Source organism: Macaca fascicularis, chromosome 5 (assembly GCF_037993035.2).
Source record: "Macaca fascicularis isolate 582-1 chromosome 5, T2T-MFA8v1.1".
NCBI classification, from domain to species: domain Eukaryota; kingdom Metazoa; phylum Chordata; class Mammalia; order Primates; family Cercopithecidae; genus Macaca; species Macaca fascicularis.
In genome coordinates this window covers 160,779,904-160,924,082 of record NC_088379.1, presented here as the reverse complement: position 1 = coordinate 160,924,082, position 144,179 = coordinate 160,779,904, and the positions used below count along the sequence as shown (strand labels likewise).

The 144,179-nt window shown below is 38.0% G+C and overlaps 2 protein-coding genes and 2 long non-coding RNA genes across 6 annotated transcripts; 1 reads left to right on the top strand and 3 right to left on the bottom strand.

Moving 5' to 3' along the window:
* Positions 1-51,608: 51,608 nt before the first annotated feature.
* LOC135971026 (uncharacterized) lies at positions 51,609-66,095 on the bottom strand. Its single transcript, XR_010587051.1, has 2 exons — positions 65,915-66,095; positions 51,609-52,021 (listed from the first exon to the last, which is right to left on the bottom strand). It is a non-coding gene; the product is annotated as an uncharacterized lncRNA (long non-coding RNA).
* CTSO (cathepsin O) lies at positions 65,504-95,393 on the top strand. 2 transcript variants are annotated; one of them, XM_005556153.5, is made up of 8 exons: positions 65,504-65,703; positions 76,080-76,188; positions 76,897-77,036; positions 79,773-79,940; positions 81,815-81,936; positions 89,489-89,652; positions 90,766-90,858; positions 93,451-95,393. In XM_005556153.5, the coding sequence occupies exons 1-8, from the start codon at positions 65,569-65,571 to the stop codon at positions 93,483-93,485; spliced, it is 966 nt and encodes a 321-aa protein (XP_005556210.3). In that variant the 5' UTR covers positions 65,504-65,568; the 3' UTR covers positions 93,486-95,393. The 2 variants fall into 2 exon arrangements, with proteins under 2 accessions (XP_005556210.3, XP_065401710.1); XM_065545638.2 differs by lacking the exon at positions 90,766-90,858.
* On the bottom strand, positions 79,293-84,087 carry LOC135971027 (uncharacterized). Its single transcript, XR_010587052.2, has 3 exons — positions 84,005-84,087; positions 81,140-81,219; positions 79,293-79,430 (listed from the first exon to the last, which is right to left on the bottom strand). It is a non-coding gene; the product is annotated as an uncharacterized lncRNA (long non-coding RNA).
* A 3,694-nt stretch (positions 95,394-99,087) lies between the features above and the next one.
* Positions 99,088-116,849, bottom strand: TDO2 (tryptophan 2,3-dioxygenase). Of its 2 annotated transcripts, XM_005556152.4 has the most exons (12): positions 116,752-116,849; positions 116,422-116,527; positions 115,367-115,457; positions 112,420-112,490; positions 111,193-111,320; positions 109,996-110,182; positions 108,596-108,703; positions 105,782-105,893; positions 104,264-104,321; positions 102,981-103,060; positions 102,212-102,302; positions 99,088-99,637 (listed from the first exon to the last, which is right to left on the bottom strand). In XM_005556152.4, the coding sequence occupies exons 1-12, from the start codon at positions 116,784-116,786 to the stop codon at positions 99,484-99,486; spliced, it is 1,221 nt and encodes a 406-aa protein (XP_005556209.1). In that variant the 5' UTR covers positions 116,787-116,849; the 3' UTR covers positions 99,088-99,483. The 2 variants fall into 2 exon arrangements, with proteins under 2 accessions (XP_005556209.1, XP_073896770.1); XM_074040669.1 differs by lacking the exon at positions 115,367-115,457.
* Positions 116,850-144,179: the final 27,330 nt, after the last annotated feature.

The following is a 144,179-nucleotide window of genomic DNA, read 5'->3' as shown; positions in this document are numbered from 1 at the left end:
CTTTTAACTGAGATGAAAAATCCAAATATAAAATAGAAGAATGAGATTACAAGGCATAGCGTTTATTCTAGCAAATACATATTAATGATTACCAGCTGGAAAAAAAAAAGGAAACATTCTTATTCTACCCTAAGAGTCAAATGAATAACACAAGCATAACTTATTATATTGCCTGTCGCTCAATTGTGCTTCACAGACACTGTGTTTTCTACAAATTTAAGGTTTGTGACAACCCTGCATGAAGCAAGTCTATGAGCAGCATTTTTCCAACAGCAAGTGCTCACTTTGTGTCTCTGTCTCACATTTTGGTAACTCTTGCAATATTTCAAACTTTTTCATTATTATTAATATTAGATCTGTTATGATGATCTGAGATTGGTGATCTTTGTTGTTACTATTGTGATAGTTTTGGGGTACCTAGAACTGCACCCATATAAGATGGCAAACTTAAGCAATAAATGTTGTGTGTCTTCTGACTACTCTACCAACTGGTCATTCCCCCACCTCTCTCCTTCTTGGGCTTCCCACCCGCCCCCCCAACGTCTGAGACACAACAATATTTAAATTAGGCCAATTAATAACCTTACAATGGCCTCTAAGTATTCAAGTAAAAGTTGCATCTCCCACTTTAAAACAATAGCTAAAAATAATTAAGTTTAGTGAGGAAAGCATGTTGAAAGCTGAAATAGGCCAAAAGCTAGGTCTCTCGCACCAAACCGTTAGCCAAGTTGTGAATGCAAAGAGGTTCTTGAAGCAAATTAAAAGTGCTATTCCAGTGATCACAAGAATGATAAGAAAGTGAAACAGCCTTACTGCTGATAAGGAGAAAGTTTCAGTGGTCTGGATAGAGGATCAAACCAGCCACAATATTCTGTTAAGCCAAAACCTAATCCAGAGCAACCCTAACTCTTTTCAATTCTTTGAGAAGATGAGGAAGCTTCACAAGAAAAGTTTGTAACTAGCAGAGGTTGGTTCATGAAGTTTATGAAAAGAAGCTGTCTCCAAGTGCAAGATGAAGCACCAAGTGCTAATGTAGAAGCTAAAGCAAGTTATCCTGATCTAGCTAAGCTCAGTGATGAAGGTGGCTACACTAAAAAAAGAAGATTTTTAGTGTAAACGAACCAGCCTTCTATTGGAAGAAGATGCCATTTGGGCTTTCCTAGCTACACAGGAGAAGTCAATGCCTGACTTCAAAGCTTCAAAGGACAGAGTGACTCTCTTGTTAGTGGGTGATGCAGTTGGTGACCTTAAGTTGAAGCCAACGTTCATTTACTATTCTGAAAATCCTAGGGTCCTTAAGAATTATGCTAAATCTACTATGCCTGTGCTGTCGAAGTGGAACAACTGTTACAGGAAATCACGGACCCTGAACGGAGGGACCGGCTGGAGCCGTGGCAGAGGAACATAAATTGCGAAGATTTCATCTTAATATGGACATTTATCAGTTCTCCAATAATACTTTTATAATTTCTTATGCCTGTCTTTACTTTAATCTCTTAATCCTGTCATCTTCATAAGCTGAGGATGTACATCACGTCAGGACCACTGTGATAATTGTGTTAAATGTACAAATTGACTGTAAAACACATGTGTTTGAACAATATGAAATCAGTGCACTTTGAAAAACAACAGAATAACAGCAATTTTATGGAACAAGGGAAGACAACCATAAGGTCTGACTGCCTGTGGGGTCGGGCAAAAAGAGCCATATTTTTCTTCTTGCAGAGAGCCTATAAATGGATGCATAAGCAGGACAGATATCACTAAATTCTTTTCCTAGCAAGAAATATTAATATTAATACGCTGGGAAAGGAATGCATTCCTGGGGGGAGGTCTATAAATGGCCGCTCTGGGAATATCTATCTCGTGCAGTTGGGATAAGGACTGAGATACGACCTGGTCTCCTGCAGAACCCTTAGGCTTACTAGGGTTGGGAAAACTCAGCTCTGGTAAATTTGTGATCAGACCAGTTCTCTGCTCTTGAACCCTGTTTTCTGTTGTTTAAGATGTTTATCAAGACAATATGTGCACTGCTGAACATAGACCCTTATCAGTGGTTCTGCTTTTGCCCTTTGCCTTGTGATCTTTGTTGGACCCTTATCAGTCATTCTGCTTTTGCCCTTTGCCCTGTTCCCTCAGAAGCATGTGATCTTTGTTAAACCCTTATCACTGGTTCTGCTTTTTGCTCTTTGAAGCATGTGATCTTTGTACCTACTCTCTGTTCTTACACCCCCTCCCCTTTTGAAACCCTTAATAAAAACTTGCTGGTCTGAGACTCACGTGGCCATCATGCTCCTACTGATATGTGATGTCACCCCTGGCGGCCCAGCTGTAAAATTCCTCTCTTTATACTGTCTCTCTTTATTTCTCAGTCAGTCGACACTTATGGAAAACAGAAAGAATCTACATTGAAATATTGGGGGTGGGTTCTCCCAATAAAAACAAAGCCTGGATAAAAGCACATCTGTTTACATCATGGCTTACTGAATATTTGAAGCCCAATTTTGAGACCTACTGCTAGAAACAAACAAGATTCCTTCAAAATATTACTGCTTATTAACAATGTGTCTGTTCACCCAAGAGCTCTGATGCAGATGTACAAGGAGACTCAAGTTGTTTTTATGCCTGTTAATAAACATCCATTCTGCAGCCTATGGATCAAGAAGTAATTTTGACTTTTAAGTCTTATTATTAAATAAATATATTTTGTAAGGTTATAGCTACCATAGATAGTGATTCCTCTGTTGGATCTGAACAAAGTAAACTTAAAACTTTGTAGAAGGAATTCACCATTCTAGATGCCATAAGAACATTTGTGATTCATGGCAGGAGGTCCAATTATCATTAACAGGATTTGGGTACAAGTTGATCTAACTCTTATGGATGATTTTGTGGGGTTCAAGACTTTAGTAAAGGAAGGAACTGAGATATGGTGGAAGTAGCACAATAACTAGAATTAGAAGTGGATCCTGAAGATGTGACTGAATTGCTGTAATCTCATGAGAAACCTTGAATGGATGAGAAGTTGCTTCTTACAGATGAGGGGGAAAAAGTTGTTTCTTTTGGACCTTACTTCTGGCAAAGATGCTATGAATAGTATTGAAATGACAACGAAAAATTTAGAATATTACATAAATTTAGCAGATAACACAGTGGCTGGGTTTTAGAAATTTGACTCCAATTTTGAAGGAAGTTCTGCAGTGGATAAAATGCTATCAAACAGCATTGCATGCCACAGTAAAATATTTCGTGAAAGGAAGAGGCAATTGATGTAGCAAATTTTACTGTTGTCTTATTTTTAAAAATTGATACAGATATCCCAGCTTTCAGCAACCATCACCATGATCAGTCAGCAGAATCAACATTGAGGTATGATTCTCTACTAGCAAAAAGATTACAGCTAGCAGAAGCCTCGGATGCTTGTTAGCATTTTTCTTTTAGCAATGAAGTATTTTTAATTAAAGTATGGATATCGTTTTTTAGACATAATGCTATTGCACACTTAATAGAGTACACTATAGTGCAAACATAACTTTTTTATGCCCTGGGAAACAAAAACACATCATGTGACTTCTTTATTGTGATGGTCTGGAACCGAACCCACAATATTTCTGAGGTATGCTTATTAGAAAATGACATAAAAATGATTCTACCTTGTTTATGAAGCAAATTGTTCCCTGTGAACCCTTTCCCAATGACAGCTTATCTCCATAGGGATTGAAAACTAACTATATTTTCTAAGCTCTCTGATCATTTTTTGTCTTCACACAAAACCTTCATATAAAAAGAGTGGCTCTTGGTACCAATATAAAAAGTTTTCATATATATGCTTTATGCCTTTTAATGCAATTGTTTGAAAGATTTCAGCTAATTCTTAATGCCACAGGAGTTATTACTATCACTAAATACATGGGTGAAAAGTGTAAAGCAATTATGCATACTAAGAGCTTAAACAATAGTAAACATAGAAAAATACATAAAGTATTATGACTTTTGACTTTAGAAATAAAAATAAACCTCAAAATGCTGACAATAGTTGAATTTTTTGACCAGCTTTGAATAATTTCTAACAAATGCTATTTTCTTGATCTACAATCTTTTTTTTATGCAAAATTGGAAGAGGTTCTGCAAATATCTTTCTTCAAGAAAAATATAATTTGAGTCCAGAAATTATTGTTTCATTCTCTATTTAACACTTTGAGTAGGAATTACACAGGTATAGGAGTTGTTTTACTTTTAAATTTGTGTCTTTATTCAGTTGTCTTGTATCTTAAGGAAATTCTCTCTCTCTCTCTCTCTCTCTCTCTCTCTCTCTATATATATATATATATATATATATATAGTTATAATCTTGTGCCTGCTAATATAAACAGAGTTTATAATATAGAGGGAATATTATAAATTAGCTCTCAGGTATTACCAATAAGTATATTAAAAGAGATATTATAATATTGGCTCATTATATTACCTTGATTAGGAACCCAGTATTTATTTTATTAAATACATATTTTTCATTAAATTTTAATAGCATTAGCCACATACTTGGTTATGATTATTAGCAATTATCTTATTTTTGTTCTTTTTGTCATTTGAAATTCACAGTTAACTTAAATAGCTGTGGTGCTTCACTGTGAGTGATGAGTAGTCCGTAACTCCTTAAATTTTCGTATCAGCACTGCAAAGTTAATACATCACTCCTTGAAATTTCACTATTAAAAATCGATTGCAACATCTACTCACAAAATGTTTTAAAAGATAAAAATGAACCTGCTTTTTCCATACTTACAAAAGACTATTAAGCTTATATAATGTGAATTTAATATGGCATCTATTTCCTTTGAGTTGCAACAGTTAAGTGGCATAGAGAATCCAAGGAGTGATCTAATGACAATGTTATACAATGCATTGATATTTTTCACTGTAGAAAAGAAACTCCAAAAGACATGATTCTGCTGTATTTTTCTAAAGAATATAGACACAGAGCAAGAGAGTTCATGTGTGAATGGAAGCATTTCTGGCCTCTTGCGTTATTTTACAATGAAGGCGTAAATAGCAAGAGGAGTGCAGCAATCCTTAGTTGTGCAAGGTATTTGGAACGCAACAGGATATTTGACATCCTGCCTTCGTGCACTATACTCAGATAGAGCCCTGTAGACACCAAGGAACACTGTAACCTTATAAGTAGTCCATCAGTGCAGTTGAAAATATCCTTCCAGACTATACACATTAATAGTTTGAGTTCCAACTTTAATTATGTCATTAAATTGTGGGATGTGTTTGACATTTGTGCCTCTGTTTCCCAATCTGCAAATCTGTACTATCTATGCAATCCCCTATTTCATTTATATAACCGTAAGGTTAAAAAATAAAATATGTAAATTTTGTAAATAAATAGACTCCTATGCATAAACTTCATATTTTATCATTTGGGTAAAGTTCTGGTATAGATAATCAATGAAATAACAATAATAAATGTTACTTAGAGCAAAATAAGGATTGTTTTGCTTCTAAAACAATACCCACATTTACTTACGCTTTTTATTTTTGTTTTAAGTCTGGAAATTTCTGACCTGCTACAACATCATCTCGGTTTCACCACTGTCAAATATGAGCTATTCTACTAATTGACTAGGCAGAATTCTAGAATTACGGCTTTTCAGGAGCAGGAGAGTATTTAGAGATCATCTATTTCAAGTTTTTTATTAAAAAGTTGAAATAGTAGGAGAGGTGAATAATTTAAAATGACAAGCAATCTGGTTGGGAAAAAAAGAGATTTTATTATAATAACATAATATAATAACCAGAGGAGTAACCAGGAGGGAGGCTTTGGAAAGGACTGAGAATTCCACCAGGTACTATTGTTAGGATGAGCCAAACGTACTTTGAGTTAACATACGAATTATATCACATGGCTTCAAGAATCACCCCTGTCAGGAGAGTTTTCACCTACTGTATGAGAAGATAATGTTCCAAGAAGTTCTGTTAGAATGTTATCTAGCCAGAACTACCTGGTCATGGTAAGGCCAGTGGGAATTTTATTTAAAATGTACATTGCTGAGCCTCAGGCTCTGGAGACATGCTCGGAAGCTAAGCTTTCAACAAACACTCCAGGAAATTCTCCTGTACGATAGGGCTTAAGAAGCAGAGGACTGTGATTTTGAATTTATAAACTATTTATAATTTGTCCAGAACCATGATTTCTGCTTTCTTTTCACTACATATTTTGTTTCATAATAGTTAGAAGTAAAATATATTATATGTGTCTCTTGTTTATAAGACTGTATTCTACATTCTGCTGTTATTTCTGAGGGGCGGGGGGAAACTCATAAAAACAAAACAGGGGATGAATATTTTGAAAAAAGGAAAGAATCCCCAATAACCTAGGAGAAGGAAAGAAGAAGTGACTTAATTACTGCCCAGGGCAGTGACTGAGAGGCCACAGTCAGCAGGTGATACACTCAGCCACTTCTTTGAATAGTAGAATAGAATGATTTGAACTAGAACAGAAACTTGTAGGTCATCCTGTTTCCTTTCTTGTTTATATAGGGCTAGAATTCCACAGCTTCTCTTAGGAACTTAAAACACAACTTTAGTTACCTTGTACTCTGTAGCTTCCTGCAAGAACTGAGTCTCAGTTAGGGACCGAGTAAGAAAGTCTGGAAAAATAGATTGGGCATGGTGGCTCACACCTGTAATCCCAGCACTTTGGGAGGCTGAGACAGGTGGATCACTAGGTCAAGAGTTCGAGACCAGCCTGGCCAACATGGCAAAAACCCATCTCTACTAAAAATACAAAAATTAGCTCAGTGCGGTGGGAGGCACCTATAGTCCCAGCTATTTAGGAGGTTAAAGAAGGAGGATCACTTGAACCTGGGGGGAGGAGGTTGCAGTGAGCCGAGATCATGCCACTTTACTCCATCCTGGGCAAAAGGGCAAGACTCCATCTCAAAAAAAAAAAAAAAAAAAAAAAAAGTCTGCAAAAATAATATCAGAACTTAGCAACATGGTGAATTCAAGTTAAAATAGTCTTGTGAATTTAGAAAAGTATATAAAACTCTATAAACCTTAAAACTCATCACTGGTAAAATTAAAGTGTTGAATAAGATGCTTTCTAGTTCTCTTGTTTAGGTGGCTTGCTATATAAGGGAGTTGAAATCATCACTCCCTCCCATCCATCACGGTGAAATCTCAAGAAGCATATGTTTTGTTATCAAAGAGAATATGGGATCCACAAGGACACAAAAATAGGCCACCCAGAGAAAGACAGTTCATAAGAGAAGAAAGAAAACTATAAATAGAACCACGTGAGGTCAGTTGCTGTCTTATTTCTGATCTTTCCTTGCTTGTCCCTTTGTGTGTCTTTCCCACCTTCTTCTTCACTTCAGTGCAGCTGGTTTGGTAGACCAGGGTCTGAAAGTGGCCCCTTTCTAATGTGGCTCCTTTGAACTAATCTGGTGAAAAGAACCAATGAAACTCAGGTCAGCTTCACACCTGACCTTAAGCTAAAATGTCCTTGATGTTTACACGTGGCTCAACACACTAATCTGAAGTATGAGAACCAGGTAAGGATTTGAGGGCAATGATATTTAGTGATTAAAAAGTGTTGTCTTTCTTGAACCTCTTCCAAACACATATCGATAGGAATCCCTTCAAAAGGGAGACCTAATGATATTTAATTAATAAGGATACATACAGTGATCATTTCTCTCAGGATTAATAGCTTCTGAGTTCTGTATTCACCATCAACAAAATAGAGATAATGTCCTCTTTCGATTGTCTTGCAAACAATTAATTTGTTTCTATTTCTGTTATGTAGTTTCCTGGGCTTAAACAATTTGTCACCAAAGATAGCCATTATAATTGAATGAAATTATAATTGGTCAGAAAACTTTTGTTCCAATTTAGCACACAGACAGAAAGGGTTCCACATTCATGCAAGAATATCAGGTGGAAAACTCGTGAATGATATGGTGTGGGCATTTAATACAATGGAAATCTCACCGAGGTGCTACTAATTCCATGTACTTTTCTTTAGAGCCTTTTGCACTTAATTATAGTGATTTCAAAAATAATAATAAAACTTTCAATAGATAAAATAATTTGTCCTTTTCAAAAAAAACAAGGTAAGCAGTAAGTAAATCTAATGTAACTTAATGCATTAAAATGTATTACATATTCAGTAGTGTTTTCATTAGATATCAGAATTAGAATATATTTTCAGAACTATATGAAATGTATTTCTGCATATTTAAGAAAAATGATGAGCATTCACACACACTGAAAAGTCTGCTTAAAAGAAAAACTGCATAAGCAAACAAAACACTTCAATTAAATAAACCAGGACTTTAAAGTCTTCCATTAAACCTATATCTTAAAATGTTTTTCTAAGTCAAGTATTTGTTTCATATTAAGAATTACATTATGTCTGTGACCTCAGGGGACAAAAACATTTTGTCAAAGAATCAGAAGGTACTAGCTATTTCAGCACTCTCAAGAACCTTCTAGGATTTTTCTTTAAATTCCCAAATGCCATAGTGTTGAAACAGCCTCTCGTCCTTTAATGATGAACAATACAGGAAGAAGAAAAAGAAGAATCAATATTGTTAAAATGGCCATACTGCCCAAGGTAATTTATAGATTCAATGCCATCCCCATCAGGCTACCAATGACTTTCTTCACAGAATTGGAAAAAACTGCTTTAAAGTTCATATGGAACCAAAAAAGAGCCCGCATTGCCAAGACAATCCTAAGTCAAAAGAACAAAGCTGGAGGCATCACGCTACCTGACTTCAAAGTATACTACAAAGCTACAGTAACCAAAACAGCATAGTACTAGTACCAAAACAGAGATATAGACCAATGGAACAGAACAGAGCCCTCAGAAATAATACCACACATCTACAGCCATCTGATCTTTGACAAACCTGAGGAAAACAAGAAATGGGGAAAGGATTCCCTGTTTAATAAATGGTGCTGGGAAAATTGGCTAGCCATAAGCAGAAAGCTGAAACTGAATCCTTTCCTTACTCCTTATACAAAAATTAATTCGAGATGGATTAGAGACTTAAATGTTAGACCTAATACCATAAAAACCCTAGAAGAAAACCTGGGTAATACCATTCAGGACATAGGCATGGGTAAGGACTTCACGTCTAAAACACCAAAAGCAACAGCAACAAAAGCCAAAATTGACAAATGGGATCTAATTAAACTAAAGAGCTTCTGTACAGCAAAAGAAACTACCATCAGAGTGAACAGGCAACCTACAGAATGGAAGAAAATTTTTGCAATCTACTCATCTGACAAAGCGCTAATGTCCAGAACCTACAAAGAACTCAAACAAATTTACAAGAAAAAAACAAACAACTCCATCAAAAAGTGGACAAAGGATATGAACAGACATTTCTCAAAAGAAGACATTCATACAGCCAACAGACACATGAAAAATGCTCATCATCACTGGCCGTCAGAGAAATGCAAATCAAAACCACAATGAGATACCATCTCACACCAGTTAGAATGGCAATCGTTGAAAAGTCAGGACAAAACGGGTGCTGGAGAGGATGTGGAGAAATAGGAACACTTTTACACTGTTGGTGGGACTGTAAACTAGTTCAACCATTGTGGAAAACAGTATGGCGATTCCTTAAGGATCTAGAACTAGAAATACCATATGACCCAGCCATCGCATTACTGGGTATATACCCAAAAGATTATAAATCATGCTGCTATAAAGACACATGCACACGTATGTTTATTGTGGCACTATTCACAATAGCAAAGACTTGGAATCAACCCAAATGTCCATCAGTGACAGACTGGATTAAGAAAATGTGGCACATATACACCGTGGAATACTATGCAACCATAAAAAAGGATGAGTTCGTGTCCTTTGTAGGGACATGGGTGCAACTGGAAACCATCATTCTCAGCAAACTATCACCAGAACAGAAAACCAAATACCACATGTTCTCACTCATAGGTGGGAATTGAACAATGAGATCACTTGGACACAGGAAGGGGAACATCACACACCCGGTCCTATTGTGGGGAGTGGGGAGGGGGGACGGATAGCATTAGGAGATATACCTAATGCAAATGACGAGTTAATGGGTGCAGCACACCAACATGGCACATGTATACATATGTAAGAAACCTGCACGTTGTGCACATGTACCCTAGAACTTAAAGTATAATAAAAAAGTAATTTGATTTATAAAAATTCTATTTACAAATGTATTTTCCTGTGTAACTTTCAGCAGTTTATAGATGTATCTGTCACAGTGAAAATGATTATTACATGCAATCACCACGCAGCCCAGCAATTGTACTGTTATGTATTTATCCCAGAGAATGAAGGCTTACAGTTACACAAAAACCTGTACACAAATGTTTATAGCAGTTTTACTCATAATAACCCCAAACTGGAAATGACACAAATGTCATTCAACAGGTGAATTGTTAAAAAAACAAACCAACCTGTAGTACATCCATATCATAGGACACTACTCAGCAATAAAAATGAAAGAGTTATTGATACACAACAATAAGGATGAATCTTCAGAGAAATAGGCAGAGTGAATAAAGCCAATCTTAAAAGGTTACATACTACATGATTATATTTATATAATATTTATTAAATAACGAAATTATAGAAATAAAGGACAGATTGGTGATGTCCAGGGGTTAAGTTTAGGGAATCAGTGAGCTGGAGGGTAATGGTTGTGACTACCAAACCAAATGAAGAAATCATTGTGGGGATAAAAATGTTCTGTATCTTGACTGTATCCATTTCAGTTTCCTGATTGTGAAAATACACTATCGTTTTACAAAGTGTTATCACTGAGGTAAACTGACTAAAGCCTAAATAGGATCTCTCTGTATGATTTCCATACAACTGCATGTGAATCTACAATCACCTCAAAATAAAAAAGTTTAACTCTAAAAAGGTGTTTAAAAAACTTTAATTTTAAATTTAGAAATTCTTCTATTTTCTACATGAATTCCCAAGGAGTTAGATATGTTTTACATAATTTTAAATTAAGAACATGTAGAGTATTATCATTAAATACTATTCATTCAACTTACAAATGAACAGGTGCATGGAATTGTTACCATGGAATTGTACATGCTAGTTGAGCTTCTGATATATTTTTATGTGGGGCCAAACAAATGATAAAATTTTTCTAATTACTGAGTGTTAATAAATATTATTTCAGTGGAAGCATTTTAAGGCCAAATAATACTTTTCTAAATGCCTCTTTAGTCCACGCAAACTTCTCTAGAATTGTTATCACTGAAAGGCATTTTTACTGCTGCTACATTGAATGTGCCACTATATCAATAACTCTGTTCAGCGGGTGACACTGCAAGCTTGGACAACAATTGGGAGACACTCTTGCCAGCAAAAGTATCCAAATCATTCATCTTTCCCTTCCTGGTAGAGGACACTAATTAGGCATGATGTAAGTTGGCAGCTAAGAACAAAGACAACACAGGAACCAAGATACATAATTATGAGACCCCAAAGACTCACTGTAAGTCTCAGGTCCACATAAATGGATAAAAAACAATTCTGAAGAGAGGGGAACAAAATACAGACATGAGGAGAGGAAGTAACCCTCTGAGCCTGGTCACTATGATGTAAAAATCTACAAAGGGCAATCTAGACCAAACCAGAGCAAAGCACGTCTTTCAAGAACTCTGACTAACAATGTATTATTATCTTTGCTTAATTAAGGCAAACTGAAAGTTTATGTCCAACTTCCACATATATTACGTGTGATGGTCTATAAATCACGCATAAATTAATTATAGAAACCAATTCTATTCAATTCATTCATTAATTGAATAAAATGTCTTATTTCTAAAATGAAGACTTTTTTCAAAACCCAAGTTCTTTGTAATGCACTTTATTCACCATAAGATCATAAGCTCTATGGAGTTTTGATTTTAAGAGGAAAATGGAGAAACTGGAGAACATTAAAAGATCAGTGAGGGACTCCAAAACAAAATATTCTTCATAGGACATGATCAAAGAAAGTAGGGTGCTGGCCTAGGGAAGGGGTGACATCAGGGACTGGAGCTTTCAGACTTCAAATATCTGAATGTCTCTCATGTGCAGTGAAAACTGTTGAATGGTTATAAAGTTGGCTCAACGTAATGTTCAGAATCTTCCCAATGAAGTAACAGAGTTTTTTGGAAGGTAAGTTCTCAATTATTGTTGGTCCAAGCAAAGTGTAATCAATTATTGGGTAATTATATTGTATAATGTGTATAATTATATTGTATGATGCACATTAGATAAAAAGTTATGTTACATGAAAGTAAGTGACCTAATAGTTTGTAATAAGCACAGTGTATATTTGGTAATTACCACTTCAAGGAACTATGTCATACATTATTTATTACTTGCATAATGTCTGTCTTTCACCAGAATATAAGATCCACGGGGAAAGGGGCCTTGCCATTCTTACTCCTCACTCTATTCCCATGCCTGGGAAATGATAGGTTCTCAATGAATGCTGATGTATGAACAATGGCATTTCATTTAACCATCAATCAACACTGTGAAGTAGACACTGCTAGCCCCATTCCACAAATGATGAAAATTAGATTCACTACGGTTTAATAAGTTGTCCATGTTTTCCAGCCAGAACCAACCAGCCCTGACTCTAAAACCCATGCTTGTTACACTACATTTGAAATTTTCAGGATGACAAGAAACCAGAGAAAAAGCAATAGGTAAATAATTCTGGTGTGCTGCTGTATAGAATGTTCCTCTCTTTCCCTTCCTCACTTATTGCCATAGTTTCTTTTATCACCAATGCTAACTCAGCTATCAACCTAGCCACTGTACTGAAAATAGGTAACATGTTCAAATAAATTAGAGTGAGGTGGGTGATCTATTTATGCCTCTAGTTATATTTCTTCACCGCTCTCAATTTTGATGTGCAGAAAATGGAAATTAGGAAATAAATACAAGATTCCACTTCAAGGTATATGTGCCATGTTAGCAAATATCAAAGTTTCAGTACCCCTGACATGCAGTGCAATACTGGGCAAACAGTAATGCTTTATATTTAGATTTAGCTTATGTAACACAAATATTCCATACCTTTCTACATTTTTAGGGGGGTGAAGAGTGATATTAAGGCATTTATCTTCTGTTGTTATTTTCTTCATTCAATATGAGGCTTTAACTCAGTGATTCAGAACCTTTAAATCAAATAATATAAAACTTTATAAGATAGTAGAATATATGAGGAAAGAAAATATATTTTATATGCCTATATCTTGGAAATTTTGTTTCTTCACCTTAAAACAAAATGGTAATTTAATATTACAGAACATCAGATATAGAAGAAAACATAAAATCGTGAGCTCCAATCTGGTCATTTTGCAATTGTGAAAGGTGAGGCTCAAAGAGTTTCAGTAATCTGCATTGCAGAGCAAGTTGGTGGCAGGTTACAAACAAAACAGAAGTCCCTTGGCTTCCATTCTAGTGCTTTTCCCTCCAAAACACTTGGCTTCTTGTCTTCGAGAGGTGCCCCAATAATTTATTGTAAAAGAACTGGAACACGTTAGTTCTCTTCAAAGCACAACTCATGCCTAATGAAATGTTTAAAAGTAAATATTTTACATTTAAGCCAACAGAAAGAAACCAACAGAAATAAAAATAAAACTTCCACAAGTATAAGGAAAACACTTGCATTTTGACACTTTTAATACATTTAGATAGTTGGCTTCTGTATTTGACATTACTTTAGAGTTCGAAAGATAGCTTCTCTGTTGGTGAAAAATATATCTCTCACACATGTACTTAAGTAGAATCTCTCTTTCTCTCTCTCACACACACACACACACACACGACAAAAGAAGTGCAAAGCAGGGTCATTATTAATTTTTTAATGAGAAACGGGAGCACAGAGGCCTTTGATCTTTGCATGCCATGCACATGACCAACTGGTATTTAATGCAGTTCAGGAAAATAAAGCAAATCAAAGTAAAGCATTTTTAATTAGTGGTTTCACTATGTGATTAATGATGACTTTTTAAAGAAAATGCCTGGACCAGCAAATGAAAAATGCATTCTTTCTAAAAGCTGGTTTCTTCTACTTAATGACTTCTTCTAATAGGCAAATTAAATAACAACGTATGAAACCTATTAGCCTGAACATTTTCACAGGGAACGAAATTGAATGTTGTGTTGCAGGTTGTTGATTAACTAATCTGAAAGTAATGAAACAACAACATCATACAAAGGCTTCTGTTAAAAAGGCATGCAACGAGCTTTAAAACAAAAACACAACAGAGCTGAATCTTATTTGCATAACAAAATAAGCTGTACTAAAATAAAAAGCACATTACAATAGAGCTTAAATTAGCCATTAAAAAACTATTCTGTTTGTGTTAATATGCTTTATTTATTTAGGGCAATTTTAACCCTGTTTGAAATGTCCAGAAAACAAAGCATAGTCCAAGAAAGGTCAAGTAGGTTGTGAAATATCAGATTAATTTATGAAATACTGGCAGACTACAGAATTCAAAGTCAGAGACCTCTTAACACTCAACAACAACAAAAAAAACTGACTTTGTCAGTTGAAATAGTAAACAAAAGCTTGGCTGCTGGCAGAGCTTAACAGTTTCACAGATGAATGTCCTTGATGTAGCCTGAACCTCGCTGGGCCTCAGTGACTCATCTATAAATTGAAGATCATAATATTACCTACTTCAGAGAGTTAAGGCAAAGTGTGAGATGATACATGTAAAGCATTTAACATGTGTTAGCTATAGATAGCATTTTAATTAACCATCATTATTATACTATATGCCAATGAAATGTGGTTAATATCTTCACCAATTAATTATGCTTACCACCATGTAATAGGGCTAAAACAGCAAGGATGATACACCTGCCTCTTTGAAAACTTGGTCAATTTCTCCTATGCTATTTGTACAAATAAATTTCCAAAATAAAACATAAATATGACAGCTGGCATGAGAATCTTCCTGAGATGGTAATATATCATCCATAAGTAGATATAGAATTGGGTGACTTCTAACTTAACACACCTTTAATTTACTTTTTTGGGGGTAGGATTACTTGCTTATTTAGAGAGTGTTTATTAAATATATTTTGATGCACTATACAATAGCAAATGTTTCCTGAAAACTAATTATTCTCAGTCTATAAAGTGTCGAAAGCTCTTATGTCCTTTCTCATTACCTACTGATATCCTACTCATCCTTCAAGGCATAAATGCTAAAAAGATATATGCCAATGTCAAAGTCAAATTAGATTGTTCTTTTCCATCTGGTAGAACAGTGAGTTCATTTTATCTCTATTTGGGCCCTTCTTTCATTGGGCTTCCTTTTACAATTGTCTCCTTGTATAGATCCACAGGCTGTGATCTGAAATGACATCAGAGTGCATTTCAATCACCTTGCAGGCATGTCCAAACTTTTGGCTTACCTGGTCCACATTCAAAGAATTGTCTTGGTCCACAAACACTAACACTGACAGCTGATGAGCTAAAAACAAAACAAAAAAGGGTCCATCCATAATTTTTGTGATACCTGCCACCAGAGATAAGCAAAAATGCCCTCACATTCAAAGGGTTAGACACAGCTGCCAGAGGACTTGACATGATCAGACTCATTTTTTGCTCTGTTCTCTCTCACAACTGTAAGCATAAATGCACCTAACACTGGAGCTCCCACATTTATAAAACAATTACTAATAGACCTAAGAAATGAGATAGACAGCAACGCAATTATAGTGGGGGACTTCAATACTCCACTGACAGCACTAGACAGATCATCAAGACAGAAAGTCAACAAAGAAACAACAGATTTAAGCTATATCCTAGAACAAATGGACTTAACAGTTATATACAGAATGTTCTATCCAACAACCACAGAATATACATTCTATTCAACAGAAAATGGAACTTTCTCCAAGATAGACCATATGATAGGCCACAAAACGAGGTTCAATAAACTTAATAATATTGAAATTATACCAAGCACTCCTCAGACCACAGTGGCATAAAACTCAAAATCAACTCAAAACAAAACAAAAAAACGTGCAAATACATGGAAACTAAATTACCTGCTCCTGAATGACCATAGGGTCAAAAATGAAATCAAATGAAATGAATCAAATGAAAGTCAGCACCCGGCTGACTTTTTTATCTATGTGGCTGTGGGCATGTCACAGGAAGACCCCTGTGCAATTTCCCTTATCTGTGCCACAGGCTGTTCTTTTGTTTGAAAGAATCTAACTGAATACCCACCCTAACTGCCTACCTGACTGGTTTCTTCCTTTCTCCTCTCTCATCAATATATTATTTGCTATATAACAAAATTAAATATACTTCATTTAAGTCTTACAAATTTAAAGAGTACAGAAATTGAGTTCTAAAGACTTCATGAAACTAAGTAAATCACCACATGCATTTTGTTTCAAATACCATTATCTGATTCAATGTGTGAGCCTGGATATATTTTTCAAATAACACAAAATTTTTTTTTTTTTTGAGACGGAGTCTCGCTCTGTCATCCAGGCTGGAGATGGGGTTTCACCGTATCAGCCAGGATGGTCTTGATTTCCCAACCTCATGATCCACCCCTCTTGGCCTCCCAAAGTGCTAGCATTATAGGCATGAGCCACCATGCCCATCCACATGTTCTTTAATAAATAAAGTTTGTATAGAACTTTAATGCTTGCAAAATGCTTTTATGAACTCTGAAAGGAAGAGTGACATTACTATTTAGGATTAGAAAAAAATGACTTGCCCAATACATTTTGTCTAGTTTCCATTTCCATTTACAAATGGACTGTTTTCTACATCTTTTCATGATATGCCTACTTTTTAAAGTTAAGACAGATTGATGTGTTATGTGAGATTATTTCAGGTTATTCAGATAATTTCAGGTTATTATACCTGTGGCCCTTGCTACATAAGTGCCACTTGAGTTCCCCATCATTGAAGCAGCAACACAAGCACATTCCCATTTATCTAAAAAGCCCCTGGTGAAACCACCCTCACAAAAATTGTAACTGAGAAAATTGTCACAGTGAACGAGATCAGACCTAATCGACTCCATCTTGCTTCTAACCTTAAGCTGTCCTCGTTCATTCTTGGGTGTAGGCCAAACTAACCTTGGAAAGGAATTCAGTTTATGATTTGACTCTGAAACAAAACTGCTAATAGCCCTTTCCCAGAAAGACCACCTTCTTGCCTGGGGACCAGTCTGCCTTTGCAGGACTAACAAATTAACTACAAGATTAAAAATTATGGTTTAGGGGTCATACAGCCTTTGGCTGCAAAAGTCTGAACCTCCCTAAAACTACTCCTGGGGATAACATCACTATTGTAAAATCTGAAATCGGCGCTTGAGATATTTTGCATACCCTGGACTCGATGGATCAGCTGACGCTACCCAGACTGGTAATCTAGTTCAACCAATTCTGTGATCCCACCCAGGAACAGAAGAGAGCAAGAAAACCCCACTTTGACCCCACTATCATTCAATCTTCAATCCCAAGCACTCCCCACCCCACTTCCCGAGTTTCTTCTCCCCAAATCATCTTGAAAAACTCTGATCCCTGAATGCTCAGGGAGACTAATTTGAGTAATAATAAAACTCCTCCGGTCTCCTGCACAGCTGGCTCTGTGTGAATTACTCTTTCTCCATTGCATTTCCCCTGTCTTGATAAATCGTGAACCCATTGGACGGTTACACTAGGAAGTATCTTGCTCCCAGCTGAGAGCCTCTGACTTAGGGATTCTGGTGCTCAACACAAGCTCTGAAAATTTGTTTTATATCTTTCTGTAATAGGAGCTGAATTAATGAAGAGCTTAGTTTATGATTATTTGGTGATTAAAATTTTTAATTGTTGGCCAGGCACAGTGGCTAGCACCTGTAATTCCAGCACTTTGGGAGGTCGAGGCAGGCAGATCACCTGAGGTCAGGAGTTTGAGACCCACCTGGCCAACATGACCAAACCCTGTCTCTACTAAAAATACAAAAATTAGCCAGGCTTGGTAGTGGGCACCTGTAATCTCAGCTACTCAGGGGGCTGAGGCAGGAGAATCACTTGAATCCAGGAGAAGGAGGTTGCAGTGAGCCGAGATCATGCCACTGCACTCAAGCCTGGGCAATAGAGGAAGACTCTATCAAAAAAAAAAAAAAAAAAAAAAAAGGAATTAACCATTTGTTACTAGGGATAAAATTGACCAAAGAAAAAGTAGCTAAGTATCTCCTTTAAAACTGCATTTCAAAGGTGGTAAAATTCATGTAGCCATAGGTAATGATGTGACTTTTGAACAAAGCCTCCTTAATTATGAAACACTCTGATCATGTAGTAATATTTAATCTATTTTTATATAGAATAAAACATTTATATATCATAAATAAAATTAGGTTTATTAAAATATCTTAAAAATGGCTTTAAGCTTATCATTTTCATAATTAAAATTGTTTTTAATTTGCAAAACAGTATTTTCTGTCTTCTAGTGTAGGGAAGTTTAAACTTTCCCTCTGAAGGAATGATGAGGTCTGCTGAAGTAAAGTAGCAATAAATAGATTAGCAGGAGAAAAAACATGTTAGTTACGTGCATGCACACAGGAACCTCACAGAAGAATATGAGACTCAAAGGACCAGAGGGTTGAAGTTTCCAAGCATAAAGGCATAAAGCCACTAGGCTTGAGCTTTGGAGGGAGGTGGCAACAAGTCGTGGGAGGAAAAGGGGAGGCACTGCACGGGAACACTGGTTGTCTTACTATGCAAATAAGGTCTCTCAGGTAATAAAAGTTGTTTGGGGGCAGCCTCCAGGAGAATAAGTGATAGTCAGTCCAGGTGCAGGGATGACATTTCATCTCCTCTCTGTGATTAATATTTCCTGGTTGTTGGATGAGCTTCTTAGGGAGGGGTTTCAGACAATTGCATTCCTTTTGGAAGAACTTCTGTAAGTCAGATAATAGAACTTCAGTGAAAGCCCCTCCTGCGCTTGTGGAGGAGAAACAAGGGAAAGTCAGAGAGACCTTGATTCTGAGGCAGCTTCTGAGGCAGCTTCTAAGACCTTCCAGTTTCCTTTAATTCAAAGCACTCAGCATGCCAAAGCAACATACCTTAGGGTATCATTCTCTGAGCCCCAACACTAGTGACTAACTAAACACTAGTCATATGTTTTGACCTATGGGATCTTGGCTAATTAACTTTCATAAGGAGCTACTGAGTTTATATATGAATAGCATCTTATATAGTATTTCAGAATCAGAAAATTGTAAGGCATTTACAGGAATAACGTTTACTTTTTCTTCATATTTAAGAAATGGTACCATTTCAACTTAGCATAAGAAATGAGAAAGTATTCAGATTGCTTCAAGTTGGGTTTTATGGGAAGCTGATAATTGTTCAGGATGTTTACTAGAGGGGTGTTCTTGAAATTGGCACCTGTAGAAGAGGGGAAAAAGAAGTCAGATTAGGCAGAGAAGTTGAGCGGAAATGCAGACAAAACAAAAGCCACAGTCGACCTTATGTGGAGCTTTAGGACTAAGAAAGATTTTGAAAGAATCCATGTGTAGATCAGTCATGGAATGTAGAATGTCCGTGGAAGTACTGAAGACCCAGAACAAGGCAGTGTTCTTCAACTGAAGCATATATGGAGGGTTGATACCTCGTGGGCATATTTAGGCTGCACTCGTATCTGCTTAGAGAATAAACCCTTCACCCCTGAAGGGAGAAATACTTGAACAGCAGATAACCTTATTAATTACTGTGGATTGCTAATGTTTGATGTGGCTAAAGATTTCAATGCATTGTCTAGCCATATGCCTCACCTCTCTTTCAGGTTTGACAGCAGAGGCTTGAGTCTGGTGTAGTTTGTGATTCTAACCCCTCACTTTCCAAAACAGTGATATTATATTTGCTATTACAGCTGTCAGAGCTCTCTGTCCATGCTCATATCCCTCAGACCTTGCTATTTCAGTGTGCCCAATCCCCAAAAGCCTAGATTTCCATCTGCTAATAACTGCATATGCTTGTTAAACAGCTTTCTCCAAAATGTTTGACAAGCACTCTGTCTATGCATTGTGTCGTCTACAAGTGCCAGGAAAATAAAATTCACGCTTTTCCCTGAATCTTTGTCCTCAACCACAGCCTACCTTGGAATGTCAGTGTCACAGCTCTCTCACCCCCAGATGGAACGTGTTTTACCCTTACTCACAGTTCCCCATATGGAGTAAGCTCCAATCACCTGCAATGATAGTTGTCCGGATAACACATAACACTGGCTGCCTTTTGTTTCTGGCTCAATTCTCCATCCTCCAACTGTTATTTATTACACCTCCCAAAACCACTATTTTCACTCATATCTTTGTCTCAAGGTCTTCAGGGGGAATCCAAACTATCTTTCTATTCTGTAGTTTTCTGAAACAGCTTAAAGTTCTTGGATGGATCCTGGAATCAGATCACCCTGCAGGGATCCAGATCTCAAATTCTCCATGTATTAGCAGATTTGGAGCAAACTACTGAAAAATCTAAGACTTCATTTTCCATCCAGAGTTAGCATAACTCACAGTTGAAGGCACAGTTCTCCAACTGTCAAATTTGTCTAAGAGGCCAATTCAATGAGATTGTCCAGCAGTGAAGTTTAAGAGAACTGTCCCCATAAAATCACCTTCAGTTCAGACACTAACTGACAGTTTGGGAGTTTCCAGAGCCACCATCACTTCAGACCAGCTGGCTACACATTTGGGGATTCCCATAACCACCCTCAGGTTCAATAGTTCACAAAACAAGTCAGAATTCCGGAAAGTGCTATATTTACAATTATAGTTTTATTATAGCAAAGAATACAAATTAGAACCAGCTAAAGAAAAAAAATGTGTAGGATGGAAACTGGGAGGATCCCAAAACTTGAATCTCTCTTTGCATCAGGGGTGCATTAAGCTCTACAAATAGAGCTACAAATGTGTGACAATATGCACAGAGTATTGGCAACCCAGAAAGCTCATCACAGTCTCCAGGAGCTAGTGATTTTATTTGGGGTTTCATTACATAGTCAGGATTAATGGAATCATCCTCCACATGGTTGAGCTCAATCTCTAGCACCCCAATCCTGGGAGGTCAGGCTTATATCACCTGGCCCCAAACTCTGAAACTAGACAAAACTACAGTCATATGTTTTGTCTTTCTGGCATGGCTTGCTCCTCTCTGAGTCATCTCATTGGCATTAATTTTCAGATATGGCACCAGGGGATTACCATGAATAACAAAGACATTCCAATCACTCTCAAAATTCCAAGGGTTTAGAAGTTACTTCCAAGTAACTAAAAACGAACACCAGACCTCTCTTTGAGCTGTTGTTATTATTATTATTACTATTATTATGCTTTCTTTTCCTGCAGATCCTATTTCATTTACTGCTTTGACTACTGCATGTAAAGGCTTTCATAGTACAATTCTCAAAATAAAGTCTTGGTAGTACACATTTGCAAATGATATACAGAGGCATTCTAGAAATCACTTTTAAGACTTGACAAAATTCAGTTCTATTTGTCTTTCATAAAGACAAAAACAAAAAATCAAATAGTAATTTGTGGTACTGAGTGAGTCTGTTATGGGCAGAACATCATCTGAAACAAACATTTAGAAAAATATGGAGTGCCAGGTACAGTAGTATATTCCTATAGTCCCAGCTACTGGGGATGCTGAGGTATCAGGATTGCTTGAGCCCAGAAGTGCAAGGTTGCAGCAAGCTATGATTCTGCCACTTCATTTCACTACAGCCTCAGCAACAGAGTGAGACCCTGTCTCTGAGGAAAAAAAAGGGGGGGGGAGGGAAGTATTTCAGAAAGACATTGTTATGTTCAAATATAGACAAAATGAAATTAAAATAAAAATTTTTCTACTTTAATTTTTTTCAAGTTGTTGAGGAAAAACCATTTCATTCATTTGCTTGTTTTCTTATATTGCATGAAGACATCTGGAAAATAAGTAATATGTCCAGTTATTACTGATCAGAAGATACATTAAAACTGAGTCTGAGGAAAGTAACTGTTAATTGTGTCAACTTGTCCTACCTGCAACACCTGTGCTATGAGAAAATACGTGAAGAGTAAGATAAATAGATGAAGGCTGTTAAAATCACAGATGAAACTAGTTCAACAAATTCTCATTAACATCTAGACCAAAATGCTCTGTGAAACCAATTTGTAGGCTGTCAGGATTGCATGCTTTATATTCTCTTCATAACTTTAATTTGTTTGCTATCTTTTCTGTATAATCCCTGATATTAACATTAAAAAAATACATCACAATTATAAATTTAAACCTTGACTCTATCTGGCTATTGATCACCTTTGGCCAAAGTACATAATAATTCATAGTGAATGAATAATAAAAGTCATTTTTGTATTTCCATTTGTTTTGCATATAATTGGTATATCTATTAATTTTCCCAGGGATTTTAAATAATGAATGTTTCATTGATGGGTCACATAATGGAAAATACCTTAAAATGCTTTATCTTATGACTGCACATTATCACGGAATACAACAAAGTCATTAATTTTACATGCAATCATGCATCAACACCAATCCACACAGTAGCCAGAGTTTGGCTCTGGAATAATGTGGACACATGAATTTTCAAATTTGTCTTTCATGTTTTAATATATGTATGTTCATTTTACTGAAAATTTCCCACCTAAGTGTGAGTCCAACTTTTGTCCCTGGGTTGAAAAGTTTATAATGTGGAACTTAAAGAAGCCTGTCTTGCTTTTTATATTATTTCTGAGGCTTGCTTTGCAATCTCATTTTAACAAGTACCTCATGTTTGGAGAGTGGCATGGTTTCATATGTGACAGATGAACATGTATCTTATTTAATGATACATATTACAGGTAATGAGAATTTATTCAGAACCATCACCAAGGTATAAGGACCACTGCAAAGGGGTCTTGCTGTGGGGAAGAGAGATTGGACTCGACTGTGAATGGGCAAATGGGAATTTATACCCAAGGAACAGAGTACGAGTCAGTGGATGGAAAACTACTAAGATGAAACATTAGTAGTAGAAGGGATTCTGGCTAAACTGACCTGAAAGATTCTTGCTGAAGAGAGGCCAGGATGGTCAGGCATCACCTGGGGCATAGTGGAGAATGAGGAGCCTGATCACTTGTTCTTTATAGAATGACATTCTTTATAGAATGATCAGATATCAAGATTGGGGGTTCTGGCTAAACTAAGCTGCCTGGGTTCTTTTGCTAAATCTGTATTTTACAAGGAAGTACATAGATGGGCCTAGGAGAAGTTTCAGAAGCCTGACTAAAGTTCAGCCAAGCGAAGAATTTTTGTCAGTAGTGAAAATCCAGTGGTTAAGTATCTTAGATAACTTGCAGTCTGTAACAAAATACCACAGACCAAATGGCTTCAACAACAGACATTTATTTTTTAACTCTTCCGGAGGTTGGAAGACCATGATTAAGGTGCTGGCAATTTGGTTTCAGGAAAGAGTTCTCTCCCATGCTTGTAGACGTCCACCTTTATGCTAAATCCTTATGTAGCCTTTCTCAGTGAGAGCCACGGAGGGAGAAGTTGGGGCAGAGAAAGAGTTCTCTGGTGTCTCTTTATATAAGGACACTAATCATATAGGATTGGGACCCCACTCTTATGATCTCATTTAACCTCAGTTACTTCCTTAGAGGCTCCATCTCCAGATACAGTCACACTGGAGTTAGGATTTCAACATATTAATTTGGAGCAGGGCACTAACATTAGGGTTAACTATTAAAAGTGATCTTCTCTGGGAAATGGAATCTGTCTTGAGGAGGAGAGAAAGAGTTGCTTCTTATTAGTAACACTCTGATATGCTCTGATATTTCAAGCATGTCATGAATTACTTTTATCTGAACATTTCTATATAGTGTAAATAAAAGTAGAAGCAAAACTTAAATGAATATGAAAGAGTAGAAAAGCTTAATTTATGCAAATTTTTACTTTTCAGAGAAAGTTGGGGACATAAAAGGAAATAAACATTATTTACTAATAGTGGGAGGTGAAAACAAAACTCATCAATGTGGTAAGTGATAAAATGTATGATTAGAGATTTTTCTCCTCAACTTTACTGTTTTTCATTCTTTTTCTATATCTTCTTAAAGCTATGGTGGGCACTAAGGCATAAGGAACACATAATGGCAAATTTTCTTTTACAAAATATTGATACTCCTTTCTTTCTCAAACTTTTTCCTGTTTCTCATACAATAATATACAATACAAAATAAAACTTATACAAATGTCTTAAAATTTAAAAAAAATTCGATGTGAACATCACTTTACATCTCTCTCTACTTGTTGTGTGTTTCCCTATAGTGATGGTTTTTTAGAAAAAGTAGGATACGGAAATGCAGGGAGAGTAATCTGCTCAGCTCACCAGGTGTCTCGATCCAGCTGATGGGCCCTGAGACACCAGGCTGTGCCTCAGTAAATAGCCTGCCTCAGGCCTGGGTATTTACTCACACAAACCTTATCATATTTTACGTGAGCCATGACATAAAAAGAATATTGAAAGAACGGGTCTGCGGTATTGCCTGTTAAGTCGGATTGCAGGGAAATACAGTGCATTCATCATCTGTTGCTTTGTAACAAATTACCCCAAAAGTCAGCAGCTTAAACAATATTTATTATCTCAAAATTTCCGTGAGTTAGGAATCTAGGAGCAGCTTATTTGGGTGGTTTCTGGCTTGAGGTTTCCCATGAGGTTACTGTCAAGGTTGTCCTTCTAGGCCGCAGTCATCTCAAAGACTGGAGGATCTACTTCCAAGCTCAGTCATGTGGCTTTTGTAAGGAAGCTTCTATTTTTCACCATGCAGACTTGTCCATAGGGCCATTTTCATGATATTGCAGCTGACTGCCTCCCAAACAAGTGATCTGAGAGAGAGAAAAAGAGAGAGAAGGAGAAGGAGGAGGAGGAGGAGGAGGAGGAGGAGGAGGAGGAGGAGGAGGAGGAGGAGGAGGTAACAGAGCTCGAGATGAAAGCCACAGTATCTTATAATCTAATGACATATATATGTCATATAATCTAATAACATTATATATGTGTATATATGTGTGTGTGTGTGTGTGTGTATATATATGTAACCACTTGTATTTTATGGTATTAGCCACCACCCTGGTACCATAAGAGAGGTTACTTCACTTGGGTGTGAATGCCAGGAAGCCTGTGTCATTGGTAGCCATCGTGAACACTGGCTACCACATAAAATGTGTGTCTTTTTAAATGAATTAGATATTGCTAAATTACTCTTCAAAGTGGTTACAACATTTTGCACATTTATCACTGAAGGATAAATATTTTCATCTCCTCAAAAGCTCAACAGCACTTGGTATTATGAAACTTAAACAAAAAAATCAAACTCTATTTTAATTAGCGTCTGTTTCGTTATGATGGATGTTGAGTGCTTTTCGTTAATCAACCATTTGGGTTTTCCCTTCTGTAAATTGTCTTTTGCTATTCTTTAATAATTCTCCTAAGCTGCATGTGTGTTTCTTATTGATTTGTTACAGTAATTTATATATTCTGGATATTAATTCTTGTTGGCTATATGCATTGGGAATGTCCTCAATTGAGACATTTTCCTTTTACCTTTGTTTTTTATCTCAGTTGGTATATAAGATTTACATTTAATACAAATTAATCCTTTAATTTTTTGAAGATCTGTGTTTGTTTTTGTACTGTGTGTGTGTATTTTCTTCCAACTTTGTTTTAAGTTTTGCTTTTGACATTTAGATTTTTAAGATATTTACAATGAACTTAAAGGGAGGTAATGTGAGATCTGGATAAACATTTATTTTATATTGATTATTTTTATATTATATATACACATATACATTAATATGTGTGTGTGTGTGTGTGTGTGTGTGTGTGTGTGTAGTTCTAGCATTTTACTGACTGCATCTTCCTTTACCCACTGATTCATAATCTCTTCTCTCTAGGTCTTATTTTCCACATATGTATCTATCTGTCTCTAATGTCTCTTGCTTCACTTTACGACACAAAAAATGATCATACAGGAATCTTATGCTTTTTATCTGGGTTCATATATTGCCTCTAGTGTTTAATCCTTTAACCTTGGTGAAATTATTTTTCTGTGCCCTAGTTTCTTCATCTGTAAAATTGGCCTAGCAGATTCTACCTCATGAAGTTGTAAAATTTAAATATTTGTCTGTATATAAAACACATAGAACATTTCATGGCACATAGAAGCACTCAAAACATTAGATGTTTTTAACATTATCACCATTGTCAGACTTATTATCTACTCCTTCACCAGAGCCGCACTGATGTAGTCACTGTAATTTTTTTTTTTTTTTTTTTTTTTTTGACTCAGAGTCTCACTCTGTCACCCAGACTGGAGTGCAGTGGCTTGATCTCGGCTCACAGCAACCTCTGCCACCCAGGTTCAAGTGATTTTGCCTCAGCCTCCTGAGTAGTCGGGATTACAGACATCTGCCACTGCACCCAGCTAATTTTTGTAGTTTTAGTAGAGACTAGGTTTCACTATCTTTACCAGGCTGGTCTTGAACTCCTGACCTCAGGTGATCCACCCGCCTCAGCCTCCCAAAGTGCTGCGATCACAGGGGTGATCCTTCACAGGGCAAGTCGTGAGCCACCGCATCTGACCCTCATTTTATTTCACTGTGAGAAAAGAAAGCCTTTAAATTTTACAGATTTGTTAGTTATGTTTGGAGACTACTTTTATGTTTAATACATGGTCAAAATGTGCCAAAAAAGGACAAATCATCTAATTGGATGCAAAATTCCATATATACTCATTATTAAGGTTGCTAATCTTGTTGTTTAAATATTTTATTTTTTAAATAATGTTTTGCTTCTTGACTTACTTTTGAGAGAGCTATGTAAAAAGTAGCCACCATGATTGTAGATTGATCAATTTCTCTTTGTACTTCTGTCAGTTTTGGCTTAACACATTTTAAGACTGAGACTTTAGAAATTAAAATTTATATACAACATTTTGAACTCTAAAGTTAACTGATATTTTTTCAAACTCACAAATGGTACAAGGATCTCAGAAAATTTAATTTTGATCTTTACATTATGTTTATCATGCTTTTAGCTTTATTTTCCTTTTTTTTAAACTCTGATATTGTTTTATATACTCAATGTTTGTTTAAATATGTCCTTATATTAACAACTTTGCTTGATCATTGCTTCTTGCATATCAAACTTCTCAAGTAGGATTACTTTTAGAGTAGGGACAGGCTGAAACATACTCTTTACTTAAGGTCTACTTGCTACAAATATCTTAGTTTTAGTTTATTTGAAAATGCTGTTAGTTTGCTCTCATCTCTAAAAGATGGGTTTGTTGATTATGCAATTCTATGTTAATGGTTATTTTCTCTCAGAATTTTGAAATATTCCACTGCCTTCTGGTTTCTATTGAGAAATTAGCTGATTGTTCGATTGTTAGTTCTTTGATTATAATCAGTCAATGTGTTGTGGTTGCTTTTAAGAACACTGTGTCTTTGGTGACCTGCAGTTTCACTATAATGTGTCTGGGTCTATAAAATCATTAGGATAGGCTAGATCAGAGGTTGCCAACCTTGGCACTGATGAGATCTTATGGGCTGAAAAGTCTTTTTCATGGGACTGTCTTGTATCTTGTAGGATGTTTAGTATATTTCCTGGCCACCGTCCTTTAGATGTCAGTAGTACCACAGCCTCCAGTTGTACTAACCAAAAAAGTCTCCAGACATTGACAGATGTCCCCTGAGAGATAAAATCTCTGTCTATTGAGAACTGCTGTCTAGTTTAAAATGTGTTAACAAAAAATAGAGCAACAAATGTTTATGTCTCCTCTATGCCACACATCGATTATGAGTTACCCATGGCTTTGCTCCATGTTCCATTGATTTGGGATCTAGGCTGACAGATGAGCCTTAATCTAGGGCATTTCCAGTAATCATGGCAGAAGAAAAAGAAAGAATGGCAAAACATGCTAGCTCCTAAGCCTCTAATTAGAAGAGACATGTGCTGTTACTGCTTTTATTTCATTAACTAATGCAAGTTACATTACCACACACAATATTCATTGGGTGGACAAATATTTTCCTCTCCAGGAAGGAGTAGCAAGTATTTGGGAAGAATAATATAGTCTTACACAACGTAGATATGCTTTTAATTATTTGACTTCTTGAATTTGCAAATTATAATCTCTTATCAACTCTAGATAAGTCTCAGTATGTTTCCAAATTTTTCTCTTTTTATTGTTCTATTCCTCTGGAACTTCAATTAGTGGTTTCTTACACTTTCTAAATCTTCTTTGTATCTTAAACTTTCTTCAATATTTACATATGCTTTTTTTTTAGTGCTTTCTAAATAATATCGTTAGATTTTCCTTTCAGGTCACTCACCTCCACTCTAACTGTGTATAAGATCTTATTCTTTTCTTTGTTACCCTTAAAATTTTAATGTGCATACTTGACTTAATACAGGTATATCATAATATTTCTGTTTTACTCTTAAACAACAAAGGAGTTTTAGAATGCTTTGACTCACATATCTTGGTAATTTTTGTCTAGTATGTTAGTTTTCTTTGTATTCAAAATTCCATATGTGTCTTTATCACTGTTAAATTATTATATTTTACACAAATATTTATGTCAATATATCTTCTTTAAAAAAAACTATAGGACAGGCACTCTGTTTCACACCTGTAATCCCAGCACTTTGGGAGGCCGAGGCCAGAGGATCACAAGGTCAAGAGATTGAGACTATCCTGGCCAACATGGTGAAACCATGTCTCTACTAAAAATACAAAAATTAGCTGGGTGTGGTGGCACGTGCCTGTAGTCCCAGCTACTTGGGAGGCTGAGGCAGGAGGATCCCTTGAACCCAGGAGGCGGAGGTTGCAGTGAGCTGAGATCAGGCCATTGCACTCCAGCCTGATGATAGAGCAAGAGTTCATCTAAAAAAAAAAAAAAAACTGTAGCTCTTTTCTGGGATGAATTTTTTTCTTAATAAGTGTCATCATCTAATGGTTCTTTCAGATAAATTCTATGAGTGATAAGAATCCACCGTTGTGTTAAATATCTTTATTTTAGCCTCATTATTAAATGACACTTTGTGTTGATTGTCATTTTCCCTCAGTATTTTCAAGGTATTTTTTTTTCTACAATCAGTTTTTGCTAATGTAAAATTTGTTGTCAGACAAATTACAATTCTTGTGAATCATTGCTTATACTTTATGGTTCATCACTGCTTCTTTTAATATTTTTACCTTCATCTTGGTTTTTCTGCAGTTTTTCTGTCTATTGTTCAAGACTCATGTTTCTTTTACCATCTGAGGAACTGTTTATTTATCAGTCTGGAAAAATCATGTATTATTCCTTTTAATTTAGCTTCTTCTCTTTTCATTGTCTTTTCTTGCAGAACTTCTACTAGGTAAATATTACACCTCTTAATCTATCTTTGATGCCTAAACCTCCTTATATTTTAGATTTCTTTTTTTTTTTTTCTGTACCTGATCAACTGGAAGGGGAAAGACAGATTTTTATACAGTATACAGGACATTTTAAAAGATTTTATAAGCAGGTGTGAGTAAATATAATACAACTGACCACTTAAATATATAGAAAAGTTTTTTGTATCATAGAAATTGTAAAAAAAATTTCCAGGAAAAGGACAGAAAAACCTAACAGTCTTCCAGGTAACAAATATAAAAACAAAAATTTCTATATCTTAAATACAAACCACTGTGAGATTGAAGCAGATAAGTACTCGTTTGCTTCAAAAAATACATTCCATGTTATTTTTTTTAGTTTACTAAGAAAAATTGGAATTAACATTGTAACGGTTAACCATATTATGCATTTTTATAAAAAGAGGAAATGATCTAGGAATACTTCTAACTATGCAGTTTTCTACAAGCTTTGTGACCTCCTCCCATCCTCTAATCATATATCCTGAAATAAAAAGGAAAAGCAACAAAAACAATTTTTGAAAGACGTTTTATTATCCCTTCCTGTGATAATCACTATGATCCCAAACTTGGAGATATCAGCCAAACTTAATTACATGTCCATTTGGTTATTTTCTTTACAGATATGCCATTTCATTCCTTCTTCTCTTTGACCAGAACTTCTCATGAGATCAGCACCAGCTGCATTGCAATAGGATTGCTTTCCTAGTAATTTTCAATGGAAAACATAAACAAGTTTAAACCTTTGACTGTTAGACCTGAAAAATAGTAAAAACAAGAAAATATGTCTCTAAATCAAAAGAACTGAAATCATTAGTGGCTAATGTTACATATAAAAGATGAAGATATAATTGATCAGAAGGAGGTCACACTTGGAAAATTCAGTTTCACTAAAAGAAAACAAAGGTCAAAATATTTTATGTGAATAAATAACCCTGACAACTGTAGAGGATTTTCTACTTCATTTGGAATGGTTTCCTAACAAAAACGTCTGGGTCAAGCACTGTGGTCCACGTCTATAATTCCAGCATTTTGGGAGGCTGAGGCAAGCAGATCACAAGGTCAAGGGATTGAGACCATCCTGGACAACATGGTAAAACCCCATCTCTACTAAAATTAGTGGGGCGTGGTGGCAAGTGCGTGTAATCCCAGCTACTTGGGAGGCTGAGGCAGGAGAATTGCTTGAACATGAGAGGCGGAGGTTGCAGTGAGCCGAGATTGCGCCACTATGCTCCAACCTGGGTATAGAATGAGACTCTGTAAAAAAAAAAAAAAAAGGTTCTGAATGCTCACTAGAATATATGATATCCAGTTTTCCACATATCTCTACAATTAATTATTCTCTTTCTCAAAATTACTGAACACATCAGCTAGCATTTGCTGAGTGCCTATGATGGTCAGGGTCACAAACTGTTCCCATGCTAAACGTTCCTAACTGGCTGTATTAGTCTGTTCTCACACTGCTATAAAAATACTACCTGAACCTGGGTAATTTATGAAGAAAAGATGTTTAATTGACTCACAATTCCGCATGTCCCTGTTGCCTAGGCTGGAGTGCAGTGGCACGATCTCGTCTCACTGCAACCTCTGCCTCCCAAGTTCAGGTGATTCTCCTGCCTCAGCCTCCCCAAGTAGCTGGGACTACAGATGTGTGCCAAGACATCTGGTTAATTTTTTGCATTTTTAGTAGAGATGGGTTTTCACCATGTTGGCCAGGCTCGTCTTGAACTCCTGACCTCAGGTGATCCACCTGCCTCTGCTTACCAATGTGCTAGGATTACAGGCATGAGTCACTGTGCACAGCCAGAAAACTTTCAATCATAGAGGAAGGCGGAGGGAAGCAAGGTACAAGTTATATGGCAGCAGGACAGACAGTGAAAGAACGAGTGAGAAGTGAAGCCAGATGGACTTCCTGGGTTGAGTGGGGACTTGGAGAACTTTTCTGTCTAGCAAGAGGATTGTAAAATGCAACAATCAGCATTCTGTAAAAATGCACCAATCAGGACTCTGTAGCTAGCAAGAGGATTGTAAAATGCACCAATCAGCAGGACCCTAAAAGCAGCTAATTGCAGGGAGGATTTAAAAAGGGCACTCTGATAGGACAAAAATGGAACATGGAAAGGGATAAATAAGGAAATAAAAGCTGCCCACCCCAGCCAGAAGGCGCAACCCACTCGAGTCCCCTTCCATGCTGTGAAAGCTTTGTTCTTTCGCTCTTCACAATAAACCTTGTTACCACTCACTCTTTGGGTCAGTGCCATATTTAAGAGCTGAAACACCCACCACAGAAGTCTGCAGCTTCATTGAAGTCAGCGAGACCACAAACCCACCCGAAGGAACCAACTCCAGACACATCTTGGGGGCTCATCCAGGATATTGCCACACAATGAGTACCATCAGACCCCTTTCACTTGCTATTCTGTCCTATTTTTCCTTAGAATTTGGGCGCTAAACACTGGACACCTCTCAGCCAGTTAAAACCAAATAGTGCAGCCACCAGGCTAAAGACACGGGTTTCAGGCTTTCTGAGAAAGGGCTCTCTAACAAGCCCCAACTCTTCAGAGTCGGGAGCGTTGGTTTGCCTGGAACCAGCTTCTGCTTTCCCTGTACTTCCGGGCTGAGCCAAGGGTTGAGAGAGAGGAAAGCCATTCGGCTCCGGGGTCCAGACAAAAAGTTGGTTGACCCTGCAGCCATGAGCAGAACTTTCAAAGTTACGTTGCCCAAGCGAGACTCGCCCATTGATCCTATCTATCCTGACCCTTGCCTCCTGGGTCCTAGTGCCTGTCAGCCAAACTTTCTCCTGCCTCTCTTCTCCAAGGTTTATCCTGCTTCTAAAAAGCACTCCCTGTCCCTGGTGCTCTTCTAGTTTCTCCTATAAGAATGATTTCTAGTATAAATTTCAGGACTCTGTTCCCTTGTTTAGGCACTCGTCTCACCAATCAGAAAAACATAATTTTTGCCCAAAGCCCCATGAGTGGGGAACTATCTGGAATTTTAGGATCCCTCCTTAGACTAGCAGCCCTATCAAAAGCTATTCCTGAAGCTAGAATACGGGGAGCCTCAGAAATTATATCCTATTCATATGATAAGAAGTTAGTACAAAAGATGTCACTCTTCCAATCCTGGAGATCCCTTCCCTCCCTCAGGGTATGGCCCTCCACTCCATTTTGAGGCATGTCATTTTTATAGAACAAGAGTAAGGTCCCAGTACCAACAGGAGAAAACATTTAGGACTCTAACTAACAGGTTTTCGAGAATGCATCAGTAAGGGCCACTAAATCTGATTTTTCTCTGTCCTCTTTGTGGTCTAAGAGGAAAGGCAAGGGTGCAGTGCAGGTTTTTGAGAATGTGTCAGTAAGGCCCAGTAAATCTGACCTTCCTTGGTCCTCTTTGTGGTCTAGGATGAAAACTAGTGTTTCCGCTGCTGCTTTGGTGAGCACAACTATTTGAATAGCAGGGTCTGGGGAACATTGCAGGTTCTTGGGCAGGGAGAAAACAAACCAACCAAAAGTGTGGGCGGTTTTTTCTGAGATGGTAAACACTCAGGCATCAACAGGCACACCCTTGAAATGCATCCTAAGCAATTGGGACCAATTTGACCCACAAACCCTGAAAAAGAAGTAATTTATTTTTTTCTGCACTATGGTCTGTCCGGAATATTCTCTCTCTGAGGGAAAAATGGCCACCTGAAGGAAGTATAAATTACAATACTATCCTGCAGCTTGACCTTTTCTGTAAGAGACAAGGCAAATGGAGTTAAATACCTTATGTCCAAGCTTTCTTTTCATTGAAGGATAATCCACAACTATGTAAAACTTGCAATCTATATTCCACAGGAGGATCTCTCAACTTAACTCCATATCCTACCCTTCCTGCAGCTCTCCTTCCTGTTAATGATGAATCTCCCCCACCCAGAAGGAAACAAGCACAGAAATCTCCAAGGGACCACAAAACCCTCTGGCTATTTGTTATATCCCCTTCAAGCTGTAGGGGGAGGGGAATTTGGCCCAACCCGGCTACATGTCCCCTTCTCCCTCTCTGATTTAAAGCAGATCAAGGTAGACTTGGGGAAGTTTTCAGATGATCCTGATAGGTATATAGAATATAGATGTCCGACAGGGTCTAGGGTCAACCTTTGACTTCACTTGGAGCGATGTCATGCTATTGTTAGATCAAACCCTGGCCTTTAATGAAGATAATGTGGCTTTAGCTGCAGCCTGAGAGTTTGGAAATACCTGGTATCTTAGTCAAGTAAATGATAGAATGGCAGCCGAAGAAAGGGACAAATTCCCTACCAGTCAGAAAGCCATCCCCAGTATGGATCCCAACTGGGACCTAGACTCAGATCATGAGGACTGGAGTCACAAAAATCTGTTGACCTGTGTTCTAGAAGGACTAAGGAAAATTAGGAAAAAGCCCATTAATGATTCAATGATGTGCACCATAACTCAGGGAAAGGAAGAAAATCCTTCCACCTTCCTCAAGTGGCTATTGGAGAACTTAAGAAAATATACACCCCTGTCACCCAACTCCCTCTAGGGTCAATTGATCCTAAAAGATAAGTTTGTTACCCAGTCAGTCACAGATATCAGGAGAAAGCTCCAAAAGTGAGCCCTAAGTCCTGAACAAAATCTGGAGGCATTATTAAACGTGGCAACCTCAGTATTCTATAATACAGACCAAGAGGAACAGGCCAAAAAGGAAAAGTGAGATCAGAGAAAGGCTGCAGCCTTACTCATGGCCCTCAGACAAACAAACCTTATTGGTTCAGAGAGGACCAAAAATGGAGCAGCCCAATCATCCAGTAGGACTTGTTATCAGTGTGGCTTGCAAAGACACTTTAAAAAAGATTGTCCAACGAGAAACAAGATGAGCCCTCACCCACATCCACTATGCCGAGGCAATCACTGGAAGACGTACTGCCCCAGAGGACAAAGGTTCTCTGGGCTAGAAGCCCACAACCAGATGATCCAACAGCAGGACTGAGGGTGTCTGGGGCAAGCGCCAGCTCACGTCATCACTCTCACTGAGCCCCTGGGTAAGTTTAACCATTGAGAGCCAGGAAATTGACTTCTTCCTGGACACTGGTGTAGCTTTCTCAGTGTTAATCTCCTGCCCCAGACAGCTGTCCTCAAGGTCCATTACCATCCAAGGAATCCTGGGACAGTCTGTAACCTGGTATTTCTCCCACCTCCTCAGTTGTAATTGGGAGACTTTGCTCTTTTCACATGTCTTTCTTGTTATGCCTGAAAGTCCCACACCTTTATTAGGAAGGGACATATTGGCCAAAGCTGGAGCTATTATCTGTATGAATATGGTAACAAGTCACCCATTTTTTGTTCCCTACTTGAGGGGGGAATCAACCTGAAATCTGGGCATTGGAAGGACAATTCAGAAGGGCAAAAAATGCCCACCCAGTCCAAATCAGGTTAAAAGACCTCACCACTTTTCCTTATCAAAGGCAATATCCCTTAAGGCCTGAAGCTCATAAAAGATTACAGCATATTGTCAGACATTTAAAAACTCAAGGCTTAGTAAGAAAATGCTACAGTCCCTGCAACACCCCAACTCTAGGAGTACAAAAACCTCATGGTCAGTGGAGACTAGTGCAAGATCTTAGACTCATCAATGAGGCAGTAATTCCAGTTGTACGCAACCCGTATACCCTGCTCTCTCAAATACCAGAGGAAGCAGAATGGTTCACTGTTCTGGACCTCAAGGATGCCTTCTTCTGCATTCCCCTGCACTCTGACTCCCAGTTTCTCGCTGCCTTTGAGGATCTCACAGACCACATGACCCAACTAATGTGGATGGTCTTTCCTCAACGGTTTAGGGATAGCCCTCATCTGTTTGGTCAGGCACTGGCCCAAGATCTAGGCCACTTCTCAAGTCCAGGCACTCTGGTCCTTCAGTATGTGGATGCTTTTGTTTTGACTACCAGTTCGGAAGCCTCATGCCAGCAGGCTACTCTAGATCTCTTGAACGTTCTAGCTAATCAAGGGTACAAAACATCTAAATCCAAGGCCCAGCTTTGCCTACAACAAGTCAAATATCTAAGACTAATCTTAGCCAGAGGAACCAGGGCCCTCAGCAAGGAATGAATACAGCCTATACTGGCTTATCCTAAGACATTAAAACAGTTGTGGGGGTTCCTTGGAATCACCAGCCTTTGCCAACTATGGATCCCCAGATACAGCGAGATGGCCAGGCCACTCTACACTCTAATCAAGGAGACCCAGAGGGCAAATACTCATCTAGGAGAATGGGAACCATAGGCAGAAACAGCCTTCAAAACCTTAAAGCAGGCCCTGGTACAAGCTCCAGCCTTAAGCCTTCCCACAGGACAAAACTTCTCTCTATACATCACAGAGAGAATGGGAATAGCTTTTGGAGTCCTTACTTAGACTCATGGGACAACTCTACAACTAGTGGCGTACATAAATAAGGAAATTGATGTAGTAGCAAAAGGCTGGATTCACTGTTTATGGGTGGTTGCAACAGTGGCCATCTTAGTATCAGAGGCTATCAAAATAATACAAGAAAAGGATCTCACCCTCTGGACTACTCATGATGTAAATGGCATACTAGTTGCCAAAGGAAATTTATGGTTACCAGACAACCACCTACTTAGATACCAGGCACTATTCCTTGAGGGACCAGTGCTTCAAATACGCATGTGTATTTGAAGCCCGCAACCCTGCCACTTTTCTCCCAGAGGATGGGGGACCAATTGGGCATGACTGCCAACAAATTTTAGCCCAGACTTATGCCACCTGAGTGGATCTCTTAGAAGTCCCCTTAGCTAACCCTGACCTTAACCTATATAAGAATGGAAGTTCATTTGTGGAGAATGGGATATGAAGGGGATGTTATACCATAGTTAGTGATGTAACAGTACTTGAAAGCAAGCCTCTTCTCCTAGGGACTAGCACTCAGTTAGCAGCCTAGTGGTGCTTACCCAAGCGTTAGAACTGGGAAAGGAAAAAAAGAATAAACACATATACAGATAGCAAGTATGCTTATCTAATCCTACATGCCCATGCTGCAATATGGAAAGAAAGGGATTTCCTAACCTCTGGGGGAACCCCCATTAAATACCACAAGGAAGTCATGGAGTTATTGCATGCAGTGCAAAAACCCAAGGAGGTGGCAGTCTTATACTGCCAAAGTCATCAGAAAGGTGAAGGAGAAAAGGCAGAAGCAAACCATCAGGCAGATGCTGAGGTCAAAATTGCTACCAGGTGGAACCTCCCATTAGCAATACCTATGGAAGTACCCTTGGTATGAAACAACCCTCTCCAAGAGATTAAGCCCCAGTATTCACTGATCAAAACACAATGGGGACTTTCACAGGGGCATAGTTTTCTCCCATTGGGGTGGTTAATGACAGAAGAGTGAAAAGTACTTATTCCTGAAGCCAACCAGTGGAAAATACTTAAAATCTTCCACCAACCTTTTCATATGGGTATCGAGAGCACTCATCAAATGGCCAAATCCCTATTTATAGGGCCAAATCTCCTCCAGACCATCCGACAAGTAGTCAAAACCTATGAAGTGTGTCAAAGGAATAATCCCTTGGTCCACTGTAAGGCCCCTCTCAGGGAACAAAGAATAGGGCACTATCCTGGAGAGGACTGGCAGTTAGACTTCACCCATATGTCTAAGTCAAGGGGATTTCAATATTTGTTGGTCTGTGTTGATACCTTTACAAATTGGATAGAAGTCTTCCCCTGCAAGACAGAGAAGGCTCATGAAATGATTCCTAGATTTGGGCTTCCGCAAAGCTTACTAAGAATACCCAAACAGGATGCACAATCCAGCTTTTATGCTCTTACATTTCCAACCTCACCTATTACACGAGCAATGAAAAACCCATACATGGTCCTGTGACTATGAATACTGTCCTAAGTTTCCAAGCCTCTTTACGCATCCAGCACAACCTGTTATCAGGCCTGCCCCTGGGGCACCTACTATCTCATTAGTGTAATTACATCCTACAACTTCAAGCCCCAACTGATCATAGTAACTTTGGAGTCACCCAAACAGTTCCATTCAGATGGCTTGTCTGCTTCCCAGGGCCTCCAAAAATCATCACCTCCTCCCTGCTTAATAAACAGTTCAGGTTTTGTAATGGCAAACAGACACCCTGCATGACCATTCACCCCTGGACCTCCTGCAGCAGCGCCCCCACCACTAATGAATGGCTTCTCATCCCCTCTTTGAATTACTCTCTTGAATGGTTTGTAGTAGATACAAAACGTTTTTTTTCTCCAATGAGAAAATAGAACACAGGGGGCCATTCAGTTTGCTCCAACACGCCTTTCCAGCTGCTCACTAGAGCTACTTTGGCAAGTACTCTAGGAGTATGGGAAAATGAAAACAACAAACTCACACACCTTTTTAATATACACAACCAGTTCTGTCTACCCAGCCAAGGCATATTCTTCTTATGTTCAACTTCAACCTTTATCTGCCTCCCCACCAACTGAACAGGAACCTGCACCTTAGTCTTCCTAAGTCCCAACATTGACATTGCCCCAGGAAATCAGACTCTATCCGTGCCCCTCAAAGCTCAAGTCCATCAGCACAGGGGAATACAACTAATACCCTTACTTATAGGGTTAGGAATGGCTACTGCTACAGGAAGCGGAATAGCAGGTTTGTCTACTTCACTATCCTACTACCACACATTATCAAAGGATTTCTCAGACAGTTTGTGAGAATAACAAAATCTATCTTTACAGTTCCAAATAGACTCTTTGGCAGCAGTGACTCTCTAAAACCGCCAAGGCCTAGACCTCCTCACTGTTGAGAAAGGAGGGCTTTGCACTTTCTTAGGGGAAGAATGTTGTTTTTACACTAACCAGTCATGGATAGTACAAGACTCTGCCTGGTGTTTATAGGAAAAGGCTTCTGAAATCAGACAACACCTTTCAAATTCTTATACCAACTTCTGGAGTTCGGCGACATGGCTTCTCCCCTTTCCAGGTCCCATGAGAACCATCTTGCTATTACTCACCTTCGGGCCCTGTGTTTTTAACCTCCTTGTCAAATTTGTTTCCTCTAGGATCAAGGCCATCAAGCTACAGATGATCTCACAAATGGAACCCCAAATGAGCTCAATTCACAACTTCTTCTGAGGACCCCTGGATTGACCCACTGGCCCTTTCACTGGCCTAGAGAGGTTCCCCTCTGGAAGACACTACAACTTCAGGGCCCCTTCTTCACCACTATCCAGCAGGAAGTAGCTAGAGTGGTCAGCACCCAATTCCCAACAGCAGATGGGGTGTCCTGTTTAGAGGGAGGATTGAGATGAAGCCAGCTGGACTTCCTGGGTTGAGTGGAGACTTGGAGAACTTTTCTCTCTAGCAAGAGGATTGTAAAATGCAACAATCAGCACTCTGTAGCTCAGATTGTAAAAATGCACCAATCGGCACTCTGTAGCTAGCAAGAGGATTGTAAAATGCACCAATCAGCACTCTATAAAATGCACCAATCAGCAGGACCCTAAAAGTAGCCAATTGCAGGAAGGATTGAAAAAAGGGCACTCTGATAGTACAAAAATGGAACATGGGAGGGGACAAATAAGGGAATAAAAGCTGGCCACCCCAGCCAGCAGTGGCAACCACTCAGGTCCACTTCCACACTGTGGGAGCTTTGTTCTTTTGCTCTTCACAATAAACCTTGCTACCACTCACTTTTTGGGTCTATGCCATCTTTAAGAACTATAACACTCTCTGCAAAGGTCCACGGCTTCATTCTTGAAGTCAGCAAGAGCACGAACCCACCAGAAGGAACCAACTTCGGACATGCAAGGAAGTGCCACACTTAAAACCATCAACTATCCTGAGGACTCCCTCACTATCACAAGAACAGCATGGGGGAAACCGCTCACATGATCCGATGACCTCCCACCAGGTCCCTCCCCCGACATGTGGGGATTACAATTTGAGATGAGATTTGGGTGGGAACATAGAGCCAAACCACACACTAGCTGCAGATTTCTTCTGGGTTTACAGCAGCAATATCATTAAAGAAAAGAGAGAGAGAGAGAGAGTGCTACACTTCTATATAGTGGACCACACTATTAATGTTTATAGATACCATAGAGAAGTAGCCTGAAAAAAATTTCTTCACCCTCCTATAATGCCAAACAGACACTTCCAGCTAAATGATAATTTTTCTCTCCTTTGGTTTGACAAAGGTGGGAAAGGTGACTTTGAAAGCAAATAAATGATCCATTTGTTCAGGATTGGATATCAAGATACCCTCTTTACATTTAGATCACTTTTATTTGTGAATACTTGGGAATAGGCATGTCACTGCAGTGCTGAAAAGGAATATATATACATCATTTAAAATCATCTTATATTAAAAAGTTGTCTTTCATTCCTTGGCCATTTGCAAACTCCAGATCCTTCTTCTCACTTAAATTGCTGTAGAAATTACTCTCTCTATTCCTACCGCTGTACTTCTGCAAGGAAAGTGCAGATGGTTTCTGTGGAGGATGGGGATAACTCTAACTACTGTACCCTAAGTATAATCAGAGATGACTCAAATACAAGCCTGGAGCCAGCTACTGCATCATCTCCATGTTTCCCTGACTCAAAGAGAAGCAGTCTTCCTGCCTCTGGCTTGCCCTTTGTCCTCCTGCCAACTGACAGCTGTGGTGAGAAAGATTCTGTACTGACCCTTCCTCCCATAGTCTCCCTAATTATTAGTATGAATTGTGAGAATATAAAAAACAAGAATCCCATTCCACAATCTCAGTCATGTTAAGCAGCACTGTGTAGAGAGGAGCAAAACAGAACTTCAACAAATAGTCCTTTACTAGGCAAAAGCTATCCTGAGGTAACCTCATTCTAAATTGCTCAGTTACACTAATACAGGAATTTAAGAGAAATGAAAACATTAACACTGATTACAGCATCTCTAGAATATGTAACAAATTGTATATTGAAGATCCCCTGAAGAATGCCATCTCTCTCATGGATACAGACGGGTCTGTAAAATAGCTGTGGCATTTTAATGCTAGTGCATTCTAAAGTTCCAGATGACAGCTGCATAGCCAACATTTTAAAGTGATCAGAAAATTCATGCTACACAATGGTCACAGCTGGACCCATCGATCAAATTGTTTTTGCTCAAATGAGATTCAGTAGTTGTTAGATAATTAAACACTGCAAGTTCTGGACTTCAAAATTTTAGTCATGGGAGCTAGATTTGGAAGGAAACAAAATATAAAGCTTTCCCTGTTGTTTTAGCCTGAGATAAAGAGTCTTAAAGCCCTGCATGATTCTAGGACATTTAACAGTGTCTCCTTGCAGAGCTGTGCCCTATAACTGTTATTGGCTATATTGGTCGTTAAAATTGAGAATATTCAACTGTTGAGGATTGAATTAAAATACTAATATCCATTCTTGTGAAAGCAGAGTGTTCGGTATGATTAAGAGGTTTTTCTCCATTCACATGCAAGCTCCAAACTGAATTATCACGCAGAAAGAAGCTTGTGACCCCAGTGGTCTCATATATGATGAACACTGGTTCCACTACTTCCACATTTATGTGTAATATGTCAGTTAAGATGACTTTCACGGCTGGGCATGGTGGCTCCTTATAATCCCAACTCCTGGGGAGGCCATGGCGAGGGGATATCCTGAGCTCAGGAGTTCTAGGCTCTAGTGAGCTATGATTGTGCCACTGCACTCCAGCCTGAGCAACAGAGCAAGACTCTGTCTCAGAAAAAAAAAAAAAACAAAAACAAAAACAAAACAACAACAAAAAAAAACTTTAACTGGAGGACACACAGAAAACTCTGATTTTAATGGCTTAAATTATGACAGTATAAATTTTTAAAATCTGATATAAAGGAATGATCTCAAGTTCAGTACAATCAGGGTTCAGTTCTGCTTTCATGAGATTGTCTTGGCTCTGTCCTTCCTCTATTTTGTTTTGTTTTTAGCCAATAATTATTAACACTATCTAAGTGCCAGCCTTAGTTTAAGTGCCTCAGCTATGTTTTAATTCATGTATTCTTCACAATAGTCCTATGAGGTTGACTCCTTATTTTTATTTTTACAAATGAAGGAACTTTAAATACATATTAACTCTTGTATCCTCAAATATTCTACGAAATAAGCACTATTATTATCCATTTTACAGAATGGGGAAAGGAGGCAGAGAGAGATTAGCCAACTAACACAAGACCGTGTAGCTAGCAAGGGGCGGTGTTGGAATTTGAAGCCAGATTTTGATTCCAAATCCAGTATTCTTCACTATTAGGCCATCTAACCTCATTGTCTCAAGCTGTAACTGCAGCTGCAGGGATTCCTTTCATAGCTGACAGTGTTGGTGTACAAGAGTGGAGGGGCTCACTCTCTTGTTTACATTTTTAAGAGCAAAAAGATCTTTACCAGAGGATTCCCTGCAGAATTTCACTCAGGTCTCAGTTGCCAGGACTGTGACACTTGCCCAACCTGAATGATCAGCAAGGGGGACAGACCCACCATGATGGGCTCACGCTCTCACCACTCACTACTGAAGCCTGCTGGAGACGAAAATCCAGGGCAATATTAATGCTCTGCCAGCAAGAAAACAGGGCACAATGGATGCTTGCTTAACAAGCAAAGATGTTGCCTACAGGCATCCACTGTAATGCTTAGATTCAGAGAATATTGAAATGTGGGCTGAGCATAGGAAATCAAACACTCCTTAGCTGTCCTCTCTTTGGAATTTCAAATCATGAAATCATCGTGCCAGACAAATATCAGGAAAGAGTAGTGCCTGGAGCAATTTTATTCTGCCTTGAATACTTGTTACACCAGAAATTCATTCGTTCCTTTAGTACATATTTGTTGAAAACCTTCTATGTGCCATTTTTATAGTACTAGAAATACAATGGTAAACAAGCAGATATAGTCAGCCTTTGCGGAGTTTACATTGTATTAGAAGAAAAACATTAAGTAAATATATAAGTGAACGTTGATTGCAATTGCAGAGTAAAGCATTAGAGAAATGGGAGTGAGGTTAGTCAAGCAATGCTCTGAGAAGGTAACATTTGGATGGAGCCTTAAATTATATGAAAAGAAAAAAATGAAGGTGGTAGCTTGAGTGTTGGGCTTCAGGGCTCTGAGCACCAGCTACATCAGTTCCAATCCCAGCTCCGCAGCCACTTGTGCATAACGTCACAGCTCTGTACGTCAGGCTCCTCCACCAGAAAATAAAGACAACTCATAGATTTGTGGGGAGGATTAAATGAGTTAATACATTTTACAGTGTATGTGCTGCCTGGGTCCTGGGACATTGTGTGTCCTCAGCAAATATCAGCTGTTATTATTATCTCAGAAATACTGGTCCAGGTGCAACAAGTCTTTCTTAGTAAAGCTGTGCTTTAGAGGAACAGAAGCCGCTGGACTGGAGGGAGAGGGGTCGGCAGATGGCAGGAGCTTAAATGAACACAGAAGAATGTGATAGGAAATAAGGCCTGAAAGGGAGGCCAGGGCCAGATCACTCTGATCAGTAAGTGTCAGCTCTGGTTCTATGTGAAGGGTTACCTTGGTTTGAAATAAATCAGAATCTCTGGGGATGAAGTTTAGGCATCAGATTCTGGAGTTCATGAGTTGGATTCTGACCTTCAGCCAAAGAGAAAAATCACTGATCTGGTCCTTGGATGCTAAAGAAAGGAGTTTAAATTTCATTCCAAGCCATTGGGATGTTTGTGGTGTGCCACCCACTTCCTTCCTCAACCTCATTTCTGTGTGTCAAATTCTTAACTATCCTTCAAATATGGTACACTCTCTTCAATTAGAGGAGTCCTGGGACAGTCTCTCCCTCCCTGCACCCTCCCCCATTCTCTTACCTCTTGACAACACAATGCTGCACAGACTTTGCTGGAGTGTATACATGCTTATTCCTCACTAGAAGACAAAATGCTCAAAAGCAGGAGTCATTTATCCCCAAACAGTGTCTTGTCCATTAAGATACAATAAAGTATTTTAAAGAATACATTTAAGGACTTTGCTTAGAAACAATTGCTTAGACTGAAAGCTCATGTTACAACAAAGCCCCCATGCTTTAGTCAATCAAAGCACTCAATAAACACCCAACGGTTAGGCCCTGAAAAATAAAGAGACAAAGATGGCCTCATCAGTACAGCTATTCATTCAAATTGGGAACACCTAGAATGTCATAATACAATTAGGAACAAGACAAAACAGGAATAGAAGATTCATGTTTCAAATGTAATTTCTTCCACCAAGTTATGAAGCCATGAAATTATTTCCTCTAGCAATAGATGAAGTAACACATACATAATCAAAATTCTAACTTTTATATTATCATGGTATAAATAGTATCTAATAGTAATGGATTCAAGTTTAGAACAATTTCAAAAGTATCAATAAAAATTATGCAAAAATGATATTCATTTAAATGAATATAAAGCAGAACTCTTTGAAGCCTCAAGTGTACATGTACTTCATGGACAAAACTGAACCTAGTTTTATGTGCATAATTTATATGTATTCATCAAGTATCTGATTCTCGTTGCTGTGATTGACATCTGGTTTGTCATAAACTTACAAATGGACAAGCAGTGAATGGAAAATAAGGCAAAATTACTTTCTTGGACTCCTAAAGTGTTTTGTAATGTAATAAAAAAAGAAAAAATTAGATTGCCTAAGAAATAAAAGTAAATTTCATGAAGAACAGAGGCAGTCGCTTTACATAGGAACTTACCTTGAACAGCAGTCTACAAACAAACTAGAAGTTAAAAATGGCCTTGTGAGTTCAGGGCTGGTAAGCACTGAAATATCTGGCCAACTCTAGTTCACATTGTGATATATAGTTCTATTGGGTACGGACTGTCAAACTGAGTTAGTGACAATGAAAGAAAATGGGAGATGGACTTTCAGATGTTCTCATTCAGCTGAAAAGAAAAAATACAGTTCAAAGAGCTTTTTCTCGCTGAGCTTTTCAAATAACCGCTCAGTAGGAAGGACATATTGCTTGGAAGGGAGGGCTCATAGGAATACTCAGAAAACCTGATAGCTACCATCTTTTTTAAAAGGTTGCTCCTGTCCTTTCATCTCAAAATGAGTAAACAAGTGCTAAAGATAATACTATCACCCCTTTCATATTGTCACTTGACTGGTGATGTGAATTTAAATATGTGGTTTTAAGCAGTTTCATCCAACCAACTCTGCATTAACCAATTCATGATCTCCAGCCTCTTTCAATACACAGCAGCCCACGATGGCCACAGCCTGCAGCCTTCTGCAGACATTAGGTCAGGAATAGCAATACAAGTTTCCCTTAAAGTTGAAAGCAGAGGCATTCAAGTTAATCTAGGTGGGATATTTGTAACTTCTTTTCTTCTACACATAGAACCAAATCTAGAATTACTGTGGTAAAATGCAAATGTAAAATTTAGACTAAAATTTTCTGAAGTTCAACTTTCATACAAACTATATTTGTATATATTATTTATTAACAACTCTAAGTCACCTCCCATCTGTCAAATTCAGACATTCATACAGTATGTGGCATTCAGTATTTTGAGCAACCTCATTTTGCTTGGTCTTCTGACCAATGACTTCATTTTGGAACATCACCTTCTTTGTCAATAAATCAGCATCTGCGTCATTATTTGGATGATTTTCTTGTTCATTGGGTTTTATAAAGCATTTGTTCCTATACCGTCATAAAGATAGAATGGAAAATAAAAATAGAACTACTGATGCTTATAAGAAGAAGGACAGCCACAAAAACAACAAGGACGGATAAGATTAAGCTTATCTCAGCCGGGTTCGGTGGCTCACGCCTGTAATCCTGGCACTTCGAGAGGCATAGGCAGGTGGATCATTTGCGGTCAGGAGTTTGAGATTAGCCTGGCCAACATAGTGAAACCTCATCTCTACTAAAAATACAAACAAAAATTAACCGTGTGGTAGTGGCTCATGCCTGTAATTCCAGCCACTCGGGAGGATGAGGCAGAAGAATCGTTTGAGCTTGGGAGGTAGAGGTTGCAGTGAGCCGAGATCGTACCACTTGCAAACCCATCTGGGAGAGTGAAACCCTGTCTCATAAATATATATATATATATAATATATACATTGTATTATATATTATTTATTATATTCAGTATATTTTATATATTACTATTATATTTATGTATATATTAAGCTGGTCTCCTGCCTCAATAAATCCACTCATCAGGCCTCCAGTTAGGGTCTAATTGTGAAAACAGAATCAAAATGTAAGACTTGTATGGAATACTAGAAGTATGCCTTCTAAAGTTTTATCTTAAATCTTCTGGGTATAATTACAGACTTTATTTATGTTTCTTTCCCCCCCTTTTATTGGTCTGAAGTACAGATGTGAGTTAATTCAACCTCTCGATTTCTAATACATTGTTAATAAAGTCTATATTGACCCCCTCTTTTGTTTTATTCATTTTTTTCCTCTTCAACTCAGAGAGGTCTTTCTGGGTGCTGATGAGAGACTACTGCTAGGAGGTCAGCTATTTACTGCTTGGAGTGAATCCCAGGTCAAGTAAAAAAATAAGGTCCAAATGAATATAAATGTTATGACTAAGAGCATATGAGTTCTTAAGATAGAAAATTACTGAATATCTGTAGTGTAAGAGAAAATGTCCTTGGTTGGTTCCAAAGTGAAGGGTAATAAAATACGGAATGTAGAAGAGGCATTTGAGACTTAGGTCCAACATGAATGCACTGGTAAGACTTAATCAGATATTGAACACAGAGTCAAATATTCACTCTCAAAATTGGGCAATTATCAAACTTGGTGAAGCTAAGCGAGTAGATAAATATCAGAAAAATTGATCTGTGTTTTTAGGATGATGGAATTCTTCAGATGGGAATATCTGAATAAACCACTCGCTCAATGCTTGCTGTCAGAATTGTTCTATTAAAATCTCCAGCATAAAAACATTTTTAAAAGGCTGTCTTCTCTGCCCAACCTACATTCTGCCTCCTCCTTCTCCCACCATTCACTTTTCAAAATGGACATTGAAATATGACCTCCGAAATCTGAACCAGAAGCAAACAAAAAGGAAACCAGTCATTCAGAGTGAAAACGTGTCAGAAGAGAAGGTTTGAGTCAAATCCAGGTGGCGATGTGCCATGAAATACTAACAGAACTCTTCATTTTCAGGAGACAGCAAGAACAGGCAGTGTTTATAACGACGCATTAACATCTGTCTGCGAATATCATCTCCATGGCACCAAAGTACACCACCCAAACAAAGAAAATTCACAGTAAAGGCAAAACTGTACCATTTTGTTTTTAAATAGGGAATTAGTATTTGAACTGACAAAGAACCATCATATACCATTGACATCAACTAAAGTATACTATACCATAATGTGTCTTTTCATACTAGATTAGACACAATTAAAGCAGACACAACAGAAGTTTTACTATGAAAAATGTCTCACAGTCCACCACAGTGGGTGGCAGTAGAGTACAACTGGAATAAGTACTGCCTTTGACACTATATTTACCTATATTTAATACCAGATTTATCATTCATTAGCTTTGTGTCCCTGAACAAGTTTTAATTTCTCTCAGCTTCAGTTAAATTGAGGAGAGTAATACACTGTTCACTGTAGGAATTAAATGAGGTAGCAGACATAGACCCCTTACACACTACTTACCTATTAATGTCTGTGCAATAACTGTTAAGTGTTCTTTCTGCTTTCCTTACAAAATCATCTCCATTACTTTGATCTAACTTCATTATTCCACATTCATTGTGAAAGCAGTTTTTTGGGGCTATGAAAATGAAATGGCTTTATATTTTTTCAGTCACTACTCTCAGCCCATGTCTCTTGAATTCCCTTTCCCATCCTTGAATGTCATCTTGGGCAGATTTTAGAACTTTCTGAATATCTTTCTGTTTAGAATTAACAAATTAGAATTCAGTCCTGTGCATATTAAAATTCCAGTCTCATGTCTGATTCAAAGCTTTCCCTTCTGCCATCTCCGGCTATGCATGTGAAGTGAGCGAAGAAAAGGGACATGTTTTGCTCTTTCCCTATCTCCTCCATGCCGTTGACAACTTTGAGTCCTGGATGATTGTGACCAGGAGGCTGGATTGTGGGGAGCAGGGAGACATCATTGTTTGACAGGACTCAGCTGCGGGGCTCCCGGTCTGGGTCGTTGTGGCCCCTCCAGCTCTCACTGACTGGCTGTCCAGCCTTCTGCGAGGCAGACCCCCGTGCTGACCCTGTCCTTGAGCACATGTGTGTGATCCGTGGAAGGCCTTCCATGGGCTCCTGGAGCACAGTTCTCCGAGATGAGAAACCTGAGTCTAGTCCAGTCTCCAGTCCCAGACCCTCATAGTCCACCCTGAGCCCACTACTAGGCTCCCCTCATGCAGTGGAAACTCCCTCTGGAGGGTTCCACTTGACTCATGAGAAACACACTTTCTTGCCATGCCAGAGTTGTGGGTGCCCCCTGCCTTATTCCTCTTCCCTCTCTCCATCCTGCCTTTTCCCCTATTCAGGAAGGCATAAGGAGAAAAGCAGGAGTGTGGGCTAACCAGGCATCCGAATGCAAATCAGAATACAAGGCTTCACTTCTTTCCATTTTTTGCAGACAATCCCTCCATTTTTCGCTCCCTCCTCATGAATCTTCACTGCTGCCAGTAAACCTGAGCATTGGGAAGGGAGCGCCTCTTCCTTAGATGAGGATGAGGGACTCAATACTCTGCACTAACACTGTAGTTCCTAGAAGACTGGCGACTTTTTCCTCCCCTCCTGGGGCACCTCCTCATATAGTCTTGGAGGGGTTCCCCTTTTCATGGGGCTGACTCTGCAGGTGTCTGGTTGCAATGGTTCACGGTTGTCTTTACAATGTAGGGTAGGTGACCTTGCTAGTTTTCAGGCTTGAATTCAGGCTAACAACTTTAGAGTAAAGGGAGAAATTTTCATCAGTGCTGAGTTGCAAATGGGAAATAAAAGCCTGAGAAACAATCGAATTGAATAAATGGCAAGAAGCACAAACATTAGGCGTACACAGATTCTGCTTTTTCCTCTGTGATGTGGTCACAAACTTACTCCAGCTACAACTTTGTAACTATCCTAGTCTTCACAGCTCCCACACAAGGCAGTAGAAAGACTTCGGTCTATTATTTCTGCTCTCCGGCTCTCCATCATGTTCCTTCTAGACAGCATTTGATGTGTGAGTGCAAGGACATGTATGGGATTGTGAGGAGGCACAGGGAATAGACCCTCGGGTCTGTCCTGTGTCCTTGAGGTCCATGCCAGTCCTGGCTCTACCTCTGATATTTCTTGGGGAGTACATACCCTGGTTTCTTCTCTGGATGTTCTGATTAGCATCTGTGGCTGAATCAGCAGTTGACTAACGTGCAGTGCTCCACTCATTTAGGGCCAGCCACCTCTCCCTGCAGATCCACACTTTGCTTGGCTTGTGCAAGGCTGGATACACATTCTCTGTCAGGTATCTCACCCCGATAGCCTGTGAGGCATGTAATTCTACCATCTTAATGATGCAGGCTTCCCTGTCCTCTATGGAATTGTTTTAATAATAAAGTGTATTTTTTCTATCAATTCCCTACACTGATAATTTTCCTTTGGACATTTCCAATAACTATTGGGCTAAGAGAGTGATCTATTAAAGATTTAATTCCCTGAGATGGTTCAGGACAATCAGAAAGAAGCCATTATTGTGTACTTTGTCATTTTGAATAGGCATTTTATTACATTATTTGTTGCTTCAACATTTTAAAATTTTATTTTAATTTCAATGGTGTTTGCAGTACAAGTTACATGGATAAGTTCCGAGATTTTGGTGCACCTGTCACCTAAGCAATGTAAACTGTACCCAATGTGTAGTCTTTTATCCCTCACCCCCCTCCCAGCCTTCCTGCCGAGTCCCCAAAGTCCACTGTAACATTCTTCTGTTTTGCATCCACATAGCTTAGCTCCCACTTATAAGTGAGAACATACAATATTTGGTTTTCCAATCCTGAGTTACTTCTCTTAGAATAATGGCCTCCAGTCCATCCAAGTTGCTACAAAAGACATTATTTCATTCCTTTTTATGGCTGATTAGCATTCCACAGTGTATATATACAACATTTTCTTTATCCACTCATTGGTTGATGGACATTTAGGTTGGTTCCATATCTTTGCAATTGCAAATTGTGCTGCTATAACCATGTGTGTGCATGTGTGTTTTTCATATAATGACTTATTTTCCTTTGGGTAGGTACTTAGTAGTGAGATTGCTGGATCGAATGGTAGTTTACTTTTAGTTTTTTAAGAAATCTCCAGTGGATCACGAGGTCAAGAGATTGAGACCATCCTGGCCAACATGATGAAACTCCGTCTCTACTAAAAATACAAAAATTAGCTTGGCATGGTGCTGTGTGCCTGTAGTCCCAGCTACTTGGGAGGCTGAGGCAGGAGAATCACTTGAACCCAGGAGGCGGAGGTTGCAGTGAGCCGAGATCACGCCACTGCACTCCAGCCTGGTGACAGGGTGAGACACTGTCTCAAAGAAAAGAAAGAAAAAGAAAAGGAATCTCCACACTGTTTTTCTTAGTGGTTGTACTAGTTTACTTTCCCATCAGCACTGTAAAATATTCACTTCTCATCACATCCATACCACCATCGACTGTTCTTTGACTTTCTAACAATGGTCATTCTTGCAGGAGCAAGGTGGTGTCGCGTTGGTTTTAATTTGCATTTCCCCGATAATTAGTGAAGTTGAGCATTTTTTTTTATATGTTTGTTGGCTGTTTATGCATCTTCTTCTGAGAACTGTTTATTCATGTCCTTTGACCACTTTTTGATGGAATTTTTTTTTTTCTTGCTGATTTGTTTGAGTTTCCTGTAGATTCTGGATATTAGTTCTGTGTCAGATGCATAGTTTACAAATATTTTCTCTCACTTTATTGGTTGGTTGTTTACTCTTCTGATTATTTATTTTGCTGTGCAGATGTTGCTTCAATTTAATATGAACAAAAATCTTACTAGAATATGACAGTATTGTCCTCATTAAAATAGAGAAATGGTTTTTTAAAGTTTTCAATTTTTTTAAAGCTGGCAATTGTGTTGGCATTGTCTTGAGAGGTGTCTCTAATAGATATATATTATGAAAATCTACTATACAGAGAATAAAAGTGACACTTAAAAATAATCCCAATCACTACAGAAACTAAAAATCCCACCATAATACACAAAAGTTTATTCCTTTTTAGATTTTACAAATACATCATCTGTACTTTGATAGTTGAAAAAAAATTTACATTTAACATCTAGGAACTTATGCAGTTGAGTTGAAGTTTTTTTTTTTTAAGAAATTACATTAATATCATAAAAATCAGCTCATAATAAAACTAGTGCCATTATTCTCGTAGCCCCTTTAATTCATATTACAGTATAAACTATATAGTGTATAACTTTAAAAAACCTCAGAATCAATACTTCAGAGTTACAGGTGGGGTAGATTTTAAAAGTATTTGTGTCCCAAACTATCTTTCAAAATGTGACTATGTTTATTTAACTGGTTTATTTTTAGTGTTACTAAAATGTTCCAGGTTCGGGATAATTATGCTACTTTAAAAAAATGAAAGCATCAGTTACTGATGTGTGCAATGATCTTATAGGTCAAACAATCACATAAAAATGTTTCAGAAACTCCGGATTGTCTGAATTTTCAGAGGAGTAAAATAATTTGGCCTTTAGTTTAGATTTCTTTTAATGCATGTACTAACTACAGCTTTTCTTCAATGTGTGATACATACTTATTGCTTGTTTTAGAGACCAAAATTCACCTCTTCCAAAAGGGTGATTATTAGCCTAGCTGGAAAGAAAGACAGGATTCATTTAAACAGAGAGTCTTTGGCCAGGTCTGTAATAGCAAAGTGAAGTGTAGAAGAGAGGCAATCAGCAACAATGACTTAATACTCACTTTCCACAAACCTTTCTAGCATGTCCCATGGATAACTTTAAAGAGAGCAACAGTCTCTGCCTTCACGGTATTGAAAATTAAATAGGAAACCTAAATAAAAGCATCAATACATATGAAGAAAATGCCAGCAATTTGGAAACATAGACAAAGGCAGCCAACATAGCCTTTATTTGTAGCACACATGAATTTTTTTTTTTTTTTTTAGAGAGAGTCTTGCTATGTTGCCCAGGCTGGAATGTAGTGGCATGATCTCTACTCACTGCAACCTCTGCCTCCTGGGTTCTAGCGATTCTTCTGCCTCAGTCTCTTGAGTAGCTGGGATTACAGGCACCTGACACCATGCCCAGCTAATTTTTGTATTTTTAGCAGAGACAGGGTTATGCCATGTTGGTCAGGCTGACCTCAGGCTGACCTCAAACTCCTGACCTCAGGTGATCAGCCCACTTCGACCTCTCAAGGTGCTGGGCTTCCAGGTGTGAGCCACTGCACTCAGCCAGCATGCATGCTTTCAAAGATAAGAATATTGCTCTAATTCTTTCTTTACCTGTTTGGAAGAGACAGAGTCTAATAAACAAGAATGTAGTACAGAAAAAAATCATAGGATTCATCTATTATAATACAAAGGAATAAGGAGAGGTTTTCCACATTAGAAGTATCAACAGTTTCATACATAACTGTACATGGGACATGTACTATTCTAAAGAGCTCACTGGGAAAATCCAATTCTGTAATCACAAATGTTCAGATACCAGTGTCCTGGTAAATTATACTTATCTATCCTTTCCTAAAATAGAATCTTGCCACAGAATTGCTTTATGGCATTAAAAAAAAAAATACAGTGGCTCAAAGACCAGAGTTGCCCCTATCCAACCTGGTTGTTTTTAGATATTGTCATCAGTAATTTCCTACAGTCATCCTATAGAGCTCTAGCAGGTTATTTAAATAAATGCATAGTCATTATATCATTTTTGTCAATAATATTCAATATTAATTCCTATAAACACTCTTTCTATTAATCATTTTATCTTTTCTTCAATAAATTCACTATGTTATTTATGGTACTTTATCAGTTGGTGAATTAATTAGGTTTCTTCTGAATTAATCAGGTTTCTTCTGTAACCCGATTTTTCCAGGGATTACATCAGGTAATGTCCAGGGGTTATAAAAATAATTCTTTCTCCACACTCCTATGTTAGTGGAGGATCTGCCACTGGGCTCATCTCAATTGGGCTTGCGAAGGCTTTCAGCCCTAGCATGGATCACAGGCCTCAAAAAGGGTTTACATTTCAGCACCCAGGCTGAGAAAACAATAATTCCCTGAGACGTGTTTCTCTTGTGGCAAAGGGCAGATATCCCAGGAGCATTGGGGGTAATTTTGTGTGTCTCTCAAGGCATCAGTTTGGTACAAGCACATAATCATTTCTGGTCACTATTTCGTTAGCCAAAACAGTTATCACTTGACCAAGCCCAAAGTCAATGGGGTGAGGAAATAGACTCCACCCACAGGGAAGCTATGGAAGATAGGGGAGAGAAGGGAAAATTAGGGACTCATAATACAATCTACCCCAGGTATGTAAGTAAAGAGAGGGAGAATAAAACCTAGTAGCTCATAATAACTTATAAACACTCTGCTAGAAAATCATGAGGTCAGGATGTGGCAGTTTACACTGGTTAATAAGGATGACTCAGGCTCATCTGATGCAGGCCAGGGAAGCCCCTGACCAGTTACGTCTTTCAGGCACTGATAGGGATGCTTCCATGGCTCGGTTACATAGCACAGCCTCTTGGTCTTCATTTGGTTTAGTATTCTGGCAATGATTTACCAAACAGCAGCTTTTCTTCTGGGTTTAGCTCTGGGTTTAGTTCACCCTCACATATTCACTTACCGAACCCTTTATTTTTACTCACTCAGCCTGGGTCAGGTGCTCCCAATAGCCAAGCCCTCACCATAAGCATCTGGCACCGAGAACCTGACAACCACGACTACAGAGTGTTTCCTGACTTTGAATGACCCAGCTTCTTGTGGAGGATAGTATTTATTCTCAAAATAGGAAAGTCATAAGTCAGCAAAATGTTATGAATCTAGACTACTTAACCAATATACTAAAAAATACATGATCTGATTTTATATACTACATTTTTATTTAAAACAAAGGTTGAGTATAAGCTGTTGGGCTTCCTAAATACCAGATAAGCCACGAAATGTAGTAGAAAAAGATAGTTTACGCTTTTATCGTGGCCTCTGTCGTTAAGATTTACAGTTACTTTTCACATGACATACATCCCTATATTTGATACTTTGGTAACCTCACTCAAATGATGGCAAATATGAACTTTAAGGGTTTTTTATAGTCCTATTCAACTGATATTAAGTATTTGAGACATTACGAAATTATCTTTTTTTTTTTTTTTTTCCTGAAACAGAGTTGTGTTCTTGTCACACAGACTGGAGCACAATGGCACGATCTAGGCTCACTACAACTCCCGGGGTTCAAGTGATTCTCCAGCATCAGCCTCCAGAGTAGCTGGAATTATAGGCATTCACCACCATGTTCAGCTAGTTTTCATATATTTAGTAGAGACAGGGTTTCGCCATGTTGGCCAGGCTGGTCTCGAACTTCTCAAAATTATCTTTTTAAATTAAGCACATACATATATCTTATTCATAAAGAATCCCAGTACCATATACATACAACTCTTCTAATTTGAAAGTACAGAAATTCCATAAAATTTTGGCCAATAAATTTAAATAATGGCAGTATCTGATTTAAAGAACATTAGTTAAAGTTGTGCTTTTTAATTTAGTCTCGAATCATTTTCAGATTAGCATCTTAAAGAAGTCTTATTCTCATGACTGCATTTTCCTATAAATTGTTCATTGAATCAAAGGCCAGTCATTTCAGAGAACACTTAGTGACCATCTACTATGTATTAGGAACCGAGTACTCAAAACGTAAAGGTCAGCAGTACCGACAGCTTCAGCCATCGTAGACAATAGAGTTTACAGATATTGTCTGCCAGTGATATCGACAGAAAGAGCAAACCAAATTAAAAAGAAAGGCTGGGTCCAGTGGCTCACACTTGTAATCCCAGCACTTTGGGAGGCTAAGATGGGTGGATTACTTGAGCCCAAGAGCTGGACACCAGCCTGGGCAACGTGGCAAAACCCAAGCTCTACAAGAAATACAAAAATTAGCTGAGGGTGGTGGCACATGCCTATAGTCCTAGCAACCCAGGAGGCTGAGGTGGGAGGATAACCTGCACCCAGGGAGGTGGAGGCTGCAGTGAGCCTTAATCACACCGCTGCTCTCCATCCTGGGTGACAGAGTTAGACCCTGTCTCAAAAAGGAAAAGAAAATATATTTCTGGATAAAGTTTTACGGAGAATATAAACCGGGAAACAGGATAGAAAATGACTCGCTGGATGTGCTCCACTTGAAATAGGGAGATCAAGGAGGACACCTGAGTGAAATCTAAAGGAAAAATAAGAGAAGCAGCCAGCAATGTGGGATACTGTGAAAAGAGATTTCTAGGCTGTGCAGAAAAGAGGAAAGAGGCTGTCATGTGTGAATGAGCCTGTGGTGTTCGAGAGACATGGGGAAAAAAGGCTCTTGCCTGACACCCACTGAGCAAGGGTGAGCGTGGTACCTGGGGGTTCAGGGGAGCGGGGAGGGGCCGGGTCTCTGAGGGAGTTTTGACGTAGATGATGGTGACTTCCAGAGAAGCTGTGTGCCCATGAAGAAACAGCAAATACTGCATTTCTAAAAATCACTCCCCAACCGTTCAGTAACTATGCATACCAGAAGTAAACCACCCTTTGGTTCTTATTTTTATACTCCGTAAAAAATGGAAATCTTTAGTCATAGTACCAATATAGATTTTAATAGATTTATTTAATCAAAAATCTCAAGATCTAACATATTGACTGAAAACTAACATATATTAAGCCTCTTTATTTTATGTTAATCATACATGGAACTTGCTTTGTCCTTTGTCCTAAAACTATAATATGCATACCTTTGTGGCTGGACAAAGTGGTTTCCTAGCAACAAAATGATAAGCGCTTTCTTTGCAAGAAACTAATCACCTTAATATAGATGGAAGAAAAAACGCTGGCACTCCAGTAGAAACAAAAATTCTTTCACAAGATAACTGATGGAATGTATGTATTCACCCATTCAACACAAATTTATTAAATGCCTACTAAACACCAAACACAATGATGACCATTGAGGCCATTGAGGACTAAAAGTTAGTGCCTAGCACGATGTAGGGGTTCCATGTTTACCAGATTATTTGTTGAATTAGTATATAATCCTAATTCATAAATTATTGTACAAATGGTTCTCTAGTTTCAAATGAAAATACATTGAAAACAGTATAACGGTCTGTATTAGGGTTCTCCAGAGAAACAGGACCCATAAGATATACACATGTATATATAGAGGGAGATTAAAAGGAATTTCCTCATGGAATGATGAAGATCTGGAGGGCAGGTCGGCAAGCTGGAGGCCCAGGTGAGCTGATGGTTTAGTTCCAATCTCAGACAGAAGGCCTGAGAACCAGGAGAGTCTATGGTAAAGCTCTAGTCCAAAGGCCATCTGACTAGAGCCCCAGAAAGAACTGATCGGTTGGAGGGCGAACGCAGGAAGAAAGCCTGTGTCCCAGTTAGAAGGCAGTCAGAGGGGAGGACTTCGCTCTCACTCAGGGAAGGTTACCCTTTTGTCAGAGTCAATAGATGAAGCTGCCCATATCATCAGGGCTATCATCTTGAATTCAAATGTCCCATTCAAAACCACCCTCACAGAAACACCTAGAATAATGTGTAATCAACTCTCTAAGCATCTGATGACCCGGTCAAGTTGACACATAAACTACCCATCACAGTGTCCTATTTCTGAGGCTGATGAACTAATACAGATGAGTGATAATGATGACAGTAGAAAGGAAAGATCTGCAAAGAATGAAAAGATATTAAAGAGGTAGAGAGAAATGGAGAGGGTTGTATTATAGAGTAAGCATATTCTATTTATCCAGATAATCTGTTTATTTGAAGTTTGAGAAGGGATATGTATGAGAAAGACTGTAGTTGCAAAGTTAAATCATCCCTCCCTCCAAAGCACTCTCACTGTAGTGCTGATGGGGGAGAGTATGGATTTGTTTGCATGATTCTGGCTTTATATGTGAATGGATCTGTTTGACTATGGAATTGGGGTGGGAATTATGAGAAAAAGTAGGTTAAAGGAAGCTAGAAGATTTCTAGCCAAAACCAGTAAGAACCCTTCTCTTGTTTGCTGCTGCTTCTTGGAGACAGTGCTGCACTTTCAAGGCAGCTCACAAACACACGGTTGTGAGCAAAATATTAATAACAACCTTGAAAAATCATGCAGTTAACTCTTGTGCTTTCAAGAACATACTTAAGTCCTTTTAGAAATAAGATTCTTTTTTATTTTTCTCTTTCTTCAGAAAGGAACATTCCTCTTGCTAATTCATTATCAGAAATATTCGATTGCCTCTAAAGTATTGTCACACAAAACATTAGTGCTTAATAAAAAGTCTCTTAAAGTAACTAGGTGCTCCAATAATGCAATTATTATTGCTACTGTTAATGCTGTTGAATGGTTCTTTGCTCTACCTTCAAAAGACATCAGTTGTGTGATTGGACTTGCTAATTGTCCTCCTCAGACCTCAGTTCTTTCAATTGTAAAATTAAAGTTTGGATAGGAAGATAATTATGGAGCCTTCTAGTTTTAATTTTGTACCCATGATTTTTACAGCTTTCATAATAGATTTTTTTTTTCCTCCACTTAGGCGATGCTCTTCGTCTTAAAAGGTACCATGCTGCCCTCATGTGGTCAGACTTCAAATAACACACAAATGATGACTAAAACTGGTAAATGCATTTTTAAATTTTGTTTTAATGAATGATGAATGAAATCTTATATTTGAGCTTAAATTTCACAAACAGTCAATACTCAAATCAATTTGAATCATCTATTTACAAAAGTACCAAGTATTAACTCACTCATAGTGATGTAAGATTTTGATGTAGAAATACTATTACAAATATGAATACCAATAGTAGTTAATTTTAATGCGCACTAGCATGTGCTAGGAACCACAGGCATTTTACATATCTCATCTCGTTTGATTTTTCTAAGATAGGTTTTTTTAATCTATTATTTGTCAGATGAAGAAATTAAACTACTTTTGGGGAATGGGCCAAGACATCACAACAAATAAAATGGTAAGGCCATCATCAGACTCAAGTTGTGTGACTCCATAGCCCAAACTCTTTCATCACTAGCTTTCCACTCAATCATTTCATATTTATAAGAGCTCATTCTCTAACAGGACCACGTTCCTCTTTCCAGGACATATTCACAAGGAAGTGCACATAGAAAGCTTGAAATGTGGTGAGGTAACATGTGAAAATTGCATTAACAGAACGTCTGATATAGAATTAGGAGCTCACAGAATGTTCAATTATTTTTTAATTATGTACAATACTCTTTCATTTAATGATTAATATTCACCATGTTGGTTAGGCTGGTCTCAAACTCCTGACCTCGGGTGATCCACCCGCCGCAGCCTCCCAAAGTGCTAGGATTACAGGCATGAGCCACTGCACCCAGCCCTATATTCACTCTTAATCATGGCATGAATAAAGAGATAAAGCATGTTGCCATAACAAATGAGTACCAGTTTTCTAAGCAGTTCTAACTTTATCACTTGTGAGTGTGAATAGATCTATTTGAAGTTTGTAATTCAGGAAAACGTTTACAGGTTTATAACTTTATGTATGACTTCCTGGGATAGATGAACAATGACTGTGTTTTAAATTCCATAAAGGAAAATAAATGGAGTAAGTCAAGTTTTAAAAGTGAGAGGGGCTTATCCACTCAACAAGGCACCCAAAAATATCAGAAGGCGGTGGACAGTAGGAAGCGGGATACTGTGCAAACCCCTGGTTCTCCAAGGGCCAGCTCTGTGATTTTAGGAGCATGTTCATCTTATTAGGAAACTTCTCATCTGCAAATTAAAGAGGCAGGCTATAGGATTTGGACATGCTCTGCTAGCCTCCACATTCCATTTATTTCGTAATCCTAAAAGTCTTAGGTTCTGAGCCACGTTCTTTCCTTGCGCCGCTTTGTTGAATTATACCAGTCACTCCCTGGCTGTGTGGATTAAGCTTCAGAAAGCCCCCATGAGAGGAGAACTTGCGCTTGGTTAGGCTTTGTTTAACTTGCTTTCCTATTTCTTAACCACCTCGGTAAGACTTGAAGTTAATGGTCTTATCTCTGCCCATTATAACCGAATGCCAGAGCACGTGCCATCAGAGCCTCTTCTTAAAGCACTGTGCAGATACAGGAAGCTAGCAATTCTACCCCAGTTACTATTCTCTCTCCCCAAATTCCACGGCAGAAATCATGCATCCCTCCCTGCCACGCATATTACCTCTCTTTTCTATTCCAAACCCCCAAACCTTATTTCCCAAAACATCTCTAACCTTAGAAACATAACCTTAAACAAAAATTCTCTGAGTTTCCTGGATCAGCGATAATATCTAGAAAGAAATTATGGCTAGGGATGAATTACTGTATTTATAAAACCTAAACAAGTAAAGTCATTAGAAAAGTACCATATTTCTCCAGTATTAATGATAGCTATCTCTAATTGATATAATTATTAATGCAATGTTAGCAAAGAAAATCTTTAAGAAGCAGAACAGACAGGGAAGGGCTATGATCCTCAAATATAAAATTATTTTTGTCCCAGGACCTATCAATGAAGAGAGTAAAGTCTAATAATGTTGATCCTAAATCTTACCACAAAAGGAAACTGTATCGCCAATTATAGTTGCCATTATGAATGAACGCCTATGATGCAAGCATTCTGTATTCATTGTCTCTGACCTTCAGAACACAAACAGAGCTAAAAATTATCATTTCCAATTTACAGGTAATGAAATAGAAGCTCAAGAAGGATAACTAACATTCTGAAGGTCACAAAAGCCAGTAAACAAACAAGCAGAAGAACCCATGCTAATTGGAATTCAATAATGTGTTGTATCTACTATATTATGTCATTTGACATTACCTGGGGTCTTAGCCCGAAGATTACCTTAGAGACTATGAGGTGGCCCACTATGATATTTAAAATGATGATCAAATAAAAATCATTTAAACCAAATAGTTCTTCAAAGCAATGAAACATACTTTGTTTTTTTTTGTTTGTTTTTTTTTGTTTTTTTTTTTTGACAAGGTCTCACTCTGTTGCCCAGGCTGGAGTGCAGGGGTGCAGTCTTGGCTTTCTGTAGCCTTGATCTCCTGGGCTCAAGAGTTCCTTCCACCTCAGCCACCCGAGTAGCTGGGACTAGAGGTTTGCACCACTACGCCCGAAATAAAATTTTTCTAGAGCTAACTGCTTCTGTGGCTCTTTCGCATATGCTGCCTGAGCTACAGGGTTTTCTGTAATTGTTAGTTGGAAGGCAGGATTTACAATTAAGATGGGTCACCTTCTTTTATGTGAATTCCATCTAAAGCCAGTTTTGTCTATGTGTATGTCTTCCCTGGGAGTCTTGCTTTCTCTTGCATCCCTCCTTTGGGATAATGTGATTTTTGCTCAGGCAACAGAAGTCAAAAGGTGTGTAATTCTTGCAGACTCCATCTAACTTGAGGGAAACGGAGGGCTGTTAAAGCAGAATGGAGCATTAGCATTAATGACATGCATTAGTGTTAATGACACCTTCAAGATATCGGAGTTGCTTTCTTAGATCATGAAAATGACAAATTTTGGCTCTTTAAAATTTTTACATGAGTAGGAAAGGGAGTTTTGGAGCCTACAAAATAGTAGTCATGTCAAAAGTGTTGTTTTTGCCTACTGATCCCAGATTTTTCAGAAGTACTTAAGACTGTGGAATAGTCTAAGTCTATGAGGGGAGAAGTGATGCGATTGTGCTCTGAGTAGTTAATAATGGTTCTAAGATAAACCCATTAGCGCTGTCTCCACAGTGTGTAATGGGACTGAGCTAAAGCATGTGTCGGCTCACATTTATTCAAATGTCAGCAGAATAGAAATGGATTGAGGTTTCCATAGAAACTGCTCTTGAGTTCAGGTGTTTCTTGGGGCTTTTTGTTCCATTAACTGTTTGGAGAAAGAGGTATACGTTATGGCTTTTCATTTATGCTATTTACTTTGTCGTTAGAAGTTGGCTGGTGGAGTTACCATGTCCTTTGTTTTATGGCATTTTTGCGAACCCCTCTTACAGCCTTTCCCCTCCAGCTGAGAAACGGGAAGGAGCAATTTCTACTACCCGACAAATCCTGCCCCTTAGCAGTGTCTGTTCAGACAGCATTTCTTCAATTTCAGCCAGAAAGGAAGTTTGAACATCTCTTACCTAGAAATTTATGTAATTCATTTTCTTATTCAAGATTTACATTATCCCTATGGAATGTCACCATTATAAGACGTTAAGAACAAAGCAATGACTATGAACTTAATTAACAACCACAATAAAAAAAGGATTTCTTGGCATTAGTAAAATATTCAGGTGTAAAATCTAAGATTAAAGATAATCAACCTTTTCAACTCACACACAATCCAAATAGCTTCCTGAAGAAATAATGTCCCTTCCCATGATATAGGAAAAAAATTAAAAAGGGGGGAAAAAAAACCCTGAACAATTCAACTCAGAGGGACTACAATGACTCATGTCTATTACTGAATGTCACGCTTGCCTGTAAATTAAACTAGAACATAAAAAGCGCACAGTGTACTACCAAAGGTATGTTAATAAAGAAAAGCCAATATAAAATAGAAATAGTAATGACAAATAGTAAGATAGGCCTTGGAGTTGCCTAGAGCAGGCTGGTGTAGCAGAAAACCCAAGCATGAGCTCTGAAGTCTGACAGCTCAATTTACATCTCACCATGGCCACTTACTACTTAGGATCTTGAATAAGACCCTAATCGCTACACATGTCAGTTCCCTCATGTGTAAAGTGAGAACAATAACGTCTACCTTGCTGGGTTGTTGTAAGGATTAGCGGTAATAGACATGGTTCCTTCTTATCAGTGTATTAAATATCTGAAATCCTGCAATCACGAGGTTGTGGGGATGCAAAATTCTTCAAATCGTGAAAAACTCACTAAATACCTAATCTCTTATACAACTGGTATTCATTCCAATATTTTCCCCAGATTGACCCTAGCATTTTTCTCAGTTTATGTTTCAAATTATTGAATAATCTCTAGCTGATTATATGAGGTTTCCAATATCTCACGCACTTAGTACTTAACTTTCCTCTGCCTCAGTTTTCTCGTCTATAAAACAGAAATGATGATAATACTACCTTCTGCAAGGAGGAATTAAGGTTAATATTTGCAAAATGCTTAGTACAGTGGTAAATCATAACAAACACATGAATGTGTTGTGTATCAAGTAAAAATAAAAACAAGGCTGGGTGCGGTGGCTCACATCTGTAATCCTAGCACTTTGGGAGGCTGAGGTGGGCAGATCACCTGAGGTCAGTTGTTTGAGACCAGCCTTGCCAACATGGTGAAAACTCGTCTCTACTAAAAATACAAAAAATTAGCCAGGTGTGGTGGTACCTGCCTGTGATCCCAGCTACCCGGTAGGCTGAGGCTGCAATGAGCCAAGATGGCGCCACTGCACTCCAGCCTGAGGGAGAGATACTCTGTCTCATAAAAAAAGAAACAAAGAAAAAATTAACTCTATAGCAAAGTCACTGAAACATGAAGTAACATGATTAAAACTAGAAGAAAACCCAGAACCTGCATAACGGGATAAAAACAACAGTAAATATTGATATGTGTATCATAAAGGTTGAGAGGCATTTGTGAAAATGGTTAGTCCTGGAGTATTTTCACACATAAAGAAATGACTGCGTTTGTTACTGAGCTTATAATGTCCAACATGAGGTTGTGGTAGTGGGCCTCCAAGATGGCACCTGACGACCCCACCCTATGTCAGCTCCACCTCTCATATCTTACCAAACTGGCTCTGTGTAACCAATGGCAGAAGAGATGATATGTTTCAAGATAAGGTTATAAAAAGACACTGCTACTCCCACCTCAGTCATTTCCTGGTCCACTGTCTCAATTTCTCCAGTCACTTGTTCTGCAGGAACAAAGAGCAGTCTGGAAAAGCCCAGCCTTCTGATAAGATCCTGAGAATTTTGTCCAAAGGCCTAAGAGGAACCGAGGACTCCCGCTAACAGTCACATGAGCTTGAAATTGAATCCTTTAACCCTGGGAAACCTTCAGAGAATTGCAGCCATATGCAACAGCTTGTCTGCGACCTCCTGAGACACTTTGAGCTAGAACCACCCAGATAAGCTGCTCCTGCCAGGTCCACAGAAACTGTATAAGAAAAATTCATATGTTTACGATGCTAAGTTTGAGGGTTATATTTTATGTGGTAACAGATATCTAATACAGAGTTGAAGGAAGTTCCATGTGCTATTCTGCAAATTTGATGAAAAAAGTACATCTCCACATATACATGTAATTTGTAGTGTTTACTCTAAGAATTAGCACATACTTGCCACCTTCACTTTTCAAGACACTTTTCAAAAACTTTGTTTTACTATGTAATAGATGATTCTGATCTCCCTTTTAACTGACCCAAAATTCTTTACAATCTGCGTGCTTCTTATTTATCTCATATTCTACTCTCCTCCCATCCTCTTTTTTTTCCTTTACTCGATCCATGCTGACTTCTTTTACGTTTCTGGAACATGCCAAGCAAACTTCCATCTCAAGGCCTTAGTGTTGACAATTCTCTCTATCTTAGCTTCTCTTTCCCTGGATATCTGAATATCCATGTGGGTCACTTTCTTCTCCTTCAAAGCTTTGCTCAAAAGTCTCCTCATCAGTGAGGACAGTATTAAACAGCTTATTTAAAATAGCAATACCACCCCTCAAACTCATGACTCTCCTTATCTGGATTTATTGTCCTTTAACACATGTACAGTTTGAGCATCTCTAATCCAAACACCCAAAATGCTCCAAAATCTATAACTTATTGAGTATCGACATGACGCCACACCTAGAAAATTCCACACCTGACTTCTTGTGGTGGTTCATAGTCAAAACGCATTCAAAACTTTGTTTTATGCATAAAATTATCTAAAACAGTAAAATTACCTTCAGGATATGTGCATCAGTGTATATGAAACACAAATGAATTTCGTATTTAGACTTGGGTCTCATCGCCAAGAGATCTCATTATGTATATGCAAATATTCCAAAATCTGGAGGAAAAAAGTCTGAAATCTGAAACACTTCCAGTCCCAGGTATTGTGGATAAGGGATCCTCCACTTGTAGTAATTTTATTGTGGCTCTTCCCTCACTGAAATACCAGCTCCAGGAGGGTGGGGCTTTTCATCTCTTTAGTCACTTATGCACTTGTTGTGTCCTGATGACTTAGAACAATGCCTGACACTTAGGAAGTACTCAATAAATATTTGTTGATGTAAATCCATTGAAATACCAGCCCCATAAGGATGGGGATTTTCATCTCTTTAGTCACTTATGCACTTACTTGATAAATTCTCATTACCTAGAACAATGCCTGACACTTAGCAGGTACTCAACAAATACTTGATGAGAGCTCATGAAGTGAGTTTAGTTCAAGTGGTTTTTTACAATAGCAATTATCCTACAGGAAGGATGACTGCCTATATTTAAATTTCCTGACTCAGTAGGTTGTCAATAAACGGGGACTATGATCTGAAAGCAAACCTCAGTTGAAAAAGAAAAGCATGTGCTTGTATGAGTTACAAGAAAGGGCTAAGTGCAAAAGAACTGCTGAGGTTAACATGAACATTGTTCTGTAAACTTATGGTTTAAATAAAATCTTTATCACCACACTTTCCAAGAGCAATATATCTTATCATGGATGTACATAAAAAACTCTCGTGTCTTTCCTCTTAATACCCAGAACATTATTTTTATTTTATTTTTATTTTTATTACCGATTTTGCATCAGAGAATATTGTAACTCACTGTACCTAGGTAAAAACTAAAGACATAAATCTGATGTTAGTTCTAAAAATCCACAAGGGTAATGATATGAATTTCAGAGACATGGAAGCCTTGTTCAGAATAGATTATAACAGAAAGGCTCAGTAGAGTCAGGTTCATGAGTGTGTGACCTGTTCAGAAGTGGGTGCTTAGAAGGATCATGGCTTGGGTTAATGCTCTGCTGCTACCGTCTTGAAATCCTTAACAATTTATAAACAAGTGAACTTCATTTTCAGTTTACACGGGGCCCTGCAAATTATGTACCTGGCTCTATCTTCCTTTGTAAATGGAGAAACAGACTCCAAGAGTTTTGAAACTGCCATAATAGATCCAAAAATTGTGTAGGCTTTTCACAACTGTACAATTTTGTTACGTATTTATAAACATCTGCTGAATGGATGACTATGTATTGGCCCTCGTCACTTCAGAACCAGGTCTTGAACTTAGGGATTGTGGCAAGAAGGAACAAGGCACGTCCTGGGGGCTCACAGGGCAGGCCAGGTGGCTCACACTTGTGATCCCAGCGCTTTGGGAGGCCAAGGCGGGCGGATCACTAGAGGCCAGGAGTTCGAGACCGGCCCGGGCAATACGGCAAGATCCTATCTCTACTAAAAATACAAAAACAGCCTGGCGTGGTGGCATGCGCCTGTAGTCCCAGCTACTCTGGAGGCTGAAGCAGGAGGATCACTTGAACTTGGGAGGTCGAGGCTGCAGTGAGCCCTGATCTCAACACACACACACACAAAGAATGACTCTCGGGCTTCTTTTTTTTCTAATGGATGGAGGTAAAACCTCGAAAGCCCATGGTCAAGTGCCTGATTCTTCCAAAAACAAAAACAAAAAACTAGCCTCAATGAGGAGGTCCATAGCCTCCAGCTAACCAGATTTTCAGTCACAGTGCACCGGGGACCTAAAAAAGGGTCAATCTCAGCACCATGCACTCCACCGGGTTCCTTCCGCCCCTCGAGACCAGGATGGGAGGAGCCGAGGAACCGAAAGAGAAAACAGGCCGCGCAGGCTGCGGAGGAGCCGGGCGCCTTAATGGAGCTCCGGCCGCTGCTGTGGCTGCTGTGGCTGCTGTGGCTTCTGTGCCGGGGCGGCTGCGATGCGGACTCCCACGCCCCCTTCACCCCGACCTGGCAGCGGAGCCGCGAGCATGAGGCCGCCGCCTTCCGGGTACCAAGCGCGCGCCTCCCCGGGTCTGTCCCTGCTCCCCCACTTCCTGTCCCGGGTCTGGGCTGCGGAAGAGGGCCCCCGAGAGGCGACCCTGCTAGTGGGCACCCGTGGCTCTGCGATGCGTCTGGGGCACTGAGCTGCGGGTGCAAAAGCCAGCTTCTCTCTCCCCTCCCCTTGTGCCATGTTGTCGCTCCCCCATGCCTTTGCTCACCAAACGATTTGATTTTCCAGAAAAGATTTGCCGCTATGAATTTTTGGGACGCATCCAAATGAATAAATAGATACGTCCAAAGTGTTCTTGGTGGGAAGAAGCACCCCCTTTTAGCAATCCCCTCGATCGTTGCCACTGGCTTCCAAAGCTCCTCTATTTCTCATTTATGAGAACCAGAAACAGGGAGCAGCCTGTTGGTGGAAGGAACCTGTCGTTTTTTTCCTCCCGAGGAGGGCGCTAGTGATCAGAAGTTAGAGACAAAGAGCCTGCCTTTAGCCTGGTTAAAGAATCCTGATGGTTAATGATTCTCCTTAAACTAACGCACCACCTTAAAAGTTCTTCCTGCCTTGTTGGAGACTGAGTTGGAGAAAAGAGAAACATTTAATTTCCTTTTCTTATTATTATGAAAATCCTTTTATAATAAATGCTTAGATTTGAGTCTAGCATGAAATCTCTGGAAGGGACCGGTTAGCTGAGCACAAATAATGATTTTCCTGAAAGCAAGGAGACTGCAAGAGATGCCGCTTTCGTGCTTGCCTCACTATGTTCTAGATATCTGATACCATTTAACACGTTTTTAAATTCGTGAAAGATGCCATTATCATGATTTAATCTATTAGAAAAGAACATTCATTCTGAATCAAACGTTAAGTCTGAGTTCAGTAATATTGCTAAAGAGAGTGTATCTTTTTTCCTGGTGTTTGTTGGAATTTCTCACAGGATTTCATAGCTAAGCTCATTCCCCCCCCCCCCCCCCCCCACCCCCGGAAAGCCCCAATGTTTAGGAAGGCCAGCCTTCCCTGATTCTGTCCACTCTTACGTTTCATCCAAACCGAGATGTGTACTGTTATCTCCACTTTATTATTCTTGAGTTCCGTTCTGGTTTTCAAAACCGGAAGTCCTCTTACTCTTTCAAGAACAAAATTCTGGCCTGTATTCTACCCTTATTCTGAACTTAGGTTCGTTTTCCTGGTAAATCAAATCCATTAGGGGAAAAGTCAGTCTCACCTTTATTGATAACATATTCATTGGCTACATAAATAAACACACTGTCAGGCTCCTAAAAAATTAGTATTTCAGGACAAAGCTCAAAGGGCTAGACTTATAAATATATTTTAACGGTTATTTAGATTTTAGATAATTTGTAAATATATATGTATATAGTTTATGTAGTGACTCATACTGGTCCTGTAAAGAGGCTATACCCAGATGAACGTCTAGAAAATGTAACTTTTCTCAGGAGAAATACAAAGATCCAGGTTGAAAGATGGAAAGTTGGAAGTGGAGGAGGATGGAATTATGAAGACACTTAGTACATTTTAAAAACCTTGGGTTAAGAAATACCGAAAACGTTTTCAAAGCAATTGCTGCCTGTAGGAATTTTCTTCATGAGAGGGGTACGCAGAAAGGAGAACAGTGAGGCTTCAAAGCACAGTTGCTGGAAACTGAACATCTCTTGGTGCTTAGTTGGACTTTATTCAAGAATGCTTTAAAACCGATTTTCTACCTTAGCGGTCCCCAATCTTTTTGGCACGAGGGACCGATTTCACAGAAGACAGTATTTCCATGGACGGTGGGGGTGGAGGAGGGAAGTAGGGGGATGGATGGTTTTGGGATGAAACTCTTTCATCTCGGATCATCAGACATGAGTTAGATTAGTTAGGGGATTGCTGTTTGGACTTGGGATAGAGAGCTGGACACAGGGAAACGTGGAAAAGGCCCTGCCTCCTTGGTAACCATGAAACTTCTTGTTGAAATCAAGTGAATTCATTGGTGAATTGATGACACAGGGTTTTGCAGCTGAAGATCTGGTTCAAGAAAGTCCTTGATTAATTAGTAACGTCTTTCATGATCATGGGTTTAGAGAATGGTGAAGGTTTTTAATTTGTTTTAATCTTAGCCTTAGATAGTTTTGTAAGTTTCCTGGGGATGCACCTTACATGAAAGTTAAGTTAGTCCATGACTTTCCCACAGAATATTATATTCTGTTCAGTGAAACCTAGACTCCTCTATGGTTTATTATGGGATGCCTCACAAGATACCTGACTTTGGATGACACCCCTTGTCTCTGCGCTTTCACTACTTTAGAAACTTCTAGTGCTCAGGAAGCTCTTAACTGTTGGATTCAGCCTACTACTTTCCTTTGTGCCAAAACCTAGGTTTGCCCTCATATTTACTGATACTCATTATTTTACCACAGATCATTTGGCATTCTTATCCTTTGGGAGGCGAAGACCCAATATTGGATCCAATAAAAGTTTGATACTGTCACTTTAGAATAGTATCTATGCCAAAGCACATGTGATTTTACATAAAATTTCAGAAGCTTCACCTTAAGACCAGTTGCCATAATGACACAGGTTATATTATTATGAGATTATACATTTAGGAATGTTTATTTATGTGTAAATAGATGGCCGTAGCATCTTTATAACAAGTGATCCTAACTAATGAGCCACTTATATTGCTTGCCATAATCAGTCCCTTGAAATCTGGAATTAGGTCCTCCAAATAGGCTTTATCCAAGAAAACTTTAAAACCTATTTTCTACCTCAGTGGTCCCCAAACTTTTTGGCACCAGGGATTGGTTTCATGGAAGACAGTTTTTCCACGGACTGGGGTGTGGGGGTGGGGTGAGAAGGATGCGGATGATTTCAGGATGAAGCTGTTCCACCCCAGATCATCAAGCATAGATTCACATAAGGATGGAGCAAACTAGATCCCTCACATGCGCCGTTCCCAGTAGGGTTTGTGCTCCTATGATAATCTAATGCTGCTGCTGATCTGACAGAAGGTGGAGCTCAGGTGGTAATGCTCGCTCGCAGGCCCCTCACCACCAGTACTGGTCCATGGCCAAGGGGTTTGAGACCCATGTTTTACCTTATATAAAGATAAAAACATGAATTTGATGTTAGATAATGTTGTTCTGCAGACTTTTTCTGACAATTTTCACTTAAAGTATACATTGGCTAAATGGAAACATAAACTTAAAATCATAGATTATAATTCATTCATTCATTCGTTCATTCATCTTCCCATACATTCATCCAATACTTTATTTAATTTCTATTGTGTCTAAAGAACTGGTCTGGGTTTTCTGAGGGGTACAGTGGAGAATAAGACATGTGCTATGCTCTAAGAAATGTACACAAAAAATGACTATCATTATGTTTAAACATTGTATTATCCATTTTCCTGTAAATAGAAAGAAGAATATAAACACTTATACACTAGAGAAATAGATTCTCCCAAGTAGTTCACAAAAGAATGTATTTTTAATTCAATCTTTTTGTGTGCATGCTTACACAAATACTGACTACACAGTTATCATACATAGTAAATATATATCTGCATTATGTTTATACAGAGTTCAGTACACTGTATAGAAAATACTTTGTCTCAGAAACTTTTCAAAAGTGATTTATAAAAATGTATCCTTTAAAAAGCTTTTATTGTTCTAATCCAGGGCTTCTCAACAGTGGCACTATTGACATTTGAGAATGGATAGTGATTTGGTGTGGGGGGCCTTCCTCTTCATTGTAGGGTGAATAGCAGCATGCATGGGCTCTATGCACCAGATGCCAGTGGCATCCCACCAGTGTAACAATCCCCAGTATGACAAATGAGGGACAAAATTATCCTCAGTTAGAATCACTGATCTAAAGTTTACAACTCCTAAGTCTTCCAAGAAATTCTCAGCAATGCTTTAATATTGTATACAAATATTTTACCTTTTTGCTCATCCTCAGATTTACTGCAATTTCCAGAAACTAAAGCACTCCCAAGGAGAACATTTTAAATCTATGTGTACAATTTATGATTTATCCTATGAAACTTCAAAATCTGCAAATGAAAGTTGTTAAAAGTCTGAGTAATGGAATGCAAGACAAACAGTGAGTTTAAAGTGCCGAAGATAAAGTGATCTTCCGAAGTACCTTAGGCATCTCTGATAATTTCAATATAAAACTCATCCCATGGATAATACATGGGATTCACTGTAAGGGAATACACACATCATTGCATATGTTGATAAGGGCAAATAAATCATCATGATTAGTGGAAGGAAACCTAGATATCAATGGGGAAAAAATAATAGATGTTCACTGCCTTTTCAGCTGATAAAACAGACATGAAGTCCCTTAAAGTTTATGTCCCTTCGGTGGATTTCTTGCAGGCCAAATAACTATACCCCTCCACCAAATACTAGTTGTGTGACCTTAGGCAAATCATGTATCTGTTTCTCAGATTTTTTCATATGTGAAGAGCGGGTAATGTTAGCAATTACCTTTATACAGGACTAAGTTAATTCATATAAAACACTTGGAATGAATACTTGCATTCAATTTAACAATCCTTTCAACCTTTTGTATTTAGTGCATTCAGTGGCCAAGAGCTTTCTTTGTAGAGAAATGAAAACAGTTTGCTCGTAAAGGATTCGCTTAGTCCTTTAGAAACAGTTGAGTACATGCAAGAAGAAAATACATGATTCCATTTATTCTTACTTAGTGGCAGTCTGTGAGAAAGATTTCACAGACTTTTCCCCTCAGGGGAGTAGATTAAGGAAATGTCTGAGAACCCCTCAAGCCACCCTCCATGGGTTTCTGCTCTTAGATCATTTTGAACATGACCATTTTCCTCTTAACTTACCCTAACCCAAGCATTGTCTAAGACTGTGGTTACCCACAGCTGGAAAGGTAAGAGGGCCAATATGCCTGAGATTGCTGGAAGGACTTTCTGATCCTGTAAGAAAAATGTTGGTTTCCGAGGAATTTTAAAACTGCAGCCTCACCTCCTCATGAGACTGGTTCAAGTCTCTTGTCAATAGTTATTCTGTTTTATGATCAGACTGAACCCATCCTCTGTTGTTTGGCCTTGCTGGGATGCTTCATGACTGACTACTCTGCAGTTCTTATCAACCTCCTTTAGTGTAGTTATGAAGCATCCTAGCTAGGTTAACAGGCAGGAAATTAGAATATGGAAGACACTGCTTAGAAACATATTACATTTAAATCACAGTTCAAATAAGTGATCACCTCCAGTGCACGTGCACACACACACACACACAAAGGCAGCTTTAAGAGATTCTACCTCTTAGAAGGATGGCTGCTAGAAGTCATAATAAGGATAGCTTTAGGGACAGAGTCTTACAGGGACAGGGTCCTAGGTATAAAGTTGAGAGGTTCTACCTGTAATAAATAGAGATTTAGTAGCACAAGGTCTACCAATGCCCAAGGGACACGTTTTTCCTGGTTTTATAATCAGGATAATTTCCTCAAGCTCTTAGGTTCTGAGTTACCTTCTGTTCGGGAATCTGGTATCTCCCTTTGTAACTCATTCAATTAAACACATTTAACAACAACAATAACAACAAAAAGGTGAAGGTAGTTATTTTTCACCAAATCTGTTCAAAGACTGTTCTGACTTACCAGCTCTAATTTTTCTCATGTAAGATCTAATTTTTAAACATCTGCACTTTTCAAAAGCATCAATGAGATGTTTCCTATGTATTCATCAAAACTTTACGTTTTTCCTCTCATAAATGAAGTGAAGGTTCAGGTCTTTAATATTCTATATGACTTTAGAGACGGCTACTCTAAATGTGCTCACTATCATATCCTCTGTTGAGAACATCTGCTCACTGATCCTTTACCTACCGGAGGATGTTGGATGTAATGAGCAGCAAGGGCCTCATACAAACTCTCAGTATGTGATGCTTCTATGAAATCTTTAATAGCTAGAATCAAGAGAGACCGGAAAAGTCACTTAAGAGAATCGATAATTCAAGAAATAAAATATAGGGCTTTTTAAATTTTAAATGATGCGAAACCCAGGTTAGTCAGCTTGCTAAGTGTATAGCAAATAAAAGAATAAATAAATGAGAATAAATATTCTTGGATATACTGATAGTATTATTTTACCATGAAAGCAACAGATTGCTTTCAATAGATAATATTGATCCTCATTTCTAATGCCATGAGAAATACTTGCTCCAAGTGAATCTGAAAGTATGGTCTTTGAGCACCATTTCTATAATCCAAATACTCTGTTTAAAAGAAAAGGAAGATAGAGGATGAGAGTATTTTAACTGAGCATTTATTTTGCCAGTCTGTAATATGTGTTTTGCAATTATTATTTTATTTAATCCTTACATTCTGCCAGATCAGTATTACTCCATTTGTTGATTGAAATAAAGCTCAGAGAGGTTGAGTATATAGCCAAAAGTTGCACAGCAATGGTAAGACATTTCAAATTGTTGCAAAATTAAAAAGAGGCCGGGCGTGGTGACTTATGCCTGTAATCCTAGCACTTTGGGAGGCTGAGGCAGGCAGATCACGAGGTCAGGAGATTGAGGTCAGGAGATTGAGACCATCCTGCGTAACACGGTGAAACTCCATCTCTACCCAAAAAAAAAAAATACAAAAAAATTAGCGGGGCGTGGTGGCAGGCGCCTGTAGTCCCAGCTACTCAGGAGGCTGAGGCAGGAGAATGGCGTTAACCCGGGAGGCGGAGCTTGCAGTGAGCGGAGATCGCGCCACTGCACTCCAGCCTGCGCTACAGAGCCAGACTCCATCTCAAAATAATAACAACAACAATAATAATAATAATTATTATTATTATTATGCTGTGTTCAGAAGCCGCCAGGAAAGTACTTTTAATGTTATTAATGGTTTTGCAAAATCAAAACAAGTGGGTAGGGATTAGTGGTAGGAAGAAGAGGAAGCAGAGCATTTAGTGGTTTAGAGTATTTTGCTCTTGGCAAGAAGTCCACAATTCGTATAAAGATTGAGTAGCCCTGACATGGGCTATGGAGAGCTGTCAAAAGACAGGAGTCATTACACCGGAATGGCAAATGGAATTATTTTAGAAGTTGTCTCCTGGTTGAACAAGTGGAAGACAGCAACATTTTCAGAAGTCCTGCAGATACTGGTGCTGCTGACATAAATCAAAGAACAGTATATCAAGTGATAACAAATAGAAAATATATGTGGAGATATTTGGCTTTTCAAACACATGGCACAAGACCAAAACCAAGTAACTGTTACTGGAATCATCATTGAAAAATAGGGACATAAATATATAAAATAAATAAATAATGTATTAGTTTATTTCATTATTAAATTAGTGTTATTATAACTACTTCACAACCAGAACAACTAAACTTTGGATGGTGAAATGACCCTCATAAGGCCACACAAAAATTAAGAGAAGTACAGGGGAATTCCCTGACAACGATATATAAGTTTGTTTCATCTGGCATTTGCCAACTTGAGTGGCAATATATTGTTTTACTCGTAGATGTCACAAATGATCTAGTAAGATAAACTTGCATTAGCTCTCCAACTAAATAGAGTATATGGCTCAACTACTGCCTCACCTCGCAGACACATGTGTAGAACGAACACGTATAGCATTGCCTACAATCAAGAGTCTAAAATGCATTCCTAGAATTAGATTTTCTTAATGAAAAAATTTGTGTAATTTTAAGGATCTCCAAAGGGTGTACCAGCCTGTACCTCATGTGCATGCATGTGTGTGTGTGTGGTGTATTCCTTTTTGGTTCTGCTAATATGATGTACCATACTGATGATTGATTTTGAAATTTTAAACCAACCTAGCATTTCTGAATAAACTTCACTTGGTCACAATGTATTGTCGTTTACATATATTGCTAGATTTGGTTTGCTATGAAGGATTTTGCATCTACAGCATATTTATGAGGGATACTGGTATGTAGTTCTATTTTATTTAGATATATTTTTCTGTTAGAATCAGGGTAACACTGTTCTTATTTAAGTTGCAGCTTGTTCCCTTCTTCTTGACTTTCTCAAAGGATAATATTGGTATTACTTATTTCTTCATTGTATAAAGTTCACCAAAAAACCATCTGGGCCTGAAGTTTTCTTTGTGAGTGTTTTCACTTACAAATTTAATGTCTTTAGCTGATAAAAGGCTGCTCAAATTTTCTGTTTCTCCTTTCATCTTTGGCAATCTGTGCCTTTCAAAAAGTTTGTCCATATTGTACAGTTTGCCAAGTTATTGTCATAAAGTTGTCAAAATATTATTCTTCTAATGCCTGAAGCATCTGTAATCATGGCTGTTCTTTCATTTCTAATATTGGTAAATTGGTTATTCATGTCTTCTCATTCTTTTTTTTTTTTTTTTTTTTTTTTTTGAGTTGGAGACTTGCTCTGTCATCCAGGTTGGAGTGCGGTGGTGTGATCTCAGCTCACTGCAACCTCCGCCTCCTGGCTTCAAATGATTTTCCTGCCTCAGCCCCCTGAGTAGCTGGGATTACAGGCATGAACCACCACGCCCAGCTAATTTTTGTATTTTTAGTAGAGACAGGCTTTCACCATGTTGGTGAGGCTGGTCTCAAACTCCTGACCTCAGGTAATCCACCCACCTCGGCCTCCCAGAGTGCTGGGATTACAGGCGTGAGCCACCGTGCCCAGCCTTTTTTTCTTTTTTCTTTTTTTTAAATCAATCACAGGAGCAACTCCTGTGAACGAATAGGGAGAGGTCCAGGTAGAGCTATCTGATTGCAATGTAATTCTAACCCTGAGTGAAGGAAAAAGGGAAAGAAGGTTGGGGAAGAGTTCCATGCTGTCTCATAGTCCAAGGAAAGTTTGGTTTGGCAAGGTCATCAGGGAGTCATTAATCAAAAACCAGCTTTCAGGGGAGTCCCATTAGTCCCCCAAATAGCAAGCCTTAGCATTCAGTCATGAGCTAGGTGCAGCCCATAAGAACTGTGGCTTCCCTTAGTGGGATCATGGAGATTCAACTAGCAGCAACTAAACTCCCTATAGAAAGAAGGCTGAGAGGCATTCTCATGGCTGCCACATTCTCTCCTGTGCATTCTTAACATCCTGCATTCTCAGTGCCTTCCTGACTACTCCAGCTCACAAAGATGGCCAGGCGGTACTTACTGATTGAATGAATCCTCTGCATTCCTTAGCAGTTAATAATTTCTGGCTTACATTTGTCATTTGCCATATACAGAATTACTTTGTATTCTAGTTCTATTTTTACATTTATATATCCAGGTTATATTGAAAGCCTTGCTTTGTCAAGATTATTTTTAAGTACCTCAAAAACTTTATTAATTTGTTGATTAGCAATCTTCCTAGGTATGCACAGAAGGAAAAAAAAAATAAGATTATGACAAGTTCCAGAAATAATTTACTTAAAAATAAACAGCTTAAAGTTGTTAAGGGCATGATATGGAAAATGTCACTTATCTACTTATTCACCAACAAATACTTATCAAGGATTTATTGAGTGCCAGGCATGTGCTATGTGAGGGTATCACTGTAAGGAATAAGGCATATAAGGAGTCATCATTTTGCTTAGAGGTTTTTGAGACAGACATACAATAAACACAGAAGTACATAGACAAATACTTAGAAGCACTAGGGTTGAAAAGGTACCAAATTGATAGCCCCCTGAAATTTTATTTATTCTACGTAATTGGTTAGTATTACGAAACTGAAGCATGTTTATATAAAAGATAAGCTTAAGATAAATTATCACAAAATTCAAAGTTCAGAAATCAGTAAATAATGGTCACATTTCCCCTCCAGATAGAGAAACCAAGCTGTCTTCAAATATTTCCAGAATTGCATCTGTCACAGAGCCGTTGTGCCCTACATGAGATAGAGATATCTATAAAGCTTTAATAAAATCAGATTGATTTATTAATTTATTTACTCAGTCTGTTTTTCATGCTTCATTACTTAGTTCTGGGAAACACAAAGGTGAAGAGGACATATTCCATATTCATAATTGTTTAACCACATGAGTGAATGTCTATAGGTGACAATTTGCTTCTAGTGTCCAGTGTTTATTTGCAGTCTATTTCTTTTTTCCCACTATGTCAATACTTTAATAGCTGTATATGGAATGCTTGCAACAAGCCTGGTGATGGGGAATTATAAATGAATAAAATACACTTTTCTCAGCCTCAAAAAATGCCTGAAATTAGATAATAATTCTAATAGAAAATGTTTATGAATTTCCTATGGATATCTTATACAACTTTACATTGTAGTCTGAAGGAAATCAACCTTTAACTTTATAATGGAAAAATATCTCCAAGTTAGTTATACACAATTTACGTTGGAAAACTGACATAGTAGATATGAAATAGTTTTTGTTTTTCTTCTAGGAAAGCCTTAATAGACATAGATACTTGAATTCTTTATCTCCCGGTGAAAACTCCACCGCCTTCTATGGAATAAATCAGTTTTCCTATTTGTTTCCTGAAGAGTTTAAAGGTATGGTGCGATGGTACCATTTGAGTGATTCCCTGATTTTAATTTGCTTGCTTAACTTTTGATAAATATTTAATTGCAAATCTAATAAATTGAGTAATAGTTAACATTTATTAACTATTTACCTACTAAGTGTCAGGCATGTACCATGTGCTCACATAAGAAAATAAATTCATGGCCACTGTCTTCTAATTACTGCTTAAGAAATGAATATTATAATTATGCACATTTCCATGTGGCTCTTAAGGGTAATTGTCTAATCACTTCTGCAGTTTTCTAGTGCTATTTCTGTTCAGGGCACACATGGTTCCATGGGTTATGATAGAAAAAAATGATGTCAATTATACTTATTTTTATTATTGACCTGGCTTTATCAAACAAGTCATTTTATGTGTCAACTCCAGCCTTATTGTAGGAATTCTCTTTTGTAGTTTTTAATGAATGCATTTTATATTATAGAAAAGCACAAAGGAAAAATCTAAAATAGCAGGTCTACTAGAAGGCTACTGTTTCTTCTTTAAAAGTTCCTCCCAAAGGATCCCAAGGATATAATAGAATATAATATTGGTTGTCTTTTAATATAATATTGGTTGTCTCTCTGTAATGTAATGTAATATTGGTTGTCTTTATATATAACAAATATATATTACATATAATATGATGCATTGTAATATAATATTGGTTGTCTTTTCATTTTATGTTTCTGCTCAGCCATTTATTTAAGAAGCAAACCTTCCAAGTTTCCCAGATACTCAGCAGAAGTACATAGGTCCATCCCCAATGTGTCTTGGCCATTAAGATTTGACTGGCGGGACAAGCATGTTGTGACACAAGTGAGAAACCAGCAGACGGTAAGTTTAAATCCCTCTTCTTTTCTAATCATCTAAGCATTGAAAGGCAGCTTTGATGTCGAATTTAATCAAACTTGTAATGGAACCCATCATTTCTCCAGGAAAATCACATCTAAGTCATCCAAAATGACAATGAAAGGAGAATCTCTAGAGGAATGAGAGGCAAATGTTAAAGCCCTGACTTTTATTCCTGAAGCTGTGTCCTCTTACTAATTGTTATTGCCACCAACACAGTAACTCAGGGATACTTCCCAGTAGCTGTATCACAGATACCAAGCTTTCTTTACAATAGCAGATGGAAGACTGGAGAAGGTAAACATGAGCATTAAAGGCTTAAATGGTTCAAGAAAAAAAAAGTGAAAAAGTAAAATGAAAATGGATAAATTTACCAACAGTGTGACTGAATCTCCTGGGTTCTCAAGCCTCATCTTGCAAGCTCTATCAGAAAACCTGCCCCCATCTTCACAGGATCATATGCCTTTGAATCCGTGGGTCTTTATAAAAGTATAGTCAGTAGTCAGTTCAGCCATAACGTGACACATATATTCCAGAAAATCACCACCTATGCGGAATTGAGCAGTAACATGACAGGGATTATGGGAGAAATGAGGTTTGGTCACGCTACCTAGGAACTTAATCAATGACCTATTTTTTAAAAGACAGAAAGCTAATAGACATGTAGCACAGTTTAAACATGCTTACTGATTAAGAAATACATAAATACTGTAATGAATATAGCAATTGACCTTGAAAAAGGACTCAAAGTTTGCTGAGGACATGGGAGTTGGAAGGGCTGCAGCTTGTGAGTTATTCTGAAGTGGTGGAAGGAGGTGCCTTTGAAATAGGAAGAAAAGTGGTAAGAGCAGTTGTGGGTGGGAATGACCTATAATGCGTAGTGAACCCACCTAGCCGGCAGATGTTTGAGGGGTGCGTGCATGCTTTGCTGACATCCCCTACCTGTCTGCACCCCTCACTGTTGGCATAGGGAATACCTGCCAACTAGGGAAAGTCAAACCCGTAACGAGAGGTGGATAGTCTCAATTTGTCTGCAGTGGAAACCTCAACAGATCATTCAGCCTTCCCTCGTATGGAAAGTGTTTCTGTCCCAGCAGTTTCTCAGTCAATGTCTAGTTAGAATGATTTTTGCTTCTCAGATTCTATCTTCATTTTTGTACATTAAGTTTTACCACCGAATCATTTGCTTTATTACTGGATTTGTAATGACATGTGAATTAGACATAAATAGAATCCTTTCAAAAATGGTCCACAGTGTATTAAAGAGGGAACTTTTAATTAGGGATCTTTAATTAAAGGAATATTCGAGAGACTCTTTTTTTTTTTTAAGCAGGAACTGCCCTTGTGGCTTGACTAAAACTGGCTATAGGGGTGGTGTCAGCAGCTTGTATTCACCTTTTTTCTTTTTCTTTTTTTGTTTTTTTGAGATAGAGTCTCGCTCTGTCACCCAGGCTGGAGCGCAGTGGTGTGATCTCGGCTCACTGCAACCTCCACCTCCCAGGTTCAAGCGATTGTCCTGCCTCAGCCTCCTGAGTAGCTGGGATTACAGGTGCGCCCCACCATGCCCAGCTAATTTTTGTATTTTTAGTAGAAACGGGGTTTCACCATGTTGGTCAGGCTCGTCTTGAACTCCTGACTTCCTGATCTGCCTCCCAAAGTGCTGGGATTACAGGCGTGAGCCACCCTGTGTTCACTTTTGTTGAAGTTTGGAGACCCTGCTGTATAGTGAGTGTTTTTACTATGCCATCGGCACGAGAGATATAACCTTTAAAAGAGCACTTAAAGCCATAAAGTTGCTCAAAATGTAACTCTGCAAAGATATCCAATTGTCATTCCTTTTTTTTTTTTTTTTTTTTTTTTTTTGATCTAACTCTGCCACACATGGCCCTCTGGTTATGTCAGGTTCATCCAATCTCAAATCTACTCTCCTCTGCCTTCTCTGTGGATCCTTCTTCCTTTTACGGGATCCTATGATCCCTGATTTCATTCCCTCTGTCTCCTCTCTTTCTTTCAGGACTAGTTCTTTTATTCTTTTGTTCTAGTTTGTTAAGTGAAAGCAAGTTAATAGATCCACTATCAGCATGATCGGCAGCCAATAATGGAGTAATGACTAATATGGGTTTATATCCTTAGGACATTTCATGTGCATCCACTATAAGCATACTTAATAGGGTATCTTTATAGCCTAAAAAGTAATTCATTAATATTTATTAATTCTCTTATCTCCATCAGCTATAATGAGCACAACATACATCTTTCCCCTCCTCACCCTTAGGATGGAAGTGGTATATGACCATGGAAGCAGAGTGTCCTGAAAAAAGCAAGGGGGATGGAAGGATGGAGTGGGAGTCAGCACACGCTCTCCAGCAGAAAAGCCACCTACAAAGAGAAGTCACATATTCAGTGAACTGAATAGTCTTTTAGAAGATCATCAGTTAGCCCAAGTATTTCCTCAGTCTCTAAAAATTCACCCTTACCTTGCATTGCCAAATTTAGAATAGTAATAATGCTGACAACATGAACTAATAATTAAATGATGCTCAGAAGAGACTTTTGGTTTTCTCTTTTTTTCAATTTAAAAATCTAGAGGATAGGCATATATATTGTGTAGGTTTCCAGAATCTGGAAACCTTACTTGATTCGGTAACTTGTTATATTTAGAGATGTTGGTAAGTTGATTTAAACCCTATAAATACTACCCCTTTTTCTATTTTTAAACAGTGTGGAGGATGCTGGGCCTTCAGCGTGGTGGGGGCAGTGGAATCTGCATATGCAATAAAAGGGAAGCCCCTGGAAGACCTAAGTGTCCAGCAGGTCATTGACTGTTCGTATACTAATTATGGCTGCAATGGAGGCTCTACTCTCAATGCCTTGAACTGGTTAAACAAGGTGACTAGTCTCTCAGCCTTTTAAACTCTTTATTTCCTTTTTTGCTTGTTTACTGTGTGTTCAAAATTCAGATAGTTTGTTCGCATATATTAAATAATGTTTCCATGCTCAGAAATGTAGATGATCGAAGTTTGAAGTAATTAATCAGAATATTTAAAAAGAATCATTTCTAGGCAAAGCAATTGTCAAGAAATCAAAAGGGGAAAATTCTGAAGTCTGTCTTCAGAGAAATATTTATATTTATTTCTTGACATTTCTTAGTATATACATGCTTTTTTGCAGATCTGAATATCTCATAATTCCCCAGAAAGTTGAGAATATATGATTTTTTTTATTTTCATGGAATTTCTGAATGTTAAGGTTAAAAGGGAATTAGAGACGAACTAATCTTTTACCTCTTTTTTTTTTTTTTTTTTTTTTTGAGACAGCATCTCACTCTGTCACCCAGGCTGGAGTACACTGGTGCAATCTTGGCTCATTGCAATCTCTGCTTCCCGGGTTCAAGCAATTCAGCTGCCTCAGCCTCCTGAGTAGCTAGGACTACAGGTGCCCATTACCACACTCAGCTAATTTTTGGTGTTTTTGTTTTGTTTTGTTTTGTTTTGTTTTTTTAGTAGAGATGTGGTTTCATCATATTGGCCAGGCTGATCTCAAACTCCTGACCTTGTGATCCACCTGCCTCAGCCTCCCAAAGTACTGGGATTACAGGTATGAGCCACCGTGCCCAGCCTGTATCTCTTTTTATAGATGAAGAAATGAAGCCTGAGAGGTGAGATCATGTTGCCAAGTCAGTAGCTGAGATGGAGTTGTACCTTTATTCCCCGGCCTCTCACAGTAGGGTTTGCTCAGTATACCCCAGTGTCCCTCAGTGTTCTTAGGACTTGCCCTGACAGTGTCCCAGATCCGATATCAACTGCATGAAATTTGCCAATAAGGGTGCTGTTGGGTTCTGTAAAACGTCATCAAGCCAGAGTTTCCCAAACCTGAATTCTCTTCCATTATCCATTGGTTGCATTTTTAATCACGTATTCCAGGAGCTGCTCTGTACACACTGTAGACAGCAATGAATTATGAGTCTCCTCCCTTTCATTAGCCTAGCATTCAAAAAGGGAAGATTTTGTGCAGATAACTATGAAGTATTTGACACATGCTATATGAATGGCATAAAAGTGAAGTGACAGAAAGAATGCTTGGCTTACCCATTGCCTGTGTATAAACCACTGAATGGAGTCCGAAGGACTTGGCAGAACCAGAAGCACTGGGAGGAAAGTGAGCTGTCCTATAGCACCGTCAGGAGAAAGATGACAAGATTGTTATTAGATCCATGGAGGATCTACAAAAGGATGCTGTAAGATACAGAGAAGTAAGGGAGAAGGAAAGATATTGACTCCAAATGTCTAGGCTATCCAGAACAAGGTGCTTATTCTGGATAGATTTAATTTATAATGTTAAAAGCCCAAAGTATAGGCTGGGCAAAATGCCTCACGCCTATAATCCCAGTATTTCGGGAGGCCAAGGCAGGTGGATTTGTTGAGTCCAGGAGTTTAAGACCAGCCTGGGCAACAGAGTGAGACCCCGTCTTTACAAAAAATACAAAAAATTAGCCTGGTGTGGTGGCTCATACCTGTAGTCACAGCTACTGGGGAGACGGAGCCCAGGAGGTGGAGGTTGCAGTGAGACAAGATCGAGCCACTGCACTCCAGCCTGAACAACAGAACAAGACTCTGTCTCAAGAAAGAAAAGCGAAAGAATGCAAAGTATATGCACATGATGGAGGTGTGTGAAACTGAATCTGTTTTGACACAGTGAAGTAAGTTCTATTTGATTTACAAAACAATTGACAGTAAACATTTTCAGTGATTGTTTTCTTTTAGATGCAAGTAAAACTGGTGAAAGATTCAGAATATCCTTTTAAAGCACAAAATGGTCTGTGCCATTACTTTTCTGGTTCACATTCTGGATTTTCGATCAAAGGTTATTCTGCATATGACTTCAGGTAAATGTCTTATTGTATTATGTTTTTCTTTATATATTTTAAATTTATGATCTGTTGACTAGTTAATAATTTGATTGAAGGCATCAGTGCATACTCTTAATCGTTGTAAAACCTACTTTTTACTAGAAAGAGTAGCAATTACAGTGAAATGTTGTAAATGGTGTTTCTTAATTATAATCTACTTAATTTTCCAAGTGTCATTGCAATAGAAATGAAAAATTTAAATTCTGTTTAAGGAATAATTTATATGTATATTTATTTGTTATGTTTTATATTTTATTATACTTATAAATTATTGGTGCATAATTTATATTTATATTTATCACCTTCATCTTATCAAATTTAGGTGTTATAATACCATTAGCATATTTCAGTCTTAATGGTGAGTCCATCCAGAATTGCTTTGTGCGGCTAATATCATACAGGCTACGTATCAGGAAGCATATTTTAAATACCATTTATGTTCTTTGCATTTTTCAAGACATCAGCCATTTGAAAAATATAACACAAAAATTCAGATTAGAAACAAGAGGGAAGCATATATTACTGAAGATAAATTATGTAGCATACACTATAAGCATGATGGGAATGTAGGGATAGATAAAGACAGGCTGAGGGAAAGGACTTGTGTTGAGATGGAAGGGCAAGATAACTTTGGATAGTTTGGGGGGAAACAATCATTAAAAATGCTTTAAAAGCACATGAAAAACACAGAGCTGGCTGGAGACTCATCATGACCATTTGATAGAGTTCATGGGTGAAAAGTACAAAGGGAGACCCAACCAACTCCCGGCTTCATTAAGAAAATATATGATGGGAACTTTGCAGTCTTTTGAAACAGAGAAAACAGAGGAACTAAATTAAATTTGGATAAGGTAACAGAATGCCCTATGACTTAGTGGTCATATATAAAATATAAAAGAATCCCTTGAGCCAGATGGTATCTACCCAGGGGATCTGAAAGAAATCAAGGGTGAAATTGCATCCTTGAACAAAATGTACCCGTTTAAATGAGCATAAGTGTGCCAGAGAACTGGCAGGTTGTCAACACAACTCTGGTCTGCAACAAGGGTCCTCAGGGTGACCCTAGGAACCATGTACCAGGCAGCCTTAATTCCACAGCTGGCAGGCTACGTAGGACTTATAATGAAATGTTCAGGGTCACTGAGTACCTTGGTCAACATCTCCTTTGGGGGTAAAGGTAATGTGCTTTCTAAAATGAGAAAGTATGCCCTATAAACTGTGACTTCCTTGAGAGTATAAGGGAAGGATGTGTACAAGAAAAAAACTAGATTTACAAAATATCATTAAAAGGGATTAAGGGAATCCCTTGTCATGGTAGGAAATTGAAGAATAATAGGCATTAGTCTGAATTAAGGGAAAGAGAGAATGCAGGAGTTATTGGCATTGGGCCTTTGATTAGGAAGGAAGAGGTCCCAGTCAAAATCTCTTGTTTATATTGAAGATTAAACTCTAACAATACAATGCTAAGCTGATAGCATTTGACTGCAGGAAGATCTTTCTTTGATTTATGTATTCATTCAGATATTTACTGACTTTTTTTTAAGTTCAGGGAATTTGGCAAAGAACAAAACAGACAAAAACATTGTCCTCATTAGTAATTGAGACAGACAATCAACGAAAAATAAAAATGCATATGGCATGTTAACTGTAATAATTTCCAAAGAGAACAAAAGGAAACAGTGGGAGGAAGAGGAAAGATCTGGTGGTAGGGGGAGTGTACAATTTGAGAAAGGGTTGCCTAGCAGGGTCTCACTCACTGAAAAGGTTATGTTCAAGTGAAGACGTGGAGAAGTGTGTGGACTTAACCACACAGATATCTGGGGGAAAATTGTTCCAAGCAGAGAGGCTGTAAATGCAAAGATCATGAAGCAGAAACATGTCTCGCATGTTAGAACAATGATGAAGCCACTGTGGCTGCAGTGTGGAGAAAAAAGACAAGACTAGTAGGAGATGAGGTTATACTGTCCCTGTATTAGTCTGTTTTCATACTGCTGATAAAGACATACCCAAGACTGGGAAGAAAAAGAGGTTTAATTGGACTTACAGTTCCACATGGCTAAGGAGCCCTCAGAATCATGGCGGGAGGCAAAAGGCACTTCTTACGTGGTAGCAGCAAGAGGAAATGAGGAAGAAGCAAAAGCAGAATCCCCTGATAAACCCATAAGATCTTGTGAGACTTATTCACTGTCACGAGAATAGCATGGGAAAGACCAGCCCCCATGAATTCAATTACCTCCCTCTGGGTCCCTCCACAACATATGGGAATTCTGGGAGATACAATTCAAGTTGAGACTTGGGTGGGGGCACAGTCAAACCATATCATTCCATCCCTGGCCCCTCCAAATCTCATGTCCTCACACTTCAAAACCAATCATGCCTTCCCAACAGTCCCCCAAAGTCTTAACTCATTTCAGCATTAACCCAAAAGTCCACAGTCCAAAGTGTCATCTGAGAAAAGAGAAGTCCCTTCTGCCTATGAGCCTGTAAAATCAAAAGCAAGCTAATTACTTCCTAGATACAATAGGGATACAGGTACTGGGTAAATACAGCCATTCCAAGTGGGAGAAATTGGCCAAAACAATGGGGTTACAGGGCCCATGCAATGCCAAAATCCAGCAGGCAGTCAAATTTTGAAGTTCCAAAATGATCTCCTTTGATTCCAGATCTCACATCCAGGTCATGCTGATGCAAGATGTGGGTTGCCATGGTCTTGGGCAGCTCTGCCTCTGTGCATTGCAGGGTACAGCCTCCCTCCTGGCTGCTTTCATGGTCTGGCATTGAGTGGCTGCGGCTTTTCCAGGTGCATGGTGCAAGCTGTCAGTGGATCTACCATTCTGGGGACTGGAGGACAGTGGCCCTCTTCTCACAACTCCCGTGGGACTCTTTCGGGGTCAGACACCGCACGTTTTTCTTCTGCACTGCCCAAGCAGAGGTTTTCATGAAGGCCCTGCTCCTGCAGCAAACTTTTGCCTGTGCATCCAGGCATTTCCGTACATCTTCTGAAATCTAGGTGGAGGTTCCCAAATCTCAGTTCTTGGCTTCTGTGCACCCACAGACTCAACCCCAAATGGAAGCTGCCAAGGCCACATCCTGAGCTCTATGTTGGCCCCTTTGAGCCATGGCTGGAGCATCTGGGACACAGGGCACTAAGTCCCTAGGCTGCACACAGCTTGAGGACCCTGGGCCTAGCCCACGAAACCACATTTTCCTCCTGGGCCTCCAGGCCTGTGATGGGAGGGGCTGCCATGAAGGTGTCTGACATAACCTGAAGACATTTTCCCCATGATCTTGGGGATCAACATTAGGCTCCTTGCTACTTATGCAAATTTCTGCAGCTGGCTTGAATTTCTCCTCAAAAAAATGGGTTTTTCTTTTCTACTGCATCATCAGGTTGCAAATTTTCTGAACTTTTATGCTCTTTTTATGTTTCCCTTTTAAAATGGAATGCTTTTAACAGCACCCAAGTCACCTTTTGAATGCTTTGCTGCTTAGAAATTTCTTCCACCAGATACCCTAAATCATCTCTCCCAAGTTCAAAGTTCCACAAATCTCTATGGCAGTGGCAAAATGCTGCCAGTCTATTTCCTAAAGCATAACAAGAGTCACCTTTGCTCCATTTCCCACAAGTTTCTTATCTCCATCTGAAACCACCTCAGCTTGGACCTAATTATTGTCCATATCACTATTGGCATTTTGGGCAAAGCCATTCAACAAGTCTCTAGGAAGTTCCAAACTTTCCCACATTTTCCTTCTTCTTCTGAGCCCTTGAAATTGTTCCAGCCCTCTGCCTATTACCCAGTTTGAAAGTCCCTTCCACATTTTCGGGTATCTTTCCAGCAATGCCCCACTCTACTAAGACCAAGTTACTGTATTAGTCCATTTTCATGCTGCTGATAAAGACATACCCAAGACTGGGAAGAAAAAGAGATTTAATTGGACTTACAGTTCCACATGACTGGGGAGACCATAGAATCATGGTGGGAGGTGAAAGGCACTTCTTACACTTCTTACATGGCAGTGGCAAGAGAAATTGAGGAAGAAGCAAAGGCAGACACTCCTGATGAAACCATCAGATCTCATGAGACTTATTCACTATCACGAGAAGAGCACTGGAAAGACTGGCCCCCATGATTGAATTACCTCACCCTGGCTTCCTCCCACAGCACGTAGGAATTCTGGGAGATACAGTTCAATTTGAGACTTGGGTGGAGACACAGCCAAACCATATCAGTCCCCAGGCAGTAGCAGCCTTAGAACAGGGTATTAGAAGAATGGCCTTGGAGATGAGAGATGAGGGGTATGTATAGATTCATACCCCAAACAGAGGGTAGAGCCCTACACAGTTTTTTATTGGAGAGGAGATAAGAGAGAAGGGAGTCTAGGAGGATTCCCGGCCTTTTGATCTGAATGACTGAAAAATAGAATTACCATTAATGAAACTTGAAAGTCTAAGACAGGAACAGATTTAGAAGGAAACAGCAAGAGTTCAGTTGGAACACCTAGGAAGTGATCCCAGGAAAGATTGGTAGTGGGGTGGGAAAATGAGAGAACCAGGGCAGCAGGGTTTCCTGATTAAGCCAGTTAGTGCTGTGGCTAACCTCGTGCTTAGTCCTGCTGGGGAACTCTGGCGGCCAGGGTAAAATGTACACTTCAGTGCCATCCCACCCAAATTGATGATTGTTGTCTTCCCTGGTTCATTAGTTGAGGGTGCAGCTGGGGATAGAGATGGGGACTGGGCTTGCTTTCTGGGCTCTAGGAGGAAAACAGCTCAGGGAAAGGGCTGCAGGATCTCATTGTTGCAAGTTGGGTGAGTGTGCATTGCATTGGTGACACCCTGAGGATGTGGGAAGGTCTTCCAAAGCATTTGCCCTAACTGGGCACAAGACCTGGTCCTTTGTACTTCAATATATTGTTTCCATATAAGATGGATGCCTGAGACTCAGGGAGGGCCATACAGCTCATAAACTGTGGAGTCTGATTAGAACTAGTCGTATCTGTTCAACTCTAAAGCTTGTGTTTTTACTCCCAACACTATTGGTAAGGTCATGAGGTCTTAGGTTTTCAGCCAAACACTCTTTAAAACATTGTGCAGAACCCGAACACATCTAAGAAGGGAAAAAAATCCTCTAAAACATAAAAATATAATCTAATTTTAAAGCAAAATGATCCCCAGGGTTCTTCATGAATTTTTATCAGACCCCAGAAATTTCAGAACTCAAACTAGAATATTAGAATGACCATGTAAATAAACAAAAACTGTAGGAACCTACTACATATAACAATAGTCAGAAAAATTCAGACACAGTGTAACGCACTGAATTCTAGGGAAGATGAGATGGAAATCTACATCATGAAGTGTCGGTAAGAGGTCAGACTTGCCTTCATTGCCGCATCTTGATGACAATAAAATTTAGGAAAATTCTTTGAAGACTGTAGGTTTTGGAAATTATTAATCTGTGAAATGAATAGTAAACTCATGGAATCAATGTTTGATAATATAGCCATTATCAACAATGTACATGTTGATAGTAGTTCTATATTGGGTTAATAATGAAAATTAAAATGCTGTCTGGAGCATATTTGAACTCTCTAAAACCTGACATCTTTCTGAAAGACAAATGATAGCAATGCCACTCAATTCTGGGGCCAAATGGAACATTTGCCTCTGCTTATGACTGAGGCTTGTCATTCTATTTCTTACTTCTAATCTTTGATATCTTTTCTTCAGCTCTAACCCAAATCAGGGATTATTACTAAATTGTTTCTTTGATTCTGCAATGTCAGTTACCCTTTGCATTCTAAAAATATTCCTTCTTCTTGATCTTTCTGCTTTTCTCCTGATGTCCCTGAAACTGGATCTTTGATGAGATGAACTTCCAGTAATCCTTTGTTATCTCAAATTGGTGGAGACAGCTGTGTTCTGGTTGATAGAGAGATTATTTTATATATATATATATAAAAATATATCATTATATATATATATATATAAAAATATATCATTTTATATATATATCATGTTTAAATCAGGAAATACTCAAAGAATTTTGATACAATAAGATGTACTTTATACACTAAATCCTATGGGGAACAAAATTAGTTATTAGATAAGTTAGAAATGAGGGAAATAAATAATCCTTATTGTAAACTTCGAGTATAACTTATATGCTGGGCATGCTACATAATTCATGTCTTGCAAAATTATATCCCATAATTTTATCCTTATATTGATTCTGCACGGTGGGTTAAAGGGCTGCAGTGTATAGTTGGAATCTGAACCCAGGTGTGGGATAATTAAAAACCTGTAACCTATCATGACCCTTTTAAAAACTTTACAATTTTGCCTGTCTCAGGATCATCTTAGTTAATATAAACTGTGTTACAGTAGCAAAAATTAGAAATGTCTGCTTATGTTAAAAAGCAGATATTCGTGCTAATAGATAACATGAATAAACGCATAAAATGAGTATATAGTTTCTATTTCAATAAATTCCATTATTATGCAGTCAACTTTTTGCTCCTCTGTGGACAAAATATTCCCTCTCTAGAAACTGGTCTCCAGCTGGTCATCATGAAAGATTATTTACTCTTTCAAGCCACTAATCCACCCCTGGCTTGCTGTAGCAGTAAACTACAAAATGCTATCTTACTGGCTTGAACTACTAGGAACTTGTTTCAGTATCCTTCACCCAGAAAGATGTCCTTTGCAAAATGTCAATAATGATTTGATCACTCACTTGTAAGATCGATGAAGGACAAATGTTGTATAATATGAGACTTTATGTCCATGTGTGAAAGCAATAATTGTGTATTTTGCAATCTTCACAGTCTAACACCTAGTTCATCTGGCATCCTAACATTTCTTGTCTTTTTAAAATATTTGTTTAACATTTCTACTATTGTATAATTATATTAGCCACTTTTGGGTAGCCCTTCCCTATAATTTCTATATTTGAAAGTGACTAACATAAGTTAGTCTCTTGATTCTCACGGTATGGCAGAGATGGCAAGTTATCTCCAAATATCCAGTCTTTCCACTTTCCTTAATAAAAGAAGCCCTATATCTTCACTGACTTTCCAGCCAGCTACAGAACTCATTCCCCATCTTCCTTTAAGCTAGACTTAGTCATATGACTGAGTTCTGGCCAATGAAATCCGTGAAGATATATGTGGAAGTGTTGCGTGTTATTTCTGGGAAGTCTTTTCAACAGAGATGTACCACTTCTCCTTTCTACTGTCTTAAATATGGGTTAAATGGCTGGAGTCCCAGCAGCCATCTTGGACCATGAATGGACCCTGAAAATGGAGACCTTTGAATAGCAACACAATGATAGAGAAAGAGCTTGGGTTCTTGATATCCTGTAACCCTATCCCAACCATAGACTACCAATCTCTCTGACTTAGCTTCCATTGTTTAGGTCCTTTGTAACTGCAACCAAACCTACTCAGAATTATACACAGATTGTATAGATCATTGTTATTTTTACCTTAAAAACTAAATTTTCTAACCAAATATTTCCTCTTTTGGTAGTAACCAAGAAGATGAAATGGCAAAAGCACTTCTTACCTTTGGCCCTTTGGTAGTCATAGTAGATGCAGTGAGCTGGCAAGATTATCTGGGAGGCATTATACAGCATCACTGCTCTAGTGGAGAAGCAAATCATGCAGTTCTCATAACTGGGTTTGATAAAACAGGTAAGTGCTGATAAGACTCAGTTGATTGCTTTCCAGCTTGGATGCTGACCGCAACGTGATCACCATCCTGTAGAACGTTGAAATTTGGTTCTGCTATGGCTAAGTCCTCATAAGACCTTCACAACTTCTCAACAATCTTATAGGTGTAAATGTGCTGAGCCCAACTTGGTCGTGGAGACCCTAACCCAGTGGCACTAGAGGAATTAAAGACACACACACAAAATACAGAGTGTGGAGTGGGAAATCAGGGGTCTCAGAGCCTTCAGAGCTGAGAGCCCTGAACAGAGCTTTACCCACATATTTACTGACTGCAAGCCAATGATAAGCATTGTTTCTGTAGATTATAGGTTAACTAAAAGTATTCCTTATGGGAAATAAAGGCATGGGCTGAAATAAAGGGATGGGTCTGGCTAGTTATCTGCAGCAGGAGCATGTCCTCAAGGAACAGATTGCTCATGCTATTATTGTGGTTTAAGAATGCCTTTAAGCAGTTTCCTGCCCTGGGTTCGGCCAGGTTTTCCTTGCCCTCATTCTGGTAAACCCACAACCTTCCAGCGTGGGTGTCATGGCCATCACAAACATGTCACAGTGCTGCAGAGATTTTGTTTATGGCCAGTTTAGGGGCCAGTTTATGGCCAGATTTGGGGGACCTGTTCCCAATATAAATGTCTTGTCAGATTCCACCTGTCAATTTTTGGGTGGATATCTTGTTAAAATGATGATAATTTTTATCAATACAAAACTATCTGGAATATTTAGAATAATTGTTGGGAAAAGGTAAGTGCATATTATTTTATCATATGTATGTATCAGTTCTTTGTTTCTTTTTCTCATTCATTGGAAATTGGTGTTTGTTTTCATTTTATGCAGTCCCTGTATAAAGGGAAGTGAATTCAAGCATATATTTCTACTGATTGGAGTGTGTCCCGAAGTACTGGTCAGGTTTACTTAGTTAAAATAAAGTAGTTTAAGTTACATTACATTACATTACATTTTTAATCTTCTTCTCAGAGCTACTATCCTTATCAAGAATCCAACTTAAAATAAAGAAACTTAAACATTCATAACAAAGTTGAGTTTTCAGGATTTGTTACCATTTATGTTTCATTGTAGGAAGCACTCCATATTGGATTGTGCGGAATTCTTGGGGAAGTTCATGGGGAGTAGATGGTTACGCCCATGTCAAAATGGGAAGTAATGTTTGTGGTAAGTCATAAATTTGTGTTTAGAACCTCGAGATAAATATCAAGGAGATTATTTGAATATTTTAGAGTTACAATATATACTCAAATCACTTTAGCAGTAATAGTTTTTGTCCTTTAACCAAATGATGAACAAAAAAAGTGTTTTACAAGAGGAACTGTTAAACATATTAGTATTTGAAAAAGGAAGAGGGACCTTAGTAAAAAATATATGTTACATGTATATCTTAAAACATAAGATAAAGTAATAATTTACCAAGGTTAATTACTTTAAAAACGAGATAAACACAAAGCTTAGGAGAGTGGACTCCTGCAGAAATGTCTTCTTGTTCCAAATTTACATTTCATAACTATAAAGTTTTCTTAATTTGTGTATTGTAATATCTGCTCAATGACTATCAAAAGTTTTTCTATGTTTTCAAATATATTGAAACTGAGCATTAGTATTGTTTGTGACTTAATATGCCCCTTGCCATCTACAGAATTCTAGCAAAACACCCACTAGAATTGAGAGGCTTAGGCAAATACCAAACATGCTTTTTTATTGAATGACAACTTTTTTTTTTTTTTTTTTTTTTGAGATGGAGTCTCACTCTGTCTCCCAGGCTGGAATGCAGTGGTGCAATCTCGGCTCACTGCCACCTCCGCCTCCCGGGTTCACACCATTCTCCTGCCTCAGCCTCCTGATTACCTGGGACTACAGAGGCCCACCACCACGCCCGGCTAATTTTTTGTTTTTGTATTTTCAGTAGAGACAGGGTTTCACCATGTTAGCCAGGATGGTCTCGATCTCCTGACCTCGTGATCCGCCCTCCTCGGCCTCCCAAAATGCTGGGATTACAGGCGTGAGCCACCATGCCCGGCCTGAATGACAACTTTTTAAATGGACCACCAACCAAACTAAAATAGCTGGTTAAGAATTTTAACTATGTTATAAAACTATATTCAAACCTATGTTCTAAAACTTTTGGTTTAGAAATCAGCATATTTTCTGAATCAAGCTAGACCCAAACTGAGTTACGTATTAGAGCAATCATGTCGTTTCTCATTATAATTTGTTCCAACATATATACAATTTTTTTTAAATGCAGAATTTTTCAGATTATGAGACTGATTAGTTACAGAAAAATTTGAAAGTTTATGTTTAATGATTATTATCCAATCATTCCATAAGGCAGAATCCATGAGAGTTCATGAGTGATCTTTTTTGTCACCCTGATGCGACAGTTTTAATAAGTTATTCATTGAAAAAAGTCAACATCACAGAAATATATTGGCCAGAGCACTAGCAACCCCATCAGGCCTCCACTTTTCAGCATTACTGGGAGCTTGTACATCTTTGGAACTTGCAGATAAATTACTGATGTTGGCCGGGCGCAGTGACTCACGCCTGTAATCCCAGCACTTTGGGAGGCCGAGGCGGGCGGATCACAAGGTCAGGAGTTCAAGACCAGCCTGACCAACATGATGAAATCCCGTCTCTACTAAAAATACAAAAATTAGCCAGGCATGGTGGTGCGCACCTGTAATCCCAGCTACTTGGGAGGCTGAGGCAGGAGAATCGCTTGAACCTGGGAGACGGAGGTTGCAGTGAGCCGAGATCAGGTCTCTGCACTCCAGCCTGGGCAACAGAACAAGACCCTGTCTCAAAAAAAAAAAAAAAAAAAAAAATTACTGATGCTAATCATTGAACTCTTGCTGCTAAACACATATTATGTCTGACTGCAGCAGTGGTGGATCTTGGATTTGGGCTGAGGGGTGACTGCTTTCAAACCTCTGACAGGAGTGTTAAAAAAACATAATTCAAATATTGGTTATAATTGCCTCAGTTATAACTACATCCCTCACCACAGCCTTTCTCCATCCCTCAGCTACTAAGGGTGAGTGGAGATCATTTCTGCTCTCCACCTGCTTTCATAATATGAATCTTTAAGGGCATGCCTGGTTAGTGATCATACAAGGATTGAAATTCTTCCTGAAAGTGAATATGCCCTGAAAGTTACAATGATGTCATATTACTCTTATGAACAATGGTATAAGGCAGATAGTATTTCATAGCTGCAAGAGATTTCGAAGATATGGTAAGTTACAATAAAAACCAGTCTTCGGATAGGCTAGTTATTGCTTTTGCCATGATGTTGCAGTCTGTGTTCTTGTGTGTAAAGAAAGCATAGCACACTTGTGATTTATTAAAGTTTTACCCACATTCAAATTTTAGAATTTGAGTTATGAAATTGCATTTAAAATAATTTCTTAAGTTATTTTGCCTCTAAGAAATAATGTATTAGTTCAATACAGATTCCAGATGCATACATTTATTCAGTTAACAAGTAGTTTTTGTTGTCGATTTTTAAAATCTTTAAAATTATTTTAGTTTCTTAAAACGAAAATATTAGCCATACTTCTAATATGCCTAATCTCTTCTAATATCTGCCTTTGATGATACCATGTTTACATGGACAAGCTGTGATAAGTATTACATTATTTTCTTAGTAGGTACTAACTCTTTCTGAACCCAAATGAAAAATTGCTTTATTTTACAATTTCAAAAGCATCTAAAGAGGAAATAGACTAATGATTCCTTTTTTCCCCTTAGGTATTGCAGATTCTGTTTCTTCTATATTTGTGTGACATGTTGGAGAGATGAAGAGACAGCTACAAAATGAAGGTTTTCATAATGCAGTGTAACATAGTACTTCAAAGTGTTATTCAACTTCAAGTTTCAGCAACTACCTACAAAAGATTCTAAGACCCAGTAGTATTTAAACTAAGTTTCAGAATGTTACCTTCTTGTAGAGAGATGGACAACCAAAGTCAGTGGGACACACTCCAGCGCAGAAGGCTGCAAGAAAGCCTATGGAAGAGTTTCCTGCCCTGACAGGAAATTCAGATTAGGAAATATTTTAGGTCACTGCAACTGGGGGAGGCTGCTGTTTACTTTTGTTTGCTTGTTATTTATTTGATTGTTTATTATGAGATATTTCAGGTGGGATCAAAGAGGTCATAAGAATTTATTTTCTTTTGTGGGGTATAATTACTAGCTTTAGGTTACCCCTATACACAAGAACGGCCAACCTAAAATTTTGTGTTCCTTGTACAGTTCATCATATTAGCAGCCCTCTGAGATGGTATATTGGAAGGATTTGCAACACCAATTGCTTTACCTAAACAAATGGTGCTTACTCTTTGAACAGCAGAGTGACCACGTAGAAGGAAGGAAAAGGGTAAAATCCCTTCAGTTAAACTGAAATTAAATGAACAATAAGGCAACTACATAAGTAACTTCTAGTAGCATTGTCTAAGAGACAACTTACTGTTTGATAATTTTCATTGTGAATAGGAATCCAATAGATCATATTTCTTACTTTGTTCTTTTTATACTGGAGAATAATATTTTGTTCTCTAGTATATCAAAGTATCAAAATATTATCTCATATTTTCTCCCTCTCTTTCTCTTACTCTTTCTCAAGTTTTCCTGGTGGCTTTGCTTCCCTGACTAAAGAATTAAGTCTCATTTTCACTTTCCATTTCTATTTTCTAGCCACTTAGTTGACTCCCTTTGTCTCTATACTTTTACCAACATTAGGATCTCACCTCTTCCTTCCTCCCCTAATTCATAGGCACCACTCCTATCAAAGTCCCATCTCTTACCCCTGGGTATCAGTCAATCTGTGAGTTTTCCAGACTCTGTTTCCCAGTTTTCCCCTTAGCTTTCCCGGTCTCCCATCTGAACTGCTTCTTTGTGCACCTGTTTTCCTTTCCCTTGGCTCCCTGTCTTGATTCCTGTGATCACTCTTGCATCACTAATTGCACAAGTGATTTCAGGTGCAATTCTGATTAGCCTGCATCTGTGCAGTGATCAATAATCCAGTGTGCCTAGAAGGGACACTGTGTGCTGTTCATGACCTGCAACCAGGAAACAAGCCATTTCTTGTTAGCAGTGTGAGAACCTTATAGCAAAAGAGTTGACCTTCTGGTTGAATATAAGTACAACCATATTAAATGAGTCAATACAAGAAAATTATTTCTGATACTATGTACGTACATATTTCTTCTCTAAACTTTGTCATTCTTTTCTAATGTATATGATCTAACAAAAATGAAACATGAAATGCAGCAGCAACCACTAAAAAAATTCAAGGACATCTAATTTTTTCTGTCACTTTTGCCCTTTGTTTATCCTTCCCTGTGATTAGATAAACAAAATAAAAAAACAAAATGCTGTATTTCTCTTCTTACACCAATCAGAACCAATCCCAAAAGAATGTTGACTCAGGTTTAGAGGTGTTCCAGAAAGACAGATACTGACATTTTAATTGATAAATATTTTTATTATTCAGGCATGCCAGAAAAGAACTATGTCCTGCTTGACTAGTTTGTATTTGCTACTGACTTTCTATGTGATATAAATGCATTTCTAATACTCTTTCTCAAGTTCTAAAGGATTTTTAAATTTCAAAATGATTAATATGTTTCTGCTGTTGTGGATTTTGATGATATTTACAATAAAACAACCTACATTTGACTTTGGTTTAAAAAGAACCTCTTCTTAAGTGTATGGCTTACATTTCATCAACACAGTATTAATGTGTTTTATATTTACCGTGTTTTCTCAGCTCTAAATTAATATATCCAGCTTTTGGTTTTCTCCATAGGCACTTTAACCTCAGTGTTTCCAAAACTCCATTCATCATCCTCCCTAACTCCTCCCACCGCTCCCAACAAAAATCTCCTTTACCTCCTAGAGCGTCTATTTTGGTTAACAGAATCAACATTATGGAATCACCCAATCAATAAAATTAAGACAAATCCTAAACGTTTAAGCAGGTCATCTACACCTTGGTAACCCATCAATGAATTACCCACCTCCTGTGGCTACTGTCATTTCTTAGTGCAATGTTCTTTAGTGTCATTTATCTCCATTATTCAGTAGCCTACCTATTATACTCTATGTCCCTTAATCCAGACTCAGAGTCTGCTGATTCAGATCAATGTTCTCATAGTCCATCTACTTTGTTCTCCTTGCATTTACATTTCTCAAAGATATCAATTTTTCTGTTCACAACCATTCAAGGGTTCCCAGTGCCTATGATACCATGCGAGCTCTTTTAAGTGAGCTTTCATGAAGAAACTCCTCTCTACCTTTTCAACCATGATTGCTGCTGTGCTGCATAGTTCAATCACTCTTATGCTGTGCTCCAGCCATAACAAACTGCTTAAGTCAAAGCAACAAAATCCTCATCTAATAATTAGAAGTCATAATGAAAGTCATCAAGATGTTTCTGGATGTAGTTTCACAAAGATCTCAAAGTGGATACTAAATTAGCCAACCTTACAGTGATTTTCTAACCCATTTAAAAGTTATAAAGTGGGTCATCAGCACTAGAAGCAAGTGTGACTGGGCAAGGGTGGGAACTTGCAGTCTAAATTATTTTGATATTTATGTTAAGAATAACTGATATATCCTTTGATAAAACTCTTGCAACTTCTAGCTTAGTCACACCAAGAAATATAGATGTAAAGAATGAAATATAACCGTATAGTCCATGATATGATTTGGCTGTGTCTTAACCCAAATCTCACCTTGAATTGTAATAATCCCCACATGTCAAGGGCAGAGCCAGGTGGAGATAATTGAATCATGAGGGGGGTTTCCCCCTACTGTTCTCATGGTAGTGAATAAGTCTCATGAGATCTGATGGTTTTATAAATGGGAGTTTCCCTGCACAAGTTCTCTTGCCTGCCACCATGTAAAACATGCCTTTGCTTCTCCTCTGCTTTCCACCATGATTGTGAAGCCTCCCCAACCATGTGGAATTGTGAGTTCATTAAACCTCTTTCCTTTATGACTTACCCAGTCTCAGGTATGTCTTTATTAGCAGCATAACAACAGACTAATACAACAGGCTAAGAAGGGAGTTACAGATTGGCCAGGGTGATTGACCAGGACTATCAAGATGAAATCAGTCTACTACTCCACAATGGAGGTAAGGGAGAGTAGGCGTGGAACACAGGAGATCCCTTGGAGTATCTCTTAGTATTGCCATGTCCTGTGATTAATGTCAGTGGGAAACTACAACAGCCCAATCCTGGCAGGACTGCAAATGGTCCAGACACTTCAGGAATGAAGGTTTGGGTCACTCCACCAGGTAAGAAACCACAACCTGCTGAAGTTCTTGCTGAAGGCAAAGAGAATAAGGAATGGGGGTAGTGGAATAAGGTAGTCATCAATAGCAGCTTCAGCCATGTGACAAGTTGCAGAAATGAGGACTGTAATTGTCATGAGTATTTCCTCCTTATTTTGTTGAGAACATGTTTGCACATATATACACTTGTACTAAGAAAATATATTCATTTTATTTCCTTTCTTTTTGCTTTATCATGTGATGTCAGATTTGTTTACTTCATATCAACATTTAAGTGTTGTTAACTTTATGTAATAGCATTTGGGTTGGGGATTGGTGCACTTCCAGTTGTACAAAGGATAGCTGTACTGTATTAGGTGTAATTATGACCTTATTATTGTCTTTATTTGAAGATTATGTATGATTTCAGGAGATGTGGATGGGTTCAAGCTGACAAAGTTGTGATGGTTAATATTGAGTGTCAACTTGGTTGGATTAAAGGATGCGAAGTATTGTTACTGGATGCGTTTGTGAGGGTGTTGCCAAAGGAGATTAACATTTGAGTCAGTGGACTGGGAGAGGCAGACCCACCCTCAGCCTGGGTGGGCACCGTCTTATCAGCTGCCAGTGTGAAAGCAGGCATGGAAAGAACAGACCTGCTGAGTCTTCTGGCCTCCATCTTTCTCCCATGCTGGAGGCTTCCTGCCCTGGAACATCAGACATCAAGTTCTTCAGCTTTTGGACACTTGGACTTACACCAGTGATTTGCCAGGGGCTCTGGGGCCTTCAGCCGCAGACTGAAGGCTACATTATTGGCTTCCCTACTTTTGAGGTATTGGGACTTGGACTGGCTTCCTGCTTGCAGACCTATTGTGGGACTTCATCTTGTAATTGTGTAAGTCAATACTCCTTAATAAACTCCCCTTCATATATACATCTATCCTATTAGTTTTGTCCCTTTGGAGAATCCCGACTAATACAGTCTATTAAAATAATGATAAACGTTGACAAATAACATTTGCACCAATATTCTAAGGCACTTTGGTGGCAGAACATCTATTAACATATTTTTTTCCTAAGAAATAGCAAAGCTTATAAAATAAGTACTTTTACCCCCAGATGGATAGGAAACTAGGCTTCAACTGATGATTGTACCAGATAGTTAATAAATGGCAGAGCCAGAATTTGCCCTCGAGTTTGTTGATTTCAAAGCTAGTGCCTTTTAGCCACCATGCCATTTGACTCTGTATTATATCAGCCTAGCCACCATCAGATACTGTGTATACACACATACATGAGCACACAACAGTCGTGGAGGCAAAAGCAATTATATACAATTCTGACACAAACTAGATGATAGGATCCTTATAAGAAAAAAACGCAATTGAAACCAAAGAATAGTTCAATTCCATCAAGAACTTACTGCTTGCTAGTGATAATGACTCTAGGTCAACGCTGACATACATTTTAGATTTTTAAAATAATATTATGTATTTCCTCCCATAACAAAAATTTAAGTTTTCCCAATAACCTGGCCAAGCTAGAAAAAGAAGACTAAAACTCATGTCTGATCGAAACTCTTAGCCTAATTAATGTCTTATTAGAAATGAACTGGGTCACTGCTCAGTCTGTGTCCTTTCTTCTGGAAAGCACATCTTCTTTGAGGGGACTTCTTGCTCCTGCCTCAGTTCTGCATGCATTAGAGTTCACTGCACCTCCCAGATCACAGGCATGGGAGCTGGGGGAAAGAGAAGGTTTGCCCTGTGTGAGTCCAGTGGTGCTGGAAACTGGGACCCAGCCTGAGACAGAAGCTGTTCTACTACAGGAAAGAATAAAGCCAACACCTACAGAGAAGAGATGAGACAAAAAAGATCTCAGAGTGTTCCGGGAATATAGCACTCCAGGAACTGGACCCAGTCCTTGTGGCATCAGAGTTTCCAGGCTCCTCTTTCAAGGCTTTTTGGGCAGTGTTCATTTGAATTCTGCAAGCTGGTAATCCTCTAGTATATCCCCTCTAGACAAACTGCAGATAGGTTTCTGTCTTTGGTCATTAAGATTCCTAACAAATACAATCAATATTTCAAAAACAATACAAGGAGAAAGATTAATACTTTATTATTATTAAAATTTTATTTGAAAGTCTTTGTACAGAATAACATATTGTACTGCATAAAATACTTGAAATAGCTGAAGTTTACAAGTTTATAAAGATGAAACAATGAGATAATGATTACATTAAGTGGTTACATTAATTCTCAGGGGAAATTGAATTTTTAATAGGAAAACACCCTATGTACAATGTTACTATTTAAATGAATTCTTTCTCATCTTATTGCTTAGTCTTGCCACAAACAAGCGGTAATAAAATTATTTCTAGAATTAAATCAGAGCATCGTGGTGCTGAACAACATATGTATACATATATTAAAACTATTTATGAAAATTCATAGAAAATAAAAAATAGACTGTGAAACCAGTATTCTTCATAGATTTTGCAGATGATTTTAATCTGATTCATCACTGCTGAAGTAGGAGCTATCACAGTATTCAGCTGTATACAGAAATTTGTGAATGGTTGGGTTCATCTTCGGTATCCAGTGTCGGGGAATCAGATATGTTGAAAGATTAAATAAATCTACGAATACCTTATACCTATCACTGGAAAAACACATACATGAAGATGTGTTACATTGGTTGACATGAAATATTTAAAATTTTCAATTAGAAAATTTATTTCTCTGATATTTTCCATAATTAATTAGTATTCAATATTATAATACACACCGCATGTTGTATATATCATATATTAAATTAGGTATTATGTAGTATTAGTATTGATTGCCTACTTTTTATTCCATTTTCAAAGTTTATGCCCACAAAACAGTATTATGTGTTTTAGAACAGGGTGTTTCATATTAAAACTGAGAGTCTTATTGCTGGCACCTTCATAAAGATAAGGATGTGTTCTCACTTCCTACTTCTGAAGGATGGTATGCAAGGTAATACATGTAACCCATACAGAGTCTTAGATGCTCATTTGGAAATATTTCCAACTGAAAAGCTGCCAAATAACTGCCCTAAGGGTTTAATGGACTCATAATAAATGTCTACGAAGTAGTTTTAACACTAAAATTGCATTTGTGTTGTTAGTCAACAATTTTAACTGTTACGGTTTTATGGAGGAAGAACATTTGCCTTTGAAGTCAAATAAATCTGGGTTCAAATTCTGGATCTGTCACCTACAATTCAAGGACCTTTGACAAGTTGTTTAAACTTCAATGCCCCAGTTTCTAACTCTGTAAAATGAAAACTTCAGTCCTTCCTTTTGGTCAGGGCTTTTTTTTTTTTTTAATACTTTAAGTTCTAGGGTACATGTGCACAACGTGCAAGTTGTTACATATATATACATGTGCCATGTTGGTGTGCTGCACCCATTAACTCGTCATTTACATTAGGTATATCTCCTAATGCTATTCCTCTCCCCTCCCCCCTCCCCACAATAGGACCCGGTGTGTGATGTTCCCCTTCCTGTGTCCAAGTGATCTCATTGTTCAATTCCCACCTATGAGTGAGAACATACGGTGTTTGGTTTTCTGTTCTTACAATAGTTTGCTGAGAATGATGGTTTCCAGATGCATCCATGTCCCTACAAAGGACATGAACTCATCCTTTTTTATGGTGGCATAGTATTCCATGGTGTATATGTACCACATTTTCTTAATCCAGTCTGTCACTGATGGACATTTGGGTTGATTCCAAGTCTTTGGTATTGTGAATAGTGCCGCAATAAACGTACATGTGCGTGTATCTTTATAGCAGCATGACTTATAATCCTTTGGGTATATCTCCAGTAATGGGATGGCTGACAGTAACTGAAACAGCATGGTACTGGTACCAAAACAAGATATAGACCAATGGAACAGAACAGAGCCCTCAGAAATAATACCACACATCTACAGCCATCTGATCTTTGACAAACCTGACAAAAACAAGAAATGGGGAAAGGATTCCTTATTTAATAAATGGTGCTGGGAAAATAAGTAGAAAGGATTCCCTATTTAATAAATGGTGCTGGGAAAATAAGTAGAAAGCTGAAACTGGATCCTTTCCTTTCTCCTTATACAAAAATTAATTCAAGATGGATTAGAGACGTAAATATTAGACCTAAAACCATAAAAACCCTAGAAGGAAACCTAGGTAATACCATTCAGGACATAGGCATGGGCAAGGACTTCATGTCTAAAACACCAAAAGCAACGGCAACAAAAGCCAAAATTGACAAATGGGATCTAATTAAACTAAAGAGCTTCTGCACAGCAAAACGGCAGGTCTTTTTAAAACTGAGGTAACACACTAGAAATGCTGTTTGTGTTAATTATTCCCACCACCCACTGATATGTGTGTTCATTTGGTATAGGCAGTTATTGATTGTTTTGTGCTTACAGAATTTATTTCCAGGGAAAGTGAAAATGTCTAAAAATCATGAAAATTTAAACCTGTTTATTTTAGAAACCAACCAATCTGGTAATAACAGTAGGGATGAAATCAATGTACTGTAAAGATTTGAGGGGGAGCTAAATGCAAATGTCTAATTTATTCTTGAATTGATTCTTCTTTTTCAAGGGACCATAGAAGTTTTTCAGTTTCCAGATGTATCCATTTGTCCATTTATCTATGATATTGTGAATATCAAAATAAGAATGTACGTCCCTTAGAAACCTCTCTAGCATATTTTAAATCCTTAATAAATGTTGATCTCTTTCCTTGTAAACACTTTAAAAAGGGCACTCTCTGGAGAGATGGAAATAGTTTTATAATATAGAGTCACATCAGAAAACAAGATGCTGCTTTCACTGTGTCGTTTATCTAGCCAGGAAGACATTTGTAGAATTAATGATAAATGTTTTTGTCTAGTCAAAACTTGAGCCACAATGAGTTGAAGACTTTTCTGCCTGGATGTAAGCACTGTTAAACCGTTTGTTTCCTCACATATCATGCAGGCATTGATACCATACCCCTTTTCATACAGGATCAAAGCAGTGAAGGTTCATAATTAAAGATTTTATAAAATTACTTCCAAAAGACCGAACTGGAATATTCTAACTACAAACGTGTTGTCAGTAGTTCAGACAGGAGCAAACAAAATGACTTTTTAAAGTTAATCAGCGTATAGATGGAGAAACAAATTGTTGGTGACTGCCACCAGGAAGAAAGGAGAATTTCCCCACCTACCTCACAGTTGAGCGCAGGTAATGATAGCCTGAGGAACCACCGGTGCCAGCTTTGCTGCCCAGCATTCTGTGCACCATGCACACATGGTTATCTAGGCAAACACACAAATTTACTGCATGGATATTTTTCCACCATTAGTTCCACAATGTTCTAACAATAAGGGCTTGGTAATGATTATTGCTTCTGAGAAAATGCTGACAACTAACACTTGGCCATATGGAAGGCTCATACATGAGAGCCGGATGAGACTGTGAGGTTGCCTAGCGCTCCACTTGCTTCAGGCTACATGCATTTCACTCCCTCCTTCATTGCATTTAGCCCATGGACACAATAGAAGAGACCAGGGCCATAACATGACTCATGAGCCCATGCCACCTTTGCCTTCATGGCAAATTCCTTCATTTAAAACAATTAAAAACCATTTAAATTAAAAATTTAAAACTGCATTGGCATAATGGCAAATATATTACTCTTACATAATAAAACTTTTTTTGACCTAAAGTTTATTTTTTTCCTTCAGATTTTAAAATAAAATATGTTCATTAGCTCCCAAAAGTATTGTGGGCCTTAGGTACTGTGCCTAGCATGCATATGGATCAGTTGGCCCTGGGAGAGAGTGATGGCCAAGCTGGTATGTATGAAAGAACGCACCCACACACAAAGGAGGGGGGAAGAGAGAAAGTGGGCACGAGGGCACACAGAAGACCAAGACAAAGAGCACAGGAACAGCATGTGGGGAAGCAGCATGGGGTGAGCGGGAAGGACTTACATCTCCATTTGGTCATCAGTGAATCTATGTCCATAAGAGAAGTCAGCAACTGAAAAGGCACCTGGAACCTAGGCTCTTCCCTAAAGGAAAAAGAAGAAATAGAAGAATATATTCAAGTAAATAGAGTGCGTTAGAAGGAGCATGAGTTTGACAATCAGTTGGCCCTGGAAACAAATGTCAGCTTTGCCTGTGAGGAGCTGTGGCAGCTTTGGCTTATTATCTCAGTCTCAGTTTCTTTGTCTCAAAGATGAAATAATACTACTCAACTTGTGGTGTTTGAAGTCTAGAAAATTCCTGTAATATACATGAAGTAATCACCCAGAGTCACATCTAACATTGGTTCTTATTAAAAGGAGACAGATGCACTATCACAGATTTCCCAGCCAAAAATAGTCAAACACTTTTAGGCAAAGATATTAAAACGCAAAAGGAAAAACCACTTTTTAATTCTTTTCATCTATTTGGTTTTTTTGTTGTTGTTTTTTGTTGTTGTTGTTTTTGTTTTGTTTTGTTTTTACATCTATTTCTTCAACTTTCTCAGTATATTTTCTACTTAGGACGCATATGCCTGACTGGCATGCATTTACTTGAGTTTAAGAAAAGAGTCAGAAGATTTGGTTTATGTTGCCATTTTGAAGAAAGACTTGAAAAGATTTTAAAAATTAAATACACAGAAGCATGACAGCCTGTCAATATAGATATTTTTTTACTAATGTGATATTTATTGTTCTGAAATATTTAATTCACGAACCCTGAGGATGGGACCTTTATACAATAGAGTAGGAATGAGTCAACATTTAAGGAATACTTCAAACATTTTAGACCATGAAGATAATTTTACTTGAAATTGCTGAATAAGTGGTAGAGTTTGCAAGTTATTTTCACTTCATGCATTTTTTATTTTCTTAAACAGTAATAATCTTACAACATTGTTTAATGATAGAACACATTTCATGAGTGAGTCTCTGAGAGAGTAAACTTTGGCCATTTAGGACACTTAGTGTTACATAGTGCTTTGTAGAATTCAGTTAAAAAGGATATTTGATTAATTTGTGCAGTGTTTAACCCCATTTAACCCTGTTCAGGGAAAAAGTTATGCTTTTACTATTTAAAAGAAAAAAAGGGGGTACCGTAAAACTTCATTACTAATTATTTTCTAAGTTTTCTCCAAAAACTAAATTACTGCATTGAACTATCATTATAATTTTTAGGCTTTATACTGCATATGTTATCCATATCCACCCCTCAATTTTAACGTCAGTCTGTCTTCTGATTTGTTTTACCTGTAAAAATATATCATCAATGCTCCCTGAAGCGCTCTGTATGACAGCCGTCTTTCACCTGCAAAATACGTTGCAAATTTAAATTTATTAGGTAATTTAAGGTAATTTTATATTAATTCGGCATCATCATCTTAAAAAATTTAATGGATTACATGTGTTTAGAAATCAATATAAGTTTCAGTTTACATTTTTTATTCCTTAGGTTGAATTTATAAACATATCACTTAAAATACAATTTTAACATTGGATTTTTTAAAACAAACTAAAAATGTACATATTTTAAATTTTCAAAACCTTCAAATAGCATGTTAAGAAAACCTGATTTTTTTAGAAAATACTTGACTTTCATAACAAAATTCATTTTCCAAGTAAAATAATATGTCTTTCATTTCAAAAAAGTAGAGATGCATTATAAGCATCATTTCAAAGTAGTTTTCACTAATTCACTTGAAATTAGCTAACTTGTTTTTAATGAGCACAATTATGTAAAATCGTATATGTGTGCTCTAATGAAAGACTTTCTCCTTGCTTCAGGAAAACAAGATTTTGTTATTCTTTACTGAGGTTTTTTTTTTGTTGTTGTTGTTTTAAGAAAACAGAAGCTAACAACCTTTAAGCTTATTAAACTTAATACCAATTTCATATATTGCTTTGTTTTGTACTTGTGTTATAAAAATTAATTTTTACTTTTATTCTGCCTATTTCCATAAAGGTTTAAGATACTTTACAATAAAAGTTCTAAGTCAAAATGAACACAAAAGTTTAGAAATGAAAGTACTGATTTTATGGCTCAATAAGTTTCAGGAACTAATAGCTCAGTACCAATTGTGCCAAAAGTCTAAATGTATACGTTTCCTGGTCTCCTGGTCAGTCAAGCAGATTTGTATGAAAGAGCTCAGCCACACACAAAGGAGGGAGGAAGAGAGAAAGAGGGCAGGAACATACCATGTAATTGGAATGTAAGAACATTCCAAGCCCAGAGAACACATAAAAAGACTCCTTGGTGATAAATCTAAATAACTAAACTTAGCTAATAAAAGAAAATTAGTATGGCTGGACAACACAAATATGAGATCATAAAAGGCCTTATAGACCATGTTAAAGATTTTGTCTTAATCCTAAAACAATGGGGTAACATCAATACTTGCTCTCACAGTAGCTATTCCTTCCTTTTCTTACCTCTACCATAGTGTTTACTATTACAACGATTTGTCTTCATTTCTGTTCCTATTAGGCTGTGAACTATTTGAGAAACTATATGCAGTTGATCTTGATATCCCTTGTATCTGGCATAGACTACACAAATTTTTTTTCTAATGTTTTTGAAGTAATCTGGGCATAGAAACCCGTTAAAATAGATTTATCACTGAAAACATTTACTCCATTTTTGTTTCTATCAGTAGAATATCAATTTTCATTCTATTTCTCCCAAGCAAAGCTTGATAGGCTTATAAAATGATGTTTTGATCTCATATTCACACATTTCAGGGAAAAGATTCATAAAATAAAAATACCTACCTTTACTAAGGAGATGTTCATGACGTTTCTCATCAAATAAGGACAGTAGCACCTCTTTTTGCTTCTGAAATTCAGCCACCTGTTCCTCTTTTTCTTCAGACTCTTCCTTAGCCTTTAGGAAAAATATGGCATTAATAACCCTGAGAGAGAATAAATAGATTGATATTTTAGAAAATTTTGCTTACAAGGAAGAGACTTGTGGTTGCAGAAATGGTGTACTTTTAATATTTACTGTATCATCTAATATTACTATTTGGAAATTATGTCTTATGAAAAGGAATCTTTCACACACTCAGTGGCTCTATCCTTTCATTTAAGTTTAAATGATTTCTCAATATTAAATATTATCTTCATAAATGTAATGAACAATGAACCCAGATGGACAAAAGTAGAGATAACTACCAGCAGTTAATAATGACCTAATTTTAAACAAGAATTATTTAACACAGGAAGTAAGGTAACTTCACTTAGAAAAAGTTAAGAATTCCTAGTCAGAAGAACTATTAACTCTACTGAAATTCTATATTCAGTACTGACTTCTGTAAATACAATTTCTTAGATATTTCTCACTCATGTTTTCTTCATTTTCTCTCTATCTATTGATTGGTTTAAGAAAATTCTTATTTTTTCTGCCTACAACACATATTCTGTTTATAAGCCAATTAATTGAGCTAGGGCAAATTATTTAACCCAATTATTTCCAATTCATCAGAACAATGACCCTATGTAGTACTAACCTATATGCATATTATTTCCAATTAATTATTTATTCGATACATGTCATGCTAAGATGATAGAGATAAAATTGTGAGCAAAACTCGAGAGTTGTGATATTGTACAGGAATTATCTGGTAGGAATAAGACATTGAACAAATAATTACCCAGTCATTAAATTACAACCTTAGACCATGCTATACAGAAGCAGTATTGGCATCATAACTTAAAGTAATAAGGAGTTTAGGAAAGACCTTCCTAAAGAAGTTTTCCTTGAACCAAGATCTTAAGAATCGGAAGGAGTTAGTTGGGGAAGAACATTCCAAATCCAGAGAAGAACACATAAAAGGACTCCTTGGTGATAAATGCAAAGAACTAAACTTAGCTAACAAAGAAACTCAGTATGGCTTGACCACATGAATGTGCGATCATAAAGGCCTTATAGACCAGGTTAAAGTTTTTATCTTAATTCTAAAAACAATGAGGCAACATCAAAAGGCTTTACACAAGAGGGAGATGTGATCAGATTTGCCTTCTGAAAAGGTTATTCAGACTGCAATGTGGAGACTAAAGTAGAATAGAAGCATACTGGGAAGGTGGAGGAGAACAGTTCAGAGATTATTATAGTCCGGGTGAAAAACAATGGCAGGTTACACTTGAGTGGTAGTGGTAGATTAAAGGATGATATTTGAGAACTAAATAGGTAACATCGGTAGGACTTGATGATAGCTTGAAGAAGTGGTGAAACAAGAGGGCGGAGCCAAGGATCACTGATAGAAGTCTGACGACAGCCCAGATGAATTATAGGAGAAAAAGTTCTTTAATGCAGAGAAGACAATGTTGGTACAAGAGTGGATGGAAGGAGTAATGTTCAAGCTTGGTTTTATTGGTGTGTTTTTGAGAGGACCAGGAGGAAATATCAAGTAAGGTATTATACACATGTTCTGAAATCTAAGGGGATATATAAACAGAGATAAATGTTTGAGAATTATGTTGGCTAAGTAGATACTGAAGCAGTGGGTATAAATGACACCATCTAATGAAAAAGTGTAGAGATAGAACAGAAAGGATCTAAGCCAATGGACTACAAAACTCTATCATTTATTGGTCTAAGAGAGAAATAAGAGCAAGTAAAAGAGATAGAGAAATAAGGGCCAGAGAATTAGAAGCAAACATAATGGTGTGTACTAAATCCAAGAGAAAAGAATGTTCAAGAAAGAATAAGTCGTAGTCATTAGTATTGAATGTTTCTGCGAGGTCAACTAAGTTAAGACTAAAAATGTACAAGAAGACCACATGAGAATGACGGTACAGGAAGACAGCTTGAAGTAAGCTGAGGATTAGATGAGAGATAAATAATTATTCTGACTTCTGTTCTCAATGCTTTACAAGTATTTATTTAATTTCCTGTCATAATAATCTTATGAGTTAGATATTCTTATTTTTCTATATTGCCAGTGCTGAAAGAGAGGCAAAGAGAGGTGCAGTCACTTGTTCTCTGTCACACAGTTGTTTAAGAAGTGGAAGCGGGACTGGAACCCAAGTAGCGTGACTTCAAAGTATATGCTTTCAGCACTACCTAATGCAACCTCTCAAGATGTAGAATTTAAACAACTCTTCCAGGAAATTTAGTCATGCAAAGAGGATGAGAGACCTGAAAGATCAGGGCAATGAGAAATCAACAGTATCTTTTAAGTAGGAGAAAACTGACATTGTCTGAGAGCTGCCAGAAAGCACCCAGTAAATATACAAGAGCAAAAGCAAAGCTACAGGGCTAAATAGATTTGGTTCGTTGGTTCACTGTGGGCCTAGTTCTGTCTAGAATTGGTCCTAATACAGAATTTTCAATAGAAATGAAAAAATAATATTAATCTCAGCTACTTATCATAGATAAAATTCTCCCTTGCAATGAAGGTCTTATTTTAGTATAATATTTATCGCACATAAAGAAAATGAAATCAATCATGTAATATAGTCCAAGAAAATACATTTGTGAAAGAAAAAAATATGAGAAAAATGAAAGGTTAAGAGAAAAGTAAAAATAATTAAATTTTAAATATTTCTGTATTAAATTTATATTAACTCATGTCATCTAAATACCTGAATACTTATGAATTCCTCTTCCAGGCCTCTGGTGATATTTTTTTCGAGCTTTCCCCAGAAGTTAAATCCATGTGGCTCTAAACCTGGGGTTCTTTCCAGCCATGCCTTGAATAAACATTATTTTTTAAGTGAGTACATGGTAAAATTTAAATTATGTAAAATGCATTGTAACTGACATGTATAAACTTGAAACAAGAAATCTTCATGGTTTCCAGAAATGTATGCTACAAGTTTTATTTGTAAATGTTTTTTATTTCTCTTCAATTTCTTCACTTATGAAATAATTAATATATTCAATTTCCTTAATTTTATGGCAACCATTAATAATGTTTACTCTTTATTTCTTAATATGTGATTACAGAAATTCCAATTGTCTTCTAGAAATCTATACACATATATAAACATATGTTCTATCTAAACATATTTAAAGAGTATATTCTTAATAATTATTTTACTGATATCTTCTGGTTTATTCTCAAGTTACTTTATGTCTTAGGAGCTGAAGAAATGATGATGTGTATAAGATACAATCTCCTCTAAATTCATGGGAACTGTATACTTAGTAACTTTGAAATTAATCATCCATGCAATTACTTTGAGATTTTAAAATATTTTTAAATCTAGAAATAAAACTAAATTCATGTACCTCTGTGAGTTCTCATTTAACCCATACTTATTATAATTCTGAAATTAGCTTTGGAATTCTTTTTCTCCCTATTCTTATATGCCATTATTTAACATTATATATAATGCATTAACCTAAATCCACATTTACATTACCCAGAGGATTAATGAGCAGAGTATAATTCAACACAAGAAAAGTTGATTTGCAGAATAAAAGGCTTTGCAATGGAAACCAAGACAATGCAATCTTTGTTTAGTAATCTATTTTTGAAGAAAAAATTAATAATTCCTAAAGGCTACTTGTAGACCTTTAGGGAATTTGGATACAAAGGGAACATTTTCTGAGGTGTATATTCTTAGTAATTTAGTTCAGCTAAGAAAAATACTAAATAACCGAAAATTTTCAATTACAGAATATTTTAAAACAATAAAGCTCACTAAATAATCACATTCAGTCTAAAAATCAGCTAATTAAGCATTACTTAGTAGGGATATTTAAGGAATTGTTTTATTGAGATCACAAGGTTATTAAATATTAACATACAATTAATTACATAAGTATATCTGACGTTTTCAGCAGGGTTCTTGACATTTTCAATATTTCAGTAACTTGAATTTACAAATTCATGTATTTTTATGAATTCTTTCTATCCTTATTTCCACTGAATGTAACTCAATTTTGATGAGTTTTAAAAATTCTGTTTAGCAAAAGCTAAGATGATGTATTAAGAAGATGTATTGAGTTAAACTTTAGAAATTGTATGAATCCATACCTCCACTAATTCCAGAAGTGTCTTTTCCTGCTCAGACTTAAGTAGCAGTTCATTCTCTTCTCCTTTGAAGTTATCACGATAATGTCTTCTGTTATAAGGGACTCTCATGTTCTGAAGAACACCTATCTTGTTTTCTAATAGTCGGAATTGCAAACTCTGGAAGCCTGATGCTGGAGATAAGTACTCTCTTTGAGATTAAATGGGGGAAGGAAAGGCAAGGGAAGGGAAAGAGATGATAGGAGAATAGCAGAGAAGAGGGGAGGGGAGGGGAGGGGAGGGAAGAGGGGAGGGGAGGAGAGGAGAGGGGAGGGGACGGGAGGGGAGGGGAGAGGAGAGGGAAGGAGAGGGGAGGGGAGGGGAGAGGAGAGGGAAGGAGAGGGGAGGAGAGGAAAGGAAGGGTTCACATTATCAATCACCATAATGGTTTCTTCTATTGTAAGAGGTTGTCAGTTTTGCTCTCTCGGATATCAAGAGCAGATACACACAACTGTCTAGAGTTAGACCTGTGATTTGACTCATTGAAATCAGAAAAATGAGCTACTTAAACATTATTGGACATCAAAAATGTTATTACTCCCACTCCCCCTATTACATCCTTGTGAATGTCTTTCATTTCGCTGCTGCTAAGACTTTAACGTTTTAAATTCACCACAAATTCTACTTTTCCATTGTCAGACATGTTCAGTACATTGCTTGTTACATCCTGCACCCAATGGAAGATTTTTAAACTTTTTTCTTCTTATATTTTGGTAAGAAAAAAAGTTACCTATATGGTATTGCCTTGAAATGTACCAGTAAAATTTATGGTTTAATCCATAACTTCTACTTTGATTGACATGCTTCTGTATATATCGCTCCTGTTCTGAGTTTTTATATTTTTTAAATTTAATTACATGTATTTTATTAGCTATTTTAGTCAATGTGCTAAGTTGTCTAAAGTTCTTTTTGGAGAAAAACAGGACACACAGTGATGAATTTAAATTAATTGATCATATTATGCTTACATGTAAAACTTAATAATAAAATATTTTTAATAACTTCTCAGATGCTTTGTGATTGAAGACCCCTAAGTCCACATAGTGACAAAGTGTTAAGAAGACAGGCTCCTCATGGCACACAACACACACATGCTCCTTTTACCCACCAAAATGAGAAAGTAAACTCCATCACATTTTTTAAAATGTCAAAGATGTGCACCTGAAGTCATTGAAGTCCAATGCTGTCATCGTCTCGAGAATGGAAAACTGCTGCACCAGCAGTTTCAGGATCACTGACACTCGGTGCATCCGAGAAACAACCTTAAGCATGTTCCTTTCATCTCTGACCTGATGGTTAAGAAATGAAACACTGAGTTAGCAATGCTGACCTCTAGAAAATACAAAATAGACAATGGCACTGCATTCCCATTAATTTTATCTCTAATTTTGTTTTAAAGGGAAACTTCGAAACTAAAATTTGCCAAGAGTATGTGTTGAACTAATAACAGTTCTGAATTGTGTGCAAGGAATTTCTGCAAAATAAGAAGTTTTTTCTTTCTTTGACAATAGAAAACTATATAGAAGCAAAGTAGAAGTAAATTCTAGAATGCAATCCCCCATTGATTTCAAAACAAGCTTCTCTTTTAGTTTTGTGTCAAAGGAGAGAGGTCAAGATAACACAGGAACTTCGGGTGAGGATTAAACAACATGTGGATCAATCTACTCTTTACTGAGGGCCAAAGTTGCCACTGACATAAATGGGAAGTGGATCCACACAGGCAGGAAGAGTCCCATCTGTATGTGTGTGCTCTTTCTCCTAGCCCTTCCTGGAGCAGGGGCTCAGAGGTAGAGGACCCAAGGAAGGATCCTCAGAGCCATGGCAAGAGAAAGCAGGGTGGGAGATCGAGAAGTGCAGCTCAAACTCCTGCCATCACCAGAAGCTTTCCCTCCTCTCCTCTCACTCTTTGTCCTCCTGTCCTTTTCTTCCCCATTCCCTCATTCCTCTTTCCTCCTTTTCTTCCTCTTTTTCTTCCTCCCACCACTCTTTCTCTACTGCTTCCTTCTCTTCCTTTATCACTTTCCTTATTATTGCTCCCATCTTCCCGCAGCTAATGTTCAGTAGAAATACAACTCTGATACCTGTTAATTAAAGGATCCCCATTAGTTTGGTAATCCACCATCATTTATAACATCTTTGTGTCTGGAAATGAGTTCTAAACAAGGGAGTTGAAACTAAAATTTGAAAGGAACCTTAAAGTCACATGTAACTTCGCAGTGGCAATGGGAAAATATGACTGAACTCCTCATTCATTCAGAAAATGTCTTGTTTGTTTTATCATTAAACATTAAGACCACCATTTGGTGTTAATGTTTTTCTCTCATTAATAATACTTTCCATATCTTCCAAAAATATATATGAAACCAATATTGTGACATAAGAACTTACATGGCCATTCTGAAAGATCTCTCGAACAGAATCCAATTCCCAGAGGATTTGCTTAAACCAGAGTTCGTAAGCTGTAATAAGGAAATCATTGTCAATTGTAAAGTTATGGGAGCCTTTTTGGCCATTATTATATGAAAGATATGTTTAACATATTGAAAGAGAAATTAAAATATTACCTTAAATCAATAAATGTAAATATAGTCCCATTGTATGCCAGAAATAAATGTTAATGTTAAAGTTGTAATAGCCTCCTTTTATTAAATGTTTTAATATGCTAGGCATGTTACCTAATGCTTCATATTCATTATTATTACACTAATTCCTCTCAACAAATGCGTTTTTAGGTCTTTGAGGATATAGCACCTAACATAATTCTAGCTTCCTCTATGGAAGCTGGAAGTATGTGAGGAAGCAGAAGTAATAATCAACTTCAACCAAACTGAGAAATTAATATTTCCTAACCTAAATGAAAGACTAAGATTTTAAGAACTTGAAAATACTAAATTACTTAAAATGCAGATTTTGTCTGTTTGTTTTATTTGTGAAAATCCTAGCAACTCATAGACTTAGTACATATGGGAAAGCAGCCAGACGTTTGCGGTGAAAGGAAAATGACAAAGCTTCATATTACTGTGACAGCTAATTCCCAGGGGCAACTTTGTTGCAGTTGAGTCCACGTTATCCAGTAGATCATCTTTCAGAATTTCCATGAGTCCAAGGTTTATTTGTTTAAACCTGAATTCTGCCAAAGCTTTTCTGTTGAAGGATTAAGTTTGTTCTCCCCCTTTTACTAGGTGTTGTCAAACAATTAACACTGGCATTAAAGAAAAGTGATATAGTAGGCCGGGCGCAGTGACTTAACCCTGTAATCCCGGCACTTTGGGAGTCCGAGGCGAGCGGATCAAGACGTCAGGAGATGGAGACCATCCTGGCTAACACGGTGAAACCGCGTCTCCACTAAAAATAGAAAAAATTAGCAGGGAGTGGTGGCGGGCCCCTGTAGTCCCAGCTACTTGGGAGGCTGAGGCAGGAGAATGGCGTGAACCCGGGAGGCAGAGCGTGCAGTGAGCCGAGATCGCGCCACTGCACTCCAGCCTGGGCAACAGAGCAGATTCCGTCTCAAAAAAAAAAAAAAAAAAAGTAAAAGTGATATAGTAATGACATTTTGGAAGAAGCATAGTTGGAATCAATCTATCTGAAGTTACTGGCTCTGTCAATTGGGGCAAAACTATTTTCTTTAACTTCAGTTGACTCATTTGTAAAATAATCAGTTACCCACCTACAATTGGAAACCTATGATTCAAAACCCTAAGACTTACAGCAGTATGATAGATAGACATGGATAGACATTTCGACTCCTTTGTGTTACTAGATGATTCATAGCAAATATAAATGGTTCTCCCCATTGGCTTATCCTTCCCATAATATTCTATGCCACTGGAAACTAAGGACTCACTCATATTCATCCATTTTTCTTCAGTACCTAGCACAGTGTCAGGCACAAAGTAAATATTTGGTGATTGTTTTATGAATAAATTAAATAGACAACGTAATAATTAGATGAGCATAGGAAGTCAATAATCTTAGAGATCTGCAGTGCCTCCTATTTGGTTCTATCGTATGGATAAAGGCAATGTTTCCATACTAATTAAGAGAATTCGATTATAAGTCTAAGTTATGTTTAAGGATACTTTGGAGGAACTAAATTTTATATTTGAGCAAAGAACAATCAAATATTTATTGATCAGTTTATGTGTATCTTTTTTAACCCTATGTAACCACTGCCTAAATGTTATAACTACAGAATAGAAGAAAAGTGTTTTTATAAAATAATGATAGCTACCATTTGTTGCATGTTTATTATGTGCTATACCTCGGGCTAAGTGCTTAATGCACATTATCTCATTCATCTTCATAGGAACTTGGTAAGTGAGAGTATCAGCAATTCCCTCCATTTTACATATGGTAAAATGGAGGTCCTGAGATCTAAGCAACTGACCAGAGTCACACAATTTATAACAATAGAATTGAGGTTCTAAACAATTTTTAATTCCTAATTTATGCTCCTATACCATTATTCTTCTCCGATTGATATTGTCTTGGTATAAGCCACCAATAAAAGTATAAACATAAAAACAGGAGAACTGACACATTAAGCCAATTTTTTAACTTTTAATTTATTTTCTAGAAAGACTTTGTTAATTTAGTCAATCACTTTGGAAAGCACCCATCTGCAGAAAGGACACAAAGAATTGGTAAGGCAAGGAAACATGTCTAGATGTGGGGCACTGGCAGGCAACAGTGATTGGGCTCCAGTCATTCAGAGGTCAGTATGGTGGCACTGAAAAGCTTAGAGTAAATGTTACTAATATTTTGGGGTCACAGACGTCTTTAAGATAATATTCATGAAAATTTGCACATAATTTCGGAGCTCAGGAGCCTTCTAAACTTCTGAAGTCATGAAAACATAGGCTAAAAATAACGCACTGCCCAGAAATTATTATAGAAATCTGGAAAAGATAAACATACATTTTTGGACAAAATTTACATTTTTGTTTATTACCAGATTTGTATAAGATTATGTCAATCCAGCATAAATTTCAATGACCTTGAAAATAGTTTCTTAGTGTTCCCAAGTGAGAAACAGTAACATCTTCACTTGCGAATTCTTTGTGAAATTCCGAGAGGCAGAAAGTCCCCTTGGAGTTCAGAACAAAGCTAAAGTCCTACTTTGCCTATTAGCAGTGGAGTAACATAAAGAAGACTATTTAAATCCTTATATAAGTCCTATGAGAATTTATCTGGCAGCAAAATATTCTCAAACATTTCTAACAGAGGTGAGTCCATGATCTTTCATCATTTTGTAGTTTAAAAAATTGTAGCTTCCTTGTTATCAATGAGAAATGCCTGTGGAATAGTTATTGTCCAAAACTTTTGTGCAACTTACCTTGATGAGTTATGATAAAAAGATGTTCATCATGGATTTTATTTCCTTTTATTTCACTTTGCAGTTCTTGTGCATTCAAAACTTTTTCCAACTTGAAATGAAAAATAAAAAGCCAGTCTGAAATTGCGGAAGTTGGTTCTTATCAACTTTAGTAAGAAGTAGAATATGATAATGAAAAACGCTCCTCCAAACCCAAAATTCTCAGAAACCAATCTCTTTTCTTTTAAACAATGGATGAATCTCCTTATAAAGAGTGAATTGAATTTGTGATTTTTATTCTTCTCAGAAAATTTCTATTTGGTAAGATTTTTATCATAATAAATCCTATTAAGCTCTTTGAGATGTCATATCCCTTTTCATGAAATGAATATGATGAAAGCTTGAAAACTTGCTGAGCTGACTATGCATTTGGCATTCTTTTATTCCCCTAAAGAGCCTATTCTAAGAATATTTTAACGTCCTTTATCAGTTCATCCTTAGAAACTCATCAATGAAGACATCAAGGACTCTAATCGTTTTGCCTCTTAAAAAAACAAAAACAAAAACAGAAGACAAACAGGCTGAAAATTGGCCCAGAATAATCTCCCAATACCTCATTCGTTAACATCCCTCTTTACGTGTTAATGATTTCAAGAAAATTCTCCGTGTGCCTTTAACATTCCTACTTTATGATAAGAGATTTAAAGGATAATTTTTTCAAAATGCATTTGCGGTTATCTAGGCTGACATTTATTAACCATGTCTTATTTATACAAGTTGCACAATGCCTGCGAATTGTCCACAATGTATCTTATCATGTATCCACCTCTGCCCAGATTCTGGATTCTCTGCTTTTACTTCCACTGGAGAGATGAATTTTCTGCTATAAGTCTCTTGAGTTATTCTAACAAAAGTTGAAAACGTAAAAATGTTTATGAATAAAAATATCCTTAGGTCCAGAAAACAAATGGTGATTGAGAAAAACAAATTCTGAGAAACAAAATCATAAAAAGTCACTTTGCAGAATTGAGTGCCTAGCAATGGACACCAACCCCTGTAAGGACCCTGCCACTTACATGCAGGTAGTTTCCATAGATAAGACCTCCTTTGCTGGCTCTATTCACACCAGTTTGTGATTTGTCTTCTTCACTGCCTTCTACAGGGAGTTTTTTAAAAGCACATCTGCAAATTTAATAAATCAAGAGAGAAAAATAGTGCATTAGAAAACACAGTTAACTAATGATATGGGTGATTAAAATTGTAATTGCAAATTTTCTTTAGAGTAGATTGTTAGACAAAGGAATAAAGGTGACAGTTTTCAATGCTCCTTAAATTCAGGAATCAAAAGGCTCACACCTGATACTTCTAATAGCCTAAACCCACTTAGAATAAAGGCAAATACTCACCCAAAGTTGTTTCCTAAAAATGGGCACCCACTCATGGTGAAAAGGCACTGTCTGAGAAGCACGGAAGTTTGACTCTAGGCAGATGCTATCATTGACCTTCCCAGATGTTCTACAGCTGCCTTTTATGTATCCTGCTTACCCTGCACCATCCAATCAGCACGCTTCTTGTACTCTTAGCTAACTCTCATTTCCACTGGTACAGAACAGAACCTCTGTAAACTTTAGAGTGGATTTATGTTGGGCACAGTTCATTTGCTAAGAGTGAGTGATCTGCCAAATTGAGTCGTAGGACTTGCCAAGTTCTGCTTTTATATTCAAAGTAACAAACATCCAATGAATCAACAGAGGCCAAGTTAAAAAAATTACATTTATTCAATCGCAAGAAAACATTTGGCATAGTATTAGGATACATAAGACAATAAGCTTGTAAAAAACAAATATGTATTCTCTCAAATTTAAATATTCTTACAGCTTCTAGACCAAAAACTGAAATTTAACAACTGTAGGGAAATTAACTGTATAATAAAGTCTGGGTACCTGCTCAAAGCCCACTTCCATTCAATCATCAGAGTCCTTCTGACCTAAATATCATCTAATAATCAGCAGCAGTTAAGCTCTCAACACACTGTATTGGAATTTAAACGAATATTATCAGTTTACTGTTCATCTGTGGCATACCAATGACAGCGTAGCTAGGAGTCATCCACATTGCCTATATAGAATTTTAAAACAATAGTTCAAGACCAGCCTGGCCAACATAGTGAAACCCCATCTCTACTAAAAATACAAAAAATTAGCAGGGCGTGGTGGCGTGTGCCTGTAGTCCCAGCTACTGCGGAGGCCGAGGCAGGAGACTCACTTGAACCCAGGAGGTGGAGGTTGCTGTCAGCCAAGATTGTGCCATTGCACTCCAACTTGGGCAACAGAGTGAGACTTCGTCTCAAAAAAACAAAAAACAAAAAAAACAGAAACAAAAACAAAGCAACGACAACAAAAACCAATAATAGCCATGTGTCCATAATTCTATACAATGTCAGTGATAAGAATATTCTTCCTTGAAACATCATTTATTAATCTAAGCTCTAAACAATTGCCCTGAGGACTATTAAGCCAGGATAGAAGCTTCATGGCCTAATCCTTAGCATGCCACTGCTACTCACTAAGAACTATATGCAGAAACAGCACTTAGCCTTTATTTAATCATCTACCATGATGGAATTTTGTCTAATTAGCCAAAGTCATTAGAAGTCAGAAACCTCATTTCTAGTCTTGGCTCTATGACTACGTTTGCAATATGAGAAAAACTGACTTAATTTCTGTACATATCAATTTCCTCACCAAAATAAAAAGTGTTTAAGTTGATTGTAGTCTTCAAGATCCTGACGCAGGTTAAAAATCTTGATTTTATTACTGAATAATAAATTATATATCTAATACAGAAAGATAAAAAACATGCAAATGCCATGTTATAATTGAACTAGAAAATCATCAACACTATATGCTATACCTGTCACATTTCCCTTGAGTTTTTATGAATGATCCTGGAAATTGCCTCCACACTGGGTAGGGACCTTATCTGAGAGAGGGGTGGAGTCACTGCTGCTTTTCCTGGTATCCTGACTTAGAGTGTTTGGAAGCAGAGAATGGTTAACAGCCCCTCTTTCTCTACATAGTTGTTCAACTGGGTATGTGTTTACACAGAATAATGCTAAATAATTTATTCTACTCTCTTTAAGACTTTTGAGCTGAGAAGGTTTCTTCACTTATTGGTCAACATACTAGTAAAACAAATAAGGAAACAAATTTTCCTATGAATTGGAAAAAATAGATATTTTAGAAACAAAAAATGTTTTTTAAAGAAATGACATTTCACTCCTAAGTAGTAGTGTCAATTCAATATTTGCTTTTATGCACAAGAACTGATAATTGAAAGACTTGAGTTTGGGGTATCAGAGAAATTGCAAGCTAATCTAAATATAACTTATTTTCTTCATCCAGGAGAGTAACTACAGTGGAAGGCCCCCATACACACACATTCTTATTATTTTTTGCAATAGAAAGCATTATCAAATGTATTACTAGTTATATTCTAGTCATCATCTTGTCAATACTTAAATTTTGCCACTTGGAACCCAGTTTGTCCATCCGATGATAATCTAATTAGGAAACTTTTCTTTATAATCATATTTAGAATTTATTTCTTATTTTTTTTTCTATTTTTATAGACGGGGTTTCACTATGTTGACCAGGCTGTTCTTGAACTTCTGGCCTCAAGCAATCCTTCCATCTCAGCCTCCCAAAGTTCTGTGATTACAGGTGTGAGCCACTGCTCCCAGGCACAGATTTAAAATTTTTATGACTATAATATCCACAGCTCCCAATTTATTTATATACTGAATATTTTACACAGACCTTCTGGAAATATACTTTAACTCAAATAATAGAACGTAATAGAACCTCAGACATTTAACAGATCAAGAAAGGAGATTCTATGGGTACAGGCAATGATCTGCAGTAACCTTCTAAACCCACTTTATTTCCATATGCACATAACTCTGTGCACGCATGGCTTAGAGAAGGAAGATGCTGGAGGCAACACTGGTTGATAAGCATGTTTAAGAAGATGCAAATCATAACTAATTCTGGGCCTAAAAGGGACCCTAGAAACCATCCAATCTATATTCAGAAATAAAAATACTGGAAAGCTAAGAGATATAACAATTTTCTTTTTCAGACATGTAGTAAAAGAATATGAACATCAGATATAAAGCATTATAACAAAAATCTTTGTCTCTAGGTCTTTCCTCATGATTTCTAAGGTTAGGGTGCAGAAAAGAGTGAGCCTGTAAGGGTAGAGCAATGAGAATTAGCGGGAATTTGCATTGTACTAAACTCTGACCTTGAATAGGAGTTTATAAAGATCATCCCTTCGGCCATCACAATATTTCTTTCTACAAAGCACCACATGTGCTCTTCCATAAGATGTTACCCTTTTTTTCCCCATCTACCCTTCACAGCTTAAAATTGCTACAATATCTTCCTGTCTGCCAATGCAATTTTCCATTCTTTTTCTTACTCAACAGTGGTAGATTGTGGCAGAAACAGAAACCCTGACTCAGAAGGGGAATTCTGAAAGAATTCTGCACCTTTCTTTAAATAGCCCAGAGCAATCCCCAGTTGCTCCTGGCATTGACCTCAATAATTTATTTATGGCTCTTTTCCTGTCTCAACTTCCTTAGTCCCTCACTACTTTCTGGGAACATCTCCCAAATAAATCCCCTTCCCCCAAATCCTTATCTCAAGACTCAGGCTTTCTCATGCGGAAGCCAATCTAATACATAGAGCTCTTGTTCATCAGGAGCTATAATATATTTAAGAATTGAATAATTACCTTTTTTTTCCAACAGATTTTTCCTTTCTAAGCCAAGAAGCATCTGTAAACCTAGCAGCCATTCAATAAACTTTAGTTGACAGGATAAATTGCCATTTGTTCTGTGAAGTAGTTTTTTTCTTTTCCTTGTTTTGTGGTTTTAACGTTTTCTTTGATTCCCATAGATGGGAGTCTGAACAGAGTTAAAATTCCTTAGCTAGGATTTAAATTTAGTCACACCCGTAGGAGGTTTTCAAAGTCTCCTTGATAAAACTCAGAAACAGCCATCAACAACTAACCTTTGCTCAGTTGTAATTATGGCAGACTTGAGAAAAAGCAGAAAACAAACTTAGGGCACCAATTTCAAGGGAAGAAATTATGGACCAATGAAGGGACTATTTCATTTATCTATGTGGATTTAGGATGACTAGTTTTCAAGGGAAAAATAAAGGACACTCTTGGAAGATGTATTTCAATAAGGTTACAATAAACACTCTTGTAGTTAAGGAAACTGGCCTGCCTCACACATGGAACACATCACAAAGAAACCAGGAACCAGGAGACCCTTTCTCACCCTGGGCTTTGGAGAAATGCCTACAGATAAATATTATTTCTTTATTTATTAAAAAAAAAATGAACATTTTAATAAAAATAATTCCATTGAGATTCTAAATAAGTTCCAGCAATTTCAGACACGACGTAATGAAAACTGTTTTTTGTCCACTATTGATGGTATATAAACATGTTAACATTCATTTTTCCCTAGATCAACATGATATATTATCATTGAAAATTTGAAAAGAAATGTTTTTCATTATATAATTTAAGAGTATTTTTAAAAACAAGTGTTATACTTGTAAATAAGAACGGGTACCAATTATTTTAATAGTATAAATTATATTAAATAAACTTTATAATATAATCATAACGTATTATATAATTTTAAAAAAGTACTAAGTAGCATATTTTATTATCAATTACATAAAAAACATTAAAATGATTTAAAAAGTTTAGGTGTTATTGTGATAACATACATTTGAACCATATGAAATTGATGCTTTCATAGGTTGGAATCGTTAAATAGCAATAATTTTATATAATTCATATTATTACTATTAAAGTAAATACTAAATACTAAAAATACTATTAAAGGTAGTTCACAAGTCAGAAAAAATTGCAAAATACTCAAATAGAAATGTCTGTTCTTTAAAAGGGAAGGGGGAAGCAAATTCTGATGCTAGCATGTTACATTGATTTCTTTAAATGTTCAACAAAATCTGCATACTACCCAAATTTATTAACAGAAAACTCAAGAGTTCACACACAACAGATTGTATAATTTTCAGATCTCATTTCCCATGACTTCCCACGCAAACACCTAGTAATAAATCTAGAGCATAGGAACTAAGTCCTGGAATCTTCTTTACATTTTCCATGCTTAGAGTGACCTCCCCACCCCTCCACCTCCAGAACTCTCACTCATTCTTTAAGAAACACTTCAAATAGTACTTCCTCTGGGATGCTTTCCATGATATCAAAAAGAGAGATTTCTTCCTCCGCAGTGCTTCAACAAGACTTTGTTCTTGTTTAAAATTCTTAGCACTTAATACATTTAACTGTCCTCTTTTGGTTTTGTGCATGACATGCTTACTAGGCTATAATTTCTTATGGGTAATACTGAGTGTTTCTTCTTTTTAAATATTCTGCACCCAACATAGGTAAGGTAAATAAGAAAACGATAAACACTTCTCAACAAAATTAAATTTAATCTTTCCAACGCCCGTTGTACAACCAGAGTCAAAGATGAATCCATGCAGGGCGCGGCGGCTCACGCCTGTCATCCCAGCACTTTGGGAGACTGAGGCGGGTGGATCACCTGAGGTCGAGACCAACCTGACCATATGGAGAAACCCTGTCTCTACTAAAAATACAAAATTAGGCAGGTGTTGTGGCACATGCCTGTAATCCCAGCTACTCGGGGAGGCTGAGGCAGGAGAATCGCTTGAATCTGGGAGGTGGAGGTTGTGATGAGCCGAGATCTCACCATTGCACTCTAGCCTGGGCAACAAGAGTGAAACTCCTTCTCAAAAAAACAAACAAACAAACAAAAAAAACGATGAATCCAAATGCTTAGGTGTCTAGCAGAGAAGTAGCATATTAATGGCATTTTGAAATATGGGAAGGATAGCCATTGAAGAAAGTCAATGAGTTTTGTTTCAAAGTCATGAAGCATCAAATGTCATGAATTGTACTATATTTATATCCAAATATTTGCACACATGCATGTCAGTAAATCAAGAATTTTTGTTGAGCACTCTCAAAAAACGTTCAAGTGCAGTAAATTATCTCTGACACATTTAGAATTTTCATGAATCCAAGACTAAATTGACCACTCCCAAACAATTGACCAGTATTTATGAAATTACTTGCCCAAATGAAAAAAATAATTAATAAAGAAGAATAAAGGGCCAGGCACAGTGGCTCATTCTTGTAATCCCAGCACTTTGGGAGACTGAGGTGGGCAAATCTTGAGGTCAGGAGTTCAAGACTAGCCTGGTCAAAAAGGTGAAACCCCATCTGTACTAAAAATACAAAAATTAGCTGGGCGTGGTGGCTCATGCCTGTAGTTTCAGCTACTCAGGAGGCTGAGGCAGGAGAATAGCTTGAACCAGGGAGGCAGAGCTTGCAGTGAGCTGAGGTTGCTCCACTCCAGCCTGGACGACAGAGCGAGACTCTATCTCAAAAAAGAAGAAGAAGAAGAAGAAGAAGAAGAAGAAGAAGAAGGAGAAGGAGAAGGAGAAGGAGAAGGAAGAACTATGTTTTCAAAATACCTACCACATGTCAGACATTTTGCTAGGGTGTTGCACATGGTCATGCATTTAGCCTTTCTGAGAAAGGCTGGTAATTGACAGAGTGAGGGTACAAGCCAAGACCTCTTTCACTCTAAAGTCTTTACTCTTTCTCCTACTCAGGCTGTCTTGTAATTCCCAACTGTTAGACTTTAATAACATATCTTTCCTGATTATCTTCTTTATCAAAGATAAAACCCTATGTTTTACACGCTGTAAATCTAGAAATACCTTTAATTATCCCTTGCATAATAAGGAAATTAAATTTTTACAGAAATTATGTGTTAATTTGACTTTGATTTCAAATTGTATCTTGTTACACAGACAAAATTGCAATATTCAGAATCTGACCCATATGACAAATTTATTAGTGTCTATAGGAAGTAAGGTATTTGTAAAAGAATGAGTCTTGCTAGTTCCAAATTTGCTTTATGCCTGGGGCTTGTTTAAGCAGCCAAATTGGAAGAAATGCACCTGAAGTTAATAGGATAAAATCAATAGGACAACTAAAGACTCATATAATAACAAGGAAGGGCTTAGTGTTTCCTACATATTATTTACTCCTCAAGGATCTAGAACCAGAAATACCATTTGACCCAGCAATCCCATTACTGGATATATTCCCAAAGGATTATAAATCATTCTACTATAGACACATGCACACCTTTGTTTATTGCAGCAATGTTCACAATAGCAAAGACTTAGAACCAACCCAAATGTCCATCAATGATAGACTGGATAAAGAAAATGTGTCACATATACATCACGGAATACTATGCAGTCATAAAAAGAGATGAATTCATGTCCTTTGCTGGAACGTGGATGAAGCTGGAAAACATCATTCTCAGCAAACTAACACAGGAACAGAAAACCAAACACCACATGTTCTCACTCATAAATGGGAGTTGAACAATGAGAACACATGGACACAGGGAGGGAAACATCACACATTGGGGCTTGTCAGTGGGTTGGGGACTAGAGGAGGGAGAGCATTAGGAGAAATACCTAATGTAGATGATGGGTTGATGGATGCAGCAAATCACCATAGCATGCATATACTTATGTAACAAACGTGCACATTCTGCACATGTATCCCAGAACATAAAGTATAATAATTTAAAAAAATATATTTGAACAAAATTAGAAAATAAGATGATTTTTAGATCGCAATTAGGGCTACAAAAAAAAAAAAAAAAAAGCAGGATTATGGAACAGGGAATAGTGGAGAAGAAGATGAAGGGAAAGCTCCTCTGAGAGGGAGGCACCAATGGAATCCAAATGGTGAGAAATCAGCCAAGCACAGATTTGGGTGAATATAAGATCAAATATAAAGATGCTTGTACCTTTTACAGAATTTTAATTCCAAAGCAAATTTATAAAAACATACAAATAAAATAATATGTTCAATATGCTTAAATTTACAAATCTAATTTAATGTTCTATTGAAACTGAAGTATCAGCCACAGTGTGACTATTTACAACTGTTTTAACACAGGTTTTCTGAGTCTTGCTGGTCTACAATGACAGAGCCCTGTGATGCCTCAATTTCTTGAACTCTTTTGTCTATTCATAAAATCCTAAAACATCTCTTCCAATAGAACACAGTGATAACATCCAGCATTTGCTTGGTGTGAACAGTCATATACCTATGAAACTCACCTGTGTTATTTTCTAATTTGCCTAGAACAGAAGTTAGAGAAGTACTGGGTGATGACAGGTATGTAAACGAATGCATATCTTCTTGTATAACTGGTGAAATGTAATGGAGCTTTCTTTTGCCAACATAGAAGCACTCTCAAGGCTGGAAGGAAGGAGGAAAACTCCTCATTAGCTCTGACCTACTGCAGTAGAACATTCTGGTCATAAGCATGTGCAACGCAGTTGGCTAAAATTCTGAAACAAATTCGTGCAAAAATATTTACATTTAATGGGAACAAATTATTTTCAACATATAATTTTTCAACCCTTTTTTATGCTAGTTTCAGAAAAAAAATGTTTAAAACAGAAGAATAATATAGATGCCATTTTTGAATTTTTTCTATCTATTCATTTCACTTCAGATATTGGAAATGAGTCTGTTTTTAAAAACAATTCTGATTAAATAAAAAATTTTTCTTCTTCTGCCAAACAAACAAATCTATAAGATAATATCTATTTAAATGACAACCAAATTGTTAGCTAACTCTAATTGCCCACATATCTTAGCCCAGCCATGTTTCTTCCTTATGTCTGACTGAAGCTAGCCCCATCTTTTTCCACTCTTTCTACAGCTGGCAGAAGTTGCTTTATGTCTCCTGCCAAAACAACTTTCTCTGTAATCTTTAACCAAGGCTGTCTATTTCTAACTGACTCACTTCACAGATGGGAAACGGAAGTCCAGAGAATTTCAAAATATTGCCTAAGTGCATCAGCTAATTAGAGGTGAAATTGGGACAAAGCCATTTAAAAGTCTCATGTCTCCAACAATGCAATGATCATTCCCTTATGTTTCAAAACTTCTTTAAAAGAAGAGTGGGCTCATTAAACAAAATGCATACAAGATAGTTTGTTAAAATATTATTATTTGTTTATAACCTTCCTGTTCCAAAAGAAAAAAATACTTAAAAAATTTAAAATAGACCTTCAATGGATATGAAAAAATGCAGCTAGAAACAGGAAGATAGGGAGAACAGGGCAAAAGAAAAATGCATGTAGTAAAATATTATTAAGCCAGGAATGAGATTATTACAACATGATCTGTAAGAATCAAGAGAGTTGTTAGACATGGGTCAAAATTTGGCCCCAAGTTTTCTAGCAGCCAACATAAAGAAGGAAATTACATAAGTACATAATCTACAGTCCCACTAAAATAAAAATAAACTAGTTTTCAGGAATATCACAAGCAGCCCTGGAAAAGAGAAAATCCCTTTATTCTAATATAAGACTACCTAGAATGTCAGTGAGTTGAGCACTAATCTCAATTGATATTTAGGCACATCATAATTCTCAATCAATAGATTGTGCCTTATATCTATTCTCATCAATAGATTGAGAATTATGATGTGCCTAAATTGCCTATGAAGTTTTTTAAATATGCTTCAGTTTTAACTCAGCACTTTAGGAAGCGGTCTAAAACAGAATTTCTGCCATTGATTTATTAGGGGTAATAAAGGAAAGTTTCTGTAATCAAAGGCTGGCTGTACACAAGCCAATTTAGATCCTTCAAAGCTTCTTAAAACCTTTAAAGCTGATAAAATGCATGGTGAATCTCAAATTTAGGTGACGTTTAAAAAATCAAAGAAATTTATCATTGGACTGGTATTATATAGAACACAATCTGAGAATTCCTCTGCTAGATATCTGAAACACTGCCTAACTCACATTAGAATCTGGAAATTAACTTTACTGTGCAAACTTGGTAAAATAAAAGAAAATACAAGAAGAAGCATGATGATATGCAACAGATAGTGACTGGTGATTGAGTATTGTAATTTTCATCCAGGAAGCAGAAGAAAAAAGTGGGGCTAGAGTTTTCACTGGAGATGTCAGAGGTGTTTGAACCAGAGTGACCTCATCTTGAATAGGGGCTAGGTAAAATAAGGCTGAGATCTGCTGGGCTGCATTGTCAATAGGTTAGGCATTCTTAGTAACAGGATGAGATAGGAGGCACAAGATACAGGTTATAAAGACCTCACTGATAAAACTGGTTGCAGTAAAGGAGCCGGCCCAAACCCTCCAAATCCAAGATGGCGTCGAAAGTGACTTCTGGTGGTCCTCACTGCTCACTGTACGCTAACTGTGATGCATTGCATGCTAAAAGACACTCCCACCAGCACCATGACAGTTTACAAATGCCGTGGCAACATCAGGAAATTACCCTAAATGGTCTAGAAAGGAGAGGAACCCTTAGCTCTGGGAATTGTTCACCCTTTTCCCAGAAAATACATGAATAATCCACTCCTCGTTTAGCATGCAATCAAGAAATAACTATAAGAATACTCAGTTGAGCAGCCCATGCCACTGCTCTGCCTATGGAGTAGCCATTCTTTATTTCTTTATTATTATTTATTTATTTTTTCTTTTTTTTGAGACGAGCCTCACTCTGTCGCCAGGCTCATGCCTGTAATCCTAGCACTTCGGGAGGCAGAGGCAGGTGGATCACCTGAAGTCAGGATTGTGAGATCAACCTGGCCAACATGGTGACACTCCATCTTTACTAAAAATACAAAAATTAGCCGCGTATGGTGGTGCACATCTGTAGTCCCAGCTACTCGGGAGGCCGAGGCAAGAGAATCTCTTGAACCCGGGAGGTGGAAGTTGCAGTGAGCCGAGATCGCACCACTGTACCCCAGCCTCGGCTACAGAGTAAGACTCTGTCTCAAAAAAGAAAAATTAAATTTTACTTATTTCTTTCTACATTTTTACATCTACAGGAAAATCCAAAATTATATATGTGCCTCAAACTACATTTCTATTGGATGGCTCTAGCCTGGAGTTTTCTACAACAAATAACTGTCACTCTTCCTAATTTTAACTTCCTGCATACCATTTTCTGCCCACCACCTTTCTGTTTACAGCTTATCTGTTTTACCATCCTGACCTCAGCAATCTTTCTGGGATCTCTGAGGCACTGAACTAACTACCGTTTCTCTGTCCTTCACCCCTTGAGTGTGCTTGCCCCACTCTCACCTTGTTACACTTGGTGATTAATGATTAGTGATTTCAGTCACTTCTTGCCATTTACTCTCAGTTCCCTTGTTCTGTCTCACTTGGTCACACATCTAGAGCCAAAATTCTACCCTGGCTAAATTGCATTCTCCAGTGACTCAGTGCCTGCTCTCTGGCAACTGAATGTGGCTGGAGAAAAAACAAATGAACAAAAACTCAAAACCAAACTTACTAGGTTCACTTTAAAATCGTAACCATGAATGTCAAGTGGACTCTCCACATTGCTAGGACATCACATGTTACATTTTGAGACCATTCTTTTGTTTTTGTTTTTTGAGACAGCATCACGTCTCTCTCTGTCACACAGTCTGGAGTACAGTGGCACAGTCACAGGTCACTCTAGTCTCTGCTTCCCAAGTTCAAGCGATTCTTGTGCCTCAGCATCCTGAGTAGCTGGAACTACAGGTGCACGCAACCACATGTGGATAATTTTTGCATTTTTTTAGAGGTGGGGTTTTGCCATGTTGGCCAGGCTGATCTCAAACTCCTGGCCTCAAGTGACCCGCCTGCCTTGGTCTCCCAAACTGTTGGGATTACAGAAGTGAGCCGCTGTGCCTGACCTACCAGATCATTGATTTTATCAATTTTCACACCCTAGCCTCTCTCTCAAACCTCTATTTCTACTTTCAGTTGATTACTTTGATATCTTTTTCACTACTAAGAAATTTCAAATAATCAGAGGAATATTACCATTTTGATATCGATAGCCTCCTAGTATGTATTCCCAAATAATCTGAATTCCTATGTTCATATCACAAATGAACTATCTATGCCAAACTCTCTATTTGGGCATTAAATCATGATTCATCGAACTCCTCAAGAATTGTGCTCTGATAAATAGGCCTTCTTCCTCCCACATATTTACTTTTTAGGGCATTTATACTTATGAATTTATACATTTATAAATATGGTATTATGTCTGTAATTCATGAAAAAACTTTTATTGGTTACATTTTCCATGTCAGCACCATTTTACTGTTTTGCTTAGTAGTAAAACTCCTCAAGACAGTCGTCTGTTATTTGCTTCTACCACTTTTCTAAGGCAGAGCGCAGTGGTTCACGCCTGTAATCCTAGCACTTTGGGAGGCCGAGGCAGGTGGATCACGAGGTCAGGAGTTCAAGATCAGCCTGAACAACATGGTGAAACCCCATGTCTACTAAAAATACAAAAATTAGCCGGGAGTGGTGGTACATGCCTATAATCCCAGCTACTTAGGAGGCTGAGGCAGGAGAATCGCTTGAACCTGGGAGGCAGAGGTTGTGGTGAGCTGAGATAGTGCCACTGCACTCCAGCCTGGGCAACAGAGTGAGACTCCATCTCAAAAAAAAAAAAAAAAAAAAAAAAGTACAAATGATTAGGATATATCCATGACACATTTAATAAATGTTTGTTGATAATGATGTCACAGGCATGTAATATTTTCCTATGTATATTACTCCTGTGCATATTACTCCTGTGCATATTATTTTTAAAAACAGTTGCTTCCTACATTTAAAGATCTAAGGATGAACATTTCATACTGCCACATTGCTGAAATCAGTGGTCAATTTTCAGGCCTCATTGTGCTTGACCCCTCAGCAGCATTTGACACAGCTGATCAATATGTTCATTGCCCTTTCCAGCTTCTGGTAGCTTTTAGCCTTCCTGAGCATGTGGAAGCATTAACTTCACCTCTGCTTCACCTCCATCTTCACACGGCTTTCCTTTCTGTACATTTCTGTGTCCAAAATCTTCCTCTCTTTTTTGGTCTCTTATGAAGACACCAGTTATTTGGATTTAGGAACCACCTTAAGTCCAGGGTCTTGAACTCCTTAAATACTTATATTTATAAAAATCTTGGCTGGGCCCGGTGGCTCACGCCTGAATCCCAGCACTTTGGGAGGCCGAGGCGGGTGGATCACGAGGTCAAGAGATCAAGACCATCCTGGCCAACACGGTGAAACCCCGTCTCTCCTAAAAATACAAAAATTAGCTGAGTGTGGTGGCATGCACCTGTAGTCCCAGCTACTCAGGAGGCTGAGGCAGGAGAATTGCTTGAATCTGGGAGGTGGAGGTTGCAATGAGCCAAGATCGTGCTGCTGCATTCCAGCCTGGCAGTAGAGTGAGACTCTGTCTCAAAACAAACCAAAACAAACATACAAAAAATTACTTCCAAATAAAGTCACGTTCTGAGATTCTAGATGGACATGGATTTTGGGAAATACTATTTTACTCTTTGCAGGACCTGGATATCCTTAAATAACTGTAACTATAAAGACCCTATTTCCAGATAAGTTCATAATTTAAAGTTCTGGATGGACATGAATCTTGGGAAATACTATTTTACTATAGTGTGTAAAATCTACATGAGAAAAAATTGTCAATCATTTATGTTATATTATCACCCAGGAACTGTGCCTTTTCAATGCTCTATTGTTTATTTTACGATCTTTGAGTTATTTTTCTTTTATTTTGCTCTGTTTTTTAGAAAAGGCATTTACCACACAACTAATAACCCTCTACTAGAATAGTGCCCAAAGTTATGTAAATGATGACAAATCAATATTTTTGTTCTAAATGATTGACAATCAGGTAAATGTCTCCCTGATGTTCTAGTACACAGAGATAAGAGATCAGAGTTGAGAAAACAGAAACATAAAACTGCAGGGAGAATACTTGGAGAAACCCGGTCTAAGTCACCTTGACCCATGATACCATGTACTGTGTGGACACATAATTTGGCAACCTAATGGGCCTACAAGTTAAGCATTAATGGAGTCCTTTCCCCTCTCTTTACCAATAATAGGAATACTTTCAATATTTATGGCAAACCATGGAGTTGTTTTAAACTGAAGCTGTCTCACTAAAGGTGTGGCTGCGGCTGAGTGACAAACAGAAACCTCCCACAAACTGAACCAGTAACTGACCAAGAAACTGGAGAACTGGAATAAGAAACTCATCAACAGATTCCCAAAAGCCTTTTGTTTTCAAAAGACTGAACATACCAGCTAGGTATAGGCTTTTTAAAAAGTACAAATGAGGCTGAGTGCAGTGGCTCATGCCTGTAATCCTAGCACTTTGGGAGGCCGAGGCAGGTGGATCACGAGGTCAGGAGTTCGAGATCAGCCTGACCAACATGGTGAAACCCCATGTCTACTAAAAATACAAAAATTAGCTGGGCATGGTGGCACATGCCTATAATCCCAGCTACTTAGGAGGCTGAGGTGGGAGAATCGCTTGAACCCGGGAGGCAGAGGTTGCAATGAGCTGAGATGGTGCTACTGCACTCCAGCCTGGGCAACAGAGTGAGATTCTATCTCGAAAAACAACAAAAAAAGTACAAATGATTAGGATATATCCATGACACATTTAATAAATGTTTGTTGATAATGATGTCATAGGCATGTAATATTTTCCTATGTATATTACTCCTGTGCATATTATTTTTAAAAACAGTTGCTTCCTACATTTAAAGATCTAAGGATGAACATTTCATGCAATGAGTACATGAAAGTAAAAATCAGAAGAATTGGACAAGTTCAACATCTTGCTAGCTACAGTCATGTACAAAAAATGGAATAATGAAATAGGAAGTATATGATTCGCTTCTGTTTTGACTCAAGAAGTTTAGGGCTTTGATTTGTAGTATATATGATAGAAAAGTATAAAATAAATATAACATAAGTAAATTGTTATTTAAAAAGACCATCCAGAAGTTAGTATCTCTATATGTTGTCTTAAGTTTCTCTTCATAACCACTCAAATTATTGAGAGCTATAATGATCAGGAACTCTATCTCCTTTTCTACAGCTAAATATGTTGGTGCTTTAAATTGAGAAATGCAATTCTAAAGCATTAGAAGTTTGAATTATTAAATTATCAATGTCTTTTCTTCCAAAACATAATTTACATTACTTACTTTTAATAGACAATTGTGGAAAATGAGTGATACGGTTTTGCTTAGTCCCTACCCAAATCTCATCTTGAACTGTAGCTCCTGTGATTTCCACATGTTGTGGGAGGGACCTGGTGGCAGATAACTGAATCATGGGAGCGGGTCTTTCTCATGCTGCTCTCATGATAGTGAATAAATATCACGAGATCTGATGGTTTTATAAAGGCGAGTTCCCTTGCACACGTCCTCTTGCCTGCTGCCATGTAAGATGGAACTTTGTTCCTCATTCACCTTCTGCCATGATTGTAAGACCTCCCCAGCCATGTGGAACTGAGTCCATTAAATCTCTTTCCTTTATAAATGACTTAGACTCAGGTATGTCATTATTAGCAGCATGGGAACAGACTAATACAGTAAATTGGTACTGGTAGAGTGGGGTGCTGCGGTAAAGATACCCAAAAATGTGGAAGTGACTTTGGAACTAGGTAACAGGCAGAGTTTGGAACAGTTTGGAAGGCTCAGAAGAAGACAGGGAGATGTGGGAAAGTTTGGAACATTCTAGAGAATTGTTGAATAAAATGCTGATAGTGATATGAACAATAAAGTCCAAGCTGAGGTGGTCTCAGATGGGCGTGAGAAACTTGTTGGAAACTAGAGCAAAGGTGATTCTTGTTATGTTTTAGCAGAGACTGGTGGCATTTTGCCCCTGCCCTAGAGGTCTGTGAAACTTTGAACCTGAGAGAATTGAATTAGGGCATCTGGTGGAAGAAATATTTCTAAGGAGCAAAGTGTTCAAGAGGTGACTTGGGTACTGTTAAAAGTATTGAGTTTTATGTATTCACAACTATATGGTTTGGAATTGGAACTTATGTTTGAAAGGGAAGCAGAGCATAAAAGTTCAGAAAATTTGCAGCCTGATGATGCCATAGTAAAGAAAAACTCATTTTCTGAGGAGAAATTCAAGTGGGCTGTAGAAATTTGCATAAGTAATAAGGAGTCAAATTTTAATTGCCAAGACAATGGGAAAAATGTCTCCATGGCATGTCACAGATCTTCATGGCAGCCCCTCCCATCACAAGCAGGGAGGCCTAGGAGGAATAAATGGTTTCATGGGCCAGGCCCAGGGCCTTGCTGCTTTGTGCTGTCTTGGGACTTGGTGCCCTGCATCCCAGCTGTGGCGAAAAGGGGATAACTTGGAGCTCAGGCTGTTACTTCTCAGGGTGCAATTCCCAAGCCTTGCCAGCTTACACATTGTGTCAAGTCAATGGGTGCAGAGAAATCAGGAATTGAGATTTGGGAACATCTGCCTAGATTTCAGAGGATGTATGGAAATGCCTGGATATCCAGGCAGAGGTGTGCTGCAGAGGCAGAGCCCTCATGGAGAACCTCTGCTAGGGCAGTGCAGAAGAGAAATGAGGGGTTCCAGCTCCCACAGAGTCCCCACTGGAGCATTGCCTATTGGAGCTGTGAGAAGAGGGCCAACATTCTCCAGACCCTTGAATGGTAGATCCACTGACAGCTTGCACTGTGTACCTGAAAAAGCTGCAGACACTCAATGCCAGACTGTAAAAGCAGCCAGGAAGGGGAATGTACCCTGCCAAGTCACAGGAGCAGAGGTGCCCCAAGACCATGGTAACCAACCTCTTGCATCAGTACAACCTGACTATGAGACATGAGTCAAAGGACAGCATTTTGGAGCTTTACAATTTGACTGCCCTGCTGGATTTTGGATTTGCATGGGGCCTGTAGCCCCTTCATTTTGACCGATTTCTCCCATTTGGAATAGTTGTATTAACCTAATGCCTGTGCCCCCATTGTATCTAGGAAGTAACTAGTTTGCTTTTGATCTACAGGCTCATAGGTGAAAGGGACTTACCTTGTCTCAGACTGAGACTTTGGACTGTGGACTTTTGAGTTAATCCTGAAATGAGTTAAGACTTTGTGGGACTGTTGGGAAGGTGTGATTTATTTTGAAATGTGAGGACATGAGATTTAGGAGGGGCGAGGGGCAGAATAATATGGTTTGGCTGTGTCCCCACCCAAATCTCATCTTGAATTGTAGCTCCCAAATGTCATGGTGATAGAGACAGGAGGCAGCCAAGGGTCCCACTTACCCTTTGCAACCCACCCACCCCCACCCCCTCCACCCCTGTGAAACACCACCTTCAAGCCTAAAACAGCCTGAAGGCTGTAAAACCAGACTGCCAATCTGAATGAAACCCACCCTTTCCTAACTGACTCTGAATAATGCCCAGCTGTGCACTGGGAAGATGGGGTGTAGTCTCAGGAACTGCATGCCATTTGTCGGGGGGCGGAGCCTGACTTCTCCTGTTCCTGGGTGGGGACCTGGGATTCAATTTGTAAGATGGGAAACCTGCTCACAGGACTCTTTACTGCTTTGCTTAGAGTTAGTTTTCCTTTTTGCTTAATAAAATAAATTTGTTCCCCTTCCCCCTTTAAAGTGTCTGTGTGCCTAACTTTTCCTGGTTGTGTGACAAGAACCCAGTTTTTTCTACAACATTTTTGGTGGCCAACATTGGTCTTGAGGAAGGAGGATGTGTACCCTGCAAACCAACAAATCTTTTTTTTCTTTTTGCTTCTAAGCCTTTTTCTCCTTGGACCTCTTCTGAGGGGAGAGGAAATTGTGCACCACCCCACCCCGATGACTGCCGGCGTGCACTGGATGGGCAAATAAATGGTGGGTTCCCCGCTCTCCTCCCTGCCAGGACTGGGCTGCATGGTTCAAGGGTGCCCAACAGCAGGCTGGTCAGTGCTCCCTGCCATGCAACCATGGAGCCTTTCCCTCCCCTGGCCAAAGAATTGGACTCTGATTGACTGCAATTAAGTTTATCTCCCTTGTGGAGGAAACTATTTGCATAAGAATAAGAGGTTCTTCCACAGGCATCTTTTCCTTTCTCCACCCTGTCAGCAGTTAACACAGCCCTGCATTTAAACAGTCTTTTCCTTTTCTCCACTGGCTCAGGAGCTGACTTAAGCAAGTTTTTTTTTTGTTTTGTTTGGTTTTGTTTTCCTTTTGGAAGATGTTTTGCTAGGCCAGGAGTGACGAGATCATTGTTTATATTTTCTGCAGAGTTTTAATTGTGACAAATTCTTTACGAGGTTGGCTTTAAGCTGTAGCCAATCTGGCATGCTTTGCATGACTTCCTTTTTTTTTTTTTTAAAGATGGAGTCTCACTCTGTCACTCAGGCTGGAGTGCAATGGCACAATCTCGGCTCACTGCAACTTCCACCTCCCTGTCTCAGGTGATCATCCTGCCTTAGCCTCTCAAATAGCTGTGATTACAGGCACGCATGCACCACCACACCCAGCTAATTTTTGTATTTTTAGTAGAGATGGGATTTCACCATGTTGGCCAGGCTGGTTGCTAACTCCTTACCTCAGGTGGTCCACCCGCCTGGGCCTCACAAAGTGCTGGGATTATAGGTGTGAGCCACCACTCCAGGCCTTTGCATGACTTTCTGTATGGTCAGCAGTGAACTTTGCTGCAGGCCTCCTTCTTGGTTTATGGATTTGGGGGCATGACCTGTAACCCCCACGGCAATGCTTTGCTTAGCCTTTGCACAGCCCGGGTTCAATCCTGGCTTAGCGACTGAGTCCTTTCAGGTTTGATATCTGCATAACTTTGCTATTTGTTGATTCTCTTCTCCTCCATGAACCGCCCTGGATTTTTCTTTCTCTGAGGCTTTGGTAAAATTTGAAAGGCGGAAATATTGGCTTCTTATTATGGCTAAAGTCAAGTAATAGGGGATTTAAAAGGATTTTCTTAAGGAGTGGTTAGCTTAATTAAAGATGAATATCTAAGTTATAGGTATATTTAAAAAGCCTTTATGTTTTTTTTTTTCTCTCTTCTGAGATCTTGCTTTGCTGGAAAACAGCTTTTTCTCAGTCGGCTGTATTATTTTTCTCCATTTTGCTTTACCAATTTTAATGCACACATGAGAGGGGAGAGACCTCTGTCTTCCTCATGGAACCCCAGGAATTAAAAGTGGATAGATCCCTCTCAAAATCTCTTTTTGCCTCCCAGTAATACCTGCCTATTAGGCTCTAAAAGCTGCATGTTTTCCTAGCCCTGCCTCTTAAAGGGACCAATAATCCAAATAGGAGGTCGGCAAATGAAAAATTGTATGGCTACTGGATTTTCTTCTTCCTGTCTGTGTAGTTATATATGTGTTGTGTGTGTAATGTCTATTTTTTTTTAAAAAAAAAAAGGTCTAATTAATTGGCCTAAAAGAAGGTAAGTGCTTGGATCAAATATTTTTAAAAAGAGGAAATAAAGGCTGTGGTACCTTTCAGTTAACATGACTTTAAACTTCAAAAAATTTAAACAGCCTAAAAGATTATTGGTAAAGTGCAGATGTCATCAAAATATAAATAGGTGGACTAAATTATGTAGGTCAAGTGCTGCTTTTTGGGTTTTGAGAACTATTTGTCTTGCCTGCTCCACAATTGGTAAGGCCTGGGGACATATAGAAGTAACCATGCCCTTAATTATGCCGGAAGGAGTCAAATCTTGTTTACAACTAGCACATAATCAAAACAACTTACCAAGTTTTAAAGTTAAAAATTGCTAGGAGTAACCATTATAACATGTAATAGAAAGTACTGGAAATAGATTTACATGCAAGCTGTATAAGAACAGTAGGATGTGTTTTTAGTAAAAGAGTACAAGAAAGAGTGGAAATGTAAGTTCTTGCTTAGGTTTAAAAGATTGTTTTGAATTTGATAAGATAAAGCTAAAAGTCCAAACAAGTTGTAAAGGGATTGTACAAATTAATCTTGCAAAAATTCAATATTTGAACATACTGACTAAATTCAAAAGGATATTATATGGTTTTCTTGTGAATTGAACATTAAAATAAAAGCAAAACAAGGTTCTTTTAAGGCACTAATCTGCTCTTAAGCAAAATTTGTGAGGGGTTATAAAAGGTTTTTTGTTTTTTAAATTTCTGATTCATCATTTTGGCAAAATAAATAACTTAAGGTAATCTGGAGTTCTATTTCATAATATCAAGTGTTTTAAAACTCTAACTGTTGGAACCGAACTGTCGATTCCCTCCTGGGCAGGGGTCGCCGCGAAGGATCACCGACACGAGATTCACAGCAGAGAGTTATTTATTATTAGCGCGCTAGGGTCCCAAGCTCTAAGTTGGCCCTGGGACCCCGACTGCTTGTTACAGGCTGTTTATATAGGCAAACACAAGTTCAAACACAGCTTATGGCACGAAATTCAAACAAAGCTTAAGGCGCAAAATGATTGGGTCTAGCTATGGCCTGAGCAAGGTGTCTTATGCTAATTGGTTAGAGCAGGACCTTATGAGGTTTTTTCCTGGAGTTGTTGATTCCGGGAACTTCGAGGCAGGGTGGGACCCCCGGAATTGGCAGGGTGGGACCCCATGAGGTTGTTTCCCGGAATTGGCAGGGTGGGACCCTATCAGGGTGGGTCCTTATCGAGGCAGGGTGGGACCCTATCCAGAGCCACCTGGTGTTAATTTTTTCTATATGAGGCCTAGTTTCTAAGTTTTATGAGGCCTAGTTTCATAACACATTTAACACGCTTCTGAAAATCAAACTTCAGTTTCAAAATTGTCTTTCCTGATGCCTGGCTTTTGGATGCTTCAGAGAGCCACTGGAGTATCCAAAAGAGAGGAAAACAGGATTATTTGACATATTTACATATATGAGATTGCCAAAATGGTATTCAATATTCTTTAGGTTATATTTTGGTAAATAATACTAATATATGTTTCAAATTTGTATGGGATTTAAAAAATTCTAATGTCTCAGTATATGCTACCATAATTAAGGTTTTTATATTAAATAATTATAAATGACAGAGATAACCATGCTTCTTTGTCAATTGTGTTTCTAACTGTAACTAACCTGGACATTTTGTTATTCACAGACAATTTTCTTATTTTAATCCTTTTCAAAAGAAGGCTTATAATAAGCTGTAGAACTCTGACAGGTACTCTCAAATACAGATTTCTGGTAACTTCGGAATAAAGGGAAAACGTACAGAACTCACGAAGAGCAAAAATATTCACGAATCCATAAAAACTGAGGCAATTTTTTTGACTTATGCTTGGAATATTGCTAATCCTTGTTTTTTTTCAGATACAAGGAAACTTATTTTGAACTATTTATGACCTTTAATATTTGAGTAAGGTATACTCCTGTGAACAAAATACAGAGCATGTTTGTCTGTCTGCCTGGCTTCTCCAGAATTTGGAAACTAGTTGTCAATATTCTTAACTTATGGCAATATAGATGTTTGCATCAGTGCAATAAGAATACATTTTCTTTTGAAAGAGGGTGCAATTGGATAAACTGGTTGTTTTACTAAGGCATTGACTGGAAGGGTATGCTTCCTTTTAAGGAGTCAAGCTCATCTTGCAGATGAGCTTCTTGAAAAAACTGGCCTCATACCCTTGTCTACCCAGTCCCTCTACAGGGTTTCTGACCTGTGGTTAGTAAAGAATGTCACTTTCTTACAGACTCAGAAGCTCCAAGTTTATCTTGGGACCTTAAGAGGAGAGAATTACCCAACTCACAGGTATTTGAGCATACAAACTGATGGCTGGGCTTGGCTTTAAAAAGTCTTATCTGAGATTCCCTGTGGAACAGATTTCCATCAAAGACAATGTAAAAGGTCTATGTAGAAATAGTTATTCCTTCTGCACTTTATGCAAATAATCAGTCCAAGTGTAAGATTAAAGTCTATTTTACAAACAACTCAGTCCTACAATGATTTTTTTAAACAAAATTGAGGATTGGAGAGAGAGAAATTATGTTTCAAAACTTATCATACACTTATTAAATTCTAGGCTCAGTTGTTTTGTTATGCCCAGACCCTCTATTCCCCAAAGAAGATCACCAGAGTCCAGAGTCAAAGCCAAGCGGCAAGGATCTTTATGACAAGTTCGAACTTGGTCCCTCCATTACACAGCATACAAGAGGGCCCCGAACAATGCGAGTGTTTGCTTTTTATAGCCCGAAAGTTACAGGGGAACAAAGGAATTCTTTTGGTTCCCGCGCTTTCAGTAAAACTTTGAACGGCTGCCTCCTTATCGGAGACTTTTCCAGGTGGTGTTTGTACTGGGCTCAGGAAGTTTGAGAGATATATGGCGATATGTGGTGGGATGGGAGGATGGGATGTGTTTGTACTGGGCTCAGGAAGTTTGAGAGATATATGGCGATATGTGGTGGGATGGGAGGATGGGATGTGTTTGTATTGGGCTTGTTTGTTTTGAGCCCGGGGCTGAGGAATGTGCCCGGCTCCTCTCAGTTTTTAAGTTTTTGCCTATATTTTAGAGAAACCCTGCTTCTTCCTGTGAACCAACCAGTAATCTCCGACTACAGCTCAGAAGAAATAAAAGGGATGGGTAATGTCAAAAATTTGGATCAACATTCTAGTTCTGAGCAATTAGCCTGCAAATCCTGCCAGGTGATGGGAATAAATAGGATGCCCATCACCTGTAGGTTTCCTTTTTGGGAAAGTAAGACGAAGGGAGCTAACCAAAGCCAAGCCCCATGCACCCAAATCTTAGCAAGGATAACTATAGCCACCAGTTATCTGGGCATGTCCCAAGACGTCCTTTTCCTTGTTGGAGGAGGACTCAATTCCACAGCCTCACCTAAGCATTTGGCTTGTGATAAGAAATCCACACTAGCCCCTGAGACACATTTTTGTGCCAAACTCAATTCTAACCTTCAGATCAAAGCCCTAGGGGAAAACAACAACTAGATCTGAAGGACCTAGATGTAGATGATAATGGCAGTTAAAAGGCACAATGCCAAGCTTCCCATTTCATGAATAAAGGTCACACTAGTATCCATGGCATAAATGAGGTCTGGAGAATCCAAAGGCTATTGACAGCAGGGGAGATAGGGTGTACAAGGGTAAAAGCGAATACTCCCACCCACATTACCCCCTGTTAACAACACAAGTGAAGACCGCTTTGACACCCACCCAGTCGCAGTCTCTGGGACTTAGGGATACAAGTAAGGAGGAATCTGCTCCCCTTTTTGTAAATGAGTAGCCGTTCATCATCAGTCTGTATACCTTTCTGTTTTTCTTTTTCTTTCTTCTTTTTTTTTTTTGAGACAGAGTTTCACTCTTGTTGCCCAGGCTGGAGTTCAGTGGTGTGATCTTGGCTCACTACAACCTCCACCTCCTGGGTTCCAGCGATTCTCTTGCCTCAGCCTCTCGAGTAGCTGGGATTACAGGCGTGCGCCATCATGCCCAGCTAATGTTTGTATTTTTAGTAGAGATGGGGTTTCACCATGTTGGCCAGGCTGGTCTTGAACTCCTGACCTCAGGTGATCTGCTTGCCTCAACCTCCCAAAGTGCAAGATTACAGGCATGAGCCACTGCACCCAGCCGTCTGTACCACTTTCAAATGCATCCTGAGTCTCTAGGACCCCTTTGAAAAAAAAATCCTTCTTTTTTAGTGTTTCTCCTCTATTCTGTCTTCACAGATACGTAACTGTGTTTCCATACTATGGGACACCTCCCCCAGATGCATTCTCCAAACTGGGGAGAGTTAATTTCTCAAACTTTAAACTGGTTGGCTTAGGATTGGGCTCAGGGGAAGGGAATCCAGAAGCCTGACGTGCTGGCTAAAGGGTAAAAGATTTTTTTTTACCAGTTGGGCTTTTGGCCTCCCTCTCCCTGTGCAAACTGGTAAAAGGCCTCAGAATTTTTTTAGCTGTGTTCACCCCCACCCCCATTTTGTTTTGATACACGTTTTCTATAATCCGGTTTGTTTCTCGCCTTTAGGCAATCAAACTCCAAACGTTCATGCAACCAGAGACTTGGATGAGGGCCCCTTTTGCCAGGGACCCTTTGATAGGATTCTGAGGGAGCTCTAACTGCCGTTTTCCCCAAACAGCGCCCCCTGTCAGCAGAAAGCAGTTAAGATGAGTCTTTGTCCTTATCCTTATTCCAATGGCGGTTAGGTATACTTCTTTAGAGGGGGAAATGATAGAGACAGGAGGCAGCCAAGGGTCCCCCGGTGAAACTCTACCTTCAAGCCTAAGATAGCCTGAAGACTGAAGAACCACACTGCTGGTCCCGGATGAAGCCTACCGTTTCCTGACTGATTATTTCTAAATGACGTCCACCTGTGCACTGGGATGATGGGATGGAATCTTGGAAGTGCATGCTGTTTGCAGGGGAGAGGAGCCTGGCTTCTCCTGTTCCTGGGTGGGGAGTTGGGATTCAATCTGTGAGGTGGGAAACCTGCTAACAGGACTCTATCCTGCTTTGGTGAGATTGAGTTTTCCTTTTCATCCAATAAATTCCATTCCCCCTCACCATTCAGTGTCTGTGTGCTTAACATTTTCTGGTCCTGTGACAAGAACGCATTTTTGTTTTTTGTGTTTTGTTTTCTAAAACAGTGGGAGGAACCTGATGGGAGGTAATTGAGTCATGGGGGTGGGTCTTTCCCACGCTGTTCTCATGATAGTGAATAAGTCTCACAAGACCTGATGATTTTATAAAGGAGAGCTCCCCCGCACATGTCTTCTTGCCTGCTGTTATGTAAGATGGTACTTTGCTCCTCATTCACCTTCTGCCATGATTATGAGGCCTCCCTAGGCATGTGGAACTGTGCATCAATTAAACCTCTTAAATTACCTAGTCTCAGGTATGTCTGTATTAGCAGTGTGAGAACAGACTAATACAATGAGTAAACTTATTTTAATTAGTCCTTCTAAAAAAGGTGCCAATTTGAAGAATTTCTTAAATGAGTAACCACAGAATAGGTTATAATGCATAAAATATTGAAATAATCCATGAGTCCACAAATACTTTTAAAAAGGTTTAAAAATTAGGAACATCAGAAGATGAAGTTCTTTTGTACAGATGAGTGCCAACAAATAAATATAGAATGCTAGAATTTGAAAAATCATCATTTTGAAACACCATAAAAGTAATTATTTCAGACAGGATTCATTGATTTATGCTAATAACATTATGTGAAAGATTGGGAACAAAATACTCTAACCTGAAATAATTGCCTCTGTAGATTACTTGTTAGTTACAAAAAGAAAAAGGTTCATTTACAAAGTAGAAATTTTGCAGACACCTCCATAATCAAGAGATCAAAGTTACTGTCACCAAATATAGGAGACCCTGAGATCACATGCTTCCTGATATGTATGTGCACTTGAAGGATACAAAATCACCTATGTATTACTCCTACTGGAAGTATTTGACCTGAACTTAATCATGAAGAAGAAAACAACTCTTATCTGAGAGGCATTTTGTAAAGCCTCTGAGATGGATTCTTTGAAAATAGCAATGTAATGACAAGACAAAAAAATAAAAAAATTAATTAATGTCTAGGGAACTTTTCTGGCTTAAAGGAGCCTAAGTAGACATGTAAACTAAATGTCAGCTATGATTCTTGATTGGGTTCTGGATTAGGAAAATTAAACATCATAAATTTAATTTGAGGAAGAATTTGGAAAATTTGAATATGAGTTGCACATTAAATAAAGTGCTGTATAAAAGTTAAATTTTCTAAGTGAGATCACTGTATTGTATTTATGCAGTAGGATATCCTGCTGAAGAGATAGGAGGTTCATATATTTAATAATGAAGATACATCAAATGTGGGAAAACATTAAAAATCATTGAATTAAGGTAAAGTATATGTGGGTATTCCTTGTATAGTTTTTGTAACTTTGCCATAAGTTTGCACTTTTTTTTTTTTTTTGAGACGGAGTTTTGCTCTGTCACCCAGGATGGAATGCAGTGGCACAATCTTGGCTCACTGCAACCTCTGCCTCCTGGGTTCAAGCAATTCTCCTGCCTCAGCCTCCCAAGTAGCTAGGATTACAGGTGTGCATCACCACGCCCGGCTAATTTTTGTATTTTTAGTAGAGATGGGGTTTCACCATGTTGGTCAGGCTGGTCTTGAACTCCTGACCTTGTGATCAAACCACCTCAGCCTCCCAAAGTGCTGGGATTACAGACGTAAGCCACCGCGCCAAGCTAAGTTTGCACTTTTTAAAATAAAATGTTTTAAAAATTACAATAATTTTCATCATAATGTGTAATAAAAAAGGGCAAACTTCTTTTTTTGAATTTTTTCTTTTTTTTTTTTGAGCCAGAATCTTGCTCTGTCACTTAGACTGGAGTGCAGTGGTCTGATTCCAGCTCACTATAACCTCTGCCTCCTGGGTTCAAGTGATTCTCGTGCCTCAGCCTCCCGAATAGCCGGGATTACAGGTGTGCACCACAAGGCCCAGCTAATTTTTGTATTTTTGGTAGAGGCAGGGTTTCCCCATGTTGGCCAGGCTGGTCTCAAACTCCTGACCTCATGTTATCTGCCCACTTTGGCCTCCCAAAGTGCTCAGATTACAAGTGTGAGCTACCACACCCAGTCCAGGGAGGAACTTACTCATTCAATGAGCAGCATATTTCTTTGCAGTTGGATAGGTAAACAAACAAAACAGGCAAAAAGCCCTTCCTCTGTAGAGCTTACATTCTTTCTCCTTATTTCTGAGCTTCCTTTGTTAAATGGATGAGGGTGGGGAAAGGTAAGAAGTATTGGATTTGATATTTTGTGGTCTGTCTCTTCACTACATGGAATTATTTCAGATGCATGAATTTGTTTGCTTTGAATATATACCTTGGCTAATTTCTTCCACCTAGAGCTCTATAAAAATATTGTAATAAAAACGCTAACCAACAACACTTATGCATAGTCATAACAGAAAATGACCCTATTAGTTCTGTCTTTTGTATTATTATAGACCCAAAGCAAGACACCACTGAACCATTTATTACTCTAAAAACATTCTAAGCTGTGAGATTGCTTTTGTTTTTCCTTCTGAGATTAAGAATAAAATATCTATTTCAGATGTTTAAAAAAGCATTCCTTAAATTGTCTTTGTTTACAGGCCTTGTAGGCTGTATCTTGCTTGTCTAAATCTAAAAAGATTAATTGTAGCATTATTAATGGTCATGTATCACCCCCAATAGAAAAAAACTATAAAATTTTAATTTAAAGCTAAATTAAAAAATAGTAGTCAAAGTTTGTTTATACCTTTAGATACATGCCAGTTTAACAGAATCAAAATTTATATTAAACCACATAAGAATTTTTTAAAAATAGAATTAACAGGAAATATTTGACTAACACACATTTATGTATCTATAAAACTGGTAATGGGTCAGAAAGAATATACTTCTCTAGACACTGCATATTGTTTTTAATGTTGTGTAGGCTCTAATTTCAATTGCAGGGTCAGATAAAAGGTTGGTTGCATTGTTTTTCTATACATGCTTTTTAATTTCATCCTTTGCATTTATTAACACTAATAGGTAGTTTTTGTTGTTGTTGTTGTTGTTGTTGTTGTTGATGCTACCTGTTCAGAGGTATTGGAAAACAGTTTTTCAGAACTCTCTAGATTTTCACTTGGTTTGGTTTTTTCATTTAATTACCTACCTTTATGTGTGTAAGTATTTGGGTGGTATGGGAGAGAGGAAGAAAATTTGAAATCTCTCTTTTTAAATTTTTTTTCTTATTACTTTTTTACTAGTCCCTCTCAATGAAAATCTACATCTGTCAAACACATTTGCTATTCAAAACAAC

What these genes read in the sequence shown, in the direction of transcription:
- TDO2 (XM_005556152.4), bottom strand. Translation starts at nt 116,786, where the DNA reads ATGAGTGGGTGCCCATTTTTAGGAAACAACTTTGG. An exon ending in AGGAATTCATAAGTATTCAG is followed by an intron (nt 105,894 to 108,595) that starts GTATTTAGATGA and finishes TTTTTCCTAAAG; the next exon opens with GCTAAGGAAGAGTCTGAAGA. An exon ending in TACCTGCGCTCAACTGTGAG is followed by an intron (nt 99,638 to 102,211) that starts GTAGGTGGGGAA and finishes GTGTTTTTCCAG; the next exon opens with TGATAGGTATAAGGTATTCG.
- CTSO (XM_005556153.5), top strand. Translation starts at nt 65,569, where the DNA reads ATGGAGCTCCGGCCGCTGCTGTGGCTGCTGTGGCTGCTGTGGCTTCTG. An exon ending in TATTCTGCATATGACTTCAG is followed by an intron (nt 81,937 to 89,488) that starts GTAAATGTCTTA and finishes CTCTTTTGGTAG; the next exon opens with TAACCAAGAAGATGAAATGG. An exon ending in AATGGGAAGTAATGTTTGTG is followed by an intron (nt 90,859 to 93,450) that starts GTAAGTCATAAA and finishes TTTTCCCCTTAG; the next exon opens with GTATTGCAGATTCTGTTTCT.